Here is a 137,500-nt window from a genome sequence, read left to right on the forward strand (position 1 = left end):
AGAGATTTCAAAAGAGAGAAATGAACGGGAAACAGCAAAGTTTTACATCCTCTAAATAGAGAAAAAAAGCTAGCTGTAACTTTTCCCTCAAGAAGGATTTTGTCTAAAACGTTGAATTTTCCACTCGCCATGGTGATTTCACAATACTTTTTTTATCGATTTTACCAAATAATACAAGTCTTGCCAACGCAGATCCACACGAGTCTGTTTGGAGTCTATTTGATCGTGTGTGTGTGTGTGTGTGTGTGTGTGTGTGTGTGTGTGTGTGTGATTATTCAGTTTTCTTTCAAGATTTCTTGCCAATAGAGAAAGAACTGGCTTCCGAGATCCAAGGCTCCTTCTTGGAATTTCAACATCAACAACAGAGTATCTTTGCTTGTATGTATGTATGTATGTATGTATGTATGTGCAGACTTGTATGTTTTGCTTTATGTACGTATTCTCATGCGTACAGTTGCATATCTAGACATGCTCATATTTATTTAAATGATAAACTTCTGGAAAGTTTTTCAGATTCTTACAGTTCCAATGATGGATGGGATCTGTAGTCTTCGAATTAGCTTTCTGCTTTCTAGTTTTGAGAAGCCTAATTTCTCAAGATTGGTATTTGGGCAGTGTGTTACATATCCCAGGACCCCAATAATTACAGGTATTAACCTGAACTTGTAATCTGGATAGAGCAACTGCAGATTTCTCAATTGTACAGCATAGGTGTTCTCTTTTTCACTGACCATCAGCTTTATGGTCAGCTAATATCCACAACTGCTCACAGTTACTTTTCTCTATCCCTAGTCATTATATCAGGTCTGTTGTGCTTACATTTTATTGAGGTCTTCATTGGGACATTCCACCAGTATTCCTTTTTATTATGAGTGGCAATGGCTTCTACCATATTGTGGGTTCTTATTTCTTTGTCTTCGGGATTATCCTTCTGATGGATTTCATTATAGAATGTCCTAGCTACAACATTATGTCTCATCGGTAGATAATACCGTGATGACATTTTCGGACAACTGCTTATGATGTGGCTGATATCTTCAGTGTGAACTCCACGAAGTCTACATCGGTTGTCTCAATTTACTGCTTTTCCCGCATCTCTATCTCTTTTGTGCATCGGGTATTTGGTTAATATTTCCTGTTCCTGGATTGCAAACACATACCCTTCAAAGTGGGAGGTAGTAATCCAGTTATTGATCCATGATAAATTGCTTTGATGATCGATGTTACTATCATCTCAAATGTATGTATGTATGTATGTATGTATGTATGTATGTATATATATATATATATATATATATATATATATATATATATAGGAGAATGTACGAAAAAAAAACAGAAACAGAAGAGGACAGGTGGTGTAAACAACAAAAGGATGTATTAGTTTGACGCTCGGAAATACAGAAAGTCTTTAACGTTTCGAGCTACACTCTTCAACAGAAAGAATACGGAGAAAACAAGGAGAAAAACATATATATACACCAACAAGAGCTTCCACACAGTTTCCGTCTAACAGTTTCATGCATCGGAAGCCTTGGTCTATAGTGGAAAATATTTGCCCTAGTTGCCGCACAGTGGAGCGGAACCCGAAACTACACGGTTGCAAACAGAGCTTCTTAACCACAGAGCAATGTCTGCACATATACGTAATTAATATAAATAATGTTCATTACATATATAATGTTAATTAATGCATAATATTTATTATATACATAATGTTAAATAACATATTACGGAGATGTACTTGCATAGCAAGTGACCTGATCTGAGATCGTGAGCTGGAACGAAAACAATTGCAGCGTGGAAGATGTTTATAAGCCATTTAAAACACACAAAAACCGCCGTAAGCAGCACGGAATTTTGTCAGTGAACAGGTCGCGGTTTCAAAGCGGCGAAAATATTTTGTCAAATTAAATTTAAATGTTGAAATGAATCTAACGTTTTTTGTGTATTTTAAATGGCTTATAAACACCTTCCACGCTGCAATTGTTAAAAACATATATTATGTTAATAACATACACTATGCTTATTGCTTACATCTGGTCAATAAGAGGGAGAGAAATTAATCTGAGAAGGGACAAAACCATTATTTTAAAGTGTTGGAACACTTAATGGAACTCTAACGCCATTTAACATTAGGAAAGTGGAAAGGAGAGATGTTTAACAGCTGTTTCTGAAGTAGGATCGAACTCATATTTACGATACATATATACATATACGCACACACATATATATGTATGTATGTTCGTGTGTGTGTGTGTATGTAAGCGTGTGTGGGTGTGCATTCTAGGGGGTGGCACTCTCAAGAGAAGCTATGTCCGTCTACTTAAGGAACAGAAAGATAAGTTTGGAAGTGAATAAAATGTTTAATACATACATACAAACATACATACATGTGTGAGAGAGTGTGAGTGCATGTATGGATGTATATTATTTTGTCCAACGCTTGTATACATGGTGGGGTGTGTATATTTTAATGTCTTATGTTATAATAAAAACAATTTTACATTTAACTGTAGGATTACTAAATACTTTTTTGTACAGTACGTGTTTATTTTTCTTTAACATGAATAGTGTAGACGATAACTTCGAGGTTTCAGACAGTGGGATGGTGGCTTAGTGAATTATTAAAAGACATGTTTAGTTTGTGTGATTACCTGTGCACATCGCCATCTTTAAAAATGGTGGAATTTTACATTACGTGCACAGACATAATCAAGGACAGAAAATTCTGATTTTCAAGAGAAGATACCGCTTTTAAAACAGTAGTTTTTCATGAATTGGTATATGAATATGTGTGAAGCAAATTTTTGATAAAGTGGTAACTAAAGATAAACATGTATTGCATATTCTAGGTTCGTAAAAATACGAAGGTGGAAAAAAGAATTGAAACCAAAGTATTTGGTTATGTAGATGAATAAAACAAAGTAAAACGAGAAAAATAATGAAGAAATATATTACAATTCTTTCTAACTTTGGAGCATCGCCAACAATTTAAGTAGGAGGAGAATAATCGATTACATCGACCCCAATGCTCAACTGGAACTTATTTTGTCGACTCTGAAAGGATAAAGTCGACGTCAGCGTTGTCCGGGGAAAGAGAAGTTAGGACGATGAGTTGTGGCGAAGAGATAAACAGAGGTAGTTCCAGTGCAGGGACATACACATAGTGATTTGGGGGCCTCGGTTTTGCAGAGACAGACGTTTCTTCCGGCGCACAGCAAATCGGCAATCCTCTTTGTCTTTAGTCATCTCCGTGAGGCTCAACATTTTGATATCAGTCTTTGCTACTTCATTCCAAGTCTACCTGGGTCTCCCTCTTTCACAGGTTCCTTCCAGATTTAGAGATCGACACTTCTTTATGCAGTTATCCTCGTCTATACACATCTCATTGTCATACCAGCGGAGTCTCTTATCTAACATATTACATTTGATGTCTGTTATGCCCAATTTCTCTCTCAACACATTTGCACGTTGCATTTCCAGCCGGAAATGCCACCTTCATTTCTTTCCAGCCTTTACATGTCCTCTACATTCACGCTCCACGTTTCACTGACCAGTAGTATTGCTGTTCAAACACAAGTATCATACAATATGCCTTTAACTCAAAGACATAGGCCTTTTGTTACCAGAACAAGTAATAGCCCTCTGAAATTTCTCCAACCGATTCTTTTTCTAGCAACCAGGCTTTCAGAGTATCCTCCTCCACTGCTAATAAGATCGCCTAAGTAACAGAAACTATCTGCAATCTCTGAATATCCCCCCAAGCACTCCAGAACATCTTTTTCCTGTGCGTATGTATTGTGTGTTGTTCCTGCGTATCTGCCACAAAGTCTATTTCCCTGTTAATTTTCCTGTGATTCCACAATGTTTGCATGCATATATATATATATATATATATATATATATATATATATATATATATATATATATATATATATATATATATATGCATACATATAAGCGAGCACGCACACACATACACATGTATATATATATATATATATATATAATAATTTTCCAGAGGATGTAGCAACCGTTACCAATATAGCATAAGAACTTACCTTAGGGGATCATTAACTAGATTCCTTAAGGGTCGTTCTCACAGTTTATATTTATATTATAAAGTTTTTAACTTTTAAATTTTCATATTCAAAAATACAGAGACTTCAAACTCGATATATCGATTTATTCACCACTCTATGTTAACATTTCTGTGCCAAACTTATCCAGTGACTGGTCCATTGGATTTTGACATTTGGCACTTCTTCAGGAGTGGTTACCATCGGAACAAAACACGAAATGTTAACATAGAGTGGTGAATAAATCGATATATCGAGTTTGAAGTCTCTGTCTCTTTTGAATATGAAAATTTAAAAGTTAAAAACCTTATAATATATATATATATATATATATATATATATACGACAAATGAGGGCTCATTAAAATAAAGCGATAATCATGTTCTATGGATGGACACGAATGTGTTTCTTGAGGGCTGCTGGAGCCTTGCAAACCTTTTGGCAAATGGAACAAGTTGAGGACACACTTTGCTCGAGTGCTTGAGGATCATCTATTATGTTTTCTTGAGTAGACCACAAGGCCTGCTTTGCATCGCGCCACAAAACCACAATGACAGGTAAGGTTTCCATTTAGAGGAGAAGCATTTTGCCAGCGTGTCTTCATACTTGCACGAAGTCGGTCCTGATACTGGAGTCGGGTTTGCGAACTGAGGAGAAGCAGGACACAGAATGCCACAAGGTTGACCCTGTTGAATTACAGGTACTCCTCATTGTTGCCAGCTGAGCGGACTGGAGCAACGTGAAATAAAGCGTCTTGCTCAAGGACACAACGTGCAACCGCGTGTGTGTGTGAGAGAGAGAAAGAGAGAGAGAGAGAGAGAGAGAGAGAGAGAGAGAGAGAGAGAGTGTGTGTGTGTGTGTGTGTGTGTGTGTGTTACTGTTCAGTCACCGCCGCGTGGCTGTGTGGTAAGATTTAACTTGTCAATCACATTTAGCCTCGCTACGTGACGCTTTGGATAATTGTCTTCTGTTAAGGCCCTGGTCCGACCAAAGCCTTGTGGGTGGATTCGGTAGACGGAAACTGAAAGAAGCCTGTCGCATATGTGTAAGTGTGTCAGTATGCATGTGTGCATGTTTGAATCTTCTTGTTTTGACATTGCATCATTGTTGTAAATAGGTATCACCGTCCTACAAGCAGCGAAGACGACAGCGAAGACGACGATCACGATCACGACGATGATGATGATGATGATGGTGGTGGTGGTGGTGCTGGTGGTGGTGATGAAGATGATGATGAGGAGGAGGAGGAGGAGGATGATGATGATGATGATGTACGTGATTGACTCTCTTATCAGTTTTGCGGAGCAATCAACGGAATTATCCACTCGTTGCGTTTTAGTGCATGTGTCCAACTTTTCGAAAGCATATATATCGTATATATGTATATACACATACGTATGCATGTGTCTGTTTAAATATACATATGTACACATACACATACTGACAGATAGACACACACACACACACACACACACACACATACATATGTACGTACATATATACGCACATGCTCAAATTAAATATCTTTCATCAAAGGATTGGACAAGCTCTGAAGATCATGTGCCTCTTCCGTTGTCACAGGTGCCTAAAAGCCGGATTTCCTTCGCATCACAGCCACTCATCAAGAAGCAATGATAACGAATTCCTGGAGATAGGATAGGCAGTAAATTGTCGTCTTAAAACACCATTAACAAAGTGGGTATTTTGAGTTTGAACCACTGCCCACTTTGGACAAAGTAGAAGTGGAGTATGAAGAGACAACAGACATGAGAAATATAGCTTTCTTTCTTTATTTATTTATTTTCAAATATCAGTCCTATCCAACAAAATGAAAAACCTACAAAATATGTGCGTGTGCAAGTGTGTTGGTGTGTGTATGTGCGCCTGTGTGTGGACCCGTGTGCGCATGTCATTGTGTGTGTGAGTAAACCCCATCACAACAGTAGATTAAATACTGGACCCAAGTAAAACCTTAGTTTTTTCCTTAACAAATCCAAAAATAGAGAGATAGATGCTAGAGGATGTGTAGCGGAGGAATGCTTGAGAGGCCTCAATTTTGCTGGCGGCCCAACATTTTGAGGTCACCCCCATCATGGAGGTAACGTCTTCCGTGTATACTGACACTGCCCTTCTGGGTCCCAGTTCGAATGCAATGCCTCTCAACTGTTCCAACTTCCTCGAGAGCCATCACGTACAAAAGAGGCGAGAGCAGGCAACTCTAACGGACCGAGCATGCGATGCAAAACGGTTCCAATAAGTCGCCCTTTACTTTGAGCACTGAGCAGGCAGTGCTGTGCGTTACAGCGACCCAACCTCTGAAAATGGGCCTGAGCCCAGCCGATTTCAGCACGGCTTCCTAGTAACGATGGTCAATCTTATCGAATGCTGATCCAAATTGATCAGAGCCCTGCTGAAGCCAGTTTTGGTTTCAACCTATTCTATGATGCATCGAATAAGATGGAGGTTGTCGTGGACAGACCTGTTAGGGATCGCGTTTGTGCTTCCCCGACAAGATTACCGATAGAAAGCACCATCATTTCGCTAACACCTTCATCAAAATCTGAAACTCTTTGTTTAGTAGAGTTATGGAGTGAAAATTGCGTCGCACGTCCTCTTCGTCGGGACTTTTTTTCAGTAGCGTTACCATTTCCTGGTTCACAGTACTAAGAATTCTAAAAGCTTGCCAAGAGGTTGCAAAACAAATCTGGCATGAACTTGTAGCATTCATAGAGTAGGCCATCCAAACCGGACTATTTGCACCTTGTGCAACCGTATTTCAGTGGCCGTTATCAGTTTATCACGGAATCTCACGTTGACCGTTGAGAGCCTCGGCAGGCCATCCAGGTGCCAATTAAAGTTCGCTACCTGTAATCGACTCATCGCTCTCCTCAAACAGCCGCACCAAGTGCTGCTGGAACACAGCACGCATCAGCTCGGAACCGAGAAGAGTCTTTCTAAATACGATCTGGATGACCCGGTGTGGTTGCTCCGTGTCCACACTGGCACATCAGGGAAATCTCATCAGTGCCTATCAGATAGCTGGAGGTTTCTGAGCAGATTTTCGTGGTTTTTATACGCGCGCGCACACACACACACACACACACACACCACACACACACACATACATACACACACACACACGCACGCACACACACACACACACACACACACACACACACACACACACACACCTGCCTTCTGTTATGCACTAGCCCCACACAGTCGTTCCGTGCATCAAAACTATGATTCCAATCTCCCGCTGGTACTAAAGGGTCTCAGGACTGTTTCTAGACCGCCTGACGAAATCAGGCTGACCGGCTCTAATTGGAGCACAGACAGCCACCAGTTTGGATACACCACTTTCCTTATCATTCCAGAGCAACCAGCCTACAACCCGGGTCCAGGAAGATTGCTCGTATATTAAGGTTTAATATTTCTGAGAACAGGACTGCCATTCCGCAAGATGTAAAAACGAATATCAGAAAGTGTGCTCCGGAGGTCCTCATCTCGTTAATGGGTGCCTTCAGTACGGTTCGAACACTTACCGGATCTCAGTGAACCTGCACATTCGTGACTCGAATATGGATCAATCTCCTACCCATATAAACGAGAGATGTCATTCTTCGAGCTTCTTGTTCGCTGGTACATATGGCAGCTACCATCGCATATTGTTTCCCTTGTAGAATTATGTAGAACTGAGGCCCAAATATCTTTCAAGCATTTTCCAGTTTCTGTCGTGGCAGCACATTTAAATCTTCCATCCTTGCAGCAATTTCACTTATAGATATTCTTTCGGGGTTAGTTTTTTGCCTTCTCAAGCCACATAAGAGGCATAACTCCTGGTTTCATGATGTCTTTTTTTTTAGACAAGAGAGTCTTCTCTTTCAGATCTTGCACCCACGGTTCTCTTGCTGACTGCACTCCGCAAAGATAAAGTTATTGCTGCTGCTGCTGCTTCTGTTGCTGCTGCTGCTGCTGCTGCTGCTGTTGATTTTACTGTTGGTGACGTCATTCTTGATGCTCAGCATCAAGAATGGTTTTCGTTCTCGTTCTTGCAGTTGTTGTCTTTGTTCTTGTTCAAGTTGCTGTTGTTGTTGTTGCTGTCACTACTGCTGCAGGTATTACCGTTGTTATGGCGACAAAACAAAATTCTATTACAAAATTCCGATGAATTTATTTCAGTTCCATGTTGGCTGCCTTCGACGTCGTGTTCCGTTACCATGGCTACGTTGGCACTCGAAACTGGGCCGACGGAACGCTCTCTGCATTCGATTATTATTACTACGTCCTGTTACCACATTTTAAATAAGTTTTGACAACTCCGAAATCTTCGTTTTCACAAGCACGTCAAAATAAATGTTAATGATTTCCATCCCACAAAAGGTGGCGCAATCAAACGGAAATATTACCACCACAATCCAGACAAGGTGAAGTTCAAATTTATCACAAAATAAATGACTGAACGAAATTTAACCAGCTGAAGACACTTGCCCAAGGTGCCACTCAGTGGGAATGAACCTGGAACCATGTGGTTGGTAAGCCATGTGGTTGGTAAGCCATGTGGTTGGTAAGCCATGTGGTTGGTAAGCCACTCCTGCGCCTATGAAAACTTTATTGCAAGTTTTATTCCCTTGTTACGTACCATTTTGAAAACCCGTCCGCAACCAAAATATTACCATGCCAAACCGGTTGGGTGCGCCCCCAACTTTCGAAAAAATATATTATAGTCTCCACCCAATGCCTGCAACTTGTTCTGGACGGAGTGAGATGAGAGTACAAATTCGAAACAATTAAATATATTCTTCGTGCAAGATTAAACGGCGTATTTTGGTGCACTTTGAGTGGCTTGAAGTATTGTTTTGAATCCGTCTGTTTGTAGTGAATGTTGATTTCAATGTTCGTGTCTTTTTATATAACTAAAATATCCAGGAATGGCAGTTGATCGTGACTGAGTTCCATTATGAAGTGCATATTATTGTTTATATTATAAATAAGGTCATTGACTTGGTCAAGACAGTGATCTACAAAATGAAGCAGCCATCTAAGTAACGTTTCCAATCTTGTAATAGGTATTTGCGGAAGTTGATGCAATACATTAGTTTATATTGTTCGTACATTTGAATCTCTAGGGACGCTATGATTAAATTCATATAAGTAGGAGAAACCTTTGTTCCCATCACAGTCCCAATTATTTGTTTGCAAATTCAACCAACGAATTTGAAAATTTTTTTTTTTACTTTTTTGATGAATTTTATTCCTTCAGTAATCAATCAGTTTTCTATCTCTTCTGCGATTTCCTTGGAGAATTTTTGAACCAGAATTCTACGGCTTCTAGTCCGAAGTCTTGAGGTGTAGTGCTATTGAGGTTTACCGCATCAAATGATACAATAATGGTGTTTTTGTAACTTTGTTTTGTGGGGAGGAAGCAGTCTAACATGTCAAAGTTACTCAGCATGGGTTTCAACGTTATGTGTACATATTTGCTGAGTCTGTGTATCTCATAATTTGTGTCCGCTAGAATTGGTCTTAATCTAAGATCGTTCGAATGTGGTATGAGATATCATTTTGTTCTAATGAATTTTAGAGAATCCATATAAATTGTTGGTTTTGCCTCCTTCAAAGTATATTCAAAGTCATATTCCTTGTCTTTTAAACCTTTTCGCTGTAGAAGAATGAATGTGCTAAGTTGTTTTCCAGGCTATTCATAATTGGTAATTGTTTACCTTTTCCTAATAAATGATCTCGCACGAATAATGTGACATTTTCGTAGTAGTCAACATCCATAATGACTATAGCATTCCCCTTAGCTGCTTATTTAATTACAATGTCATTATTTACTTTGAGTTCATGCATAATTTCCCATTCCATTTGGTGGGTGTTTTTGTTTGGAGATTGTTAGTTCATGATATGGGAAGGTGAATATAAAACCACAAATTTTATCCAACGTTTTGCTCCAACGTTTTTGTTGGGTTGTAATACAAACATCTAAACCGACATTCACTACAAACTGGTTCAAAACAATAATGAATGACCCAGTTAACAATACAAACAACAATACACACTTCGCAATGGAACTCAGTCACGATCAGCTACGATTCCTGGATATTTTAATAGTAAAAAAAAGACACGAACATTGAAGTCAAGATTACCTACAAACCGACAGATTCGAAACAATATTTCAAGTCACTTAAAATACACTAAAACAACTATACCATTTAGTCTGACAGAAGAATATGTTCAATCGTTTCGAATTTGGATGCGAGGAATAAAAGACTCCAAGAACTAAAAGAAATACTACTTAATAGAGAATACTCAATAACGGTAGTGCTCCAGCATGACCGCAGCTTTAGAGCTTTAAAGATATTTAAAGATAATACTAATTGATAACAAGATAGAATGAGCCAAAGCAATGTATATCCAAGAAATACGAGGAACAAAAGACAATTCCAATATACCAAATAATCTATCGTTGTTGGTCTACCACTGGGTCTCCTACTGGTCAGCACATTGCACTATTTTTTTCTGATTTTCGTTTCCAGATCAAGTTGTAAACATTAAACATTAACCTCGCTTTCTACCCAGTGGAGTTTCAATATGTTATTGGCCACAAGGCGGCGAGCTGGCAGAAAAGTAAGCACGCCGGGCGAAATGCTTAGCGGTATTACGTCAAAACGGTAGAAGAGTAGGGGCCGAAACCGGACGTGTTTCCTCCTGATGATGTCTTGAGCTAACTGGAACCTATAAAGGAGCTGTTGTGGTAGCAGACCCCGAAACATGGTTGAAATTCCTTCCTAGGTCCACGTATCGAATTTGCCGATGTGATGCCTGAACTTTCTACACCAGCAGAATTTCGATCTTCTTTGAGATTACAATTTTTAAGAATGTAGGTGGCCTCCAGCTCCGGTTGAGTCCTGCATTTGAAATACTCCGATTTTCTACTTTAGCAGGACCTCTATGTGTGTGTGTGTGTGTGTGTGTGTATTTTGTTCAGGTGAGGGGCAAGTAGAGAAACGTTGGACTGCAAAAGATAAAACCCTTCACGGCAGTGCTCCAGCATGACCGCAGTTTAATAACTGAAATAGGATATAAAGAGGAATAAACTATATATGTATACGCGTGTGCGCAACTGGTCTACGCAACATTCACGACAGGCAATCTAATACAGGGGGAATAATCAGCGAAATGGTACAGAAGTTACCTCCCTTATTAACTTTACAGTCAAAGCGCGAGACGCTCATTTTATTTTGTAAGATGCTTTGAAACGACTTTCATAATTAATATATATATATATACACACACAGACATATATAGTGAGACATCGACCTCGACTCCGTCGGTCACGAATGACCATGGGTGCACCTAAGAGGTTCCACTCCGGGGTACAAGTCCGGGCGGAAAGTCGCCTCACCGGCGAACGCACAACATAGGGTTGTTTTTATGGAAGACAAACAGTCATTTCTACAGCTGAATGAACTGGAGCAATGGGAAATAAAGTGTCTTGCTCAAGAACACAACACGCAGCCTGGTCTGGGAATCGAACTCACAACCTTGCGATCATAAGCTTGACGCTCTAACCACTGAGCCATGCGCCTTCACAATATATATATAGTATATATTCTTTTCTACTCTAGGCACAAGGCCTGAAATTTGGGGGGGAGGGGGGCCAGTCGATTAGATCGACTCCAGTACACAACTGGTACTTAATTTATCGACCCCTAAAGGACGAAAGGCAAAGTCGACTTCCTTGGATAACACCATCCCATCATGAGGCTAACATAACTTCTAATCGTGTGTGGATATATATATATTTATTTATATATACTAGGCTTTAAAAAAAAGGTACTAGAATCGATTCATTTGACTAAGATTCTTCAAGGCAGTGCCCCAGCATGGCCACAGTTTAATGACTGAAACAAGTAAAGGATAAAAGACAAAGATAACTGAATGAGAACACAGGTCTTCTTGTTGGATCTTGGGACGGTCATTACACTGAAGCAAACACACTGGTTCTATTTCACTTCTATTAGTATTATTTTTTGATTTATTAATCATTTAACCAATTAACTAATAGATTCCACCATGCCAGCATGGAAGGCAGACGTTAAACGATGATGATCATTGTTTGATTAATTGTTCAGACAATCAATCAGCTAGGTTTATTAAAGTTGTTTCATTGCCATTTGTGGCCCCAACAATGACATGCCCTCGCAACTCTAGGTCTACTTCAGATAAATAAAACTAAAGTAGTAACCAGTGTGTGTGTTTATTATTGGCCTAATGACCCTCTCAAGGTATAATAAAATCTGTTTCAACACACCAGTTCCCATCAAAAATCTTTGAAATCAAATACATTTTCGAAATAAAAGAATCTTTCATTACATAAGATGGATTCTTTTGTGGTGGTCACACAAGAGGAATCTAAATTGTCAAAGACAGACATTCTACAAAAGTGAAAGGACTGGATGTGATAAAACAAGGGAAATAAAAACAAAAACTAGAAATAGTTTATATATTTAAAAGTATAAGTTTAATTGATATATATATGTGTCTATATTACATAATATATATATATAAGTATATATATATATATATATATATATATATATATATATATATATTCTATACATGTCTGAGATTGAGGAATTATGTATTTGTATGTGTATGTATGTATATGGGTGTGTGTATATATCTTACCTCACGGTTGTTTATTATTTTTCCATCACTGCCTTCACACAACTACTCATGTATTTGATCAGACCAGGAGGTCTACTAGCACAAATCAGTAAATAGTATTTACCAATTTATTATAAAGCTCAAGCTTTCTGTCAGCTCACAGTTACCTCTCTTCGGTATCTGCTACAGAAGATGACAAAAAACCAGAAATGTGCATTTAGCAGTCCGCAGAGGCGTGCTTTTTTTATGAGCTGATAATGGTATGTTTACACAATTTACCAAAAGCAAGAATTTTTTTCTCCATGGTAAACTACAGTGAAATTGCCTTTAGAAGCTGAAATATGTCACAAACATATTTGAACTAACCTAAAGTCTGTTTATATTGTATATATATAGCATATATATATATATATATATATATATATATATATATGTATATATATATGTATATATATACATATATATATGTATACATATACATATATATGTATACATATACATATATATATATGTATACATATATATGTATACAGATACATATATATGTATACAGATACATATATATGTATACATATATATATATATATATATATATATATATATATATATATATATATATATATATATGCGCGCGTGTGTGTATGTACACACACTCATAAACGCACACATAAGCCTATGCACACATGAACAATGACAGCAAAAAAAGAAGAGGTAAAAAGAAAATGGAAGAAGGAAAAAAATGAAGAAATTTAGTTCCTAAATAAAGTTAAACCCTACAAGTGGACGGTGAGGGGTCATTTCAGACCCGTTTCTGTGACAAGGGCTTCGAGTAGAAGCTGTGTCTCTCCACTAACGTACGGTTCATGCAGCCAGCCAGCCGTACAAAACATTAACAGATTGCGATCAGGAACGTGTGCGATGACTTCAACCAAACGTTGCTTCAGTTCAAACTCCTTTTGGTAAGCCTCAACAATTTTTGCGGATGTCACTTCTGCAAATAGAAGTTGGGTTAACTTTCAGGGTTCAATATTGCATACAACAGAACACACAAGATTCTACACTTATTCAAGTATATACACAAAAAAACAGAATTTTAAAGAAAGACGGAAAAAAAAAGAGCTCATGACATAATGTAGTCTTGTGGCCAGGTTGCAAAACAGGGATGTGTCAAAGAGATATTTGAAGAACTCCAGCATTTCCACAGACAACTGGGAAGAGAAGGCCGAGTGGAGCAATGAATGGCACCAATCACTAAATCTCATAATTCCAGCCAATAAGAAACAAAATAGTCCTCCACAGCAGAAGTGTTAGGGCCCCCACCCCTCCTAATGAAGAGGATTGGCCTGCAAGGATCCTGTACCAGTGTCACATGAAAGGCACTCGTGCTGGTGGCACGTTAAAAGCACTCAGTGCACACTGTAAAAACGGTTGGCGCTAGGAAAGGCAGCCAACCACAGAAACCAAACCAAATCAGACTGGAACCTGTTTGCCAATTCTGGTCAAACTGTCCAACCCATGCCAGCATGGGAAATGGACATTAAAGGATGATGATGATGACACTCCATTCACAGCAACTCAAGTACCAGACAGTTTTACTCACCAAAATCTTTGTAAGTCCAAGACTGGAATGGTACCGTTTCAGTAACATCACCAGCCTGGTGTCGGTGTTCCTCCAGATTAAATAAACCTCGGTAGACGTCACACATGGCTTCCAGTTTATGGATCACCTTTTCCTGTTAAACACAAAGATTGCAGTCATCAGAAGAAGAAAGAATAATAATAATAATAATTATACACACACACACACACATTAATAGACACAAACACACACAGAAAGTGATGTTGTTCCAAGGTTTACTACTCACCATGGCTTCGACTGTCTTCAGAAGTTTCTCACACAGTGGTTCCATTTCAAGAGGCATCGTTGTTGACGGTGGTGAAACATCACTGGACACTGTGGTGCCAGGTTCAAATCTACACAGGAACATTCGAAAAAGAAAAACAAAACATAAGTATAGATTACCTTTTTTTTTTATTTCTTCAATACAAGCCTCCTCCCATTCCCCACCATCATCATCACTATTATCATCACCATCTTCTCTAGTATCATCACTATCGTCATCATCATCACTGTCACTGCCATCCACGACCACCGCTACTACCATCAACATCATCACCATTAATATCTTCAACATGTACTCAAGGAAGGAAGGAAGGAAGGAAGGAAGGAAGGAAGGGAGGGAGGGAGGGAAAGAAAGAAAGAAAGAAAGGGAAGTTTACATGGCCTGTAGTTTGCAATTGGCTATTTTGCTCATGATGGCTGCCCCACTCAGGTTGAGGTTGTTCCACTTCAAGATGGCATTGTAGATATCAGCAGCACTGTCTTTGGTAACTCTTTCACTGCCAGTCAGATTGCCCTGGCTCGCTTTGACTGCCACTGGACCTGCACACAAAAAAAAATTAAATAAAATTAAAAAAACATAATTAATACCGAGCAGAAAGAGTATTCTTTTCTACTCTAGGTACAAGGCCCGAAATTTGGGGGGAGGGGGGGGGGCAGTCGATTAGATCAACCCCAGTACATAACTGGTACTTAATTTATTGACCCCAAAAGGTGCCTTGGGGAAATTTCGAACCTGGGTGCTCATTCCTTATTATTATTATTCAGGTCATTGCCTGGAATCGAACTCGGAAAAGTGACTGATAGAATAAGTACAAGGCTTACAAAGGCGGTGCTCCAGCATGGCCGCAGTCAAATCACTGAAACAAGTAGAAGAAATAGAATACAGTGAATGGTTATTGAGGTCCAACTGAGTAAAACCGGAACCGAAAGGGTTAAGAACCACTGATGTACACGACTGGTTAAACCTCAGAACACCAGTAAAATATATTTCATACAAAATTCAAAAACGTTATGTCGCACTAATTGATAGCTTCTGTTCCCTAGGTGACCAAATCAACAACGCCGGGGTGGGGTGTTCTAAAGGCGTAGTGGCGAGAATTAGAATAGGGTGGGGAAAGTTCAGGAAGCTATTAACTTTTCTGTAAACAAAACGTTAATTGTATGATGCAAGGTAACGAGACGTGGGTGTTGAAGGCACAGGATGCGTGAAGGTTGGAAAGTAGCGGAGAATGATTCGCTCGTTTGTGTGCGAATGTGACAGAGATGAACTGGAGAAAAAACTGAGGGAATATATAAGGATTCGGTAGCAGAGTGCATGAACGACGGCTATGTTGTTATGGACAGGTAATTAAAGCGTATGGGTGGTGACAGGTGGACGAAAAAGGTATTCTGTTTTTGGGTAAATGTTAGCTCGGCTACCTCAGTAGCGGAATGGTATCATTCGAACTCTAAAACAATGCGAAGCTCGTTGTGACCAGCGATGTAAACATCTTACGATACACAAGTGTGCCCCCCACCCGACTTTGTTTCCTCATAACTTTCAGAAAAATAGATATTTTTTAATGAAATTTCTACAAATGCGCTTCAGATGGTGTAGATTCCGATTATATTAGAATTTGTTGAGGCACAATTGTGTAGGTATGTCTATACACACACACACATATTACAGTATAAAAGTATATCGTGTATACGCTACGTGTGTGTGTGTGTGTGTGTGTGTGTGTAAGCGTGGGTGCGTGCGCGTATTTCTTACTAACTCCATATGAAAATGGATTATATAAAGTCACATGTGTATATAAACACGAGAGAGAGAGATGTCTTACTGGTCACAGGTGAAAATAAGTTCTGGAAAGAACTATGATCGAAAGAAATTTTCCTGCTAGACTGTTGTTCGTTATCTTTCTTCTTTTTCTTGGGCATCTTCGCTTAAAAGTGGATTTGGCACTACCAAATCTCTCTATATACAAGAGGGACAACCAGACACCCACACACAGAAAGAAACAAAGTCTATCTCTGACAAACAAGAGACAACGAAGTCTCTCTAAGGCACACAGAAGAAAAGAACGTCTCTGCTGGGTATCCTGATAATTAAAGGTCTTCTTTCTCCAGATTCTCACCAAATTATCGACAACAAACAAGAATCCTTCACCAAATGTTGACGTTGTCGTTTACCTCCCTTTTCTTCACACTTTCTCTTATATACACCTGTACATGCGTATATATATATATATCTTTATTATTATTATGTATAGATTTATAATTAAATTAGCAACTTGGAGTATCTGTAGAGGATGTTGATGTGTCAAGAGGGCACGATTAATCCATACACACGCATGTATATTCCTATAAGCACACACATAACTATATGTTTATTTCATACAACACACATTAAATCAGAAACGGACTTTTTAGTTGTTTGTGCAAAATTATGTGTAACACCGCTTTATGGAAAGTTGCAATTAGGTAGTGCTTTGTTGAAGTTCAATCTTCCTTATAAAATGACTTCATATCTCTACACACATACGTACATATATGTATATATATATATATGTTATTAACAGTAACTTCGAAGTTTCGGCCAATTAACCCTTTGTCGGGCAAAATTTCCAAGTCTCATTCATGATTGTTTAAGAATGATGAATTTGTACTCTACAACATTTTAGAGTACTCCATCAGATTAATCTAAAATGTTTTTATTATAGGAGATGTACTAGCATAGCAAGTGACCTGATCTGAGACCGTGTGCCGGAACGAAAACAATTGCAGCGTGGAAGGTGTTTATAAGCCATTTAAAATAACACACAAAAACCGTCAGATTCACCTCAACATTTAAATTTAATTTGCCAAAATATTTTCGTGTCAGTGAACAGGTCGCGGTCTCCGGTTAACGAGGAAGCCCCTATGTAAGGTAGTTGGTCGACTTGCTAGAAATAGCAGTCTAATCTCTTTCAAATGACACCTTATCGACTGAGGAAAAAGAAAATATTAGATAAAATATATTGCTGGGTGGCCACGGTTGGAATGCCGGCGAGGGAAAAAACTTCATTTTTTTTTTTCAGTATTACTATGTTTTATTCAACAATTGCGATTCTGAAGAATTCTTATTTTATTTTTACTCGTACCTCGTTCCCTTCGTAGAATTATAACTTTCAGCGACATTTATTCCAAAACTCCACAGGAATTCCTTTGATAAGGATTGCTTCGAACGAAACAATAACCCCCCAACCTCTACTCTACTAAGCCTCATTCATTTAAACTTCTGGACACATTGGACACGATTAAATATGACGGTCCCACAGAGAGGCGGGGGAAAGTCAGGATAATTAATATTAATATAGTTTAATACATTCTTAGAATACAGCAGAGATGGATAAAGAAATTATAATTTAGTTTTTACAGGAAGGAAAGAAGCACACAAAGAATAAAAGTATTGAAGATTGAATTATCGAGACGAAGAACAAAAATCGACATTTATTTTTTTAATGTTTTCTTTAGTCGTCCTCATATAATTAAGATATCATTTATTTAGATATAATTAAAATATAAAAATAAAAACTTAAAAAGAAGCGTCGAAGTAAAACTTCGTAAGGCGCCAAAATTGAACATTTTATATATGCAGTTGTTATATAACCCCCGGTCGGTCCTGATTAAGCAGACTTATGAGCAAAGACATTAAAAAGCATTCCGACCGAGACCAACCAGTGTTGTTGGTTTTTAAGGATATGCAGGACTACATTAATCAACAAGTACTTGCTTTTAATTTAGACGATAAGGTGTAACAAGAGGAAGATTTAGCTGTTGTTACAAGCATGTCGGAAGACCACGTAGTGTCTACCCCGTTGGTTTATATCTCAACAGTATGTAGACCAAGTTGCTAGTCTCGTACGTATCAAGGAAACTGCAGTGTCAAGCGCCAAATATTATAAATTAATAAAAGCCACGTGCGTTTCCATTGTCAGTCCTATTTGAACTCCTACAGCAGTAAGCCACAGATCGTTTTGTGTGTGTATGTGTGGGCTTGAGGGGGTGCCCGCTACACATATAGGTACAGGTTACAAGGAGCTGGTCGAAGGAGGTGACTTGAACTGAAATGTGTACGAATGAGAAATTCTTTATTCCTGATGACGAAAGTGGATTGGAAGAAGCTTGTGGTGTCTTTGGTTGCGTTGCCAGTGGCGAATGGCCTCAACCACCGAAAACAACCGATTTGGATGTCCCCCACATTATATGCTTGGGTCTGGTCGGTCTTCAACATCGGTAAATATTTTATTTTCTCCATCTAAAGTTGACATATACACACACACACACACACATACATATATGTAATGTAACTACCCTAAACTATACAAACTTCACACATTGTATATATATATATATATATATATATATATATATATATATATATATATATATATACAATGTGAAGTTTGTATAGTTTAGGGTAGTTACATTGCATACAGGGTTCTAACTATGGTGTCTAATTTCACGCCGCGACTATAGTTATATATTATTTATAACTCACGTTGTACAGGGATTATGTGTGTGTGTGTGTATATATATATATATATATATATATATAATGGGGCGGCTGATTAACTGGTCTACATTTAAGCGTGTGCTTCTTCACCTCCAGATTTGTTTTTCTACAAACGTTTCCATATATATATATAGAGATATATACATGCATACATACATACATACATATATATGTACATTTCTATATGTTGATTTTGATTCTGAAAAGTTCGATAAGCTCGTTTCTATTCTCCGATATAGTAAATTTATAAAACAACAACCTGATATAATATTAGCAAAAAACTTTTAATATATTAATTTTACCTTTATTCATATTTTACTTATATTTATATCGCACTTCTCCGAGTCTCCTTCCATTCTAGTTTAATATGAGACATATTCAGAACACTATTTCAGAAAACTATCTCCGTTCTCTTTGAGCATATAAAAGACAAATTTAGATGGGGCAAAATGAGTAAGACACGATAAAGTAAATTTGCTTTTTCAGTTCTCTAGAATTCCTTTCAGGAAAAGATTTATACTCGTCAATATCGATCCCTAGAGATTAGAAAGATCAGAAATACCATAAAAATTTTAAATATCTAGATCAAATGGAAAAATGGGGTCGGTATAAAGACCTTCACCCGGGAACAAAAAAAAAAAAACTAAACCAGCCTGGAGGGTGGGGTACAAACAATTGTGTGGAAAACGAATACGAAAAAAAATGCGCGCTGCCGACCCTGGGGGTGGGGAGGGGACTTTCGGAAAATTCACAAGATCCGATTTTTCCGTCATAAATTCGGGTTAAATGGATATATATTGATTAATTTTTACGGAATCCGCGTTTTTGGTTATGGAGGATCCGATTCTGAAATGTTTCTACAGCTGGATGCCCTTCCTAATGCCAACCACTCTGAAAGTGTAGTGGGTGCTTTTTACGTGGTTAGTAGGGGATATATAGTAGGGATACTTAAAAAATTCAAGGTGATTTTTTTGGTTAGTTGTGCCATTGAGAATGTCCCATGAGCCAGAGTTTACCCACGACTGGTGTGGAGAATAATTAACTCAAACACTCCGTCATTGGTTATCAGGGAGTCAGAGATGATTGTAATTTAGAAGCAATGGTTGTGGTTTTCTTGATGCCCTAGTGAAAAGAAAGAGAAGCTTTCATGAGGTGTCTGATAAAAAAAAAATTGTTTTCTTGTAGGGGCCAAGAGAGTGCAGGGATTGTAACAAGCACCGGAAATGAAACGCATTTCACTCAAAAGAAAGGAATGGGCCTTGTCAGTCATATCTTCCGTGAGGAAGAACTTTCACAACTGCGTGGAAATCTTGGAATAGGTAAGTTCCCATTTAATATTTTGAATATACCTAACATCATTCTATCACACACACACACTCTCTCTCTCTCTCTCTCTCTCTCTCTCTCTCTCTCGCTCTCTCTCTCTCTCTCTCTCTCTCTCTCTATATATATATATATATATATATATATATATATATATATATATACACACATACACACACACATGATGATGATGTCTGTCCACTTGTGACTGAGGCAGACTATCACTGGGCAAGCCTAGTGGGAGTTGAAGGAAAGTTTAATCACCAACGACCCAACCATGCAACTGTAGCATATTGCCAATAGCATCATGAGAGACCTCGCAATTGCCCTGACATACAAATTATAAATGCACACACAGTGACCCTGTTGGTCAAATGGGCACTATAAAATTGAGTCTATCATCAATGTTTATCCGAAAGAAAGACCACCAAACATGGGCTGATGCAGCTTGGCACCGGTGTCTTTGTAGACATTGCTGTTGGAACACATACCTCTTGGCATCATCTCTCGCAACCCTCAAAAAGTTCCACCAATACATTACTCTGAAATGGTTCTTTTTTACTGATGATGAAAGGATAAATGGTAAAGTTGACCATGACAGGATTTGATCTCTGAGTGAAGAGAATCAGGAGAAATACTGCAAGCATTATATCCAACATTTTAAGAATTTTGCCATTTTGCTACCATCTTTATCATTTAGAATCCTTCTAGCCCAGCTCTTTCCTGCCCCATGCCTCACTATTATCTACTATCATTACTATACAATGTATTTAAAAAAAACCACTGTTGACCGAGCCAAATCTCTACGATTGTGTTTCTTCACCAGGCCATACACGTTATTCCACCGCTGGATCTTCTAACATCATCAATTGTCAACCTTTTGTGGTTGACACATTACACGGAAAGATTGGTGTGGCGCACAACGGAGAATTGGTTAATGCCAAGTCTCTCAGACAGAAGGTAAGTCACTTAGCAGCTCAACAAATAGACACAAATTTAGTACCTATAAATAAATAATCTTGTATAGGTGCATGTATAAAACTGTGTAAATATTTTGCAGTTGCTTAGGCATGGAGTGGGTCTTTCTACCAGCACGGACAGTGAACTAATAACACAAGTTCTTACACACACACCACAGGAAGGAGAACCAAATGGATGTAACTGGATCATAAGGTACAATTTATACTTAACCATCATCATCATCATCATCCTCATCATCATTGCTCTCACCACTACTATCACCATCATCATTATCATCAATGTTGTCATCATCCATATACGTGACATGTACCACCCCTTGGTACCTATATAAAGAAAGGACAAAAGGCTACATTCGGTGAACTGTATCCATCTCATGACACCTGTTTACAGCCAGGTTAACTGATTACATATCATTAACTGCACCACCACATGATACCTATTTATAGTTTTATGGAGAAGATAGATATAGCAACTACAATTATAATTGTCATCATTTTACCTCTGCTTTTCCATGCTGGCTTAGGTTAGACAGGACATTGCTGTCCAAATATCAGCTCTCATTTGGAATGTTGCTATCCTCCTCGACAGGTTGGCGATCACATCTTACTCCTACAGGGTGCGACAAAAATGATACCCACATTCATCATTCTTGATAAATGCTTCAACAGCAAATGCCTCAATCCAAACCATGATGCTAACTGAAGAAAAAAAAGAAAAAGAAACAGTAAAACATCAGCTAATCAAAGACACCATTACCATCTGCTTAACTTCATTAGTGCCTCACCATTGTTGATGTGTGTTTGTTGTTGTTGTAATCGCTATAATGATAAATAAACGACTGCCTTGTATATTCTCAAGGATAAAGAATCTCATGAATATCACCAGCATATCGTATTCTCTGCTAATTATGCATAAGTCAAAGATCTATGCTGTTCGAGATCCTTTTGGGAACCGTCCACTTTGTATTGGTCAGCTGCAATCAATCAACACCACAGGTAAGTCACAACATGGCCCAGTGTGCCATTTCGTTTTTTTGTTTTGTTTATCTTTTACTTGTTTCCGTCATGAGACTGTGGCCATGCTGGGGCATCACCTTGAAGAATTTTTAGTCAAACAAATCGAACCCTTTATTTATTTTTAAGTTTGGTACTTATTCTCTTGCCATTCTACCACTCGTAGAATTTCTTTGGTGTCTATATATTCCACGAGACCAAGAATCTGCACCAAAAAGTCTCACTTCAGTGTCTGTGTGTAGAATGGAATGAGATGACATTGAAGAGTGTAGGCTTGAGTAAGATTGTATGAAACACCAGTAATAACTCCTTCAGCAAGTCTCTCCTCTCCACACTACCAATGCTGTCCAAAGAAACAGTAGAGCTCAGCACTGTTGCTGTTGCAGAAGTTGCCAGAATAAAGTCAAAGGCAAAATCAGACTTTGGAATTCTTAGATCCTGGTTTGTAACGGATTGCACTGGTAACTTTATTTTTTAATGGATCCTGGAAGGTTGAAAGGTAGAGTTGACTTAGGCAGAATTTGAACTCAGAATGTATAGACTCTGCCGGTTCTCCACCTTAATGATGATGATGATGTATATATAATAATAATAATACTCGATTTTTTTTAACGTCCACTTTCCGTGCACCAGGCTCAATCTGATCTCAAGTTTATAAATCTGAAATTATTCTTAAATCAATATTCTTGATTTTTTTTTTTTTTATAATCTTTAGATGAAGTTTATAAACAGATCGATGGTTGGCTGGTTTCTTCAGAATCCTGTTCATTCCAAGCTGTTGGTGCCAAATATATCCGAGAAGTTTTACCAGGTAAGTTTTCACCATTTTGCCTTCACATCTGTATCGTAAAATCCTTTCTCAATATAAATACAGTAACGAAAGGGTTACACTTAATGTCAGTAGCCATCCCTTAGTTTATGAAAAAAATACAAAAATCCTTGTATACAACTGTGTGTTTCACAGTTTCATCAACGCAATGTTTGGCTGTTGTGTGCATGCTCACATGTCCAAGATAGGAAGCTTCATACTAGTGCTGGGTGAAAAGTAGTGTTTCTTTTTGACTCAGCATGTGTTGTGCTTAAAAACGTCTTTATATTCTTGAATCTGATAAAGTGTAGCATTGGATGATTATCCTGCTTCCAGTTTCAGTGTTGCTGCCAGGATTTCATCCCTTATTTTGTGATTTAGGGGGGATTTTTGAAAAACAAGGGGAAATGTTTGTTTCCTTTTACACTAATTTTATCTATGAGCTGCCATTGTGCTCCATGCCCTGAATATGTTGGTACATGACATTATAAACATGATTTGAACCAAAAATGCAACCGATCGACCGATATGCCTTGTTGTACTCCACAACGAGATTTAATGCATACGATATACATAAAACGACTTTGTAGGCTCTCTTTATTGTGTACCAACTGTAGAATATGGCTGCATTGTGAATGAGCAGACACCATAAGGTCAAGCGGACCCTACATTGTCTACCTTGGAATACATTATCTAATGTGTCTTTCTCTGAAACAGAGGAAAGTGATATAAAGGAGAGAGAGCAGAGTAGTGATGAAATGAATTCTCAATTGTGAATAAATAAATTCTATTAAAATATTTTTGTCTTCCATCTCTGCAGGTGAAATAGTTGAGATTAGTCAAGCTGGAGTCAAGTCCCTCTGTCAAGTTCCTTGCCCTGGCAACAAACAGTCTGCTTTCTGCATATTTGAATATGTATATTTTGCACGGCCAGACAGTATTATGGAAGGTTTGATATGAATTATTTAAATTTATGCATGAATAATAAATAAATTAATATTTCTGTGTATATATATATTTATGTGTGTGCCTTGGTAGATAGAAACTGGGAGCTTATCGTATGCAAGTGTGTGTGTGTGTCTGTGTGTTTTGTTCCTTCACTACTTGACAACCCTTGTTGCTTTGTTTACATCCCTGTAACTTAGCAGTTCAGCAAAAAAGGTCGATATAGCACTAGACTTCAAAATAAGCTAAACTCTTCATGATTGAAACAAGCAAATGATGATGATATATTTAGGTTTTAAAAAAAAAAAGAGAAGAAAAAATTCCAGGGTGGGAGCCGTGGTTGTCTGCATTGATGAAAATTGCATTTATTGGTAAAGTTTAATGCTTTTTGGGGTTGTATGCAGTTCAAAGGAGGAATTCTTGATTCTGAGGCCAAGTTCCTTCTTCAGAAAGGAGAAATGATGTTTCATCTTTAGTTCATGAGATTTAATTGTCAAGTTGTCAAAATAATGGTTAGGAAGAGAATTTGGGAGAAAGTGGGGTTGTCTTTTGGGCCTAGTAAGTGATTTCCACAAGAAGTTTGTGTGTGTGAATACTGCTACTGACAAATATACAGACAGTGGGAGCACAATTACACACACGAGTGTACATGGGATTAAATATATACACATGGACAATGAAAGCTGTGATTCTATATTGCATGTTCTTACTCGTACACGTCCTGATACTTAAAATAGGTTTAAAATGAAATTCATCATTACCATCATCGTCGTTTAACATCCACTTTCCATGTTGGCATGGGTTGGACGGTTTGACTGATGACTGGTGAGCCAAAAGGCTGCACCAGGCTCCAAGAGTTTTAGACTACTCTTTTCCCACCCCACAGCACCTTTGGTGCCATGTAAACAAACTAAATGAGTCTCTTATTAACAACTCATCTGAGACACTCCCTGTTACCAAATCGTCCAAGACGTCGACCGCCTTTGGTCCCAGCCCATCTGACACCACCTCTTGTCCATTGGCAATGCTGGAATGATATATATATATATATATGAGAGAGAGAGAGAATTTTTTGTTAAGTTATATTCCAAACACCATCTTGATAAATGTAGAAGTGACTTATTGTCCAAAATATTTCCAAGTTCTTGCTTAGGTTTCAAAAATAATCAAGAATTTTGTTAGACATGTTGTCATGAAATGGTTAATGGTAGTAAGTAGAGATTTTGAACCTTTTCAGTGCTATTTGATGCTTGTTTTCAGGTCAAATGGTGTATTCTGTGAGGAAAAGATGTGGTCAACAACTGGCCATAGAATTCCCTGTTAATGTAGACCTGGTCAGCACCGTCCCTGAATCAGCAACACCTGCTGCCATGGCTTATGCTGAGATGGTAAATATAGACATTTCTTATGTTTCTGTAGACTATATCGGACATATTCCATTATGATTTCTTTAAGGAATACTGCTGCCGCCAGACATTATGGTCTTCAACTTGACGTAGAAAAGAGAAACATTCTCACAGTGTGTGTGGACCACAGGGGCCAGTCAGGAGGTACTGGCATATATCTGCTAAAATGAGATGTCAGTGTTTTCATTTTTACATATTCGACAACAATTTATTTACTGCACCCTGTATATATATATATTTATGTTTTCTATTCTATTCTATTTCTAGCTTGGTATTCCATACGGTGAAGTATTGTGTAAAAATCGCTATGTTGGTCGAACATTCATCCAGCCAAGCTTGAGGCTTCGGCAGCTCGGTGTCGCTAAGAAATTCGGTGCATTGACCGAGAACTTCAAAGGCAAACGAATTGTCCTTATTGATGATTCTATTGTACGGGGAACAACAATGGCACCTATCATTAAACTATTGAAGACCTCAGGAGCTACAGAAGTAAGTCTCCAACCCCCCACACTCTCTCTCTCTCTCTCTCTCTCTCTCTTCCTTTAATTATAATGTGCCTAACAAATAGACACTGAATTGTCAGGTGTAGGTGCAACGGGTAAATGTTACCGGCTGTCAGTCAAAAAGCCTTTGGTTATTTACATATTTCTATAATATTTTAATTATAATATAACACATAATTAGCATTCCATCAATTATGATGATGAGGGTTCTTGTTACTCCAACCAATGGAACAGTCTTCCAAGAAAGCAGAAGTCAGATTTCATTGAGGCAAATTTCCTACAGCTGGATGCTCTTCCTGTCACCAACCATAACCCATTTCTAAGCAAGATGATATTTCTTATAACCAGAAGACAACAGTGGTGCATGATGCTACCATTATGTGATGCCAAGAAAAGAGAGCACACAAACGTGCTCACATATCATCATCATCATCATTTAACGTCCCATTTTCATGCTGGCATGAGTTGGAGAATTTGACAGGAGCTGAGAAGCTGGAGAGTGGCACCAGGCTCTGATTGTCTGGTTCCTACAGCTGGAGGCCCTTCCTAATGCAAACCACTTTACAGGATGTATTGGATGCTTTTTACTTGGCACCAACACAAGTGCTTTGTGTGTGGCACCAGTGTGGGTGCTTCATCCATGGCACACCAGTAGCCATGAGTTCACAAGACAAGGACCTCTCAGCTGAAAGAGGGAGTGGAACCAAGAGATGGGGGGCAGATATATAAATAAGACTTTGTAATTCAATAGTTTTTTTCATGTTTAAATATAATTTTGTATTTCAAGTTATTTCATTGATCGATATTCACATTTCATGTGTAAATATGCAGTCGTTTGGTTTTTGTGTCCATTATTGCTCTAACATCTCTTATCTTTTTTCCAGGTCCACATAAGGGTGGCTTCTCCACCCGTTAAATACCCATGTTATATGGGTATCAATATTCCAACCAAGGAAGAGTTGATTGCTAACCAATTTAATTCTTCGCAACTGGCAGAACATTTAGGTAAATTATTGTTTGGTCATCTTGACTTTGTCATCTTTTGGAACAATCAGATATTCTCATTATAAAAGCCTTCTCCGGCTAATCATTGAAAGGATGTTGGTGTTGCCTTGGCAGAGGCTTGCATTCTCTGAGTGCTTTGTTGCTATTATTGTCTGAATTGTTTGTCAGTGACCTGGCAGAATCATTAAAGCATTGCAAAAATGCTTTGTATATCTCTCCCAGCTTTTATATTCTGAGTTCAAACTCCTCTCAGATCAATTTTGTTTTTCCTCCTTTCGGTGCTGATGAAATAAGGATTTGTTGACCACTCCACCTCTAAAATTGATGGTCTTGCACCAAAGTTTAAAACCATCATTGTCATTATTATAATTATTCAGACAATGAGCTGGCAGCACCATTAGTAGATCAGACAGAATGCTGACCAACTTTTACTGCCTGACTGGCTCCCATTCCGGTGGCATGTAAAAGGCACCCACTACACTCGCAGAGTGGTTGGCATTAGGAAGGGCATCCAGTTGTAGAAACCTTGCCCGATCAAACTGGAGCCTGGTGCAGCCTCCTGGCTTGCCACTCCTCAGTCAAACCGTCCAACCCATGCCAGCATGGAAAGTGGACGTTAAACGACGATGATGATAATGAGTTAGTAGTACAACTAGTACAGTGAAATAGTGAGTACATATATAGAAATGATAGTTAATACAGAATACAATCAAGTCACCTGTAGATATGAAACTTGCCTTCTAATTTTTTTTTTATTCTTTCCTTGGTTTCTTGTCTTTTGTAAACAGGTGCTGACAGTTTAGAATATCTCTCTGTTGACGGGCTCCACTTAGCTGTGAAGAAAGGTGCTAAACATATGGAAGATGATGGTAAAAATGGGTATTGTGATGCTTGCTTAACAGGAAATTATCCTACTGAATTAGATTGGTAAAAAGAAGACACTCGGGGGGGGGGGGGGGGAGCTGTTAATATTTTCAGCTCATTCCTCCTCACTCTCTCTCGGATGTTGCATTTAAAGAATTCATAGATTTTCGATTAAACGTCTGAGATGAGTGTTTGTTGATGAGATTAAAATTGTCTGATCCAATTAACTTCATCATTAGAGTGAACATTTACGATATTGTGTGTGTGTGTGGTTTATTGAAACGGAAGTTTCTCATCATTGTGGTATCAGGTGAGAATGCATAGATGCATGTGTGTATGTATATATATATGGTCTTTGCCTCCATCCATTTGATTTTGACAAGTCGCCTATGCAACTAAGCACTTTATACATGCGAAACCAGTGGTCTCTCTCTGTCTTCCTGACTAGCCATACCAAACAACCATCTAAATATACATGTGTGCACATGCGCATGCACACAATCTCTCACGAACTTGCAGTCTCTGATTGAAACCAGATGTCTAATTCCTCGATATATCTGTGGTTCCAGACTGGATTTGAAATCAACGTTATTACTTCCCTTCTTTTAGGTTCCATGTCTATTTCCCAAGGTATCTTGTCATATGTGGCAGTGATTCTTCTGGCTAAACAGATTACTGCCCTATGTTTAACATTAAAGGTCCCATCTACAAATCATTCCTGCGACCATATATATACACACACACACACATACACACACACACACACACACACACACACACATATATATGTATGAGAGAGAGAGAGAGAAGTAAATATACACTGTAAAGATGAATTTAACAATCTGTAATATTAGTCTTTTTTTCTGTTTTTATTGGCTGGTATAATTTATATTTTATATTTTATCCAGTATTGTTTTGTATATTTTTTTTAAAGAATTTAGCAGCCTCCTGGTTCTGTGTTCATTTTCCACCATTGGTGGCTACTAGATACTTTCAGTGATGTAGTCAGTGAAATTAGTGAGAGAATCCATTATGTTCACTGCGAATGGTATACAGCAGTGAACAAGCGGGCAGACTGTTCATGGAGAAGTTTAGAAACGGAAAATTTAAAGTTGCATTGGTCGGGAAAAACATCAAAATTCCAAAACTGCAATTTATTAAAAGACTTGTTTAAGTGCCTTGAGAGTTGATTTATTTCAAGGAATTCATTTCATAAAATCATTTTAAAAGTAAAGAAAACAGAATGGAAGAGCAATTGATAACCATTTCTTCTGCAAGTTCATTTATACACATCACTGAAATTCCAAACTGTATTCATCCATGCTTAACAAGTTTATATTTTCCCAATATTTTAACTCATTATTACTTCATGTTACAAGTAATTTTTTATAAATTTTTTTTTTACCATTAATTAAAAATTATGTCGACACACATACACACCCAACACCTTCAAATACTGTTGCTGCAGGCACTGAGATGGCTGTGTGGGGAGAAATTTGCTTCCCAACCACATGGTTCTAGGTTCAGTCCCACTGTGTGGCACCCTGGGCAAGTGTCTTCTACTTCAGCCTCGGGCTCACCAAAGCCTTGTGAGTGGATTTGGTAGATGAAAGCTAAAAGAAAACTGAAGCCTGTTAAATGTGTGTGTGTGTGTATGTATCATATGTAATGATATCAGACTGGATCATGGTGCAGCCTTCCAGCATGGACGATGGACGTTGAATGGGGGTGTGTCTGTATTGACATCACGTGACACTTAGGGAGTATGTTGTTGTCTCACAAAGCTAGGAAACTGGCTTTGGTAGTCCTAGGACTCGTCTCACTAATATCCAGTGGACTCTTGTGAACAGTTAACAAACGAGTCCATTTGACTCCTCTTACTGAATCTCATTTGTAAGCATTTTATTAATTTATTTTTATCATTAAACTATTTGATAAATGATTAGGTTTTTAAATTTCTATACTAAAATTGTTTAGTTATTGAGTTTAATCCTTTGGCATTTGAACAAGCCATATCCAACCAAAATATTCATCCTGTTCATCATCATCATCATCATCGTTTAACGTCCGCTTTCCATGCTAGCATGGGTTGGACGATTTGACTGAGGACTGGTGAAACCGGATGGCAACACCAGGCTCCAGTCTGATTTGGCAGAGTTTCTACAGCTGGATGCCCTTCCTAACGCCAACCACTCAGAGTGTAGTGGGTGCTTTTACGTGTCACCCGCACGAAAACGGCCACGCTCGAAATGGTGTCATTTATGTGCCACCCGCACAAGCCAGTCCAGGGGCACTGGCAACGATCTCGCTCGAAAATCCTACAGGAGCCAGTCAGGCGGTACTGGCAACGGCCACGCTCAAAATGGTGCATCTCATGTGCCACCCGCACAAGAACCAGTCCAGGGGCACTGGCAACGATCTTACTTGGCTTGCCGGGTCTTCTCATGCACAGCACATTTCCAAAGGTCTCGGTCAGTAGTCATCGCCTCGGTGAGGCCCAATGTACGAAGGTCTTGCCTCACCACCTCAGCCCAGGTCTTCCTGGGCCTACCTCTTCCACGGGTTCCCTCAACTGTTAGGGTGTGGCACTTTTTCACGCAGCTATCCTCATCCATTCTCACCACATGTCCATACCAGCGCAATCGTCTCTCTTGCACGCCACAACTGATGCTTCTAATGTTCAGCTTTTCTCTCAAGATACTTACACTCTGACGGGTATTCACATTGACATTACACATCCAACGGAGCATACTGGCTTCATTCCTTGCGAGCTTACGTATGTCCTCAGCAGTTACAGCCCATGTTTCACTGCCATGTAGCATGGTTGTTCGTACGCATGCGTCATACAGTCTGCCTTTTACTCTGAGTGAGAGTCCCTTTGTCGCCAGCAGGGGTAAGAGCTCTCTAAACTTTGCCCAGGCTATTCTTATTCTAGCAGCTACACTTTCAGCGCACCCACCCCCACTACTAACTTGGTCGCCCAGATAGCGGAAGCTATCGACTACCTCTAGTTTTTCACCCTGGAATGAGATAGAAGTTGTTTCCTGTTTGTTTAGTCTTTATTGCACCTGAACATCTGCCACAAACAAAAACTAACTTGCTAGTTAACCTGCCTTTCATGTTGCTGCACCTCTTATGTGTCCATAGCTTGCACCGGGTACATCTTATAGAGTTACTACCTACTCCTTTTCTACATACTGAGCAGGGCCATCTACCTGAAGGGGTTTGTGTTTTATCTACCTTCCTACTTATTAGGATTTTGGTTTTAGCTAGGTTGACTCTAAGGCCCTTCAATTTTAGACCTTGCTTCCACACCTGAAACTTCTCCTCTAGTTCTGATAGTGACTCCGCAATTAGGGCAAGGTCATCAGCATAGAGGAGCTCCCAGGGGCAACCTGTCTTGAACTCCTCTGTGATTGCCTGGAGGACTATGATAAATAAGAGGGGGCTGAGGATGGAACCTTGGTGGACCCCTACCTCTACCCGGAATTCATTGCTGTACTCATTTCCAACCCTCACCTTACTGGCAGCATCTCTGTACATGGCTCGCACAGCTCTCACTAACCATTCTTCTATCCCAAGTTTCCTCATTGACCACCAGATAAGGGATCGGGGGACCCTGTCAAAGGCTTTCTCCATGTCAACGAAAGCCAGGTACAGAGGTTTATCCTTAGCTAGGTATTTCTCCTGCAACTGTCTCACTAGAAATAAGGCATCAGTAGTGCTTTTACCTGGCACGAACCCAAACTGCATCTCATCTAAATTGATTCGCTCCCTAATTAGTTGGGCTATGACCCTCTCTGTAACTTTCATAACCTGATCTAACAGCTTGATGCCTCTGTAATTATTTGTATCTAAAGCGTCCCCTTTACCTTTGTAGCAGTTGACTATGATGCTGCTACACCAGTCATTGGGTATGACTCCTTCGTGTATCACCTGGTTCGTAATACGGGTGACTAGGCTATAGCCAACACTGCCAGATATTTTGAGCATCTCTGCAGTGATTCCTGATGGGCCGGGGGCTTTCCCGGTCTTCATACTCTTAATTGCTTTATCTACTCTGGTACTATCAACTCGGATAGCTGGTCCCTCTATTGGGTCGACATACGGCAGGCTCTCTTTCTCCCATTCATTCTCTTTATTAAGCAATCTATCGTAGTGGCATCTCCAGACCTCTTTCTTTGCATCCTCATTTAATGCAAGCGTACCATCATCCATGCGAACACATTTCTCTCCTACAACATCACTATTCTCTCTCCTACACTGTCTTGCAACACGAAATACCTCGAGTCTTTGGTCCTCACGGCGCAGAACATTGGCAAATCTTTCCTTATCTGCTTCCCCTCTGGCTAAATAAACCTGTCGCCTAGCCTCCCTTCTGGCACATTGGTACAATTCCCTGCTACCACCGTTCTTCCAGTCCTTCCAAGCCTGTTTCTTTTGTCTAATAGCCCTGTCTACCTCCTTGTTCCACCACCACGTTACTCTGGGTCGGGAGGGGACCTTACACCACCCACAAATCTGGTCGGTGGCTTTCAACAGGTTGTCCCGCAGAAATCTCCAATTGTCTTCCACGTTGTATGATGCTATATCCCCTTCTATTTCGTTAAATGCTTCAAGTAACTTGTCTCTAAGTCTCTGTCCGTTTGCAGGGTCTTTAAGCTTCCACACCCTTCTCCTCCAAGCCTGTCTAATTCTGGGCACCCGTTTTGCCTTGATCCCAAAGTCGCTAACTACTAATCTATGTTGTGGGGTACATTCTTCGCCAGGGTAGGTTTTGGCATTTATAAGCCGCCCTCTTTCCCTATTTCTGGCGAGGATGTAGTCAATTTGGCTAGAGTGTCTGCCGGAGCGGTAGGTGACTAGGTGACTGGCAGGTTTCCTGAAGTTGGTATTGCAGACCATAAGATCGGTTGCATCACAGAACTCCAGCAGTCTGGTTCCCTCCTCGTTGTGGGAACCGAAGCCATAGCCTCCATGTATGCCATGGAAGCCTCCAGCACGACGTCCGACATGACCGTTGAAGTCTCCAGCCACAAAGAGAAGGTCCCTGTCACTTGTCGACGAGGTAGTTTGCAAGAGGGTGTCATAGAATTGGTCTTTCAGACCATCTGGTAGCCCCGGTTGAGGTGCATAGGCTGAGATGACAGGAGCTAATCTATGATGAAGCACTAGTCTGATCTTAAGTACTCTAACGACCTCGATTACCTTATCCACCCATTTCTCCGCTAGAAGTATTCCTACACCCCCGACCCCGTCAGTGTTCCCTGCCCAGAAAATCTTGTACATGTGTTCTTTGCCTGTGAGGAACCTCGCAGAACCTCCTCTCCATCTTACTTCCTGGATGCAGCACATATCTACGCGTCTCCGTTCAAGCATCTCAACAATTTCACCAGATCTACCTTTCAGCGTGCCGACGTTGAGAGTGCCAATCCTAACAGTATGGGTGTTGGGGGTGTGGGCCTGTAGCCTGGGAAGGGGAAAAGCAGTGTCGTGTACCTGAAAAGAAAACTTGCAATTGGAAGAATTCATAAGCAAAACAGTACCTACAACCTGCAAACATTTCTCAAACTTAATGCGCTACCCAAAGGTAGGGGAGAGGATGGCCAAGGCCACTAGATGGGTTCCAGGAGACAGCCCAGGATGACAGAGGAATGCACTTCCGGTGGAGAGGGTGGGAGGGCGGGTTACCGTCAGCGAGTAGATAGGGCTCTTAATTGTAGATTTTAAATATTTGAGAGACAACAATGCATAAATCGTAATTTTTAAAAGAGCAATGAATTCTAGGTGAATAGAATATAACGTAGCATGAATTTAGGAAGCTTAGAAAATGAATAAGTATGAATTTAAGACAACAACTGAATTCAATTGAATTTCATGGAGAGAAACAAGATAAATAATAGAGGGCAGACTAAAGCGCGAAGGTATGAGATGTTTGAGGCCGTAAATAAATAAAAATCTCTATCTTATCTGCATCTTGGAGACTTCGTCGTAGTATGTCAGCGGAGAAGAGATTGAGGTAATTTAGAATGGATTTCTCATTTATATATAGCCAGAACCTGAAGACCTTAAGGAAAAACTACGAGAGAGAGAGAGGATGGAGGGGTAGACAGAGGCATGGCGGGAGAAAAGATCATCATCATCATATATATATATATATATATATATAAAGAGAGAGAGAGGGGGGGGACCAGTCAAGCAGCACATCACGCTATAATTCTTGGGCTGAGAAATCAACACTTAAAAGCCATAATTTTAAGGAGCGATAAGAATTTTTGAATAAAGGAAAATGGGTAGGGGTGGGTAGGTACCGACAGCGAGTAGATAGGGCTCTTAATTGTAGATTTTAAATATTTGAGAGACAACAATGCATAAATCGTAATTTTTAAAAGAGCAATGAATTCTAGGTGAATAGAATATAACGTAGCATGAATTTAGGAAGCTTAGAAAATGAATAAGTATGAATTTAAGACAACAACTGAATTCAATTGAATTTCATGGAGAGAAACAAGATAAATAATAGAGGGCAAACTAAAGCGCGAAGGTATGAGATGTTTGAGGCCGTAAATAAATAAAAATCTGCTGTTACATATAAAACCTAATTCATGTCTAATACTCATAAAAATGTATAATAAACTCTTAAAACCCTTCTAAGTTCTTGTTTTTTTATCATTTGTCTTGAAAATTTCCCCCTACATTCTTTCCTTCTCCTCCTCTCTCTCTCTCTCTTTCTCTAGGTCAGTCGTTTTCAGCCTTCTTAATATCCAGGCCAGATCCCAAACCTAGATTTTTCTAGGGGTCTTTACCAAATAAAAGAAAACGCAAGTTAGTTACAAGAAAATCTATTTATAGCGGAGAGACCGTTTTGGTTTGGGGGGGGCACTGGAAGGAAGCTTGAGGGTTGCATGAGGCCCTGGGAGCTGTAGTCAAGAACCACTGCTGCAGGTGTTCCACTTCTGGCCACATCCTCTCCTCATCTAGAAGGCACCTTTAACATCCCCAGCCATATATAAAGGGCAAATTCCATTAGTTTGTATGTATGTCCATCTATCCTTGTTTTGACGTAAACGATTGTCTCTGTCATATAAGCAGTGTCGTTCATTTCCAAGATTCTGCAAAAATATGTCACGCCATGGAGCAAATATTAACTTGCTTGGAAAGAGGTGTGGGTTGGCGATAGGAAAGATATCCGGCCGTAAAAAATCTGCTTTCATAAATTCTGTCCCAACTCATGCAAACATGGAAAAGTGACGTACTGTCGGTAAAAAAAAATAAATAAGGGACAGTGCGTGTGGGAGTTTTCATAGTCAACTTGGGTGGGAATACCCAAAAAGGTTAAACAGGTACAACAGATGCTAATAGCAAGATCGTCCTGGGTTGAAGTTAGAAGAAAAAATAAATAAACTAATCGTCAGTGAAACGAAGGTCATTTTGTCTGCATGTGAAACAGAGTAATCAGTGATATAAGCGACAGAGCAAAGTCCTCATTAACTGCTTCGGTAGGCGGTGTGTTAACGGACCGAAATCCTGCTTTGTTTTCACAAAATAGTCCAACTGACTAAGTATGGATGTCGTTGTTGTTGGAAGTTTTATGACAGATTTTTTCTGGTAAGGACAATATCATTATCGACAATAATAATAATAATAATGCAAACCAGCAGAATCTGAGTTCAAATCCCGCCGAGGTCGACCTAGCTTTCTGGGTCGATAGAATAAGTACCAACTAGACACTGGGTCGATGTAATCGATTAGCCCCCTCCACCAAAATTTCAGGCCTTATGCCCTCTGTAGAAAGGATTATTATTATTATTATTATTTCATTGCTGTTTATTGTACGTTCTCACTGCATCAGTGATCAACCAAGCTCTGTTTGCTGGCGGATGTTCTTAAGGCCATAAACTGAAATCAAAATTAACGGAATTTTCGATCATGAAACGCAAGCAATATTATTACTTCAAATTACTGTCTATTATTTAATCCTGTAATTGTTTTAAATATGCACATATGTACCTAACAACGCGAGGAATTACACGCAGGATTCCTAGTTTCGATACCGACCGCGTGTTACTACTTATTTATAGATACATAACACACATACGCATAACATATATATATGGCGATCTTTCGGATTTAGTTCCAAGACTGCGTATATAATATAATTAAGGGTATTGACAAGCATCACTTGAACACAAAGGTGAAAGTTGGCAAATGAATAAAAATCCCGCTTTCACCTTTGTGTTTAAATGAAAATTTGTGGTTTGGTCATTTTGACTGCTATATTTAGCATGCCTGTTAATACCCTTAATTATTAATTGATAATGTTTCACCGTTATGGTTTTTTTACGCATTTAAAGTCACTGATATTATAGATAGTGTCTTCATACAGTAGTGGGGGGGGGGGGAATAAATATTCGTACATGTCAAAATTATTTATTTATTTAATTTCTAATGAACATAAATAGGATATACCAATACTATATTTGCATAAACTAAGAATATGCAAAAGAAACTAATAAATGGTACAATTCAAGAAGAGTGGTCCCCGTGCGCGCACTTGCGCATCAGCGCTAGCGAGTCGTGACTAGTCGATCCTACGACTACCAAGTGCGCGTTGCGCAAAACATGTATAGGGGTTTTTCTAAACAAAGTAAATAAATTATACACAACCTGTTTTTGCTAAAGAGTCCATTAAAAAGTCGGTCTTTCAAAATCTATTGTTGTTCAATGGTATCAGTACATGAGGGACATTACAAGTAATTAGCTTTTGCGTAACCCCTACCAAATTGTTGGACTAGGGCACACCGTAGAAATAGATGAATCTATGATGTGCAAATACAACGGAGGACGGGATGGAGAGGATACAAATAGGTTTTTAGGAAACTGTTCTACCACTTATTAAAAAATTTATCAAACCAGGGACGACTATATATTCTGATTGTTGGATTCAACAAAAAAAAATTATTTACTTTGTTTTAAAAAAACCTCATACACGTTTTGCGCATACGCGCTAGATAGTCGTTGTAAGATCGACTAGTCACGACTAGCTAGTGCGAGTGCGCGCACCGGGACCACTCTTCTTGAATAGTACCCCAATAAATTATAGTAACTAAAGAATTTATATACAATTATAAATATTTAGGGGTGAAAAAAGTATTCGTACAGAATAAATTTATGAGGTTTTTTTTTTACAAGAACTTTCTCGTTTGTTCCAATAATCATATCAGTGGTCATTTTGAAGTGTCAAAACGCTAGTTTCTTCACTCAGCACTGAGACAACATAAAGTAGTGCCGTAATAATGGCTAAAAGTAAAGAACTCGCAAATTCAGTGAAAAACTTAATTATTGAACAGTGGAAAAAAGGTAAAAGTTACAGGAAAATATCAAATACCCTTTGTATTCCATTTACTACCATATCTTCATTTATTCAAAGATATAAAGAATCGGGAACTGTTGAAAACAGAATAAGATCCGGTGCACCACGCAAGATTTCCCCTAAATCTTTAAGAAAAATGAAGCGAAGAATCGAAAAAAACGCAATGATCACCAGAAAGGAGTTGCAAGAAGATTTGTTAGCTTCAGGGACCAGTGTTACACTACGAACAATCAGCAATAATCTTCATAGTTATGAACTGAAGTCATGCTCTCCTAGAAAAACTCCACTGTTGACTAAAAGACATAGAGAAGCCCGTTTAAAATTTGTTTATGAACATAAAGATAAATCTGATACATTCTGGGAAAATGTTCTATGGACAGACGAGTCGACAATTGAATTGTTTGGACAAAATTCGTGTTACCATGCTTGGAGTGAAGATGGTACTGCCGATTCGCCGAAAAACACAATTCCTACTGTAAAGTTTGTAGGTGGCAGCATCATGGTGTGGGGGTGTTTCTCTGCAAATGGCACTGGCAATTTACATGTGATAGATGGTAGAATGAATGCAGAGATGTACCAAAATATTTTGAACAATAATTTATGGGACTCTGTAGAAAAGCTCCAACTTTGTGAAGGGTGGGTTTTACAACAGGATAACGACCCTAAGTGCACAGCGAAGTCTACCAAAAAATGGATTGTCGATCACAATATAAAATTATTAGAATGGCCAAGCCAGTCACCTGACTTGAACCCCATTGAAAATTTGTGGCTTTATTTGAAAATTAAAATTCATTCAAGAGCCCCAACGTGCATTCCAGATTTGAAGAAATTTTGTCAAGAAGAATGGGAAAAAATTCCTAAAGAAACATGCGAGTCATTGATTAAGAACTACAAGAAGAGATTGGTTGAAGTGGAACTGAATAATGGTTATGCTACGGAGTATTAAATCAGAATTATCAGTTATTTATGTTCTGTACGAATACTTTTTCCACCCCTAAATATTTATAATTGTATATAAATTTCTTAGTTACTATAATTTATTAATTTCTTTTGTATATTCTTAGTTTATGCATGTGTATGCAAATATAGTATTGGTATATCCCATTTATGTTCATTAGGAATTAAATAAAGAATTTTGACATGTACGAATATTTATTTCCCCCCACTGCATACGTTTATACACACACACACACACACACACACATTGGGATTTTAAGTTTTATTCTATTATTCTACGGTTCCTATTTATATTATACTTTGTTATTCTAGTTCCTGTTTACATTTTATTCTTAGTCTGGTCAGAACCATCTCAGAAGCATTATGGGCTCCCGGGTAAATTAATGCACTAGACCCTATAGAATTTATTTACCAACATGCATAGATCAGAACCAGTTAAGACGACACTGAGTCTAGTTCATGTTTATTTTGTGAGATCTCTATATCGTATTCTATTATTCCAGTTATCTTAGAACGACGGTATTGTTTTAGTGAACGCTGATAACATTAAACCGAAGCACGTCTTCCTCTACGTATCACTGCGGTGAGGATCGACTTAAAGTGATGTTGAGAGTAACTGGAGAGAGGGAAATTACTTGGTGACGGCTTCTGCACGACAGACGGGTAGTTTAATTGATCAAAATTATATATTAATAGTAAAAAGTAGGGGTGTGCCACTTTCGAACAACAATTAGGGCCAGTTACCATTTTTATGTGTCGGTCGGGGGGCGGGTACCTTATCTTGTTTATAATGTTTTCGATTGTAAGGTATAACAAATATTATTACTTCTTAATTAAAAGCTATGATGATAATCTCGTCACTTATAACTTAATCATAAGTATTCATCACCATGCATAAATCTTAATTCAGGCTGCATAAATGTTATGATGAAATATACACACCAAGATGCTGAACATGCGTTTTATGCGTGCATGTATGTTGAAGATACGGGTTCGTATTCTTTTGACCGTTACATAAAAAAATACAGTTTCATAAATACAGAAATAAATTCAACAAGTTGAAAGAACGTGAAGTAAAAGGAAATAAATGTCTACGTTCAAAGTGGTTAGTGAGGGCCACACTAACTGACCCGGCAGGCCAGGTTGTGGCCCGTGGGCTGCCTGTTACACACCCCTGGTTAAGACGGAAAAAAAATCATTATGCTAATGACAGATTTAAATGATGGAAGACAAGGAATATCACTCTGATAATCTTTTATCTTTGACTTGTTTTCTCAGGCTGCAGCCATGCTAGGACCCCCTCTACTAACAGTACTACAACATCAACCACTACAGCAATACCAACACCACCAACCACAATTACTACCACTTCTGCCATCCCAACAACCTCCCTCTCTCTATCAATCAATCAAAATTACTCTCTACCACTTCCAATATCAAATCTCCAACACCATCACACCACTACCATCACACTGCTGCTACAATACTACCATTATCACCACCACCATCACCATAACCTCCACCTTCACCATCGTCACTACACTCACCAGTTCCACCACCATTTATAAGAGACAATAGGTGGTTATGCTCATAGTCTATGGTGATTAGGTACATAGCTGTCTCGTTAAAGATTGGAGGTGAGGCAATGATTAAGCAAACTTGTTCATTGAGTTCTTTACAATGTGTGTGTGTGTGTGTTGATTATTATATAATTAACAGCAGTAATTAGGATAGTTAACCACAATAATTAGAGCCAAAATAACAAAATTCAAGGCAACTTGTGGTGGTGGTGGTAGTGATTAAAATTATACCATGAAGTCCCTAAACTTCTCTCTTTCTATCTCACACACACACACACTCATACACAAAAGGACAACCATCAAAGCATTGGATTACCCTTCTACTCTTTATCATACAAAGCCACACACACAGACTAATGATGTATTCAGTCAATCTGCTAGAAATAGCAACAAAATCTGAGGACAGGTAAAGTTGTGAGTGGAGGGATTGAAAATCAAATGGTAAATGGTCAATAGTAAATACCATAAGGTATTCTTCTAATTCTGCCAGCCACAAACTTCTTGGTAACAATAATAATAATAATAATGGTTTTAAATTTTGAGACAAAGCCAATGATATTTTTTAGGGGGTTAGCCAATTTCATCAACCCCACAGCTCAACTGGTAATTAGTTTATCAACCATATAAGAATAGATGGCAAAGTTAACCTCAGCAGGATCTGAACTCCAAGCATAAAGTTCCTGAAGAAATACCATTAAGCATATTGTGTAATGTACTAACAACTGAATTAATCACAAATTATCAAGGGCCACAGACCAGCACCAAACCTTAAAAGACACCTAACAAAAGCAAAATTCACTTGAGAAGAAGAAATAATGCACGTAACAAACTGTGGGGACCTTCATTGTGGGTTGTGTGGAATAAGGGAATCAGGCAAAGCCAAGGAATTCAAGAACAGGAAGAAGGAATTGAAGGTTAATGCAAATGAAAATTATGTCAACCAAATGGGGTCGAAATTAATACTCAGAACCAGTATCTGAGGATTGGCCAAAAGTCACCCGACAGGAAATCAAAAGTCCATAAATATTTAATATTCAATTTTATTTATTCATTACAATTTTGAATGTTTAATAATTAAATGCTGTGAGTTAAAATCACCGTTTTTTTTGTCTTTTATTCAACATTTGTCTATTTATTAACAAAGTCTCATATAAAATAATTTTTTGTTTTAATCTTGGAATTAAATGGGTTTTGATTTACTGTCAGGTGACTTTTGGCCAACCCTGTATATATAGTTCGTTAGTACAAATACAGCAATACATTGTTATTCAGTGATTATTAAATTCTCTTCCACAGCTATTGTCCAGAATTCCCCAAACCAGGTGAGACGGTCCATGGCAGTAAGTTCCAAAAAGGTTTTGGCGGTAAAGGTGCCAACCAATGTGTGATGGCAAGCATGTTAGGAGCCAAAACAGCAATGGTTGGCAGGGTAAATAAATATTCACTTTTCTTTTGATGTTCTCTGTTTTTGCTTCTTGGTCAAAAAGGTTCAAGAATAAAAGAAAAGGAAGAATAAAATAACAAACATAAGTCCAAGGTTTTATAGTTATTAGTTTTATACTGAGAAAGAGAGGGGGGGGGAGTCTGTGTGTGACATTTTGGACAGCAGGACTTTGACAGGAGAGTAAGAAAAACCATTATTGAAAGAGAAAGGAAATAGGGTTTGATTAGGGTCTCCCAGGGTGGAAAGATGGAAGGGAAAAAGGAGGGTATTGTGCAGAGAACAGTGCAGTGTGTGTGTGAGCAAAAGGAGGTAGACATGAATGTAGTGTATTTGTGTGTGTGTGTGTGAAGTGAGGCAGCAGATCTCTCTCCATCTTTGAGGTGACTGACATGGCAACATTGCAGTCCCATTTTCAAATTTTAATCCATCAGATGATAAAATAATTTTGGATATTATATCTCAGACAGGAAGTTGGAAAGGTCATGGCTTGATTGGCAGTCAAATAATGGGTGAGTGTATTTGTTTGTTGTTGTGGTGGTGGTGTGTGTGTGTGTATGTGTTGAGGTTGGTTTTTACTTTGTGTATGTCTGTGTGTGCATCAGTTATTGTTTCTGTGTATATATATGTATGTAATAATATGTTAATATCATATATGTAAATATGTTTATCCTATTGTGATAGAAACAAACCTCAACAACAGTACACACATCATCATCATCATCATCATGTGTGTAGTGTTGTTAGAGTTGTTTAACCCCCAGCAACAGTCCTGTTCAAGCAGCATTTATGATCAAAAGCATTCCCGGCCATGACCATTCCACACACCATCCCCTAATACTAACCCCCACCCCACCCATACTCTCTCATTAATGTCCTGTAATACTGAAATTTGTAAACTTTTCTACCCACTCAGGTTGGTACAGACCAGTTTGGGACCAACTATCTGGACCATTTCCATAAATATTCAATTAATACAGGTATGATCACTTTTAATTATTCACACATTATTACACCTGTTGCTGCCATCACACACACACACACACATGATGAAGAAGAAGAGAAAGAGGGGAAGTTTGATGATGGTGTTAGAGTCTCGATATTTCTCTCGTTGCAGATCATGTCAAAGTGACTGAACAATCAAACACTGGTATAGCGTCTATCACAGTCAATGATAAAGGTAAGGATGTATCTTAGTCATTATAACTTTGATCATAGTAAATAAAATATAGGATGTGTCTTAGTGATATAACTTCAGTCATAGTAAATGAAGTTTTGGAGGCCCAGTACTGCCTAACTGGTCTTTGTGCCGGTGGCACGTAAAAGCACCCACTGCACTCTCTGAGTGGTTGGCGTTAGGAAGGGCATCCAGCTGTAGAAACACTGTCAAATCAGATTGGAGTCTGGTGCAGCCATCTGGTTTGCCAGCCCTTAGTCAAATCGTCCAACCCATGCCAGCATGGAAAGCGGATGTTAAACAATGATGATTAGTGCCACAGTTTTGATCACATACGTCAATAAAAATTTTAAAAAGATATGTTTTAGAGACACAATTTTGATTACAGCGATGAATGTCATGACAGGCGCTTGTGATATAGCTTCAATCCATGCGTGTGTGTGATCAAAAGGAGATAGACATGAATGAAGTGAGGCAGCAGATCTCTCTACATCTTTGAGGTGACTGACACGGCAACATTGCAGTCCCATCTTCAAATTTTAATCCATCAGATGATAATATAGCTTCAGTCGGAGTCCATTCTAAAGCTGTGTGTTTGTCACACAGATTATTGTCACTGTATCGTTCTCTTTTTACCTCTTGTGCTCTTCAACACATCAGGCAGCAAACTGCTGCCACTGGTCTCTGTTGACTGCAGTTTTCTCTGCATCCAGCCATGGATCAGCCTCTTTTTTATCAGTTAAGAATGCTCTAAGCATCATCTAGTTTTCAGTCTGTAGTGTGTGTGACTGGAGGGACGCTGGAGTGCTTTCTACAACAATTTCAGTCCAATTATTTGCAAGTTCCAGCTCAGACTGTTTGGCCCTGCTGCTTGATTTTTTCCGAGTTGGTCCCTGGTTACCCTGGTCTCTCTTCACTGGGGATCCGGCTGGGTTGACAGCTTGCGTTCATCAACCACATGCCACAGGGTCACAGCAGATGAGGAGGTATCTCGTGGAGGTTGGAACTGCCTGGGACTCTGCTCAACAGGTCACCCGGAAGGACCCAGGAACATACCAACGAAGGGTGAATGCAGCAATGCACTGCAGAAGCACATGCTCCCTGACCTGACCCGATACACAAGATTCAGCTGCTATTTCTAGCAACTTCAGTGACTACACAGAGGCTCCCTCCATGGGTTGTACAACTTTATACAACACCTGGGCATCCCATTTGTTATTCCTTCTATTGCCAAACACACCTGCAATCTCTTCCGCCCTGATAAACAGGTTTTGAAACAAATGAACTCTCAGGTATCGAAATGGCAAAGCCACAGCTGGAGCAACTTTGATGTCTGTTTGTGGGAGTGGGGAAGATGGTTAGGTGGCTAGATGCATGTTAAGAATGATGATGATGATGATGATGATGATGATGATGATGATGATAATGATCATCATTGTCGTCATGATCATGATGACATCCTCATATTTTGTTTAAATAATGTATTTTTTTGTTATCCTTATTTATTTTGATTTCTTTCTGTTTTTTTGTATTTTTTATTGTTCAGGTCAAAATAATATTGTCATTGTCTCTGGGGCTAATGAGAAGTTAACTGACGAGGATGTGGAGGCAAGCATTCATGTTATCAGCACCAGTAAGGTTCTTCTGACCCAACTGGAAACACCACCAACAACAGCCTTGAAGGCTCTCAAATTGGCTAAGAGACAGAAAGGTGAGGCATGGTACAGTCTTCTTCTTCTTGTCCTCCTCCTCCTCCTCCTCTGCCATCATGGTCGCCACGACCATCACTACTGAGAGAGAGAGACAGACAGACAGAGACAGAGAGAGCAAGAAAGAATCAAATATCTACATCAGTCATGGGAAAACTGCAGCCCATGGCACTTTCTGCATGGCACATCTAATGATAAATGGATTTTCTTTTAGTTGTGCGGCCCACCTGATGATGAGCCGTATCTCATGTGGCTCACTCCTTGAAAAAGGTTGCTCATGCCTGGCCAACATCAAGAGAGAGACAGTGAGTTATCTATATAAAGTAAGAGAGAGAGAGAGAGTTAGATGTCTACATGAAGAGAAAGAGGGTCAAATGTCACACATATGTATTTTCAGATACACAACTGCACATCTACACAAGAAAAACACACTGACACACACAGGACTTGCAGGTACATATATACACTAACTGAGATACATACATATATACATGTGTAAAATAACACACACATATATCCTCAACACATACTTTCCTGTTCAAACACACATATAGACATACACAGCACAGTGTTTATCCCTTTAACTGCCGCCACCATCACCATTACCTTGTGTTTCTAAAATGGCCCTTTTTCACCAATTTTGCAGTGACAACTGTCCTCAATCCAGCCCCTGCTCGACCTCAACTGGACCCAGACTTCTACAAATTGGCTGATTACTTTTGTCCTAATGAAACTGAGGTAAAAAACAAATAAACTATGTAATAATAATAATAATAATAATAATAGTAATAATAATGATGATGATGATGGTTTCACATTTTGCCACAAGGGTAACAGTTTTGGGGGAGGGGGTGAGTCGATTACACTGACCTCAGTTTCCAACTGGTAATTATTTTATCGACCCCCCCAAAAGGATAAAAGGCACAGTCAACCTCATTGGAATTTGAACTCAGAACGTAGCGACAGGCGAAATACCGCTAAGCATTTCGTCCAGCACGCTACCGATTGTACCAGCTTGCCATCTTAATTAACAATAATTATGATAATAATAATAATAATAATGATCCTTTCTACTATAGGCACAAGGCCTGAAGTTTTGGGGAGGAGGATAAATTAAGTACCAGTTGCGTACTGGGTCGATCTAATCAAGTAGCCCCCTCCCCCAAACTTTTGGGCTTCTCATGTGCCTAGAGTAGAAAAGAATAGATGTCGTAGGAGATTAAACTTAGAGATTTTACTTACTAATCTCTTTCTCTGCCCTCTTCCCCTCTCTCTCTTTCTCTTTCTCTGCCCCCTTCCCTCCTTCTCCCTCTCTCATATACTCTGACTTTTTCATCAAACAGGCTGAACTACTCATTAACAAACCAATCAAGTCTGTGAATGATGCCAAAGCAGCCGTGCCATTATTCTTGGAACGGGGCTGTTCCAACGTTATAATCACACTTGGTGCCCTTGGTTCTGTATATGGCAGCAAAGGGACCTCGGAAGTGATTAATGTGCCTTCCTGTGAGGTGACAGCTGTGGACAGTACGGTAAGCAGAGCTCAGAAGACTTCCATTCAAATCCATTGATGGTCAGTCTTTGTGTGTGTGTGTGTGTGTCTTGACATTATATGATGGCTGTAAATGAGCACATGATGTTGTTTGCAGTTTTCCATGGAAAGTATAAACCTTGTTTGAAAACAAGTGAGGGTTTGTAACAGGAAGAGCATCCAGCTGGAGATAATCTGTCTCAACAAATTCCATCTGACCCATGCAAGCATGGAAAAGTGGATATTAAATGGTGATGATGATGATGATTCTGTTACATTTTCTTAATTTCTTTGAATTATTTTCCAAATTCTTCATTTTTATCAAATTTTAACTTTTGACTGACCAGTCTTTTTTTTTTTCTCTCTAGGGTGCTGGTGATGTTTTCATTGGCAGTTTTGCATATTATCTCTCCTGCCATCCCCACCTTGACCTCCATGAGATGATTCGTCGGTCCAGTAAAATAGCCTCAATCAGTGTCCAGAAACCTGGGACCCAGACAAGTTTCCCGAGCAAGGAAGCCCTGTCGGCTGATCTCTTTGCCTGAAGAGAATCTCTTTATCACACAACATGGTTTATATTTTTACAACCAAGAAATGTTCCCAAAAGCAATACATATTGAATATGCCGGTGACCTTCATGTAAGAATGGATTGACTGAGAAATTAGAACTGTTTTTTTTTTTTCCTTGTTACAGTGGAAACAAGGGTGTGTTATCATGTAGCAACTTTTAATAATAAAGATGAAATACTTTCACACACATCTATCTCTCTACTCACAGTCAAAACAGCCCTATTAAATACTTTTCTATTCTAGGCACAAGGCCCGAAATTTGGTGGGGGCAGGGACAGTTGATTAGATTGACCCCCAGATCTTTTGATGTTGTTCTTTGATCTCTATTCTCTCTCCATAACATAGAAAGTTGACAGATATCCATTCATTATTTCGCTGTTTCACTCTGCCTTTCCTTCTTTTTTTCTTTCTTTCTTTCCATCGTTGTTGATGTTGATGTTGTTGGCATTGGAACTGATTACATCGACCCCAGTGTTCAACTGGTACTTATTTTATCGGTGCCAAAAAGACGAAAGGCAAAGTCGACTGGTGGAACTTAAACTCCGAACGTAAAGACGGATAAAATGTCGTTATTATTGTACACAGTGTTCAGGTGCACTGCAACTCGTTAGAAGAGGTAAAAAGAGGGAACAGAGTGCAGACATATCGATCTAGGAAAGAAAGACGACAGTGAAAGCTCAAAGTGCATGGACAGTACGCAGAATTAAGACAGAAAAGTGAACTGTAAAAATATAACAAAAAGGCAAGAGCTGCGTCAGGAGTAGTGTTGGTGAATTAAAGGAAGCGTGGAATTTTTTAAGGATACTCTGTCCTGAAAGCTGACGACTGATGTGGGTAATTTATTCCATGCTTCGACGATTCCGATTGCGAAAAAAATAACGTTTCCATAAGTCATGGGAGCTGTGCTATTTTGTAAACGTATGTCTGTATGTTCATTCATCAGAACCGTTTATGATATGGGTGTATGTGTTAATAGGCTATCGTACTTATATAACTATTAAAAAGAGGCGAGTGTATATATGAATGCGTTGATTTATTCCTCAAGATGTGTAGATGTCTAATATAAAATTTCTCCCGTAAAACGCAGCCACAAGTTTTCGGTTTATAAAGGAAGGGAGATCACTCCAATCTAAATGCTTTCCTGGAATGGTCATTTCTTAACAGAAAAGAATTAAGAAAATTAGAAAGAAATCGACTGAATTTAGAATATTCTGAGAAAACAATGGAAAATATACGTGTACATATGCTTTTCTTTTATTATTTCATTTGTTTCAGTCATTTGACTGTGGCCATGCTAAAGCACCGCCTTTAGTCGAACAAATCGACCCCAGGACTTATTCTTTTTAAGCCTAATACTTACACTATCGGTCACTTCTTGCCGAACCGCTAGTTTACAGGGACGTAAACACACCAGCATCGGTTGTCAAGTGATGTTGGGGGGACAAATACAGACACAAACATATATATGTGGTGTTTTCTACACCACCTGTCTTCGTCTGTTATTGTTTTTTTTTTGTGAATTCTCCCTATATATATATATATATATATATATATATATACGACGGGCTTCTTTCAGTTTCAACTATATATATGATACTACGGCACTCCGTCAGTTATGACAGCAAGGGTTCCAGTTGATCCGATCAACGGAACAGCCTGCTCATGAAATTAACGTGCAAGTGGCCAAGCTCAAATGTCTTCATCAGCATAGTTTCTACAGCTTGTTGTCCCTCCTATTGCCAACCACTTTAAGGAGTATAATAGATGCTAGTTTTCCATTTGTCCCCAAGTACTTTCAATACAAGACCCCTTCAAATGAGGGATATGAAAATATGGTAGAAAGACAGCAACAGATATCTTTGCGGAAGAGATAAATACACGGCTTCTTCACATGGCCGCGGGCTAATGACGGAAACGCTCACGCGCGCAATATCTGTGTGTGTGTGTGTGTGTGTATGTATGTATGTGTGTCTCTGCGAGAGAGATGCGCAAATTAGAATTAAAGGGAGATAATCCTGTTTAACTTATGAAACGTGAAAACCCGTCGTCGCTCATTTTCGTTTCTTTGACGTTCGTCGAATGAGTTCAGAGGTGTTTCAACGTTAGTGGTCGGAACTTGTGTCCCTAATTTCTCCTGTCTCTCTTAATCTCTTTAACCTAACACCTTACTCCACCTATCTCCATGGCAGTGTCTACCAAAGCCCCGTTGTTAATCCGTTTGATGTCAGCTTCCGTCACTGCTTCACTCCGGGCTGGAAACACAATCAGAGAAATCTTGAAAACCGGCGATCTTCGTATCAAGGACAAAGTAAGTCGCATTCTTCTTTCATGTTATTTGTGACATAGGACAGTAAGTAACAGAGCGTCGGAATATGTTTTGCAGTATTTGTTCCGAGTTCAAATTCCACCAACTTTATCTTTTGTCTTTGCAATAGACCAAGGCCCCTCCCCTCTAATTCATAGCCCATGTGCCCCTATTAATATTGCTGTTCCTAATCTCACCTTATCGTCTTCCTTGTCACAAGTTGTTGACAAAAGTAAATTTTATCACAGTTCGCCATTTTATCAATATTTTCTCCAACAGAATAATAATTATAATAACGATAATGATAATTATAATAATTCTTGTCCATTTAATGTTTCTTTTAAATGAAAATTTATACAGTGAAACTTTGCTGTACAATTGCAATGTTTGGAAACATTCTCGAATTAAATTTAGAATTATTGGGAGAAAAAAATAATTGGGAAATATTAAAATATTTTCCGCTCAAGCCGGTTTTATTTAGGTTTTGTTGACATATCTAAAAGTGGGTGTATAGATATTTGACGGTGTGTGTGTGTGTATTAGAATTATATATGTGTACCTGTGTATGTATATGTGTGCGCTTGTAGGTACTAGTGTGTGTGTGTATGTATATGCGTGTGCGTTTGTATATATGTGTGCGTTTCTATGTGTTTGTGCATATATATACATACGTTGTGTGCTCGCGCGTTTGTATATATGTGTGTGCACGTTTGTATATATATATATATGTGTGTGTGTGTGCGTTTGTATATGTTTGTGCATATACATACGTGTGTGTGTGCGCGCTTGTAGGTTCGTGTGTATGTATATGTATATATATATGTGTGTGTGTTTGTATATTTGTATGTATACATACGTACGTATGTATTTGCGTAAGTTTGTGTGTATGTATCTATGTGTGTGTGTGTGCGTACACATCTGTACGTGTATGTGTGCATGTATCTGCGTGTGTGTGTACGTGTGTATGTATTTATGTGTGTGTTGATGGAGTTGTGTATCCTTGTTCTCACAATATTCTGCGATGCAAAATATTTCCTGTCTCCAAAAGTAAAAGAACTCGTTTTGCCCCACCCAATTAATGAAAAGCTTCTATTTTCTGATAATGATTACATAAATGCGACGCTGCAAATATGAAAGTTAAAACAGCGATTTTATTATATGTTGGAAAAACATGAAGCTCACACAATCACCATTTACTGATGCATGAAACTGAAGTGACATTTAGTTTCATCCGTAAATCCTGTTTCATATTTTTTCCTGCTGATAACCAAGTGAATGAGAGAGAGTCCGATATATTTTCTCTCGTTTTTAGTTTGTCGTTTCATCCATATCAACTAATATATTCGAATGACCTCAATGAAACACCAGGCATAACTACTGAATTGTGCCCCATCGACTTTGTTTTCTCATAACTTTCTTGCATTTGGATGCTTTGTAATGAAATTTTCTAAAAACATACGGCACGCTCTTTTACGTCAGCCACGACCAAGAGCAGCACTTTCCTCGGACGCCTTTCTAGTCAGCACCGTGCATTCCTTACTCATTCATTCTCTACTAAGAGACGTTTTTCTACACTATCAACCACTAACCAACGAGCCATCCTTGTCACTATCACTAGAATTGCTACTGACTCTAACAACCTGTCGGGCAAACGAATAAACATATGTAAATAATATTTCTTCCTTTTAGGTGTTGATTCTTCGATGTTTACTGGTTACTCCGATGCGAGAACCTTGAAGCGTTACATCTACACACTACACATACATTTCAGATTATTTAAATTACATGTATGTATATATATATATATTGTCCAAAAGATAGAAAAAAGCACACTCAGTGAGACAGAGCAGTTTTACATACATACATGCATCCATGCATGGATACATAACAGGTGCAGTAGAATCACAGGTAGAGATAGACAGAAAGTAGAATGTGTATGTGGCAGATGTGCAGGAGCAGTTAATAATAAGAACACACAGGAAATAGATGTTCTGAAATATCTAGGAGACTTCTTAGAAGTAGGAGATAATTTCTGTTATCTAGGTGACCTCATTAGCAGTGGAGGCGGATGCTCTGAAATTGTAGTTACTGGAGAAAGTTCAGAGAAGTTTAGCTTCTATTGGTGACAAAAGGCCTCTCCACAGAAAGAAAGGTAGATTGTATGATGTACACACAGCAATGCTACATGGCTTTGGAACATGAGACTGTGAATGTGGAGAGCATGCAAACACTTGAAACAAATGTTCCAACAGATGTGCAGTATTAGTAAGCATGCACAACAAAGTGCTTTAAAGAAAAATTGGGCATAAAAGGCATCAGGTGTGCAAGGGAGAAGACTGTGCTGGTCATGTGATGGGGTTGGATGAGGAAAGCTGTATAAAGAAACGCCATTCACTAAAAGTGGAAGGAACATGTGGAAGATGTAGACTTAGGAAGACGTAGGACAATGTGGTGAAGACTGACCTCAAGATGTTGAGCCTCTCAGAGGAGATGACAGGGGTGGGGTGAGATGAATGGCTTATGCTGTACCTGAGAAGACCCATCCATCTCAGCAGAAGTGAGGCTCATTTCTGACACCTGCTCTTCCATCAATCTTCCATGGTCTCCTATTTTCTTCACTTCCTTTTACTCTCAACTGATATCCTCGACATCCATCTCATTTCTTATCTCTAATCATTTGCTGATTGTTAATGAGAAAACTGTAAATTTTATCCTAAGTCTAACTGGGACTCCACTTCACCTTTAGTGCAGCCTCTCATCATTCCGATTGCACAGATATTCCCATATCACTGTTCCTCTATTTACAGAATGTCTATCAACAGCTCGTTAGTGAATCCATTTACATTTAATCATTTCCTCTTTGTCAAGAAGTTCACAGTTCATTTTTTATCTTTTATCACAATTTATTTTTCATCTTCAGTCATTTGACTTTGGCCATGCTGGGGCATTGCCTCAAAGGGTTTTTAATCAGATAGATCAACCCCCAGGACTTGTTTCTTCTAAGTTTGGAAATTTGCTACTTTTTCCATCTGTCTCTTTTGGTGAACCACTATGGGGACATAAACAAACTGGGGGGGGGGGGGGGGGGGGGCAAACACACACACACAGATATATATATAATGGGCTTCCGGGTACTGTCAATTAATTCCTCTCACAAGGCTTTGGTCGGCCCAAGACAAAAAGAAATTTGCTTAAGGTGCCATGCTGTGGGGTTGAACCTTATATCACGTGATTGCAAAACAAGCTTCTTTACCATAAAACCATCCCTGTGGCTACTCTCTCCAAAGAAGGACCCTTGTCTTTATTGAGATATACAGTTGGGAGCTTATGAACTGAGAATAAAAGAGAGGAAAAGAGAGAGAGAGCTGTGATTGTGCTTCATAAATATCAAGTGTTGATAATATAGTTTGTTATTTTATAAACTCTGTTATCTGTGTGTGTGTGTGTGTGCATGAATATGTGTATGTACATATTTATGTATGTCTCTCTCTCTCTCTCTCTCTCTCTCTCTCTCTATATATATATATATATATATATATATATATATATATATATATATATAATAGCTAGTGGATTACCCCATGTTTAGGTAACTACTATTTCCGAGGTTCTGCTAGCTATGAAACATATCTAGCCCAGATTTTAGCCACTCCATTTCCTAAATTTGGATGTGTGTGTACACATGATAGACTTCTTTCAGTTTCCATTTTCCAAATTCACTCACAAGGCTTTGGTTAGCCTGTGGCTGTAGTAGAAAGAAAAAACTTGCTCAACGTGCCATGCAGTAGAACTAAATCCAGAACCATGTGGTTAAGACCAATTATATATCTTAACCACACAGCCATTCCTACACCTATGATATCAACATTAAATGATTTTGTCTTCCATTGTAAGTAGGTTATCAATTTAAAGACCCAAGTTCGTTAATGGGAAATCAGACACAATCAGATATTTGATTATTGTTGTCTTTCTTTGTTCAGCTTAGAGTCTCTTTTTTCCAATATGTCTTCCTGTCAAACACAGACCTGACTTCACTGCAGCTTTTCACTGGCTTTTATTGATCCATTCCAATGGAATAATTGGAAATTCTTCAGAACACTGCAACTCGTACGTAAAAAGCGAAAGAAAAAAAATGTCATAGCATGGTTCTGCTCTTTTAAATAGACTGTGTGTGTGTGTGTATGCATGTGTGTGTTGTGTGCTTGTATGTATGCTTGAGTATGTCTTTCTAAACGTGTGTGTATGTATGTTCGAGTGCGTGTATGCTCGTGTGTGTGTGTGTTGTGTGTTTGTATGTATGCTTGAGTATGTCTTTGTAAACATGTGTGCGTGCATGCATTTGTGTGTGATTGTTTCTGTGTTTTATGTTTATATTTCTATATATGTGCTTTTTTTTTTGTTTCTGTGTATGTTTGTATGTGTATGCTTGAGTGTGTGTGTGTGTGTGTGCATGCAAATATGGTAATTGATAAAGAATCTCTGGTTCTTACACCTTATCCAAGATATCATACCATCCTACCAAACACACAACAAAACTATGACAGAGAGAGAGAGAGACTGGAGTCTAAAATTATAATGATCCCAGTGAGGTTCTGCTGACGTCATGACTTAACTGTATATCTTTGAACATGTGTGTGGATGTATTGGCACGTACATAGTTGGATATTTATGTGTGTGTCTATGTTACTAGATGTATGCATCTTAAGATATACGTGTGAATGAGTGTGTTGGTATAGTATCACCATCACAATCGTTCCCATAAACACTTTTCCAGGCCTGCTTGAGTTAGACCAGGGGTTTTCAAACTGTGGTCCGTGGACAGCAAATACTTTTTATGGGCAATTTGATTTTATATATGTTTATTTAATCGAAATCTTTTAATTGACAATAAACCTATTTGTTAAATACTGTTAAATAAATAAATGCAAAAATATGTTATTTTAAGCAAATATTTATGTATAAATTTCATAAGCGTTTATAAGGGGGTCCCTAAGGTAAAGCCTGAAATATAAAGGGGTCCGCAAGTCAAAAAGTTTGAAAACCCGTGTTAGACAACTCTGTGTGTATGTATATATATATATATATATATATGTAGTGCCAATGCACTCTACTCTAGGCCCTTGAGTCACGCTGTTACTTCTGCTAAATATTAATAAAAATATACATACTCATATTTTGAGTTCTATTTTCCCCTGTTTGCACCAACATACCTATATATACATGTGTGTGTGTGTGTATTTGTACATAGCTGAAAATTTTGAGGTATATATATATATATATATATATATGTATATATATATATATATATATATATATATATATATATATATATAACCAGATGTACATATATCCTATATCTTTTACATGCTTCCGTTATAAGACTACAGCCATTCTGGAGCACTGCATTGAAGAATCGACCCTAGTACTTATTAATTTTTTTTTTAAAGCCTGGTACTTGTTCTATCGGTCTCTCTTGCCAAACCACTAAGTTATAGAAACATAGATACACCAACACCCGATATCAACCGGTGATGGGGGACAAACACACACACACGTGCTCAACAGGTCACCTGGGAGAACCCCAGAATATACTGAAAAGTGGTGAATGCAGCAACATGTCGCAATGGTGCATGCCCCCCCCCCCGCCCAACACCTCACCTGCCCCTTATTTAATAAGACGTAGCCATATAATCTCCTCTACTGCAAGATAGCTGTTCTTGTCCCATCTATTACAATCCACCCTGCTCAGTTTTTTTCTATTCCCAACCAGGAATGATATTTTTCATTCTTGCTTTTCTACAATGTCCTATTTTGCTTTCAGGGTATCGATGACCTACAAACTGAAGCTGACCGATCAGCGCAAAGATGTATTATAGGATCTCTACAGCATCATTTTCCAAAAGTGACCTTTGTAGGAGAAGAGGTAACACATCTTCACCGTTTTATTCTCTTTCGTTGTATCGCAGGACAAGATGGTAGCTAACAGGCATTAATTAATTTAGCAATAGCTAAATTACTTCTAATTATTTGCACAATTGTAATTGCTTGATGCTTAGTGCTGCCTGCATCCTAACATATTCTATCGCTGTCTTGCCGAACCGCTAAGTTACGGGGACATAAACACACCAGCATTGCTTTTGTACTTTATTATTGTATACAATAAAATTTAATTGTATATGTAATAATTGTTTATCAAGATTTAATTGTATTAGTATGTAATCTCAAAATAAATGTTATCATTTACTGTCCACCTACTTTTGGTTCAACCTGTTTATATGTGTGTGTATGTGTATCAGGTCATCCCATAAGTGCTGTCCAATTTTACCTTCTTTAAAATTGAATGAAATTTAATAGTATTTTAGAATGTCTAATGGAATTAAAAATTATTTTTATGCATTTGTGTACATTTAAACTAATTAAATATCATTGTACAGAATAGAATTAAAATTTCTTTGATTAAAAACCTTTCTAACATGGAAGTATCCAAAGAGCATTTCAGGCACATAATGCTTTATGAGTACAAAAAAGGAAACTCTGCAGCCGAACCGACTCAAAACATACACTCAGTTTATGGGAAAGAATGCTTGAATGAAAGAACTTGCAGAAGATGGTTTGCAAAATTCAGATGTGGAAATTTCAGCCTTGAAGATGAAGATCGAACAGGATGTCCAGTTGAGTTTGATGATAAGCTCCTTGAGGCATTACTTAAAGAAAATCCTGCATTATCAGTTGAAGAATTGGCAATAAAGCTTAGTTCAAACCATACAACTGTTCATTGTCATCTTCAACAACTTGTAAAGCTTCCTAAACTTGGAAAATAAGTGCCTCATGAAATGTCCAAAAGCAAACACAAATCCCGAGTTGACATCTGCTCTTCTCTCCATTCTCATGAACTCACTTCACCCTTTTTGGATAGACTTGTGACTGGTGATGAAAAATGGATCTTCTATAGAAATTACAACTTAATGCTTATTGCGAGTGTATATATATATATATATATATATATATATATATATATATATATATCATCCCACCCCCTCCACCGGAAGTTCATTCCTCTGTCATCCCGCCCCCTCCACCGGAAGTTCATTCCTCTGCCATCCTGTCAACCTCGGCTGTCTCCCGGAACCCATCTAGTGGCCTTGGCCATCCTCTCCCCTACCTTTGGGTAGCGCATTAAGGTTGAGAAATGTTTGCAGGTTGTAGGTACTGTTTTGCTTATGAATTCTTCCAATTGCAAGTTTTCTTTTCAGGTACACGACACTGCTTTTCCCCTTCCCAGGCTACAGGCCCACACCCCCAACACCCATACTGTTAGGATTGGCACTCTCAACGTCGGCACGCTGAAAGGTAGATCTGGTGAAATTGTTGAGATGCTTGAACGGAGATGCGTAGATATGTGCTGCATCCAGGAAGTAAGATGGAGAGGAGGTTCTGCAAGGTTCCTCACAGGCAAAGAACACAGGTACAAGATTTTCTGGGCAGGGAACACTGACGGGGTCGGGGGCGTAGGAATACTTCTAGCGGAGAAATGGGTGGATAAGGTAATCGAGGTCGTTAGAGTAAGTGACAGAGTACTTAAGATCAGACTAGTGCTTCATCATAGATTAGCTACTGTCATCTTAGCCTATGCACCTCAACCTGGGCTACCAGATGGTCTGAAAGACCAATTCTATGACACCCTCTTGCAAACTACCTCGTCGACGAGTGACAGGGACCTTCTCTTTGTGGCTGGAGACTTCAACGGTCATGTCGGACGTCGTGCTGGGGGCTTCCATGGCATACATGGAGGCTATGGCTTCGGTTCCCGCAACGAGGAGGGAACCAGACTGCTGGAGTTCTGTGATGCAACCAATCTTATGGTCTGCAATACCAACTTCAGGAAACCTGCCAGTCACCTAGTCACCTACCGCTCCGGCAGACACTCTAGCCAAATCGACTACATCCTCGCCAGAAATAGGGAAAGAGGGCGGCTTATAAATGCCAAAACCTACCCTGGCGAAGAATGTACCCCACAACATAGATTAGTAGTTAGCGACTTTGGGATCAAGGCAAAATGGGTGCCCAAAATTAGACAGGCTTGGAGAAGAAGGGTGTGGAAGCTTAAAGACCCTGCAAACGGACAGAGACTTAGAGACAAGTTACTTGAAGCATTTAACGAAATAGAAGGGGATATAGCATCATACAACGTGGAAGACAATTGGAGATTTCTGCGGGACAACCTGTTGAAAGCCACCGACCAGATTTGTGGGTGGTGTAAGGTCCCCTCCCAACCCAGAGTAACGTGGTGGTGGAACAAGGAGGTAGACAGGGCTATTAGACAAAAGAAACAGGCTTGGAAGGACTGGAAGAACAGTGGTAGCAGGGAATTGTACCAATGTGCCAGAAGGGAGGCTAGGCGACAGGTTTATTTAGCCAGAGGGGAAGCAGATAAGGAAAGATTTGCCAATGTTCTGCGCCGTGAGGACCAAAGACTCGAGGTATTTCGTGTTGCAAGACAGTGTAGGAGAGAGAATAGTGATGTTGTAGGAGAGAAATGTGTTCGCATGGATGATGGTACGCTTGCATTAAATAAGGATGCAAAGAAAGAGGTCTGGAGATGCCACTACGATAGATTGCTTAATAAAGAGAATGAATGGGAGAAAGAGAGCCTGCCTTATGTCGACCCAATAGAGGGACCAGCTATCCGAGTTGATAGTACCAGGGTAGATAAAGCAATTAAGAGTATGAAGACCGGGAAAGCCCCCGGCCCATCAGGAATCACTGCAGAGATGCTCAAAATATCTGGCAGTGTTGGCTATAGCCTAGTCACCCGTATTACGAACCAGGTGATACACGAAGGAGTCATACCCTATGACTGGTGTAGCAGCATCATAGTCAACTGCTACAAAGGTAAAGGGGACGCTTTAGATACAAATAATTACAGAGGCATCAAGCTGTTAGATCAGGTTATGAAAGTTACAGAGAGGGTCATAGCCCAACTAATTAGGGAGCGAATCAATTTAGATGAGATGCAGTTTGGGTTCGTGCCAGGTAAAAGCACTACTGATGCCTTATTTCTAGTGAGACAGTTGCAGGAGAAATACCTAGCTAAGGATAAACCTCTGTACCTGGCTTTCGTTGACATGGAGAAAGCCTTTGACAGGGTCCCCCGATCCCTTATCTGGTGGTCAATGAGGAAACTTGGGATAGAAGAATGGTTAGTGAGAGCTGTGCGAGCCATGTACAGAGATGCTGCCAGTAAGGTGAGGGTTGGAAATGAGTACAGCAATGAATTCCGGGTAGAGGTAGGGGTCCACCAAGGTTCCGTCCTCAGCCCCCTATTATTTACCATAGTCCTCCAGGCAATCACAGAGGAATTCAAGACAGGTTGCCCCTGGGAGCTCCTCTATGCTGATGACCTTGCCCTAATTGCGGAGTCACTATCAGAACTAGAGGAGAAGTTTCAGGTGTGGAAGCAAGGTCTAGAATTGAAGGGCCTTAGAGTCAACCTAGCTAAAACCAAAATCCTAATAAGTAGGAAGGTAGATAAAACACAAACCCCTTCAGGTAGATGGCCCTGCTCAGTATGTAGAAAAGGAGTAGGTAGTAACTCTATAAGATGTACCCGGTGCAAGCTATGGACACATAAGAGGTGCAGCAACATGAAAGGCAGGTTAACTAGCAAGTTAGTTTTTGTTTGTGGCAGATGTTCAGGTGCAATAAAGACTGCAAACAAACAGGAAACAACTTCTATCTCATTCCAGGGTGAAAAACTAGAGGTAGTCGATAGCTTCCGCTATCTGGGCGACCAAGTTAGTAGTGGGGGTGGGTGCGCTGAAAGTGTAGCTGCTAGAATAAGAATAGCCTGGGCAAAGTTTAGAGAGCTCTTACCCCTGCTGGCGACAAAGGGACTCTCACTCAAAGTAAAAGGCAGACTGTATGACGCATGCGTACGAACAACCATGCTACATGGCAGTGAAACATGGGCTGTAACTGCTGAGGACATACGTAAGCTCGCAAGGAATGAAGCCAGTATGCTCCGTTGGATGTGTAATGTCAATGTGAATACCCGTCAGAGTGTAAGTATCTTGAGAGAAAAGCTGAACATTAGAAGCATCAGTTGTGGCGTGCAAGAGAGACGATTGCGCTGGTATGGACATGTGGTGAGAATGGAGGAGGATAGCTGCGTGAAAAAGTGCCACACCCTAACAGTTGAGGGAACCCGTGGAAGAGGTAGGCCCAGGAAGACCTGGGCTGAGGTGGTGAGGCAAGACCTTCGTACATTGGGCCTCACCGAGGCGATGACTACGGACCGAGACCTTTGGAAATGGGCTGTGCGTGAGAAGACCCGGCAAGCCAAGTAAGATCGTTGCCAGTGCCCCTGGACTGGTTCTTGTGCGGGTGGCACATGAGATGCACCATTTTGAGCGTGGCCGTTGCCAGTACCGCCTGACTGGCTCCTGTAGGATTTTCGAGCGAGATCGTTGCCAGTGCCCCTGGACTGGCTTGTGCGGGTGGCACATAAAAGACACCATTTCGAGCGTGGCCGTTTTCGTGCGGGTGACACGTAAAAGCACCCACTACACTCTCTGAGTGGTTGGCGTTAGGAAGGGCATCCAGCTGTAGAAACTCTGCCAAATCGGACTGGAGCCTGGTGTTGCCATCCGGTTTCACCAGTCCTCAGTCAAATCGTCCAACCCATGCTAGCATGGAAAGCGGACGTTAAACGATGATGATGATGAATGCAGTAATGTACTGTAGTTGATAACAGCTGTTGAAGATCGTAAGCATCGGTAAGAACTACCCACTACAGCAACACCCCAACCCTTCAATCCCATCTTCGCTCTTTGTTCTTCCAGGATTTATCTCCTGATAATAATACTGAACCATTTCAAGAAGTTGATTTCTGCAAAGATGTACTGGCGTTATCCTGTCCTGAAAATCTGAGAAATATCTCAGACAATGAGGTAAAAATATTTCTTTCTTGGGAGAGTCATTATGCCAGTAATAAACACACACACCAGTTCTATTTCACTTCTTTATTTTTAGTCAATCAATTGACAAATAAAAGAAATGAAATACAACCATGGCATGTGTTTATTACCAGCATAATGACCCTCCCAACATACAACAAAACATTTCAATACAAAAGTAAATATCTAATCTCCCAATTATCCCCTCAAAGTGTTAATTAACTGCAACTACTCAATATTTTTGAGAGTTTATTGCATACACAAGGGGTCACACTGCACTGAAATCTTTCTTCACACATCTTTCACTGCATGCACCCCGCCACCCATTATTTCCAAGAGGTTTGTTTCAATCATTTTACCAAAACTTATTTCTTTATTTCAGATCATAGTTTGGGTTGATCCTCTGGATGGAACCAAAGAGTTTACACAAGGTAACTGGTTAACTTGTCTCTGGGAGCAAACCATTTTAGCTGGGGAATAAAACCTGGATTTTTTTAATGGGGGCCACTCCAGAAAACGGAAACCATAAATCTAAGAAACATTTATTATACAAAGGGTGTATGACAAGTTTTGAGCCTGAAGCCTTTTCATACCCCCCCCCCCCCTCATATTTACACAAGGCCCTGAGAATGACTGTTAAGAACTGCTGGTCTAACTCTTTGTCATACATCAAAACCTTTCTGTAAAGTTTTGATATCATTGAGATTCTTGATTGTGATTGACAAATCTTTCAATTATAAGAACTGAGATAAACATGGGATAAGCTAAGTCAAATAGCTACAACTAGGAATTGAAACTACTTCTACTCTATATTAACCACTTTTCCAGCCATGACCCTTCAGTCTTTTTTATCATCACTGAATGTCTGTTTTCCCTGCTGGCATGGGTTGTACGGGCTGATAGGGTTCGGCAAGGCCAGAGAGCTGTACCAGGCTCCAATCACCTGTTTTGGCAGGGTTTCTACAGTTGGATGCCCTTCCTAATGCCAACCACTTTACAGAATGGACCAAGTGTTTTTTATATGGCACTGACACCTTCAAGCTCATAAGACAAGGACCTCTCAGCTGAGAGAGAGGGAGTGGAACCAAGAGATTAGAGTATGACAGTGGGGTTGAGGGAAATATGGCTGTTATTTCTAAGAAGTTGAGTGATCACTGATGGCTCTTTTGTTGGCTTGGCTTAGACTGACATTTTTTCTGTGTATTCCAAATGACCCTATCACGCCTGAATTGTTTAGCAAGACATGAAATGGTGACAAACATTATAATTTTTATTGTTGCTTAGGTTTATTGGACCATGTCACAGTTCTGATAGGAATCTCGGTAAATGGCAGTGCCGTTGCTGGTGTGGTTTACCAACCCTACTTCAACTACCAGTCCAAGATATCATCAGAGATGGGAAGATGTGTCTACGGAGTCGTCGGCATTGGTAAGTATCGCAACAGCAGAATTGTTATTCTTAAGGCCAAACATTAGCATGTGGTTAACAAGATGACAACTAAATGGTTTGTGGCACTCTTAGAAACAGCAATGTCTTCAGAGTGAAATTTTGCTGAAGCGCATTGTGTTTAGAGTGCATTACACATACACACACGAGAGTGTAGCAGCTAGAATAAGAAGAGCCTGGGCAAAGTTCAAGGAGCTCCTACCTCTGCTGGCAACTAAGGGCCTCTCATTCTACATAAAGTGTTGTTGCCATGAAGTAGGGGCGTGAAACATATCTACACAAAAAACATTGAAAAGGGCGTTTCAATTTCATCCATTGTTAAAACTATAAGGACAATTCAGCAAGGTAGATCTCCTTCAAAGCAACCTGTATGTAGGCATTAAAAGATTTCTAGCTGACTAAACTACCTAATGTTCTACAAAGAAAGAACCACTCAGAGTTATTTCCACTGTTCATTTTCCATGGATGTCTCACTGCCATTAAACGTTTTTATTTCTGTCCCAAGTTATGTCCTGCTTATTTGTCAACTACAAAAAATTAAATATACTGGACTTCCTTATTCTTTTATATAAGTCCACAAATATTTTGAAGTGGTTATCTCCCTTGTACTTACTATTGACTCCCAACTATGACCATCCCATCTTGTTTTACTGTCCGTGTATAATCAATGTGACCTTTCCACGGAGGAAATTTAGCTGCTGTTTCTAGAGGTTGTGTGGAGTTCTTTGCAGAGGTGGACAAAATAGTGGTGTGCATGAAAAACCACTGATCAGATGGCTTCTTTGCAAAATCACAAGCTATTTATAAAACAACAGTTAAGTCATGGCTGTGTGGATGAGCAGCTCATTTTGTAACTATGTGGCTTATGGGTTCAATCCTACTGTGAAGCAATTTGGGCAAATGTTTTGTATTGTAGTAATCGTGGATGGAAACTGAGGAAGATCATCATGTGTCTGTGTGTCCCCCACTTAGTAACCTGTATTGGTTTGTTTAAATTAATAATTTAGCAAAAAAGACAAAGTACCACTGGATTCAATTCAACTAAACCAGTCTGTTTTTTTTTTTTTTTTGGCAGGCACATTTGGTTTGGATCCAAAACCAGCTCCAGCTAATGAAAACATAATTACTACCACAAGGTCACATTCAGACCCCAAAGTGACAGCGGCTGTAAACGCATGTAAACCCACAGAAGTGATTAAAGTAGGTGGTGCAGGCCATAAGGTAGGCAGCAGTACAGATTTTTGGAGCTAACCCCCAACCGAACCCATCTACTGTAGCAGCTGATTTTGTTTTCTGTATTTTTTCCAGGTGCTGCTGGTGTGTGAAGGTACGGCACATGCCTATGTGTTTGCTAGTAAAGGCTGCAAGAAATGGGACACTTGTGGTCCGGAAGCAGTTCTTCGGGCCCTTGGTGGGAACCTCACTGATCTCCACGGTAACCCAATTCAGTATCAACTCAATGTGCCACGCCCAAACTTATCTGGTGTGGTAGCAACACTTAGCAACCATAGCTGGTACATTAACAAGATACCTGATGATGTTAAGGCAGCCTTTCCAGCAATTTCATAGAAATCACAATGAAAAAAAAAAAAAAAAAAAAAAAAAAAACATTCAATATTTGATCCTTTATATAAATATGTAAGAATGAGATCCATTCCATGGGAACATCATGTGTAAAGCAAACAGGGATGATCAAGTATATTTTAAATGGAGGTTTAGGAAAATAAATTTTGAAGACTTCTTTTTATTTCATTAAAATGACAATTACCAACATAGACCACCATTAATTAGATTCCCCAAAGTTTAATGACTATCTGAATAATCCAGGATTTCTGCCTGTCCTTCTGAGGTACAACAGTAACTCCTTAAATTTGTGTAGAAATTTTCATGGCCAGTGCAACACAAAAGAGAAATCAGCTGAGAGGTGTCATGTATTCAGCTAGGCAATCTGGTTTAACCCTTTGGCATTTTGAACTAACCATGAATTATCTTGTAAGCTATGGAGATTTGGATAAAGTAACTTAATTTCTAGAAGGATATTGTAGGGTAGGTGTAAGAAGCCTGTTTTGGCCAGTTTAGACAGAACATAACATCAACACAAAATACTGCTGTTTCAACTCCTACAGAATGCAGGACATTTGAGATGACTAGTTTGAGCTCCAGGTTGACTGACTAGCCTGGTTGGGCGGAATAACATTCTGGTTTCTTTTGACAAGACAAAAAAGGTTTTAGGTTGCGAAAGAGAAAAGGCGAGTTGTAATACACAAGATTTCCTCGCAAGAGCAGCGAACCACAAATTCTGCTCATTGAAAGTTTAGCCCTATGTCTTGGTACCATGAGCAATGTATTAAATTAAACTGCAGGCAAACTAATTACACATTGTATGGCAGGATTTTCAAACTCATGTGCAACTAATCCAGAATATTGTCAAAGTGAAGCAAAGTGAAGGGATACAAAAACTGTAGCTTCACTGTAAACAGGAAAAAAAATTTCAAAAGGGAAACATACAGGGTTAGGGGTAAAGAAAAATAAATAATAATAAAATTAATAGTAAAGAGAAGAAACTTTTAAGAATACAACAGAAATTTACATTTGGAACATTATTACTTTGTTAGAAAACAGCGAAACAGGATTGTAATGATGATGGTACTTAGTAGATTTTGGTAAGTAACCATACAACAGAAGCTAGAAACATTTGAAAATATCACAGATTTCTTTTATTTGTCTTTGAAAAACCTGAAAAAGAAAAATATAAAAATATTACAAGGTGCAAGACCACAGACATGTTAAAGAAAAGAAAAAAATTCAAATAAAACATTTATACATAATAACTTCTGGAGAATTGGAATTCAGATATAAAAGGATGGAAGTAGATATCGTAAAGCATTTCATCTGCTGTTTTAAATTGAAAATGGAAGTGTTATTAGTGGAATTCAGAGGTTCCCAACCTGGGGTCCAGGAAGTCAACTCAAAATCTCATGTCAGGTAATTGGCACCCATGCTGGGTAGCATGTAAAAAGCTACCTTTTGAGCATGTGGCTGATGCTGGCAGCACATGAAAAGCTCCTTTCAAGTGTTGGGCCTCACGGAGCCAATGATCAAGACCTTTGACATTATGTTGTGCTTGAGAAGAAGACCCATCTGGCCGAGCAAAAACTGCAGCTGTGGCAGATACCAGTGTTGTGCAAATGGTACTTAAAAGCATCCATTCTCCACTCAGAGTGGCTGGCATTAGAAAAGGCATCCAGCTGTAGAAACCATGCCAAATCAGAGTGGGATCTGGTGCAGCCCAGATAGAACTGTCCAACCCATGGACAATGGACACTAAATGACGATGATAATGATAAGCATGGGAAACATTTAAATAAAAGGGTTGGGAAACACCAGTGTAATTGAAGAGGTGACGACAGGACTACGGATTTTGATCAAAACGTAATAGTCACTGTAATACAGCTTTATAATAGAAGGCATACAGGCCTAAGATGCCACAGTGGGACTGAAACAAGAATCATGTGATTGGGAGGCAAATCTCTTGCCACACAGCCACGCCATCACCTAAAGAAATGCATACTCAACCTTCCTTCAGTCTCAGTCTACCAAATCCACTCAAGGCTTTTGGTAGGCCCAATGCAATAGAAGATACTTGCCCAAGGTGCTGCAGGAGATAGCCCTGGGCCACAAAGCTTTGTGAGTGAATTTGGTAGGCAGAAACTAAAAGTTCATGTGTGTGTGTGTGTGTGTGTGAAAGTGTGACTGAACTTAAAAGTGGCTGTGTGCTAAGTAGCCTGCTTAACAACATGGTTCAGTCCCACTATGTGACACTCTGGCTAAGTGTCTTCCACTATAGACTTAGTTTGACCAAAACATTGTGAGTGGATTTGGTGCTTGACAACTAATTGTTGGTGCATTTATGTCCCCCATAACTTAGCGGTTCAGCAAAAAGAGGTTGATAGAATAAGTGCTAGGCTTAGAAAGAATAAGCTCTGGGATCGATTTGTTCGACTAAAGGCAGTGCTCCAGCATGGCCACAGCCAAATGGCAAACAAGTATAATAACCAAACTCAAGTAATCAAGACAAATTACAGTGTGTGTGTGGGGGGGGGGGTTGTCATTATTAGACATCGGGATGGGGCAGTGAGCTGGCAGTAGCAGTATTTCGTCTGTCTCTACATTCAGAGTTCAAATTCTGCCAAGGTCAACTTTGCCTTTCATCCTTTCGAGTATTAGTGAAACACAGGGGTTGATGTAATCAACAAGTCCCCTCACGCAAAATCTCAGGCATTGGACTACACTCTCGGAGTGGTTGGCGTTAGGAAGGGCATCCAGCTGTAGAAACTCTGCCAGATCAGATTGGAGCATAGTGCAGTCTCCTGGTTCGCCAGTCCTCAGTCAAGCATGGAAAGCGGACATTAAACAACGATGATGATTGTGCCTATAGTAGAAAGGATTATCAGGCATGGGGATAGTTTATCCCTTCTGATACCAACCCAGCTGACATAGCCCCTAATACCAAGATATAATGTCCCCAGTTTTCAAATTAAAATCTTCAGAATTTCAGGCTAATATATGTCCCAAACCCCAGCTAAAATTTCAAAACTAAATGAAAGCAAAATAGTGTATTTCCAAAGAAATATGGTAACAAGACAAAAATAAGAATTTACCTTCATCAATGTTTTGAGGAAAGTCTCAGAAAGTAAGAACAATATTTCTTTTTTGATTTTCGAAAAAAGTATGGCCGTGAAATTATGGAGTTTTTGTATGTTGGTGTTTTCTTTTTTGTGGAAGTGGATTTTCGGTTGGGACACTCACTAAAAAAAGCAAACAGAAAGAAAAAGAAACATTTTCACAAAAGATTAAAATTTAAATTCCACAGCACATAAAGGACCAGCTGAACGTGGCTGATGCCAGTAACCCCTGACTGGCGGCATGCAAAAGCACAATCCGAACATGGCCAACACCAGTACCCCCTGCTGGTGGCATGTAAAAAGCACTATCTGAATTTGGTCGATGCCAATTCCCCCTGACTGTTCAGCATTTTTAATCAGAAGACTATTAAAACATTTGCTTTTCAAGCTGTAGACACTGTCTTCATAATGAAACAGGTCTTAAAAGGATTACAGTCTAAGGTTCTTATCAGAAGAAAATTTTGCTGTTGAGCAAACAAATCAATTGTCCTCTTGCTCAATAACTTCACTCAACGGACATCACAACTGAGCAGTTTCCACTCACACTATTCCTACACTAAACTACATTACAGGTAAGCTATGAGAATACATGGATGACTTACTAGCTACATGACAGAAGTTTGTAGCCTTGATGCCATTCCTAGGACTTTAGTAATGTAAACAAAGAACAGGACGAATAGAAACACAAGTGAAACTTACTTGAAGTGTTGCTCTTGATCCCAGCTCCACATTTCATAGTTACAGCCTTCATTTGGACATTCCACAATCCCAAGACACTTTTGGATTTCAATATTATCATCAGGGATAATGGGTCTAAAACACAAATGAGATGGTTTCAAAATATTACAGCCTGCAATAAAAACACTCTTTACTGTCCTTTCTTACAAATCGACTTCACATCTTTTGTTTCATTAAAAGCTTTATTTGAAAAAGTACAAAGTAGTGTACTTACTTTTTTTCTGGAAACTGGCCAGTTTGGTTACATAGTGGACAGGACATAATTCGAAGACAATTATCTTTATTATTATAAAGACAATCCACACAAAATTTGTGTTGACATTTCCCATAGACCATCCTAAGTCTTGGACACAAACATACCATGCAACAGAATCTGTAGAGAAGGGGGGGAAAAATTAAGCAAAAAATTTAATACAAATATAAACAGAAGCTATTTATTCATGGGGGGGTGGTATTCTTCCATTTTTTTTTTATTAACAGCAAGTTCAAGTTTATCTACCCGGCCGTGCACATGGCCTGGTGGTTAAGGTGTTGCACTAGATTGTGGTTTCAATTCCCAAACCGAGTGTCATGTGTTCCTGAGCAAAACTCTGGATTGCATATTGCTCCAGTCCACTCACCTGTAAATGGGTAACACTAAACGAGTACCCTTCTGATTGAGGGGGTGGTGTTCGCCCGATCACCTGGCCAGTGGGGTGCCATCGTTCATAAGTGGCCAGCAATGTTTAATGACATCCAAGTGGTATATATAGTTACACAATTAACAAACACTTCACATCTCTCAGAATAGAAAGAGAAAAGTGGCAAATCTTTTGTTTCTCTCCCTAAACATATGTGAATGAATGGCTGTGCGGTCAATAAAAAGATCTTCACCCGTGAAAAAAAAAAAAAAAACAGCCTGCGAGTCGTGACTAGTCGATCCTACGACTACCTAGCGCCAATACAACGGAGGATGGGATAGAGAGGTTAGAAATAAGTTTTTAGTCTTTGTACCTGACCGTTCTTCTGAAACTCTTCTACCACTTATCAAAGAATTTATCAAACCAGGGACGACTATATGTTCTGATTGTTGGAGTGCGTCGTACAATGGGATACTGAAATAGATGTGACACCAAAATATACCCTGGAAGAACGTAAAACAGCGCTTTAAGAGTAAGACGGGGTACATTAAAAAAAAAAATAAATAAAAACTCTGATACATGTTTTGCGTATAAGCACATTCGCGCAAGAAAGTCGTTTAGCGCAGACGTACGCACCGGGACCACTCTTCTTGAATAGTACCCAGAACACACACGTGGGCCATTTGCTGGGATATAAGCAGAAAAATTGTAATATAAATTTTTAACGTCCATGAATCAAGCGAGGCGCTGTGTGTGCGTGTGCGTGTAAGAAAACATTTACTAATAGAAAAGTAGGCTGTTAAAATAAATGGCAGACCATCACTACCCCCCTCCCCCGAAACCCACTTTTTCGGCTACGGAAGTTGAAAAAAGAAAAGAAAAAGGCACAAAAGAGGCATTTCAATTAGGTGATGGAGGACTCCGAAGAACCGAAATCTCTAACACACACCTGACACCCACACAACGGGAAAAAAATAAGTGAAAATAATGAAATTACATGTAACATACCCTTGGCATTTACTGGGGATAAACCTCGGCAATGTGTTTTAGAAATGTATGGAAATTCTGGAATTTATTCCTTGCTGTAAAATCATACATTTCTCGCTACATGTATTCGTCCACGCGGGACCATTTCATATCACCCGAGGATTCGCTGATGAACCTGACCCGTCGTTTTATTCTCGACCAATAGGCCTTAATGTGATTATTTGAATGGGTCATCGTCCGGTGAATATATCCAAGTTGATGCAAGTTTTCATAGCTGGCCCAAAGATCAGTATAAATCACAGAACCCGGCAATACATTTTCCCTTATCACAGACTCCAGTGTTGCTGTGCTCCTGTCAGGTATGCGGTGTCAGAAACCTCTCTGTAGTGTTATCATAACACACGACCACCAACGTTTGATGGCCTATCCGATCGACGTTCTTCCTTTTGAAAAACAAACTCTCATCGACCTCAACTTCGTGACCCGGACCGCCGAGCGGAGCTTTGTCTTGAAGTATCTTCGCCGAACACACTTCTCGACAAAACTCGTACCACTGGATAGCGGTTTTGTTGTCGAGGCCGGTGAAAAAGGCAGCAGTAGAAACAGGCACTTCAAACACAAAATGGAATACAGTATTAAACATTTTGCATAGAGGTAACTTTGAATTTTCCATAAAAGTATTTTTTCTCAGAGAAATCGCTTTTTTACAGTTGGAACATCGCCAGGTAAATCCATCAATTGATCTCGCAGACTTTTTCAGGCACATTTCATGTGTGCAAACACAGGTTTTGCTATTAGCAACAATGCCGTTCGTCTTTAGGAAGTCCATTATTCTCTGGGGAGCAAGCTGGTTTAACACTTCTTCAAGTGGGGTACACATTTTCAATAACTAATGAAGTCTAGGATGAGAGGAATTCTACAGTGCGTTCTGTGAAGTGGCTTGAAAGCTTTTTAAAAAAGGCGTGGGATGCAATGACCGAAAGGGTTTAAAACATCCGGCGACCTTTAGGGTCTAGATCCCAAAACATCCGGTCGTAGTGCGTACGCATACCGATTACATTATTATATGCCAGAAACGGGCATTCGTGGGACGATAACAGAGGGCAGGAATGTACTTTCACCAATGTTACGAGGGACCCGACAGTTGCACACTTGTTAGGGGTTAGTGGTAGTTAGGATTAGGGGGTGTGCACGCGCTTTACCCAAGACAGGATAAGGTCACAGAATTAAAAATACCACCTAACTTTTATTCATTGCTTTTTAATTAAAGAAGTACTCAATACTTTTCTACGTATTTCGCCCCCAAACATTCCGAAAAAAAAAGTGAAAAATGAAGAAATTGGAGCGGGGGGGGGGGGGGCGAAATTTTGAAGACACCCTTCTATTTTCTCGCAAATTGTTTTTAATTTTTTTTTTTTTTTTTTCCAAAAACGCACGTTTTCGGATACGGAGATTCCGGAAAATTGCCAAAAGTCGGAAATTTGAAATTAAATGGGGGGGGGGGGGGGGGAAGAAAAAAGAAAGAGGGGGGCATTTTGAAATGCCGATTTTTACCTTTTTTCAGATTCGGAATCTCCGTAAACGAAAACCTGAGTTTCTGCAGGAAAAAAAAAAAAAAAAAAAAATGAATGAAGCAGAGGTGGGGGTGACGGTCCGCCAAGTCCGCTAATTTAGATGTGGAAAAAATTAGTATGGTAAAATAAAGTAAATTTGCCGCTTCAGTTCTTCCAGAAAGATCAGGAATGCTGAGTGAAATGAAAGAAGATCAGGAAAAAATGGCACATGATATGAAATTAACGAAACTCAACATAAAAATATTTACAGCTTCTTCACACTCGATTAAAATGAACTCTTCGTGGTATATTTACACAGCATGCAATTTAAAGGGTAGAAATTATTGAAATAAATCATTACTCATTTTACCCCATTTTAAACATTTTTTTTTAAAAATTGAAAATGATCAAATTAGACATTAGCGCCGGGGAGAAAATTTATTTGGAATCCAACCGAGAAAAGAATACCGTTTGTAAGACACCAAACTTTATCTACATTATTTTATTAGCAACCTCAATTACTATCGCATCAAAGTTGAGGGAAAAATTCGGGGCTAATGCAGTTTTGCAACTCTCCTTGAAAAATGCATTTTTTTTTATTTGGAAAATTTTCGGATCCCTACGTTTTAGATGTCGGAGATTACGAATATGAAAAAAAAAAAAAAATTACCCCTTCCCCACCTTAAAATTTTGAAATTTTTTTTCCGTTTTGAAACCACGTTTTCAAAATTTTAAATTCAATAAGCATATAGATATGTGTATAAAGAGATAGATATGAGTGTCTTCCTAGGGTTAAAAACAACAGTAACACCGTCCTCTATAGGACGGCCACACTTAGTTGACAAATATATTTTATGAATAAATGGACAGGGATAAATAGATAAATATATGGATGAAAAAGTTCAAAATTCGGTGGAGAAGGTGAAATTTGAGCCCCTTATTAAACTTTATAACATTAATTATTGAACATTACTGTTTGTTTCTCATAAAATGGTGTATATTTAATTAACATTAAATTATTATTTAAGGCAAACACAAGTAAAACGCAAATTCTTTTCACTTTAATGTTTTCTATATTTTCGCTTTGCAATATGTTCGTCAATTCGCTACGATCTCTTTAAAGTTAACAATATCAAATATTTTAATTTGGGGGGGGGGGGGCGGTGAAATTTCAAAAATAATTTTTTTCAGGATATTCGTAATCTCCGACATCTAATACGTTCCTATCCGGGGGATAAAAAAAAAGGGTTTTTTCAAGGAGAGGTGCAAACCTGCACAACGACAGAGAGAAAGCGTAAATTTTAATTGCTTTTTCTCGCATCTTTTTTTTCTTTCTAGTGAATGTGTGTTTGTTTGACTGGAAGAGAGAGAAAATAAATGAGATGTGAGTGAAGAATGATTTCTCCATCTCTATATCAAACACGCATTCACTAAAAAAAAAAAAAAAAAAAAATAATAATAATAATAATAACGCACTTGTTCCGTCTGTCTGTCTCACACACACCTTTCTCTCTCTCTCTCTTTCCGAAAAACACACCTATCTCTCTCTCAGTCAATCACTCACACACTCAAAAAGATGGAAAAACAAAAAACATAAGCTGTTACTCTCCCTCTCACACACACACACACACACACACACACACACACACTTTCTGTCTGTCTCGTCCCCCCTCTCCACCGACATATACACAAATCCCTGTCAAATTCCTCTCCGTTTCACTTCTACGTGAGATGAGAGGAAACGAGTGAAATACATAAACTTTGTATACACACGTATATATTTACACATGCAAATACATTGTGTACACACACACACACACATATATACATTGTCTACACACGCACACATATATACATTGTCTACACACGCACACATACCTTGTCTACACACGCACACATTCCTTGTCTACACACACATATATACCTTGTCTACACACACATATATACCTTGTCTACACACACATATATACCTTGTCTACACACACACATATACCTTGTCTACACACACACATATATACCTTGTCTACACACACACATATATACCTTGTCTACACACACATATATACCTTGTCTACACACACACATATATACCTTGTCTACACACACACATATATACCTTGTCTACACACACATATATACCTTGTCTACACACACACATATATACCTTGTCTACACACACACATATATACCTTGTCTACACACACATATATACCTTGTCTACACACACATATATACCTTGTCTACACACACATATATACCTTGTCTACACACACATATATACCTTGTCTACACACACATATATACCTTGTCTACACACACATATATACCTTGTCTACACACACATATATACCTTGTCTACACACACACATATACCTTGTCTACACACACACACATATACCTTGTCTACACACACACACATATACCTTGTCTACACACACACACATATACCTTGTCTACACACACACACATATACATCGTCTACACACACACACATATACATCGTCTACACACACACATATATACATCGTCTACACACACACACACATATATACATCGTCTACACACACACACACATATACATCGTCTACACACACACACATATATACATCGTCTACACACACACACATATATACATCGTCTACACACACACACATATATACATCGTCTACACACACACACACATATATACATCGTCTACACACACACACATATATACATCGTCTACACACACACATATACATCGTGTACACACACACATATATACATCGTGTACACACACACATATATACATCGTGTACACACACACATATATACATCGTGTACACACACATATATACATCGTGTACACACACATATATACATCGTGTACACACACACATATATACATCGTGTACACACACACATATATACATCGTGTACACACACACATATATACATCGTGTACACACACACATATGTACATCGTGTACACACACACATATGTACATCGTGTACACACACACATATGTACATCGTGCACACACACATATGTACATCGTGCACACACACATATGTACATCGTGCACACACACACATATGTACATCGTACACACACACGCATATGTACATTGTACACACACACGCATATGTACATTGTACACACACACGCATATGTACATTGTACACACACACGCATATGTACATTGTACACACACACGCATATGTACATTGTACACACACACGCATATGTACATTGTGTACACACACACACATATGTACATTGTGTACACACACACACATATGTACATTGTGTACACACACACACATATGTACATTGTGTACACACACACACACATATGTACATTGTGTACACACACACACATATGTACATTGTGTACACACACACACATATGTACATTGTGTACACACACACACATATGTACATTGTGTACACACACACACATATGTACATTGTGTACACACACACACACATATGTACATTGTGTACACACACACACACATATGTACATTGTGTACACACACACATATGTACATTGTGTACACACACACATATATGTACATTGTGTACACACACACATATATGTACATTGTGTACACACACATATATGTACATTGTGTACACACACATATATGTACATTGTGTACACACACATATATGTACATTGTGTACACACACATATGTACATTGTGTACACACACATATATGTACATTGTGTACACACACATGTACATTGTGTACACACACATATATGTACATTGTGTACACACACACATATATGTACATTGTGTACACACACACATATATGTACATTGTGTACACACACATATGTACATTGTGTACACACACATATGTACATTGTGTACACACACATATGTACATTGTGTACACACACATATGTACATTGTGTACACACACATATGTACATTGTGTACACACACATATGTACATTGTGTACACACACATATGTACATTGTGTACACACACATATATATACATTGTGTACACACACATATATATATATATACATTGTGTACACACACATATATGTACATTGTGTACACACATATATGCACATTGTGTACACACACATATATATTACATAAACCATTGTCGTTCCGTAGACCCGGGTGTTTAGGGTTGAGTGTTTTTGTTGGGCCGAAAACGGGTGGTCTACGTATTCTTTAACTCCGCCAGAACCCTTATATAATAAGGAACAACAATTCCCAGTGTTGTTTCCGCTGTGAAATAATAATAATAACAATGAAAGCGAAGAAAGGTTTCCCTCACCGTTGTTCGTTGCCGTTCTTGTCGGGTTCCATTTGTGTTCTCGAAGACTTCTTCCGAAAGAAGAAACAACCCTTCAAAGCAACGCAGTGGGCCAAAATAATAACTCTGAAAAACAATATTCCAAGGAAGTTCCGTTCTGAAAAACCTCTCCTGCCTGTTTTCCTATATTTGATGCTCGTAGAACAGATCAAGGAATTAGTTTCGTGTCTGGTTTTTAACGTCGAACATCGAAGACTTTTGTGTTTTTATACGAAAGAAACAAACCAAAGAAACGTCTTCTTCCTCGATTTGCTGTTAGCGCCCTCGCTTCTGATTGGTCCAACTGTGCCGCACACTGGCGCCCTCTGTTTATTATCAACTATAACTAGCGGTAGATAATTCTGTGCAACTTTATTAAAATCACATGAAATAATACCTTCTGCTATAAGCACAAGGCCGGAAATGTTATTGGGGGGGGGGGGGATTAGATCGATTCTTTTATTGCTTATAAAAGGTAAAACAAAGAATCTTCCATCAACATTACAACACATAGAGACAATACCAACGCGACAAACAGAAACGCGGGGAAATAAAAATACAAAAAGAAAATGAAATCAAGAGAAAAAACTAAAATAACGAAAGTTAATATGCAAGAATGAAAAAATGAGAAACGGAAGTGATGTTACCTGCCCCATCAAGTAACATCACTTACTTGCCTTTTTGCCTGTCCTTCATAATATCTAAACCGTTTCCCACAAAGGGACAACAAAGAGGGGGACATTACACTTTGATGTGGGGCTCAGATTTCACTTGCGCCTTCCAAATCACCTCTCTCGCAACTCCTACTACGATGAGAAAGCAATGAAGGAAAAAACGGATCTTGTGAATTTTCTGAAAGTCCTCTCTCCCCCCCCCCCCCGTTCGTTTGCGCAAAATTTTTTTTTCATATTCGTTTTCTACATATTTTTTTTACACCTGGTAGGCTGTTTTATTTATTTATTTTTATTTATTTATTATTATTTTTTTTTTTTTTTTAAGTGACCGGGGCTTAAAATGTGTATTAGCCCGTTATACTGTAGGCATGGCAAGGCGGCGAGCTGGCTGAAACGTTAGCAGGCCGGGCGAAATGCTTAGCGGTATTTCGTCTGCCGTTACGTTCTGAGTTCAAATTCCGCGGAGGTCGACTTTGCCTTTCATCCATTCGGGGTCGATAAATTAAGTACGTGTTACGCACTGGAGTCGATCTAATCGACTTAATCTCTTTGTCTGTCCTTGTTTGTCCCCTCTATGTTTAGCCCCTTGTGGGCAATAAAGAAATAAGAAACTTAAACACGCCGAGCGAAATGCTTAGTGGTATTTCGTCTGTCTTTACATTCTGAGTTCAAATTCCGCCAAGGTCGACTTTGCGTTTCATCCTTTCGGGGTCGATAAATTAAGTATCAGTTGCGTATTGGGTCGATCTAATCGACTGGCCCCCTTCCCAAAAATTTCAGACTATGTGCCGAGAGTAGAAAAAAATATATATTGTATGCCTGGTACAGTATGATATATTTCAAGTTGATTAATAGAATGAAACAAATCCTACTTTAAAGACATATTAATTTAAATCTGTTAAAGGAATTTAGTTCTTTACTTTTCATAGTTTATTTCATTTTTATTTTTTTAAAAATATATTTAGACTGTCTCCAGAAAACTGAAAAATTCAGAAATCCGCGCAACTTTGGTCCCACGTTTGCCCGATATTCAGTCCGGTATTTCATATCGATGTGATTTATAGGATTTTTGCTAAAACTGAAGCGATTACATCATGGAAGATTTCTTTGCTTTTAAAACCATGCAAAAACTATTAAATCCATTTTAAATTCATTTTATAAACAATGAAAACTGCAACTATGAGGGTCGGCTGATAAGTTCACAGGCTGACAGTGGCGGTTCGTAAATGAAATTAGTCGGGGTGCTGCTCCAGAAAATTCTTAGCCTTTGTTTTAATATTGTGTAAAAGGAGACAAATATATAAAATGAATATTTATACGTAAACTTGACCTGTTCGCGTTTTAGACACTGCCGGGTAGTGTGTTTAATTTATTCACTGAACACCGCCGCGAATTTCCCCTAGTTTTTCAAAAATCCCCCCCCCCCCCCCGCCTCACTAGATCACAAAATAAGGGGGAGAATCTGGCCTATTTTTCAAATCCCTGGCAGCAACACTGAAGCTGGAAGCAGGATAATAATCTAATTCTACACTTTATTGCATTCAAGAATATAAACACGATTTTAAGCACAACACACGCGGAGTCAAAACGAAACACTTCCTTTTACCGGAACGCAAGAGTCAGCACTGTCGTTCACGCAGGACTCTCTCTCCCTAGCGTGAAGCTTCCTATCTCGACCAAGTGAGCATGCGCACAACAGCCAAAAACTGTGTCGCTAGAATAGTGAAGCGCCCAATTCCATACAAGGATTTTTGTATTCTTTTTTTTTTTCATAGACTAGGGGATGGCTACTGACATTAAGCTTAAGGATTATATAATGCACAAGTATAAAGAAATATTTAAAGAAAAAAGAACTCATATTGAATGTTATCGATAATATCGAGTGGAAATAGGGGGTGCTGTAGGTCTGCAGTGCCTGTACATGAGCCGCCGCTGCAGGCTGACCAAGTTTCTCTCATGGAATGTGACTAAGTGAGGTTTATTTCTCTACATAATCCTTCTTGTGGTCCACATAGATTTCGTTGGTGGTACTTGTCTCAGTTGTAGCTTTTGGTGGCCTTGAAGAGGTCAGAAGGGTCAAGTGGCAAAGATATTATTCTGCTTAGCGAAGGCATCTGGCAAATGTAACTGCTGTCACTCACAGAAAAACTATTGTTTTACCGTGAGAAAAGTGCTGTGGAACTGTTAAGTGAAATTTGGCGATCGAGGATCGAATCCACGCTATGCTTGCTTGAAACCACTACACACACACACACAAGCAAATTAGCTATTTGTAAAATTTCACGAGGATCCTTTTTAAAACGGGGGCCACATTTTTCATTAATGTTTTACGTAGTGTTTTTGGTACCGAAAGACTTTCAAACTTCGTATACTTATCTATTTTGTGTTATAGAACAGAAAAATATTTTTGTATTCGAATTTATTACATGTAAAAAATTGTCTTATTTCGATAATTTCAACCAATCACTGACGTCCACTCAGCCGATATACATTAAGTGCCGACTACATAAACAAACGATTCTTCGTTTTATTTGCTTTTTTCATTTTAAATTTGCTTTAACCCTAACCCTAACCCTAACCCTAACTCTAACCCTAGGGTTAATTGTTTCAGAATCGTTTCTTTATGTAGTCGGCACTTAATGTATATCGGCTGAATGGACGTCAGTGATTGGTTGAAATTACAGAAATACAACAACTTTAACATGGAATAATTTATGGATTTCTTTTTTTTTTAAGAAGACTAAGAGAAAAAGATGTTTTATATGACACATTCTACCAGTGTTCCAAGTTTCAAAGTGTTTCGTTAATGAAAAATGTGGCCCCCGTTTTAAAAAAGATCCTTTCACGAAAAGATCAGTGTAGTAACTATACTAACCAGTAAAGTTAATCGCCACATCAAAGTGGCTGTTCCATGTTACTACTAGTTTAACTCCAGGCAGATCTTCCGCCAGCTGGTTATCGGTGCGGCGGCGCTGCACCCTGTACATACAGATATGTAACTAGCAAGGGAGCATTGTTTACAATATATTTCTGGCTGGAGCGGGTGTATACGAGATTCAGGAAATAAGTACTATATTTAAACTGTAACGTACTCGGATCGATTTATTCGACTAAAACCCTTCAAGGCAAGTCCCAGAATGATCACTGTTCAGTGACTGAGACAAGTATAAGTTGAAAGATAACTACATCAGAGAAAAAGAAAGGGGAATAAAAGATATATAAATGATATAATTTGTTAGTGTTATGTTATACGTTGTTGTTGTTGTTGGCACTCCGTCGCTTACGACGACGAGGGTTCTAGTTGATCCGATCAACGGAACAGCCTGCTCGTGAAATTAACGTGCAAGTGGCTGAGCACTCCACAGACACGTGTACCCTTAACATAGTTCTCAGGGAGATTCAGCGTGACACAGTGTGACAAGGCTGGTCCTTTGAAATACAGGCACAACAGAAACAGGAAGTAAGAGTGAGTGAATGTTGGGGTGAAAGAGTACAGCAGGGTTCGCCACCATCCCCTGCCGGAGCCTCGTGGCGCTTTTAGGTGTTTTCGCTCAATAAACACTCACAACGCCCGGTCTGGGAATCGAAATTGCGATCCTATGACCGCGAGTCCGCTGCCCTAACCACTGGGCCATTGCGCCTCCACTATGTAATACGAACTTATATATAAAAGGAAGGAAATTTAATATGAACGCTGGTTGTTGTGACTTAGCTTCGTTGGGTACTACTAAAGCAGCGCGGATCCGAACGCGCAGTCGCGCTAGCTAGTCGTGAGTGGTCGATCCTAACCCTAACCCTATTCCTAACCCTAACCCTAACCCTAACCCTAACCCTATTCCTAACCCTAACCCTATTCCTAATCCTAACCCTAACCCTAACCCTATTCCTAACCCTAACCCTAACCCTAATCCTATTCCTAACCCTAACCCTAACCCTAACCCTATTCCTAACCCTATTCCTAACCCTAACCCTAATCCTATTCCTAACCCTAACCCTAACCCTAACCCTAACCCTATTCCTAACCCTAACCCTAACCCTAACCCTATTCCTAACCCTAACCCTAACCCTAACCCTATTCCTAACCCTAACCCTAACCCTAACCCTAACCACGTATTCATTTGCACACGCGGGTTAGAGATAGGGTTAGGGTTAGGATCGACCACTCAAGACTAGCTAGCGCGGACGCGTGACTGTGCGACTGCGCATTCGGGTCCGCGCTGCTTTAGTAGTACCGCTTCGTTGGGTGTGTATCTTACTTGCACAAAGAAATCTTCTTCGTTCCTGTTGATATATCAAAACTATAAGACTTTTAACTCATAAAGTATCAGGTAAGTGAAAATCAGCATATTTGATAACCAGATTATTAAAAAGGGCATCCATGCAAAAAAAAAAAAAAAAAAATGTTCTGCGTGGCACCGTGGGTAGGTGTCTTCTACTATAGCCTCGGGCGTCGAAAGAATTTACGGCGGCGACCACCAAATAAGCACGCCAAAGAAACACGCACAAAGTAACAAACACACAGCAACAAACACAAACACTGCCCTAATTTGAACGATCGGTGGTTTTACTCTGAATTAAGAACGTGGGATTTTGAAAATTTTCCTCGTCCACTAATGCTACACTAATGTTAAGAATATGGCTATAACCAGGAATAAAATGTATTACATGAAAAATATTCGTTTCGGTAATTCAGAAAAGGCGAGCGAGTTAGGTTTTTATACTCTCCCTGCTCGTTACTCCGCTTTTATTTACAAAAAGCAATTTAAAACCTTTTCTATCTGTGAGTATCAAAACATTATCTATTACCTTGGTTGCTTATTGGTGTATTTCGAAGGAAAACAAACAACTGAAATAAAAATGCTATCTGAACCGTATTATTTTAAATGTCACCCCACTCAACAAAAAGAAGAAAAAAAAAAGAAAGAAAGAAGAAAAACAATTTAGTCTCCGCATTTGGCGGCTGAAAGAAATCGCACTGAGAAGTGATAGATTAGGCTTTTTAGAAGGGCCTTTTTATCAACGGTCGACTCTGATTAATTTATCAAAGTAGCTGATTTGTAAAATAAGATTTATTCTTTTGCCAAACAGGCACTGGGTATAACCATATGTCGCGTTTTATCAAGACTAAAGGTAATATCATTTTATAGTATTATGAATAATAGTAATCGTCGTCGTCGTCGTCGTCATCATCATCGTCATCATCATCATACATGTGCGCGAACCTCGACTTTGTTCCCTCATCACTTACTTTCAGAAAAATAGTTATTTTCCAATGAATTTTTTTACAAAAACGTTTAAACGTGTGTAGATTTCAATGATATCTGAATTTGATACGAAAAAAGGAAAAAAATCAAGAAAAGAAAAATGGGTGACTCACACACATAGAATGACACGTTCCTAAAACAATTGTGGTGCGTGTTCGTATGTAAGTGTGTGTGGCCAACAATTTTATTTTTCACATATAATTCCAATATAATCGTAATTTACACGCACTAAAGGATATTTGTAGAAAATTTCAATAGAAAAGCACCAATTTTTCTAAAAGTTATGAGGAAACAAAGCAAACTCTGTGAATGCTCGGAAATTCCTCTCCTCACTCACCAGAATTTCATTTTTTTTTTTCCACCTCAAATCCCGATCTAATCGAAATCTGCACCATCTGAAGAATATTTTTCAGAAAATTTCATTAAAAAATATCAATTTTTCTGTAAGTTATGCGGTAACAAATTCGTGGGGTGGGCACTTGTATATATCATCATCAGCAGCAGCACCATCACCACTGTTGTAGGCGGGGGTAAAGAATACGCACACCACCCGTTTTGGGCGTAACCCTAACCCTAAACGCCAAAAACGGGTGGCATGCGTACTTCATTATTGACTAGCACTTTACTTCTTAATTCACGAAAAGATGAAAGAAAAGTTGATCTTGGCGAAATTTGAACTCAGAGCGTCTACCCAACGATAAAATGATTCAGCCAGTTCAACAGGCTGCAGACGTTGTGGTCATGGGTCGAAAAGTCCGGGGAAATCTGGACACTCTTGACCAGTGGTTCTCAAGTGTTCATATGACTTTTGAGGGTCCGTATAACATTTTGTTGTTATTTATGACCAACAAATTCGTTACACTTTTATAAAATATGAAGTATTTTAATGATTATTTTATACAATTACTCATGCTACTTAATTATAAAAATATATGAATTTTTAAGCATCAAATAACTATGAAGGGCCATCTGTGTATAATATGATTTAAGGGATCCCTAGGAAAATAATGGTTGGGAACCACTGCACAGGGCCGAAAACTAGTTATAAGCGTGTGACTGAATTTACTACCATTGTTAATTAGAAGCATTTAATTGTCGACGACTTCTCTAAAGCAGTAATTGATTTTTATTTCTGGTTATAGCCATATTCTTAACATTAGTGTAGCATTAGTGGACGAGGAAAATTTTCAAAATCCCACGTTCTTAATTCAGAGTAAAACCACCGATCGTTCAAATTAGGGCAGTGTTTGTGTTTGTTGCTGTGTGTTTGTTACTATGTGCGTGTTTCTTTGGCGTGCTTTTTTGGTGGTCGCCGCCGTAAATTCTTTCGACGCTTTGTGGGTATTTTATGATACAAGTAAAAACAAATTTTTTTTTAATGTTAATTATCTTCGTATTTGGACTTACAAAAGAAGTGTTAATAGAATAATCGGGGGCTAATGCAGATTCGCACCTCACCTTGTAAAATGCATTCTTTTGAAAAAAGTTTATTCGGATTCCTAGGTTTTGCATGTCGGAGATTACGAATATGTAAAAGAAGAAAAAGAATCAAAATTTTAACCACACCCCCTACCCCACCACCAATTTTAAATGTATTGTATATTGAAGTGTGGAAATTTCATTAAAGCAGGTAGATAAAGTACACTTAATCCTGTCTATGTTATTTTTAACGTAAGTTTTCTTATGGCAGCTTCTCTTTTCTGCTTATTACTTCATTACAAATCTGCGGATGCACATACGCACATAATAAAGAAAAATGAAACAATTATGGACGACTTGCTCCGAAACGCCACCGAGTGGGGAACACTTCTCAAAAATAAACTGCAGTTGTTTCCTTCAAAATCCCTACATGCTCGAAATGTACATACATCAAGGTATATTTGTAGAAAATTTCACGAAAAAAATATTCATTTTCCTGGAAGTTAAGAGGAATTTAAGTGGACTCTGTTGGAATTTCCGAAAATTGTCCCTCACCCCCATTCCAAAACACTTTCACCGAACATTTTTGTATATTTGGAATCTACATAAATAATATATGCATAGAAAATTTCATTAAAAAATATTCATTTTTCTGAAAATTATGACCTTCCAAAGTCGGCGGGGGGGGGGGGGGGGTACAACTCTGTAGTTATGCCTATATATATATATATATATATATATATATATATATATATATATAGTTTTAGGGAAAATAACCAATTTTCAAGAACTCATCGATGAAAATCCACTATCACATATAGAAAAATTAATAATTAAAAGCACAATAAATGAGTATAATATAAAGTAAAGTAAATATCATAAGATAAATATAATATAATATAATATAATATAATATAATATAATATAATATAATATAATATAATATGATATTTACTTTACTTTATATTATACTCATTTATTGTGCTTTTAATTATTAATTTTTCAATATGTGATAGTGGATTTTCATCGATGAGTTCTTGAAAATTGGTTATTTTCCCTAAAACTATATATATTTTATATATACTTTATCTATAAGGCTCAATTTAATTTTAATTTTTTATAAATTGATTTTAATTGAGTTTTTTACCTGTAATTTTGGATTTTGTCCCTAATAATATTATTATATATATATATATATATATATATAAGTTAAAAAAAACACAAAATTATTCTCTCTCCCTTCTTTGAGTTGTATGGAAATGCCCAGCAAGTCCTTTCACACAGCGTCATACTGATTCGATTTAAGAATTAGATAAACACTGCACACATATCTATAAAGACATTACTCGGCTCGGAAACACAAGATTTGAATTGAGTCTTTCTATATTACACGTCATCTCGGGTAAAATTTCTGGCGTTCTTTCGTTATAACGCTCAGAAACGTCAAAATTCGATCACATGGGAGCATATGATTTTCGTTAATTTCCCTAAAATATTTTTATCTATTTATTTTTCGCATGCCGTGTTCAGCTCTATGTATTTGTAGTTAGCCACATACGCACACAAACACACACGTACACCCATTATCTTTCATATACACGTACATGCATAAATACACATTCTTTTATTTGTTTCAATCATTTGACTGTGGCCATGCTGGAGCACCGCCTTTAGTCGAACAAATCGACCCCAGGACTTATTCTTTGTAAGCCTAGTACTTATTCTTTCGGTCTCATTTGCCGAACCGCTAAGTTACGGGGACGTAAACACATCAGCATCAGTCGTTAAGTGATTGTGGGGGGACAAACACACACACACACATATATATATATACGACGGTGTTCTTTCAGTTTCCACCTACCAAATCCACTCACAAAGCTTTGGTCGGCCCGAGGCTATAGTAGAAGACACTTGCACAAGGTGCAACGCAGTTGGACTGAATCCAGAACTATGTCGTTGGTAAGCAAGCTACTTACCACACAGCCACTTCAATATATATATATACGTATATATATACACATGTATATATGTGTGCAGTCTCTTGTACTGAACTCATGTTTCCGAGCCGAGCAATGCCATGTTAATGAAATTAGCAGACGGAAACTGTACGGAAGACCGTCGTATGCATATAAGTACATGCGTGTGCTCGTGTGACTGTTTCTACCACCGCTTGACTACCGGTGTCTGTTGTTAACGTGCCCTTAAACTGGAGGGTCAGCAAAAAGGACCAATGGGTTAAGTACTTGATTAAAAATGAAATAAAATAAAATAAAAACTGTAATTGTGATATAAAAAAGTAAATAAAAATTAAGGGGAGATAAGTAGTAAAAGAAGCAGTTTACTTTTTATACAGTATAAAGACTGGTGATCGCCGCTAGAACATGAGTAAATATTTTATTTTTCTCAGTGGAATTACGCCAGAGAAACTCATGCAAATATGAAACAAACCATTCGTCCAATGTCCCAAACTGTCGTCTCAGTTTCCGTTTCACCCGCATCCACATATTTTCCACATTTTGTGTGGACATCTTGATCATGAGAATCGATTGCAACGTTCCTTAGTTATGTCCTTTCGCTTCTATTACTACTTGTCTCCCCCTTAATTTTTATTTACTTTTTTTTTCCTATATCACTAAACTGAACAATTACCAATAAAAACTAATACTAGAATCCATTTGTTTCAATAAAATGTTGAAAGTGTTGCTACAGCACCGCCGCAGTCCAGTAACTGAAACCAGTGAAGTTGATTTTTATCGGACAGCCTCAATATCAGATATGTGCTTTATTATATTCTAAATTTACTTAGCCATAATACCAGTAAGTTATGTATACTGTAGGCGCAGCAGTGGCTGTATGGTAAGTAGCTTGTCCGGTATTTCATATCGATGTGATTTGTAGGATTTTTGCTAAAACTGAAGCGATTACATCATGGAAGATTTCTTTGCTTTTAAAACCATGCAAAAACTATTAAATCCATTTTAAATTCATTTTATAAACAATGAAAACTGCAACTATGAGGGTCGGCTGATAAGTTCACAGGCTGACAGTGGCGGTTCGTAAATGAAATTAGTCGGGGTGCTGCTCCAGAAAATTCTTAGCCTTTGTTTTAATATTGTGTAAAAGGAAACAAATATATAAAATGAATATTTATACGTAAACTTGACCTGTTCGCGTTTTAGACACTGCCGGGTAGTGTGTTTAATTTATTCACTGAACACCGCCGCGAATTTCCCCTAGTTTTTCAAAAATCCCCCCCCCCCCCGCCTCACTAGATCACAAAATAAGGGGGTGAATCTGGCCTATTTTTCAAATCCCTGGCAGCAACACTGAAGCTGGAAGCAGGATAATAATCTAATTCTACACTTTATTGCATTCAAGAATATAAACACGATTTTAAGCACAACACACACGGAGTCAAAACGAAACACTTCCTTTTACCGGAACGCAAGAGTCAGCACTGTCGTTCACGCAGGACTCTCTCTCCCTAGCGTGAAGCTTCCTATCTCGACCAAGTGAGCATGCGCACAACAGCCAAACACTGTGTCGCTAGAATAGTGAAGCGCCCAATTCCATACAAGGATTTTTGTATTTTTTTTATTTTTTCATAGACTAGGGGATGGCTACTGACATTAAGCTTAAGGATTATATAATGCACAAGTATAAAGAAATATTTAAAGAAAAAAGAACTCATATTGAATGTTATCGATAATATCGAGTGGAAATAGGGGGTGCTGTAGGTCTGCAGTGCCTGTACATGAGCCGCCGCTGCAGGCTGACCAAGTTTCTCTCATGGAATGTGACTAAGTGAGGTTTATTTCTCTACATAATCCTTCTTGTGGTCCACATAGATTTCGTTGGTGGTACTTGTCTCAGTTGTAGCTTTTGGTGGCCTTGAAGAGGTCAGAAGGGTCAAGTGGCAAAGATATTATTCTGCTTAGCGAAGGCATCTGGCAAATGTAACTGCTGTCACTCACAGAAAAACTATTGTTTTACCGTGAGAAAAGTGCTGTGGAACTGTTAAGTGAAATTTGGCGATCGAGGATCGAATCCACGCTATGCTTGCTTGAAACCACTACACACACACACACACACACACAAGCAAATTAGCTATTTGTAAAATCTCACGAAAAGATCAGTGTAGTAACTATACTAACCAGTAAAGTTAATCGCCACATCAAAGTGGCTGTTCCATGTTACTACTAGTTTAACCCCAGGCAGATCTTCCGCCAGCTGGTTATCGGTGCGGCGGCGCTGCACCCTGTACATACAGATATGTAACTAGCAAGGGAGCATTGTTTACAATATATTTCTGGCTGGAGCGGGTGTATACGAGATTCAGGAAATAAGTACTATATTTAAACTGTAACGTACTCGGATCGATTTATTCGACTAAAACCCTTCAAGGCAAGTCCCAGAATGATCACTGTTCATTGACTGAGACAAGTATAAGTTGAAAGATAACTACATCAGAGAAAAAGAAAGGGGAATAAAAGATATATAAATGATATAATTTGTTAGTGTTATGTTATACGTTGTTGTTGTTGTTGTTGGCACTCCGTCGCTTACAACGACGAGGGTTCTAGTTGATCCGATCAACGGAACAGCCTGCTCGTGAAATTAACGTGCAAGTGGCTGAGCACTCCACAGACACGTGTACCCTTAACATAGTTCTCAGGGAGATTCAGCGTGACACAGCGTGACAAGGCTGGTCCTTTGAAATACAGGCACAACAGAAACAGGAAGTAAGAGTGAGTGAATGTTGGGGTGAAAGAGTACAGCAGGGTTCGCCACCATCCCCTGCCGGAGCCTCGTGGCGCTTTTAGGTGTTTTCGCTCAATAAACACTCACAACGCCCGGTCTGGGAATCGAAATTGCGATCCTATGACCGCGAGTCCGCTGCCCTAACCACTGGGCCATTGCGCCTCCACTATGTAATACGAACTTATATATAAAAGGAAGGAAATTTAATATGAACGCTGGTTGTTGTGACTTAGCTTCGTTGGGTACTACTAAAGCAGCGCGGATCCGAACGCGCAGTCGCGCTAGCTAGTCGTGAGTGGTCGATCCTAACCCTAACCCCTATTCCTAACCCTAACCCTAACCCTAACCCTAACCACGTATTCATTTGCACACGCGGGTTAGAGATAGGGTTAGGGTTAGGATCGACCACTCAAGACTAGCTAGCGCGGACGCGTGACTGTGCGAATGCGCATTCGGGTCCGCGCTGCTTTAGTAGTACCGCTTCGTTGGGTGTGTATCTTACTTGCACAAAGAAATCTTCTTCGTTCCTGTTGATATATCAAAACTATAAGACTTTTAACTCATAAAGTATCAGGTAAGTGAAAATCAGCATATTTGATAACCAGATTATTAAAAAGGGCATCCATGCAAAAAAAAAAAAAAAAAAAAAAATGTTCTGCGTGGCACCGTGGGCAGGTGTCTTCTACTATAGCCTCGGGCGTCGAAAGAATTTACGGCGGCGACCACCAAATAAGCACGCCAAAGAAACACGCACAAAGTAACAAACACGCAGCAACAAACACAAACACTGCCCTAATTTGAACGATCGGTGGTTTTACTCTGAATTAAGAACGTGGGATTTTGAAAATTTTCCTCGTCCACTAATGCTACACTAATGTTAAGAATATGGCTATAACCAGGAATAAAATGTATTACATGAAAAATATTCGTTTCGGTAATTCAGAAAAGGCGAGCGAGTTAGGTTTTTATACTCTCCCTGCTCGTTACTCCGCTTTTATTTACAAAAAGCAATTTAAAACCTTTTCTATCTGTGAGTATCAAAACATTATCTATTACCTTGGTTGCTTATTGGTGTATTTCTAGGGAAAACAAACAACTGAAATAAAAATGCTATCTGAACCCAACAAAAAGAAGAAAAAAAAAAAGAAAGAAAGAAGAAAAACAATTTAGTCTCCGCATTTGGCGGCTGAAAGAAATCGCATTGATAAGTGATAGATTAGGCTTTTTAGAAGGGCCTTTTTATCAACGGTCGACTCTGATTAATTTATCAAAGTAGCTGATTCATTTTTCTGAAAGTCATGACCTTCCAAAGTCGGCGGGGCGGGGGGAACAACTCTGTAGTTATGCCTATATATATATATATATATATATATATATATATATATATATATATATATATATAAGTTCAAAAAAACACAGTGTAATTGACTCTTCCCCCCGAATTATTAGTCCCCTACCAAAGTTTGAAACCAATATTCTCCATGAATAATAAATGTTTATTAACTGTTGTTTCTTTTTTTGTTCTCTCTATAGAAAAAATGAAGTCGTATCTGGTTATTTTCCTGCTTCTTGTTTCTTGTAATACCATTCATGGGTAAGTACTTGAAACCTTTTGTATATGGCACTAAATCTTTATACATTTAGGTGCAGGAGTGGCTGTGTCGTAAGAAGTTTGCTTACCAACCACATGGTTCCAGGTTCAGTCCCACTGCACGACACCTTGGGCAAGTGTCTTCTACTATAGCCTTGGGCTGACCAATTCCTTGTCAGTGGATTTGGTAGACGCAAACAGAAAGAAGCCCGTCGTATATATATATATATATATATATATATATATATATATATATATATGTGTGTGTGTATGTGTGTTTGTCTCCCCACATTACTTGACAACTGATGTTGTTGTGTTTATGTCCCCGTGTCTAGCGGTTCAGCAAAAGAGACTGATAGAATAAGTAGTAAGCTCACAAAGAATAAGTCCTGGGCTTGATTTGTTCGACTAAAGGCGGTGCTCCAGCATGGCCGCAGTGAAAATGACTGAAACAAATAAGAGAATTACTTGTGAATTACTTGATCTGTCTTAACCAGCATTAAGACTACCAGCATGGCTGTGTCGTTAAAATGCTCAGTTTGTGAATCTGTTGTTTCGGGTTCAATTCCACTGCGTGGCACTTTGGGCAAATGTCTTCTACTACAGCTCTGAGCCAGCTAATGCTTTGTTAGTGGATTTGGTTGACAGAAATGGTGTAACAGTCTTATCATAAATATAAATATATATATATATATATATATATATATGCATGAATGTATGTGTGTATATACATATATCATCATCATCATCATCATCATCATCCTCATCGTTTAACATCTGCCTTCGATGCAGGTATGGTTCAGATGGTTTGACAAGCACCTGCCAGGCAGAAGCCTTCACCAGACTTCTGTGTCTGTTTCGGCATGGTTTTTTACAGCTAGATACCCTTCCTAACACCAACCAAAGTATTTAGTACTTTATACATGGCACAAGCATAATTGAGGTCAGTTTTGACAAGGGTTTCTACAGCTTCATGCCCTTCCAAATGCCAACCACTTTACAGTGTGGACCGGGTGCTTTTTATGGGGCATCAGCACTTGCAAGATAAAAATCCTATGAGAGGGGATGGGGCATTGGAGGAGGTGATCTGGTGTCAGATGATGAAAGGTTATAGTGAGACAGAGAGGCAGAAGCAGGTGTCTTGCTGTAGAGGAGGTACAAGGTTACCCAGCCAGAGAGAGAAAGAGAGAGATCAGGAATGAGGACAGAAACAGGTGTGCTGCTGTAAAGGGAAGATACATGGTTATCCAACCTGAGGGAAGAGCAGGAGAAGGAGAGAGAGGGTGGGAGACAGCAAGAGTACAAGAGAGAGTAGGAGAAAGATAGTGGCAAAGTGCTGAGCATACTCACAAGGGCTGGGGATCAGAATATAAATGGAATGGTTGAATAAAAGAAGTGAGTGATATAATTTAATGTGTGTGTGTGTATGTGTATTAATTGCTTGTAGAGACATTATATTTCATTTAGCAACCATAGTACACTACTAAGTATATGAAAGGTTTCTGCGTTACCAGAGCAATTCAATCCCTTTTAAGTTATCTCTACAGATATTATATAGAACATAGCGCCAGCTCTGAAAATTATGATGTTTTGTATATGAATATGTCTATGTAGACAATGTGATCAAAGATAGCAAAATAGGTAATGGATGTATATACAGATTTCAGGAGTTATTGCTACGTCATCAGCACCACATCTAATCCATTACCACTTTACTAAAAATGACTTGATTTAAATCAGTGGTTCTTGACCATTTTTTGCCTTTGAACGCCTTTTGGTTCATATTTTACCCTCTAAGTCAGTCAATGTTTAATAGAATCATATTATCATTTTTTTATAATTAAATATTATTTGGAATTGTATTAAAAAGATTATTAAAATATTTTGTGTATTGTAGAATTATAACCAATTTTATTGCACAATAAAATTTTAACAACAAAATCTTAAATGTATCCCCTTAAGGGTTATACGGCCTTGGTAGAGAGCCACTGGTTTAACTGAATCTTTGTTAATATGATAATCAATGCGTTGTAATTATTTCTTTTATTTAATTGACAGGAGTAGTTTTGATCATTACGTTTTTGCTCAACAATGGTCTGGTACATTTTGTGAAGTGGTAAGTCTAACAATGTTTGTTATATTCTTTCATTCATTTTTTTTTTTTTACTTGTAAAAGTCCATACAAACACACTTGAGATTCTCAATTTGTTGAGTTAATTAAAAAAAATTGTGGCACTCCGTTGGTTGCGACGATGAGGGTTCCAGTTGATCCAATCAACGGAACAGCCTGCTTGTGAAATTAACGTGCAAGTGGCTGAGCACTCCACAGACACGAATACCTATCCCGTTTGTATGTCTGTCTGTTTATTTTCATATCCATTTGCCTACATAAATGTGCATATACATACACATACACACATACATCTACGTAACAGATTCTATCTGACCCATGCAAGCATAAAAAAGTGTATGTTAAAATGATGATGATGATGATGGTGATGATGATGATAGTTGTCTGTTTTCCTATTGTTTGCCAAATCTAGTTTGCCTTACAACTTCATTTTCACATCAACCAACTGTCAGGAAGTCTTGCTGCTCCAGACAATACGACAAAAAGTAACATCTGGTAAATTCCAAGATTCTTTTCTTTGCACCACCAAAAACCAGCCATTCCAAAGACAAAGCTCTTCTACTCATAGTGACCACCACTATTGGTACTATTACTGCTGCTATCACCACCACCAACACTACCTTTACAACCACAACCACCACCAATACCACCACAACCACCATCACCACCTCCACAACCATCACCACCTCCACAACCACTACTATATTGGTTCTGTATTTCAGAACGAATACTGCCTCCGTAAGCTTACAACTCGGAATGCTTGGACAGTTCATGGTTTATGGTGAGTAATTTTCTTCATTATGGAGATGTACTTGCACAGCAAGTGACCTGATCAATGATTAAAGCTATTTCAACATGGTAAGAAATTTTAAATCAATACAATTATTATTTTAATTTTTATTCTACTTTATTTTAGGCCTTCAAATGGCTCAAGTTCAGCATTTTGTTCAAGAGGATCTTCTTTTGATATAAATAAATTAAAGGTAATTACTAGAAATCTAATCCTAACCCGAACCCTGCTCCTAATCCTAACTTTATTTTATAATGTTTGCAGAACTTATTACTGTATACCATACTGTATTGCCATTTGTGTACTGCCAGTCATCACTCCCTCTCCTCTGTGCTACTACCAATCAACATCTATTCCTCATTCTCATTACCCCCCCCCCCCCCACTACCACCACCACTCATATTTAACAATTCTTATCCACTTGTATCTGTCTTTCACTCTCCTCTCACAATATTGGAAACCTACTCAACTTACCTCATTCTTCTGCCTTCACATTCTTTTCTTTTCACCCCCACCCCAAACTTGCTGGCCTTGTGCAAAAATTTGAAATTATCATCATCATCATCATTATTATTATTACTATGATGATGATGGTAGTGAACAAACCTGGGCACCAAACTGTTAATCTGTTGATTGTTAATTAACAAAGTCAACATTTTCGTTAATGATTTAACTCTTAAGTTAACTTTGGAAATCATTATCAGACTAATTAACTTCTGTTACATTTAACTTTCATTAACTCAAATCAACTTGAGTTAACTTCCATTAACTTTGATTGAATTGTAGTTAATGGATTTTTTTTTTAGTTTTAGCAATTTTTAAAAGTTTTTTTTTTAGGTGATTTTAGAGCAAAAATGGATTTTTTGTTTTTATTTTCTATAATCAAAATGAATGTTAACAGTTTATTGATAACCAATATTAGATTTTTAAGGAATTAACTGATTCACAGTTAATGAAGGTAACTTTTCGAATAACAGTGCCCACCTTTGGTAGTGAGCTTGGTAAACTCATTAGCATGCCGGGCAAAATGTTAAGCAGTATTTTGTCTGTTTCTACCTTCTGAGATCAAATTCCATCAAGGTAAATGTTGCTTTTTATCCAATTATAAAATAAATACTCTGAAATTTCTTGTGTTAAAATTTGATGCCAATTTTTCTTTAATTTGCAGAGCATAGAGAGTCAGTTGAAAGACAAGTGGCCAAGTTATTCCTCACCATCTGAAGAATTTTGGTAAGTTTTTGTTCTAATAATACCATTCGAGTGTGATCATTGCCATTGCTGCCTGACTGGTTCCCATGCCGGTGGCATGTAAAAAGGTCCATTTGAGCATGGTCGTTGTCAGTGCTGCCTGACTGGCTCCCTTACTGGTGGCACATAAAAGCACTCACTACACTCTCAAAGTGGTTGGCATTAGGAAGGGCATCCAGCTGTAGAAACACTGCCAGATCAGATTGGAGCCTGGTGCAGCCATATGGCTCGCCAGTCCTCAGTCAAACCGTCCAACCCATGCCAGCATGGAAAGCGGATGTTAATCAACGATGACGATGATGATGATAATGATGAATGCCTATCATTGCCTGTGATTTCCATTATTTACCAACATCAGTCAATGTACTGTGACATTGCCAAAATGTTGTTGCTAACTGTTAATGTAATCTGATGTCAATTGTTGCAAATTTTTCTTTAGCTGAGTTGTAGCTATTGAGTAGCTGTAGGCCAGACACAGTAGATGTATATCACATAGATAGTTGAATATCTAGATGTGAACTGTAAATTTAGCTCCAGATATACATAAGATAGGTTAAGCCATGGCTGTGTGATTAAGAAGTTTCCTTCCCAACCACATGGTTTAAGATTCGGTGTCACTGCATGGGGCCATTTGGACAAATGTCTTCTACTATAACCCCAAGCCAAACAAGGCCTTGTGAGTGAGTAGATATATGCAAATGAACAGTGCACATGAGTACTCAACACCATATCGGGGGATAAATACTCTTATTTGGGGGCTAACAAGACTACCAATGGTTTCATGTATAGATGGATCCCTCTACAATTTTTAAGCCTGCTTCATGGGAACATTGGTATTTGTCTCCACATCATCATCATCGTCGTCGTTTAACGTCCCCTTTCCATGCTGGCATGGGTTGGACGATTTGACTGAGGATGGGCGAGACAGAAGGTTGCACGAGGCTCCAATCTGATCTGGCAAATAATGTGAATGATGTTGTTGTTTAGTGCTGAATCAGATATAATCAAGCAGACCTTTGATAAATTGTCTTCCAGTCATTACTACTCTGTATTTTATTGAGGCACAGTGTAACTAGGACTACTTTGTTCACCATGTCCTTTTCTAAGATGGTTTGGTGGAATTAGGGGGAAAGTTGATTGTTTTTGAGCGCAAAGTTTTAATCACTGACTTAGTCTTTTAAATTCACCCTTTTTCTCTTTTTTATTCTAGGAAGCATGAGTGGGAAAAGCATGGCAAATGTGCCACAAGGCAAGGAAGTATGATACCAGAGTTGACTTACTTCAAACAAGCCCTTGATTTGAACAAAAAATTCGACATTTATAGGTGTGTGAAAACAAAACTGGTTTTTTTTTTGGTTCAGTGTAAATCAGCGCTTCTTAAACTATGGGTCATGACCCCATTTGGGTTTCCAAAAATTAAATTCAAACACTTATATATTATTTCTCAAACATACAAATCCTAAAACTACTTTTATTTTGACAAATAATATAACTTCTTTGTTTAGCAAAAAAATAAATGATTTTTATATTTATTTGTATGTTTTATTTTATATTTAATTCCGGGTGGCGCAAAAAATCTCATGATGAAAAATGGGGTCATGAATGAGAAAAGTTTAAGAAGTGCTGGTGTAGATAATAGTGGTGTCTGTACATCCATCCATCCATCCGTCCATCCACCCACCCACCCACTAAAGAAAAGCCAATATCAGTGGAAAGAAGTGAATCAACCTTTTTGATACTAACTTATCTGAGACTGCTTCAGCTTTTATGATCCAAATTTACTGTTTTAACCCTTTCGTTACCGTATTTCTGTTGAAATGCTCTGGGTTTCTTTCAATTAATTTTAAATATAACAAAGAATTTAGTAAAATATATACGATGGGCTTCTTTCAGTTGCCATCTACCAAATCCATTCGCAAGGCTTTGGTCGACCAGAGGCTACAGAGAAGACACTTGCCCAAGGTGTCACGCAGTGAGACTGAACCTGGACCCATGTGGTTGGAAAGCAAGCTACTTACCACACAGCCACTCCTGTGCCTATTTCTGGGAAAAATGGAAAAATAAGAGTGAATATTTATTTTTATGAGTGCTGTATATTAAGTCTATAAAATTGTACATAAAGTATATATATAAAGTGTATAATATATAAAGTGCATTAAGTAATCATCGTATTCCAATTTCCTTCACATTTCAATGATTAGCAGATGAGTGACTATCTTTCCATTCAGACACAACACAGGCTACACTTTCAGGTTTTTTGGGATAAAGTTTATGGAAATAATCCAATAAGTTTACCATTAATTCTATGAAATATTCACAGGTCCTGCTAGTTTCTCTTGATCCCTCAAGCATCCACTTTTGAGAAAATATTTTGGCTTGTTATGATTTTTATGGATTGCTATTTAAATGTAAGTGATCTTATACAGTTCTTTTTATGTTGCAGTGTTTTGAAAAAAAAGAAAATTGTTCCATCATATAATAAAATGTACAAGGTTAGTAGTTTTCAAGATTAAATAATAAAAGCTTTTGGTTGGTAACTGATTAATCTGGGTTCAATCCCTTACATAGCTTATTTTTCTTTATCAGTTACCTATTTTTTATTATTTAATTTTTATTTTATATTTCTTCATATATCTGTTAGTTTCAATTTGCATAAATGTATACCAACATAACCCCCACCACCCAAAAACCCCTTCACCTAGCATTAGGTGAAGGGGTTTTTGTCAAAGTAGATTGTTGTTTACACACCTGTCTTTGTCTTTTGTTTTTTTTTTTCTAAATTCTCACTATATAAAGAGGAAGAAGAGGATGTTGGTTCATAGAGGGGAAAGCAGCAGCGATTATGAGAGATAACACTGGCTGGCTCCTGTCAAACCATCCCACCCATGCCAATATAGAAGGTGGACATTAAACGATGATGATGGTGACATGGAGTCATGCAGTGGTTGACTTTGCAAGCCATCATTCACAGTAGTCAATAAAATAAAAAAATTAACCATTTGCTAGGGTTCAGTTAATTAATTTTGTTTCACAAATGAAATGTCTTTGTATTGATGTAAACAAACAAAAAAAAAAATCTTTATTCTTTCGTTCCTTTTTAGAGCTGTATTTTTATTGTTGTTGCTGTTGGACTTGTCATCATGTATACTGATAGTATTGTTAATTTTGTTTGTAGGTATCTGACATAAAGCAAGCTTTGGAAAAGGCATTTGGTACCACTGTTAACCTGAGTTGCAAGACAAAAGATGTAAGCTGAGAATCCTATGTTATTTATGAAGTTGCCAACTGTTTGATCCTTTTATATTTAAATGTGTTAGATCCTGCCTAAATATTGTACTTGTTTGATGTTTAAACCAACCTGATCTGGCTTCTTGTACATTCCCCATAATGTCATTCTAAAAATAAACAATCAGATTATGAAAATTACAAAGCTATGAAGTAATTCATATCTGGTTCGTTTTTTCCAGCCTGAGTTACATATATTTATAGAGAACTGTTCAGAGAGAAAACAATTTCTCCAGTTTTGGTGCGACAATGAAATGCACCCAGATCACTGCTTGGATGCAGATAGGAAGGACATCTAGCGATGGAAAACATAGCAAAAATGAATGCAGGAACCGTAACCTGATTCCCAATCTGTCTAGGAGAAGAGTAACCCTGAATAAGAACTGACCGAAGTCTCCACCTTATCTATGGCAGTTTGAAAACTTGGATGTAAAAATTGCTGAAGATTAGACACACACACGCATACAAATACTCGTTAATTTATTTATTAATTTTATGTCACTTTCTCCATGTTAGTGTGGGTTACACAAATACATACATATCACGGAAACATTGTTTTACACTTGGACACAAGTCACGGATTTTTTGTTCCATAGTTCTTTCAAAAAACAGAACTTATTTATGTTAATAAGTATTTTTATATTCAAAACCAGAGATAAGGAAACCATGATGGTCCTAAGGAAGAAATTCGTCCTCAGTTGCCTGGATTACTGCTCCCAGCTGTGGTCACCCAACAGTGTAAAATTAACAGTGGACCTTGAAGCAATCCAGCGAAGCTTCACAAAAAAGATTGTCTCTTTGCAACAACTCAGCTACTGGGAAAGGCTGAAACAGCTAAGACTCTACTCCCTGGAGAGAAGGCGGGAGAGGTATGCAGTAATATACATCTGGAAGATCTTGGAAAGAATTGTGCCAAATTTTGGCATTGAAAGCTACACCAATACCAGAACGAGTCGACACTGCATTGTGCCAAAGATACCAGCAGTCCATCGTGCTTCAGGACCAGTTACTGCAACAGCCTGGGTTTCAGGGGCCCACAGCTTTTTAATATTCATAAAAAGAGCCTGAGGAACCTGCACAAAGTAGATGTAGGGGTTTTTAAATCAAAGCTGGGCCTCTTCCTGTCAAGAGTCCCAGATGAACCTACCTCATGGCAAGAGGTGCAAATGAGGGTAGCTACATGAAACTCCATTCTTCACCAAGTGCCACATATTAGAGGAGGCTCTCAGTAATAACAGTGTAGGAAAATGGTGGTGCTCCAGCATGGCCACAACTCTGATGTGAAACTACAAAAAAAAAATATATTTTTTTAAATATATATATTTATATATATATTTAATATATATATATATATATATATATATATATATATATATATATATATATATATATATATATTTATGTATATATATATATATATATATATATATATATATATATATATATATTTATGTATATATATATATATATATATATTTATGTATATATATATATATATATATATATATATATATATATATTTATGTATATATATATATATATATATATATATATATATATATATATATATATATATATATATATTTATGTATATATATATATATATATATATATATATATATATATATATATTTATGTATATATATATATATATATATATATATATATATATATATATATATATATATATATATATATTTATGTATATATATATATATATATATATATATATATATATATATATATATATATATATATATATATATATATATATTTATGTATATATATATATATATATATATATATATATATATATATATTTATGTATATATATATATATATATATATATATATATATATATATATATTTATGTATATATATATATATATATATATATATATATATTTATGTATATATATATATATATATATATATATATATATATATATATATATATATATTTATATATATATATATATTTATGTATATATATATATATATATATATATATTTATATATATATATATATTTATGTATATATATATATATATATATATATATATATATCATCATCATCATCATCGTTTAACGTCCGCTTTCCATGCTAGCATGGGTTGGACGATTTGACTGAGGACTGGTGAAACCGGATGGCAACACCAGGCTCCAGTCTGATTTGGCAGAGTTTCTACAGCTGGATGCCCTTCATAGCATGTGATCACATGATTGACCAGAGTATCAGATGTTAGACGTTGCTGGTCACAAAGCACTTCAGATTTGTTTTAGCTTTCAAATGAAGCCATCCTGCTGGTTAGGCAGGGTGGCCAACAATGCCCCTGAATGGGGTGTTAGCCTGTCATAAGGTGTGCCTATTTACTGGTGAGTGTACTGGGGCAACGTGAAATGAAGTGTCTTGCTCAAGAAAAGAACACATCACCTGACTAAGGATTCAAAACCACAATCTCACGATCATGAATGTAACACACCTAACCACCAGACCATATGCCTTCTTTTATTCATGTATGTATGTATGTAAAACTTACTTGAACTCGTCTAAGCTTAGCAGCCCTCCCTGTCTGTTTCCATTGTCTTGTTTTTGCTACTAATTTTGACCCTCAGCAAAATCTCAAATTTTATTTAATTTGCTTTGCAGGAGCAACTGTTATGTTGAAAACGTATCATTGTTGTGAATTGCTCAAAATACAAAGTAACAAAACAGCTAACAACTGATAAAGGATCGTTTTTCATGCTGCTTGTATTGTTTTCCGTTTGTTTCTTTCGTTGTTTGCCAAAAAAGTTCGTATTCCATGTTTTCGTATTTTGTAATTCGTATTATTTTCGTATTTTATGTTGTTTACGTTCCGTGGTGTCTTGTGCCCATATATGCATGTATATACAAATATATGTATGTACACATATATGTGTATGTATGCATATATATTTTTATATTATTTATATTATTATTATTATTATTATTATTATGTATATATTTATACACACACACATACACATGTACATAAGTACACTTGCAACCTACTGAAATTGTCTATGAACTGAATAATATGTTTTGTATATATATTTTCTTATATCTTCAGAAAAAGGCCTACCTTACTGAATCTAGGATTTGCTTGGACTTGAATTTCAGACCAATCAACTGCTATAGACAGTTTGGAAACTGTAAGGGAAAAGGCCAAGTGAAATACCTTCCCAGTGGAAGCCGAAGTTTATATGCTCTGCATCTTGGAAGCATTCAGCCATTTCTTTTTCTTCTTATTCTTTTTTGGCTCTCATAAGCTATCATGATGTAACATTTTCAATGCTTCATCTTTCAGTTAGTGTTTCTAGCGAGAGATTTAATTGTTGCAGTCCAATGACTGAAACAAGTTATCTTGTGCTTTAAGTATTTCATGACAATATTTCGTATAAAATATGTCTATGTCTTTCTATTAATTTCGAAAATAATCAAGAATTTGGTTGCATTTAACAAAATAATTAACTTTTATTTGATTGCTATATTAAATTAGTGTTAGCTAATGTTTGGAGCATAACGTAAGGGAAGATTCTTGCAGAAAATTCTAAAGGAGAACTTAATTTAAACCTGGAAATATACTTAATATTTAAATTAAGTATATTTCCAGATTAATTTAATTCTGGAAACTAAGGAAATTGATGCTTTTTATATCAAAGAACCAGAAATTGTCTCAAGTGATTTGGTTTGATAAGCAAATTTGCTCACATTCGTTATGTTATTTTTATAAATAATTCCCGCTAAAGTTTGGAAAAACTATTTTTAAATGAATATATAAGTAAATAAAAAAGAAGCAATGCTCCCCACAACCTTTGCAGTTTGTTGCTATGTAAAGAACTATGTAAACAAATCCTGTAAATGGACATTGATCATGTGACAAATTCTGTAAATGTGGAAACATCAAAACATCGTGAATAAAGCATTTTCAAATAATTCTACACCTCTGGCTATTTATAGTAAAGTTTTTCCAGACCTGGAAGCTGAAATAAAATGTATACCAGTGAAATATCAGTGAAGGCATGTGACCTAGTGCTTAGGGTATTGCACTCATAATTGAAAGGCTGTGGTTTCAGTTCCTGAAGAGGGCAGTGTGGTGCATTCAAAACACTTTTAGTCCACACTGTTGAATATGGAGGAATATTGTGATCTTGGTTGCTTAAACACCTTAGAAACCAAGTGACCAGTTTTATGAGAGCTAGGAACTGAGACAGTAATGACGAGGGGTTGGTGGAGATGGTGAATGAAATATCAAACTCTGTGTTAGTGCCATACGAAAAGCACCAGTTCTGGCTCCTTGTGAAAAGCACTGGTGCTGGTTCCATGTGAAAAGCACTTGGAGTAAAGATTGTTTGCCAACATAACATGGCAGTCCTGGTTTAGGACGAATGTTGCTGTGATTTAGACCCAGGAGACATCATCTCCAGCTGGCTACATGACACGATCTGTGTCCTTATATTTAAAAAAAAAAAAATTAAAATAAATAAATATATATATATATATATATATATATATATATATATATATATATATATAGAATAAGAATAGCCTGGGCAAAGTTTAGAGAGCTCTTACCCCTGCTGGCGACAAAGGGACTCTCACTCAGAGTAAAAGGCAGACTGTATGACGCATGCGTACGAACAACCATGCTACATGGCAGTGAAACATGGGCTGTAACTGCTGAGGACATACGTAAGCTCGCAAGGAATGAAGCCAGTATGCTCCGTTGGATGTGTAATGTCAATGTGAATACCCGTCAGAGTGTAAGTATCTTGAGAGAAAAGCTGAACATTAGAAGCATCAGTTGTGGCGTGCAAGAGAGACGATTGCGCTGGTATGGACATGTGGTGAGAATGGAGGAGGATAGCTGCGTGAAAAAGTGCCACACCCTAACAGTTGAGGGAACCCGTGGAAGAGGTAGGCCCAGGAAGACCTGGGCTGAGGTGGTGAGGCAAGACCTTCGTACATTGGGCCTCACCGAGGCGATGACTACGGACCGAGACCTTTGGAAATGGGCTGTGCGTGAGAAGACCCGGCAAGCCAAGTAAGATCGTTGCCAGTGCCCCTGGACTGGTTCTTGTGCGGGTGGCACATGAGATGCACCATTTTGAGCGTGGCCGTTGCCAGTACCGCCTGACTGGCTCCTGTAGGATTTTCGAGCGAGATCGTTGCCAGTGCCCCTGGACTGGCTTGTGCGGGTGGCACATAAAAGACACCATTTCGAGCGTGGCCGTTTTCGTGCGGGTGACACGTAAAAGCACCCACTACACTCTCTGAGTGGTTGGCGTTAGGAAGGGCATCCAGCTGTAGAAACTCTGCCAAATCAGACTGGAGCCTGGTGTTGCCATCCGGTTTCACCAGTCCTCAGTCAAATCGTCCAACCCATGCTAGCATGGAAAGCGGACGTTAAACGATGATGATGATATATAAGGACACAGATCGTGTCTTATAGCCAGCTGGAGATGATGTCTCCTGGGGCTAAATCACAGCAACATTCGTCCTAAACCAGGACTGCCATGTTATGTTGGCAAACAATCTTTACTCCAAAGTACTGTTTCTGAATATCTTTCGTGAGATTTACAAATAGAAATTTTCTAATTAAAAAGCACTTGTTTTGGAGTAAAGGACAGAGAACCCAGCTGAAGAAATAATCTTTCAAGGGGTCATCCTAGCTCCTTTTCTCCTTGTTCTGGTGCCATGTATAAAACACCAGTGCTGGTGGCATGTAAAAGGCACTGATGCTGGTCTCACTTAATATGCACTGGTGTTGATGCTACATAAAAAAAACTCCCAGCACACACTGTAAAATGGTTGGCATTAGGAAGGGCATTGAGCCATAGAAACCATGCCAAAACAGACAACGGAACCTGGTGCATCCTCCAGCCTTACCAAGCTCATCAAACCATCCAACCATGGAACATGGATGTTAAGCGATGATGATGAAGGATAATATGTATTCACAAATGTGGGACAACACTAGCTGCAATATTAATATATGCACACTTAAAACAGCATTGATTTAAGTAATGATGTCTATAAAATAATTCATATATAAATAACTTAATTTGGACCATGACATTGGTCAGTCCTACTGTCTTCTATACCCTTTGCTTCTCTCTGCAGTCATGAATTTATCCTCTATTCAAATAAGTCATCTTAAGAGACAGCACTTCAACTTGCTGATCATCTCCCACCCTATCATTCTCATACATATCACACCCTCACTGGCTTTGGTTAGTTCACCTAAGGATCTATCAATTTCTCTGATGATGTTGAGTACATGAGCTTTGGCAATCATCTTCATGTTGTCCCATTCACCTAGAGAGTAGACAAGTAGAGATACTCAAACGTTGAGAGTATCTTTCATTAGATTTAGTTGGTGGTGGTTCTCAATTTCTGACAAGTTTACCAAGATCAAATGGTAGTAGCTTACCTGGATGCCTAATTTGTGTGTGTATAAGTCCACAAATCTCTTTGTCAACAAAATGTCGCCTCGACTTGGATTGGTTCAATTCGTTGGAAAAGCAGGAACATCTTAACACTGCATTCTGTCAACTCTATGGAGATGATACGGCTCTGTCTTCGAATTAACTGACATAAGTGGAGCTGTTGTTGTTTGGTGTATGAACTTCTCAGTACAGGAAGTGGTCTGTAACCTTAATAACAGTAGCAGCTCTATTTCCAGTTATCTCCCCTGAAACCCTCTCTCAATATCTCAACAAACTTATATTGTCTCTAGTTGTTGCTCTCTCATTTCTCCTTATCTTTTATTCTGAAACGTGGCTGCTTCTGTACACCATCCTCTGCAACTTTTACTTTCTACAATTAGATCCTGTAACCACAACAAATCACTCTCAAAGAAATTCCATACCCCTCATTAAAAAGTGGCCAAAAAGGGTAAATAATCATGGAGAGAGAGATAAACGTTCTGATAATGTCTTCGTCATCTCTGCTTAATGGTGAGGCCTTTGTCTTGGAAGGGGTCAAGATTTTGTTTCAGGATGTAATTCACTACACTCACAAGGAGAAAAGGAGCTAGGATGACCCCTTGAAGGATTGTTTCTTCAGCTGGGTTCTCTGTCCTTTACTCAAAAATTGATGGGATGTCATGCATGATGGTGAAGGGTTTGATATCTCATCTTCAACGCCATAGTTCAACAAGGTTCTTCTGTTGATATGGCTTAAAGAAATCCACAGTTGATGTCTTTTGCTTGGAGATTCTGAGTTCTTCAATAATTTTTATAAGAGTAAAGATCTGTGGTAGGGTTCATTTGCTTTTACAGAAGCAGTTTTGGTCCCATGGTAGTAGAGCATTATTTTCAGTAATACACCTCTCTAGCTCCTGGGCTGTGTTACTCAAGATTAATTCATGGATACATACTGAATTAATTTTAACCCATCCATGAGGGGAGCTGAGTATCTCTTCTATAATAAAAGACAACTCTCTCTCCCTCTTTCATACTCTAACCCCTTGTTTGGCACTTAGTTACTTCCTTCAGTTCCACTCCCTCTCTCAGCTGGGAGGGCTTTGTCTTGCAAGCTACTTGGTGACCCCTACTGGTGTTGGGGGGGTGGGGTGTAAAAAGCACCTGTGCTGGTGTCATGTAAAATGCACCCAGTACTCGCTATAAAATGGTTGGCATTAGGAAGGGCATCCAACTGTAGAAACCCTGTCAAAACAGACAGTTAGAACCTGGTGCAGTTCTCTGACTTCCCAGCTCCTGCTAAGCTGTCCAACCCATGCCAGCATGGAAAACGGATATTAAATGATGATGATGATGAGTGGGGGATGTTTTTGGTTTTTACAAAATAAAATAAAAGAAAATACCAATGAGAAAAATATCTTTTATTTGTCATATAATATATAACATGTAAGTATATATTTATATATATATATGTATGTGTAGCATATATAATGCATACACATAAATACTGTATAATTAGTGGAGGGGGGGCACTTTCGTTTTGATCAGGAATGCTACAAGATTGCTGATATATTGCACAGAAAGATGATTGATAAAAGTGATGGAAGAGAAAAGCAGATATTGTATATAACATAGCAGAAGCTTGTCAGGGTTTGATTTTAAAACTACTTCTGATCAGAATGGTTTGTTCGTTAAACTGCATCAGATATTCAAAGTTTATTTGTATCGTATAAGAACGTTAGCTTTAAATCTATTGTGAAATTGTATGGTTTGTTTGTAAGAACATCATGCATTGGAAGTTAATCATTAAAGCCTCAATAATCCAGTCATTGAGGATGAATTAATCATTGGGTTGTATAATGAATCAGTCATTAGGAGGGAATACAAATGGTTCAGTGGATAATTGACTAATTGGTATGATTCATTACTGAGCAATAATTACGGAGAATAATCAACTTAGTCTCCTTAATTACATTTGGACCCTTGGCAAATCAATGTACCCTGTTGGTTTTCACAGTTTAGTCAGGTTGGACTTTAGTCTCAGAAAGAAAGGGAGGTTTTATTTCAGATCTTGTAACAGTCTCATATCAAGGCAAACTACACTATTTGGCATCAGATAGGATAATCCCCTGCTACTTCTTGGTTAAGGGAGGGCGGTGGCATTTTAGTATTTAAGAGGGTGAAAATAACAAAGAATGAAGAGACATTCAAGTGAAAAACAACTCTTTTCAACTGTTGTTGTTGTTGTTGTTTGCCCTTCCCCAACTCAACTCTGATTCAGCTGACCTATGATTAAAAGCATTCTAAAAGCATTCTAATCTTGACCTGCCCCATCCATGTTTTTAGGGTTATCTAAGATTACAGGAACTAATGTCACCTTTCCATTTTTTAAAGACAAAATGGCTGTAATTTGAAAGAATTTAACTGTTGTTACTAGAAGAGAAACAAGCAAAACACTGGTTGCCATTGGTTATGACAATGAGGGTTCCAGTTGATCCGATCAACGGAACAGCCTGCTTGTGAAATCAACATGCAAGTGGCTGAGCACTCCACAGACATGTGTACCCTTAATGTAGTTCCCAGGGAGATAGAGTATGATACACAATGTGTCAAGGCCGGCCCTTTGAATTACAGGTAAAATTCATTTTTTGCTGGCTGAGTGGATGGGAGCAAAGTGAAATAAAGTGTCTTGCTCAAGGACACAATCGCACAATTATGAGCCGCATGCTCTAACCACTAAGCTATGTGCCTTCACCACTGTTGTCTCTCTCTAAGCAGAGGGTTAAGCAACCACATAAGGATTCCTGATACATTGAGGTGTTACACAAACAGCTTCAAGTGTCGCAATAAAAGTGTTTTGGAAAGAATTAAAGGATAATTAATTGATAGGAAAGCCGTTAACATGTCAAAGCAAGCCTTTGCAAATGTTGGCGCAAGTTACTGAGAACATTGTGAGAGAAAGCAGTAAAATCTCCTGGCAATGAAAGTATTGTAGAGAAAATGCCAGTAGTTATGGTTTCATAGCAAGCCAACAGAAGTGGAACTTAAGCTGCCTTTAGTGCCACAGTGAGTTGTAAGGAGTACCATGGGATTTTCTACAGACATTCCTAATGCTGGGTTGTCAGAAAAAGTCATTTGCCTTTCATATTTGGCACTCCTTAGTCATGTGTCTGAAAAGAGGTAAAATTTATTGAAATTTCAAAAAAACAATAAACCAAATTTGTAGAGGAGGAATGGAGCTATAAAAATCCACGAAACACAACAATAAAAACAAAAAGGCTTTTGTGTGAATTGAAATAACATTGGAAAGGATTAAAATAAATGGAAAACAACCTAATTCTTCAAACTTTGAGAGTGAAATCACTACCTAGAGGTTTATAAAGGTTTTCATTAAAATTAATGGATTCGTGAGTCAGATTTAAAGGAAAAAGTTGAAAAATTTTTGTTATTTAAAACAAGAAAAGTATCATATATATATATATATATGTATGTGTGTGTGTGTGTGTGTGCATATATGTATATGTATATATTGTTTGTTTTCATAAAATAATATAATAATAAAAACAATTTAACAGAAAACTGTAGAATTACATATTCATTGTATTTTTACAAAATGGCTGGTGACAGAGACTTCAGCCAGCTAAACCAAATGATGGCCTAGTTGGTCGAAACTTCGAAGTCACTATTGATACCATTCTTGTTAAAGAATAACAAATCAACTAATTCTTCAGCTTAATGTAAAATTGTTTTTATTATAACTTACATAAAAACAAACATTGATGTGTATATATATATATATATATATATATATATATATAGGAAAATGAAAAAAAGCCAGAATGCTGAACTGGAAGCATAATTCCTGTTGGGAAAAAAAGAGTTCATAACTCTAACTAAAAACACTTGTCTCCCCTTACACACACTTCCTGTTTTGACACCACATTTCCTGCTTAACACAAACTTTTAACCCTTTTTTTAAACCTAACAAAACTCTCAACTCTCATGCATCCTTATTTTTCCTACCAATTTATACATGAACTACTATTGAACTACAAAAGCTCAAAGACAATATAATGTATGGGTATATTTATTTTTTTATATATTATTTTCTTCATTTTGTACTTTTTTGTAAAAAAACATTTTCATTCTCTTTCTTCTTGATAATTTGCTTCATCGCAATGAAAACCGGTTAGAAAAAATCTTTATTAAATTATGCTTCCAGTTCAACATTCTGGCTTTTTTTCATTTTCCTATTATTTCTCCACGTGCGGTTAACACAACCCCACTATTTACTGACTTATATATATATATATATATATATATATATATATATATATATATATATATGTACACATATACATATTAATAAATCTGCAAAGATATCACAAAAAAATGGGGAAAAAAAGAATATTACTCTACCTCTGGTATTTGAGTACTATTTTTTCCACCTTGTTTCACATATACTCTGCTATATATTTACATATACTTATATGATAGGGTTGAAATGCAAGTTGTGTACTCTTGAAGCACATCTGCTTATTCCAGTATTCCAAATACATTTGTAGATGTCGTATTATGTGAGATATGCATAAGAGTTGAACGATATTGGAGCTATTATTTGCAGAGTAAGTATATATCAAAACAGGAGATTGGAAACATCTTTTGGTATTATTTATTCACCATTACACATGTTTCATTTGCTAATAGGAGTTACAAACTTGCATATATAGGAGAAACAGACTGTATCACCCATTAGAGTTTCTTCATTCAGAGAAGAAAAAAAAAATTATGAAAAAGTTTAAATTTGGATGAAGCGTTTATCTTACATGTACAATTTTATAATTCCTATTAGTGAATGAAACATGTGTAATGGTCACTAAGTAATACCAAAAACTTTTTCCAGTCTCTTGTTTTGACATGCATACGTACATACATTCATGTAATGTGCAAAAATAAAAAAAAAAATATGGAGATAAAATTTAAAAAATACAAAATACATTGTAGGCTGATGAATATTATCATGGATGATTAGGGGACATAAAAAAAGGGGGCTTTAAGCTAAATATTCAGGAGTAGGGCTTCTGTTGTAGTTCTATAGAAAAATGATGAATTTGAACTGTTGAAGTGTTGTATCTCTCTGTTTTTCTTTTTCTTTCTTCCTGCACATTTGTCCACCTTTGTCTGTGTGTCTGTCTTAGTCATCCTGAAAATAAAGATGTAAAGAAAAGGCTATTTACTAAACAGCTGAAATATCCCAGAATACAATGGCAAGTGTTATTGTGTGACCTTATGATAAAAAAGCATTTCAGCCTTGATTGTCCTGTCTTCTATTTATAAGGGACTACATTATCCAAAGAGTCAGTTTTAGGGTTGTAGGATGAGTGTAACTTTAAGGTAGTAGATCTCTGATGGACTTGGTTCTATAGAAGTCACAGGAATGACAACTAAGGAGTGAGAAGAAACCAAAAATAATAAAGCAAGCATTTGTTTATGACTGTCTTCATCATTTTCAGAAGTGATGGAGGTTGAAAACACCTGGTTCTGGTGTTGACAGAGATCAGAGAAGTTATCCTTCAAGAAAGAGGAGGGGGAGGGGGAGTAGTATGTCAGGGCCTAGAAGTCATAGGGCTGGTTACCTGGTTTCCATGGTATTATAAAGTGACAGAGAACACAACAGGAAGCCTGTCCCTTTCAAGGTAACATGTTTTCAGCAGAATGGACTGGAGCAATACGAGATGAATTATTTTTTTCCCTTAAGAACAGAATGCACTGTTGTGGTTGTTGCCAGCTCCCTCTGGCCCCTGTGCCAGTGGCACATAAAAGACACCCACTACACTCTCGGAGTGGTTGGCATTAGGAAGGGCATCTAGCCATAGAAAACCATGCCAAATGAGACGGGAGCCTGGTGCAGCCTCCTAGCTTCCCAGACTCAAGTCGAACCGTCCAACCCATGCCAGCATGGAAAACGGACATTAAACGATGATGATGATGATGGCTGTTGCTATGGTAACAGAGCTAAAGTATGCAGAGTGAAGCCACTTGGCACACATTGACCTTTGAACTCTGTCTTGCATGCATAATAAGGTATATATGTTTTTGCTCTCTTGCTCAACAGAAACAAAAGGAGATTCAATGCTGAATTGCTGTGTGTTGTAGTTTTCTTTTTACAGCATCAGTTCTGATGACATTTTGATCCACAACACACAGCAACAGGAGTCAGAAAAATGCTTTTAAAACGCAAACAGGACACAGTTGCTGCTCATTGACTTACCCATTCATCGTCACCTGCACATTCACCCTGGGCAGCAGCTGCAGCTGCACTGGGTGCGTCAGTCAGTTTCAGGTTCATGATTTTCTGTGTCCAGCTTGATCCAATGTCCTCACCACCACTATAGTTACTTACTGTCACTGGTTCTCCATTTGCGTCCAGCTTGACAATGCTCTCTGTAAGCAACAAGAGAAGACTTTTGTTAGAGAGAGACAAAGAAAAGCACCAATGATTGATGACTTGTTATGTGACACAGGGAGGGGAAGGAGGAGACAATTGTTAATATAATGCAAAAGCAGGGAGGAGAGAGGTGGAAGAAAGGGGCTGGGGAAGCCAGTGATATCATCATCATCATCATTATCATTGTTTTAATGTTAACATTTCCATACTTGCATGGGTTAGATGGAATTTTGTTGAGGTGGATTTTCTATGGCTGGAGGCCTTCCCTGCCACCAACTCTCCAAGTGGAGTAATAATTTCTCATGACCAGACATGTTTTCACAGAAGATTGCATGAATGGTGAAACTTGTTTCCAATTATCACACAAAGTTAAGACAAAAAGTTGCTAATGCTCTCTCTCACACACATACACACACGTGTTTGTGAGTGTATATTGTGTATGTATATTTGTGTGTGTGTGTGTATATACAAGTACATGATGGACTTCTTTCAGTTTCCAGCTATCTAATTCACCCACACAAGTCTTTAGTTGACCTGGGGCTATAATAAAAACCCGATGCCCAAGGTATGACTGAATCCCAGAACCATGTGGTTGGGAAGCAAACTTCTTACCACACAGCCACTTTCTCTAGATTTATTGTAATATCTCTGTGTGACTATTTACTGGTTGCATACCAAGGACCTTTTTGCATATTCCATCTTCAAATTATGAATACTATGATTATTACATAAGTCCAAGCTTCCTGAAACAGATGTTGAGTTAAGAAATTAAGTAATATTTTCATAGTACTCTGTATTTTTTATGTTCTATCTAAATATATTTGTATGTATGTGTCTATGTGTGTGTGTGTGTGTGTGTATATATATATATATATATATACACACAGCTATACTCCTTCGTAGTGAGACATGGGCTCTGAGTGCAGAAGACATGCATAGTCTGGAGAAAAATGAAGGCAGTATGCTCTGTTGGATGTACAACATCAGTGCGCATGTATGACAAAGTGTAAATGTATTGAGAGAAAAGTTGGGCATAAGAGAAATCAAATGTAGGATGCAAGAGAGAAGACTACATTGGTTTGGACATGTGATGTGTATGAATGAGGACAGCTGCATAAAGAAGTGCTGATCACTGAAAGTGAATGGTACCCACAGAAGAGGGAGACACAGGAAGGGGCTGGGGGAGAAAGAGGAGTGGTAGTAATTGTTTGAAGTAAATATTAGTGTTGTTAATGGAATTCTTAATTGGCGTCATCTCAAACATTATTCTGTTAATGGTCTTACCAACGGATGGAAAATCAATCAATGTCTTAATCGACGATGATAGCAAGGAAAGGAAAATGCAATGACACTGCTTAACCAGTAGGAGGAGTGCTTAATGCTAAAGTCTTACCAATGAAGGGAGAGTCTCCACATGTCCTTAACCGGATGTGGTCACTTTCTACAAGTTCCATCTTCATTGTATGATTTTCTTCAATCCAGAACGAAATCAGTTCCTCTTGGCGTTCGACTTCAGGCTGACTTATAATTGTCAGGGCATTCAATTCCTCTTTGCAGATCAAAGATACCAGGTCTTCTAATTTCAAAGCATCAGATTCACCGACTGCTGCCACCTCTGGTAGAAGAAGATACTGAAAGATGGTATTTTGCCATGGAAGAGAGAATACAGTATTAACAACCATATCTTAGCATTACCTGAGCAGTAAATCTGTTGGTGTTGAGGGGAGGAGAGGCGCTCTATGTGGTGTGGCAGACATAAAAAATGTGGACTGCACCCATTTTTGTTATTTATTTTTTTTTTTTTTTACAGAATCTCCCATTTTCAAGTATGAAGATTCTGATATACTGCAAGGAAAAAAAAAAAAGGCATTTTAAAATTTTAATTTCCCCTCCCATCCCCAAATTCTTCAATTTTCACTTTTCTCCATTTTTTTTTTTTACAATCATAATCTCCGTATTTTTCTATGTATTACGAAAAAAAAAAAAAAAAAAAAATTCTGAAAAAGTGAAAATTGAAGAATTTAGGGTTGGGGGAGATTAAAATTTTAAAATCCTGTTTTTTTTTTGCAGAATCAGAATCTCAATACTCAAAAATGGTGGATTCTGTAAAAAAAAAAAAAGAATAAATAAAATAACGAAATGGGATGTGGCCCACATTCTTTACGTCCGCCATGTGGTGTCTTGATCTGCTAGAAACAAAAGCTGAATTTCCCAGCCTTGGGTCAACCAAAGCTTTGTGATTGGATTTGGGAGATGGAAACTGAAAGAAGCCCATCATGTGTGTGTGTGTGTTTTTTTGGTTGTCACCACAGCTTGACAACCAGTGTTGCTGTGTTTACCTCCCTGTGACTTAGTGATTCAGCAAACGAGACTGATAAAATAAGTATCAGGCTTAAAAAAAGAATAAATGCTGGGGTCAATTCATTTGACTAAAACTTTTTCAAGGTGGTGCCCCAGCATGGCCAGGAACAAGTTTTACTAAATCCCTACAAATTCTTGATTATTTTCAAAATTGAATGTAGAATGGAGATTGTGTATTTCGTAAGAAAATATGGTCAGAAAAGGGTTAATGATGGAGGAAGATTTGAAACACTTACTGTATGAAGAATTTAGAAAACCAGTTGAGACTTTCTTAGTTTCACTGAAATTTGGTTCAATTTCTTTGTTTGTGGCATCAAACTTTCTCTTGTGAGCTCTCTGGCAGGCAATGTGCAAGACCACATAACGGAACTGTGGAAGAGAGAGAGAGAGAGAGAGAGAGAGAGAGAATTAAACCAGAATATTAATCATGGCAATGTTGCGTAGCTAAAGGTGGGTGAAGATTAGGACAGTGGAAGGTGAGAATGGGATAGCAGTAATTATAGCTACCTGTTGTATATGAGTAAAAAACAGAAAGGTGAGGGGGTCAAACACAACAACAGTCTGTACATACACAATTGGAACTATAACAATAATGAATAGATGATAAGACAGGAACCACTAATAGTAATGAAACTGAAAAAAACAGAACATGGATATAATATACGGTGGTGGGGGGGGGGGCTGACAAATTCCTGGCTTTGGGTAAAAGAAAATAGAGGAGGATCGAGTAATTATGATTTTATTCAACACATTGCAAGACAGTGTGTGAGAAAATTGTGATGTCATAGGAGAGAAATGTGTCTGTAAGGAAGAGGGTGCACCTGCATTTAACCCTTTCGTTACCAACCCGGCTGAAACCAGCTCTGGTACTGTGTACAAATGTCTTATTTTCATAAGGTTTGAATTAAAATCTTCCACCAAACCTTAGTCACAATTTATGTTCCTAAAATTAACTGAATGATAACTAAGTTCATCATCATCATCATTATCATCATCATCATTTAACGTCCGTTTTCCATGCGGGCATGAGTTGGATGATTTGACTGGGGACTGGTGAACCAGATGGCTACACCAGGCTCCAAACTGATCTGGCAGAGTTTTTACAGCTGGATGCCCTTCCTAACGCCAACCACTCTGAGAGTGTAGTGGGTGCTTTTTTTCAATTCCTGGCCATAATAAAATTATAAAAATTCATTGCTGTTTGGACAAGAATTTCCTCAGTTTAATTTCTTATATGCATTAGGATTCACATATTCAATAAGACCGAAACTAAATATATCTGCTTACAAGCGTGGGCATTATTAATTAAATATAGACAGGTAGGTACACTCAGCCACATAGACACACATACATAGAAAAGTAAACCTGAAAAATCCCAAGTGTGAAAAGCACTGAATATTCAAAAGCTGAGCACAAGAGCTTTGTGGATTTCATTTGAAAGACAAGGCCACAACTGACAGACATTGATAATGTCAACAGCTGTAGAAAACATTGACATTATGGCAAAGGTCAGTCACACAGCATCATAATGGTAATTAGAGTGTGGGTGTGAGTGGGAGTGGTATTGCTTTCTGAAACAGTGTTGGTGGTAGTGGTTGTGTAGGTGTTAGTCAGGTTGGTTGAGTGGGTCTTAAGATTTTGATATAAAGGGAGTTTTTCACAGAAATAGTGGTGATATTAGTCTTCATTAGAGTAAAATATTGGTGTTGTGGTTTAGCTGAAGATCAGCCCTGATTCAGCAGACTCCATAATCTAAGTGATTCCAGTCAAGGGTCTTTCCATTTTTTCCTGCCTCACCAAAATATTACCATGCCCCACGTTGGGAATCACGAGTCTTGATAGTTTAATTGGTAGGCATTTTGATAAAGAGGCAGGGAAAATGACTTGACGGAACAGAGACAGATAGAGATGGAGAGATAGAGAGAGAGAGTGAGACAGAGATAGAGAGAGAGAGAGAGAGAGTTAGACAGAGATAGAGAGAGAGAGAGAGTGAAACAGAGATAGAGAGAGAGTGAGAGACCTAGACAAAGGTAGAAAGAGAGATAGATAGAAACTGAAAGAGGGTATAATGTTGTGAGGTCACTATGTAAGGGAAACTCAGCAGAAAATCCATAGAGTTTGGCAACTCACCTTATTTTTGTCTACATCTGTGATTGCCAGCCGAGATCGACCTTGGATGGTGCCTTCTACAATAACACCACAGCCACTGTAAAGAAAAGAAAGTTTATGTTTATTGTAAAGAATGGGGGATTGTAAAGATAGATAAAGACACACAAGTCTCTGTTTGTACAGTTAATTAATTAATGAATGAATGAATTAATTAATACGGCACTAAACAGTATTTGTTGCATAATCTGAGATTATCCTTTAGCTTGAACTTGTTTTAGTAATTAGATTGTGGCCATACTGGGGCACTGCCATGAAGAACTTTTAGTTGAACAATTGGACCTTCCTACCACACAGCCATACCTGTGCCTGTATCGCAAAGTATTAGGGTTTATGGAGGGCCAAAGTTGGGAAAGTAATTCTGAGGGGACAGAGATAAATGATTACATCAACTTATTCTATCGGTCTCTTTTTGCCGAACTGTCAAGTTACAGGGACATAAACACCCCAACACCGGTTGTCAAGCAGTAGAGGGTAACAAACACACATACACACACACACACATACACATATATACAAACTTCTTTCAGTTTCCATCTATCAAATCCACTCACAAGGCCTTGGTCTACATGTGGCTATTCTGTGTCATTCAGTGGGACTGAACCTGAAACCATGTGGTTGGGAAGCCAGCTTCCTACCACACAGCCATGACTGTGCCTATATGTATGGCAAAGTATTTCTAATCAGTTTTTCTCATATAGGCACAAGCAATTCTGAGGGGACAGGGACAAATGGTTACATCAACTCTAGTTCTCAACCACTACTTATTTTAACAATCCCGAAAAGATGAAAGACAAATTTCACTTTGGTAGCATTTGAGGTGATGGCTCTGGCTGGATTGTTAGCCTGATGGACAAAATGCTTGGCAGCATTTTGTCCATCTTGGCATTCTGAGTTCAAATTTCACTGAAGTCGACTTTGCTCTTCATCCTTTGGGGTTGATAAAATAAGTACCAGTTAGATATTGAGGCCAAATTGGAATTGAGTGCCTCCTTGGCACAGCCAGAATAATCAGGAAAGTATTAGATAGTTGAAGAGAACAGAAAGTATGGTACCATAAGCTGCAGACAGTAAGCCCGCTATGCATGAAAGATTCCAGGAGTTCCAACAACACCTGAGAGTGTTAAACTCTTTCGATACTCAAATTAGGAACACCTTCATTTGTTGAGTATATAAACAGTTTGACTGATTGTTTCTCTGGAGATTGTCAGAATGATGTAGACGCCTCTGATGAGAACCCAATAAGGTTTGAAAATCATTTAAGGTTGTCCATCACCTTTTCAGTCTGCGGAGAAATGGCTAAAATTTGCCCTGTTTATAATTATATCATGTGTTATATATATATATATATATATATATATATATATGTACACTCTCTGAGTGGTTGGCGTTAGGAAGGGCATCCAGCTGTAGAAACTCTGCCAAATTTAGATTGGAGCCTGGTGTTGCCATCTGGTTTCACCAGTCCTCAGTCAAATCGTCCAACCCATGCTAGCATGGAAAGCGGACGTTAAACGATGATGATGATGATGATATGTATAATTTAATTAGAGGATATGTTAATCTCGTGAAGGAATGGTGACATCCAAGGTAATACTGGTTCAATACCTAGTCTTGTTGGAGAATGAAATTCCCTAAAAACAATAGGTATATATTAAGCATATAGTTTATATCCAGTTAAAAGAAGAAAACAAAATGGATAGAAGGAAGTTAATTCACATTATTTACATTTGACAGATATTTGTCCTCAACTTGTTTTTTTTTTGTTAGCAACAAACAAGATGAGGACAAATATCTGTCAAATGCATTTGTATTATATATATATGTATAAATTTTTTTCTCTCTCCATTTTTTTCCCCACTGAATCCTTGTCAAAGAAGTAGGCTTGAGACATCAAAGACTTTTCCATTCTTCCCGAGCATCAAACTAATACATCTGCTTGTTGTTCCCTTGCCTGCTTTCATCTTTTGTTTTCTGTAAATTTGAACTACATATGTGTGTGTGTGTGTGTTCGTGCGTGTGTGCGTTGAATTCTAGAAGGAAAGTTCTGGTATGTTGTTGATGGTGATATTTCTTGTGTGAGAGTGCTTCCTAATGTCATATGATCTGTTTTGCACAAGGATGTCTTTTGTACATTAAAATCATCTTCCCTAATGTTATATAACACACGTATACAGAATCATACAAGTACTCTACTATGAGTGTATAGCTTGTTACAGGAGATTCCAGCATACAATATACATACACACACACACATATATATATATATATATGTATATATATATACATACATACATACACACAGTATATATATATATACATACACACACACATTCATAAATGTGTGTGTATATATATAAGCAATGATGATGATGATGATGATGATATATATATATATATATATATATACATATATATGAATGTAAATTTATTATAAGAACATAAAAACAAACATTATTGTATACACACACACACACAATGTATGGATAAATAATTCTTTACGTTTTATGTGTGTTAGCTATCAACTTTAATCTGGTTATCTCCCTTCTATAAATGTATGTCTATTTTTCACGTACGCACACACACGCGCCCCCCCCCACTATTGTGCATACCTATACCCCCTCCCCCATCGCTACCAAGGAAAAATACTCTTTCATTATAGGATGGGTTACGACACAATTAAGCTGCTTGTTTTCCACTTTAAATACTTACAAAACCACAACACAAATATTTCGAGGATTTTTCTCCTATGATACTGCAATATTTCCTTCGTTTTGAAACAACTACTTAAATAAATAAACTCGCCATCATCATCATCATCATCATCATCATCATCGTCGTCGTCGTCATCTCACGTCTGCTTTTCCTGATGGCATGGGTTGGACGGCTTGACAATTTTTTATTCTGTTACATCGTTGTTGAAAGACACCCGAATCTGCTTTAGTTAAATAGCTCCAGTGATTGACATTCTTATGCAATTAACAGAAAATGCATAATGAGCAATAATTAACAAAATTGCACTTTATTGCCAGTAGTAAGCTATTGTGTGACTGAGTGGTTAAGAAAGCCAATTTGCAACCATGTAGTTGTGGGTTCAAGCTCACTGCATGGCACCCTGGGTAAGTGTCTTTTATGAACGAATTTCGTAGATAGAAACTGTATGGAAGCCCATTGTATACGCATATATATATATATATATATATTTATATATAGACACACACACACACACATCTGTCTATCCATAGGTGCAGGAGTGGCTGTGTGGTAAGAAGCTTGCTTCCCAATCACATGGTCCTGGGTTCAGTCTCACTGCATGGGACCTTGGACAAATGACTGCTGTTGTGTGGGGCTGACCAAAGCCTTGTGAGTAGATTTGGTAGATGGAAACTGAATGAAGCCCATTGTGTGTGTGTGTGTATGTGTGTATGTTTTCTCTCCTCTCTATTAGGAGGCACAAACACTTTCACACACATGATGGGAACTTCTGCCTATCAAATTCAATCACAAGGCTTCAATATGTTTGTGTGCTTGTGTTTGTCCTCCACCATCATTTGATAACCGATGTTGGTGTGTTTACATCCCTGTAACTTGGATGCTCGGCAAAATAGTCTGATAGAATAAGTCCAAGCCTTAAAAGTGGGGGGAAAGTACTAGGGTTGACTGAAAAAGTGATGAACAACCTTAAACGATTTTTGAACCTTATTGGGTTCTCATCAGAGGCATCTACATCATTCTGACAGTCTCTAGAGAAACAAGCAGTCAAACTGTTTATATACTCAACAAATGAAGGAGTTTCTAATTTGAATACCGAAAAACATGGTGGAATTTGAACTCCAGTAGTCTTTAACTTAGTGAAATGGTAAGAATGATGTAAATGAGTTAACCATTTAGCATTTAAACTGGCCATATCCACCTCTAACATACTGTCTGCTTTATGATCAAACCAGTGAGATCTGTTCTTTTATATCTACCCTACAATGTCATACTGAAAATAAATCTTTTAAATCGGATAGTTGTGAGAAAAAATAAGATTAATTGAAAACAATGTGAATAAATAAACGCCATATTCCACAGAGTGACCTGAATGTTAAAGGGTCAAGGCCTTTGAGACTGGTTGTTTGAACAACCAGCTGTCATTTGCAACCAGGTATGGTTTGGTTGCATGTTACCTTGCTTTTGTTAATTGTCGTCATGGATGACTTCATAGATGCATGTAGACACTGACATCGTCTCAAACCACTCACCCTTGATTCAAAAGAACATCCAGGATGTAACAGATGAATGGAGAGAGGGTTGGCACCCATTACAGCTGAGTGGGCTCATGCAATGTGGAATAGTGTACCTGGTTCAAAAACACAATGTACATCTCAGTACAGAAATTGAAACTATGGTCTAATGGTCATAGGCCAAACGCCCCTAACCACTGTCATTTCAGCTCGTTATGTAGACAGTACATTCAATAATTACTTTAGTTTTATGAAATTAAATATTCCATTTTTTTTTATGATGTTTCATGAATGTTTTTCTTAAAACTGGTGAAATTCTTAAGCATTTAACTGAAATTGATTTTATTTGCATGAGGAGTTGACTGATCAATATTACAGAATTGAGGGCAAACTGTTTGGCGTTTGGAAAGGTTATCCGATTGTCTGGTGTACAATGAAGTAGAATCAACTGTGTGTATGTATCTGTGTGTGCGCATGTGTGTGCATATGTATGTTCATACATACACACACACACACACAGACACATATATACATTTATTTATATACATAGATATAAACATACGTATATATTATCATCGTTTAACGTCCACTTAAACGGACATGTACTGGGCAGTTTGACATGGAGCTGGCTAGCAGGAAGCTGTCCAGACTCCAGCTCTCTGTTGTGGCATTGTTTCTATGGTTGGATGCCCTTCCTAATGCCAACCACTTATCAGAGTGTGCTGGGTGCTTTTTGCATGGCACTGTCACAGGTGCATTTACATAGTTCTTCCTAGGTCTACCCACCCCATCCACAAATACCCTCCACAGTTAGAACTCAGCACTTCTTTACACAGCTGTCCTCATCCATACACATCACATGACCAAACCAGCACAGTCGTCTCTCTCTTGCACACAACATCTGATGCCTCTTGTACCCAGTTTTCCTCTTAAATCATTTACACTGTGCCATGCCTGCACACTGACATTACCCATCCAGCAGAGCATGCTAGCTTCATGTCTTTCAAGCCTTCACAACTCCTCTGTAGTCAAAGACCATGTTTCATAGGCCATGTGACATAGCTGTACATACAAAGGCATCATACAATCTGATGATATACTTATGGTTTATCTAAGCAGTAGGGTACAGTATTAAGCTCATCCACCTTCAGATCTCACCCTTTGCTATCCAGAAGTAGTATTATACGTACTTCCAGGTTTGCATTTGGACCTCTCTTGTGTGTGAATAGAGAAGTGAAAAAAATTGGAGTCAACCCAGAAGGTGTACAGTTGGACATTTATTTTTTAATCACTACAATTGTTTCCACGCAACGTAGTTCTCCAGGTATGCAGGTACTTGATTATGCAACCATTTCCCTGCATTATGAGATCTAGTTGTGTTTCCTCAGGTGATACATAAATATTGTCTCCATAAGTTCAAATTCCTGGCTTCAAGAACATCCTTTCTGTCTGCCGTGGCCTGAATTTAGTAGAAGTCACAGAATTTATCAAGGTGTGTTGTTGTTGCTGAAGGACCATTGGCAAACTCAGCAACTTCTCCTAAATTCAGGCCATGACAGACAGAAAGGATGTTCTTGAAGCCAGGAATTTGAACTTATGGAGACAATATTTATGTATCACCTGAGGAAACACAACTAGATCTCATAATGCAGGGAAATGGTTGCATAATCAAGTACCTGCATACCCGGAGAACTACGTTGCGTGGAAACAATTGTAGTGATTAAAAAATAAATGTCCAACTGTACACCTTCTGGGTTGACTCCAAATCTTTTCAATTTTATATATATATATATATATATATATATATACACACACACACATTCACATTATATATATATGCAAGCGTCTAGAGCCACCATGTTAGCTTTGGTGAGGTTCAACAGCTAGACACCCTTAATAATGCCAATACCTTTACAGTGTGTACCGGTTGATTTTTACATACAACATAAGGTAGGGATAGTGGATATAGTGGGGCCAGGTACACAAGTGCCCACTTTGCTGGAGGGAATTCTTGATTATTGACCAGGGAAAACCGTCTTTCCTTCTGTGTGCAATTGCTGACCTCTTTTCAATCCCAAATAGCCTTACAATGTAGGGCAAAGAGGAAAACCCATCCTGCAAGTAGTGCAGAGCAATTTGTTAGTACTCTGACCTGCATTTTAACCAGGAGCAATTAAGACACCGAGAGAAGGTCACTAGAAAGTGAAGACATGACAAGGACATCACAGATGCTTCCGAATGGATAGACCTGCAGAAGGTTAAGACCAACAAACAACGGTCAGCACTGGTCAAGGATATCAGATTGTTAAAGAAGGTGACAAGGCTCCCAAGATGAAGGCAGCAGTAGGAGACCTGTTTTCTATTTTACCTCAGGCTGTGAGATGCAAATGGACTTGAATGGCAAACTTGTCTTCCTTGAGGAGGCAGCGATAATATCACTGATGTGTTCCTACAACCTAGGAGTGCAAAAATACCTGTTGTGGTTGAATTTACAGTGCCCAGGGAGGACAGGCTTAATATTTCTCACCAGCTGAAGAAAGCTACATATCAGGACTTGACCAATGAGGTTCTTGTCAAGGGATCGTATAGAGCTTTATTCCCCACTGAAGCAACTTTCCAGCTACATTGGTGTGCTATTTCTTGCACAAGATTGGCCTGGAACCCAGACAACTGAAGAAAACCAACAAGGAGATGGACAAAGCAGCTGAAACTAGTTCTAAGATGGCTGTAGTTGATAACAGACTGCAAGATGGATCAAAGATGTATTCAGTTCTTGCTGCTCCACTCAGGTGTAGAGGAAAAGAGATGAAGTGCTTGTGACCCCGAGATAGCCACAGATTATACAGATAGGTCTCTGCTATTGAAATAGATTCAGAAGAGCTTCCATACAAGGAAAAACATCATCACTATATGTATGTATGTATGTATGTGTGTGTGTGTACATTTATATATGTTTACGTAAAATTAGTGTACATTTAAACACATAAGAGGTGTCTTGACAGGACACCTAGCATACTAGAAGGACCAGTCAAAATCCAAACCACAGTTAGGGGTAATTTTGAAGGGACACCTAACCATGGTTTGGATTTTGACTGGTCCTTCTGGTATGCTAGGCGTCCTGTCAGGGGCACCTCTTATGTGTTTAAACGTACACTAATTTTATATGAATAATATATAGTCTATTGACTATTTTCTGCATGCCAGGCAACTGGCAGAAAAAAATTCTATAATTTTTTCCTACCCTGTATATCTTTCCTTATATATTTATGTATAATAAAAGGACATGAATGTGCTTTAAAATTTAAACCCCATCTGCGTTCTTTTGAATCCCTACCCTGCATCTAAAACCAGCCCTGAGTTGGTTCTGTGGTTTAAATTGGATTTGGTATTTACATATCTACAACACGTGATGCTTTCATGGGGGTCTTACCTCATTGTGTACCCTATGTTATTGGACCTAGCCATTTCTAGCGTCCTACGTGTTGTGCCTAGATTCTAATGAATCCTATAACTAACTAATATGTGTGTGTGTCTAAATATATTTGTGTGTATGTGTGCGTGCGTGTGTGCATATATAGAAATACGAACACCATATATGTCATATATATTATATATGCACGCATATCATTATGCTGAACCGGTGTAGAAATCGCTATGCGGTCGCTCGATTTGTTAGAAATAGCAGCTTAATTTTTTTCGAATCATATCATCTTAAAAAAAAGAAAATCACTTTTGATGTTGTAGTTCCTGGTATACAGTAACTAGAATATCCAGTAACTGGCACGATTTTATTCATAAATCTTCTCGGTCAGAGCTGGCCTGTGGTTAAACAATCACCACATACCCTTATGAACTGCATTGTTTTGTAAGCACATTTTCTCCACCCACATGAAAAAATATCTACCCAGCCTCCCCAAACAACATCGCTTCCTGTTCATACTTGTTTCTTATTCTAACATGCGTCTACGACAAACCCCTCCACAACTCACGGGCGTATATAAGGAAGAAAAGGGATATATATATATATATATATATATATATATATATATATATATATATATATATATATAAATGCGAACATTCTATGTATACACGATCGCAACACACGAGTGTGATAGTAAATAAATAGAAATGGTTGAAATGAATACACACATATCTGTATATAATTATATATGTGGTAGCATTTGTGTGACATAGAGAAATGGGTGTGTAACATATCTCTCTCTCTCTCTCTCTCTCTCTCTCTCTCTATATATATATATATATATATATATATATATATTAAATGCATAGATGTGTGTGTGTGTATGCATGTAAATATATAATGTAATAGAGACAGAGAGAAACAAGGAAGAGAATAATTGACGTGGTGATGGGGACTGCAGGGTAGTTAAGGGTGGAGTGAAAGGTAGCTTGAATATAGAATACATGGGGTTACCTTTTGTATGGGGTCGGATTCCATAATTTGCCCCAGCTGTAGGTTTTGACAGCCAGATTCTGTAGAGGTTGGTTGTCGTACAGACGGCTCATGATGGTCTGGACATACAGAGGAAGGGAGGAGAATGAGAGACGGAGTGAAAGAAGAGAATAAAAGATGAATAAGAGTGAGTGAGTGAGTGAGTGAGAGAGAGAGAGAGAGGGGGGGAAAGAAAGTGGGGAAAATAAGTAGAGGAGAGAGTAAGACAGAAGTATGAAAGGAATAGAGAAAGAAGCGAGTAAGAAATAGAGAGGGTGAGGATAAGAACGTAAATGCGAGGGAGAGGATAATGTTAGAGATTGAGAGAGTGGGAATGAAAATAGTTGATTGCGGGGAAGAGATGTGGGGGAAATGAGTGGAAGATGATATGTGAAAGATAAAGAAAGGATGTGAAAAATAAGTAACTGAAAGAGATATAAAAATAGACGGCGTGTGAGGGGGAGATGGAAGACTGAAGGAGGGGCTTGCTTACGAAAGGTTAGTGGCGAAGAAGTAAAATTACAAAACACTGGAGATATGGACGGTGAAGAGAGAAGGGAAGAAGCGCATGAAATATAGAGAGTAAGAAAATGCAGGGAAGAATAACGAGAGAGAGAGAGAGAGAGAGAGAGAGAGAGAAAAGAGAAAGAAACGAAAGAAAACAGAAGTAGGAGGTGAAGTAGAAAGAAGGTAACAGTAAACAAGAGCGATGAGGAGAGAAAACAAACAAATATGAAGAAGAGACGAAAGGCGCAGTGAGAGAGAGAGAGAGAGAAGGGGAAAATGTACGTAAAGAGGAGAATTAATTGGTAAAAGAAGGGTTAAGCAAAGGGTAGAGAAGAGAGAGAGAGAGAGAGGCTGTGTGGAGTGAATGTCAGTCGAAGGCAATTAAAACATGAAGGGAAGTAACTCTGACCGACAGTGAAGGGCAATGGGTGGAGTATGAGAAATATGGGTGGTAGGAGGATTGGTGTTGGAATAATTAAGAATTGTTGCACAAAAGTGTTTGTCTCTTGTCAAACTAATATTGTCGTTGCAAATCTATATTTATTGTGTAACGTGCTGTCCCACGATCTGACGAGTCCTTGCAACCCCATTTACTTTAAAAGATGGCAAATAATTTCATTGAGCGATGGCTTGCTTATCACATCAACTAATGCTGTTATAGGTGTTGTCTGTGACGAGAAATGTTATTAGTAAAGAGGCTGCTTAAAATAGTAGTATGTAGCTGTAGCAGTAATTGTTCTAATAGTCCTAGTCATGTGGGTGTAATTTGTCTAAACGGTGGGTAATTAACTAAAAGTAATAATAATAATTATTATTATTATTAATAATAATAATAATACAGGTCAGAAACTAACTGTATGCCGTATATTGCTGCTTTATGTGGTCAAGTTGACGGATGACTGATAGTGGCTTCCTTTATAAGCGCTGTGTGTATTTGCCATGGAATTTTTGTACAAGAACACAAAAGTGGTTTTCCGTACAATTTGCCACTCCTGTGTGAAGACCGGAAAAGAACCGGAACAATTACTACGAGGTGTTTTGTCTAAACTCTAAAAATATCGTCAATGCACCACTGTGGACGTGATTTCGATTTCCAGGCTGGTGATGCGTAGTTATTCAGTGGGTAAAACACTTTATTTCAAGTTGCTTCAGTCCACTCAGCTGCAACGAACTGGAACCCTGTTCAGGGGGAATATTGTGACCTTGCTCAATTATACGCTATATGGACGGGGTAACGGCCGACGGGTCTTAGCACCGGAGACATCGATGTCCAGGGTTGATGTTGATGATGTTGAAGATAATGAAGGATGAGACACAAAACTGACGTAACCGGAATTGGAACCTAAAAAAACCCGGAACACCTACCGTATGGCGTTTCGTTCGATATTATAACCATATTTTACCACCTCTTTCTCCGTATCTCATATCTCATATCTCCATCCAAATAAGAATAATTTTCTTATCCAACCGTTGCTGCATTGGTAGAATCGTTAGCGCTTTATGATATTTCGTTATAGTCATTGCCATTCTAAGTTCAAATTCCACCCAGATTTCAACTTGGCCTTTAATGCTTGCACAGCCAATAATATTAAGTGCTAGGTATGGGTGAAAGTCGCGAATTGGTAGAGCCGGTAGAGCATCAAACAAGATACCTTGCGTTATTCGCTCCTGTTGTTTACATTGTAAATGCAAATCCCACCGGAAGCAACTTTGCCTTTCATCCTACCGATGTCGATAAAATAAAGAACCAGTTCTGGCCGGAGAGCTGGCGGAATTGATAGAGCGATGGACATAAGTACTCGGCGTTATTTGTTCATGCTCTTGACGCTATAAGTGTCCATGTAGGTGATACGAACTTGAGTATATCTAACTGACAAAATAATGTCTTCTTTGAAGGCAACGGGAACCCATCTTTGAATTCTTCTTCCACAGAAATCTCTGATTAAGACATAATAATAGCCAAAGAAATCAATTGGAATTGCTTGTTGACTCGGTGGTACAAAGGAGGTAGGATGGTTGCATTAAGAAGTTACCTTCGCAAACATTTTGTTCTTTTTGCTTTTCGAGTTTCACTCTTATTGCACGAAACCTTGGACAAGTTTCTTCAAGTATCTGAAGATGACCAACGTCTTGGGAATGAAATTTGACGGAAACTATGCAAATGCCAGTTTGTGTGTGTGTGTGTATGTCTGCGCGCGCGCACACACACACACACGGCCACTTTCCAAGAGATGTGAGCACCAAGACAGATACAGAAGACGGGTGGCTATGGATGAGGAGGAGTGACCTGATGATAGAGACATAAGCACTTCTATGCGCAGCTGAAGAACAAGCGTTAAGGACTAACTATGTAAAATGCAGAATCGATAATACTACTGACAGCGACAAGTGCAGAATGTGTGTTGAGAGGGATGAAATGGTAATGCACATAGTTAGCAAATGTCCGAAATTGGCAACGCGAATACAAAAGGCGACATGATAATGGAGCAAGAATGAGCCATTGGAAGCTCTGTGGAAATCACGGCCTACAAAGAGAAAATACATGGTATGAGAAAATCCCAGGAGTCACTGAGAATGAAGATTGCAAATTCCTGTGAGATGCAGTGATTCAGTACGATCACCTGATCAGACATCGGAAACCGAACATTGTTGTAGTGAATAAAAAGGAAAGAGCATACATGACAATTGACGTAGTTTGTCCCGGTGACAACAGGATCAAAGAGAAAGAAGAAAAACTGAATAACTATGACGATTTGAAGTGGGAAATACGAAGGTTGTGGTCAATGAGGAGAGTAGACGTGATACCAATAGTAATTGGTGCACTTTGAAGTATTAGCACTTGACTAACAACATGGCCGAAAAAGATCGGTGCAAGTGTGAACACCTACAAAAATCAGCAATGCTTGGAACTGCAAGAATTCTTCGCAGAGTTCTTGAAGCATGATCAGTAGACAAGCATGACCAGTAGACAAGCATGACCAGTAGACAAGTGTCACCATAGTCTGCTGGCTGTGGACAGCTGACTCTTTCCATCATACCCAGACAAATAAGCTGACAGTTTTCATATAATAATAATAATAATAATAATAATAATAATAATAATAATAATAATAATAATAGTAATAATAATAATAATAATAATAATAATAATAATAATAATAATAATAATAATAATAATAATAATAATAATAAAAATGGACCATTAAAACAACGAACTTAGCACCTGAGCAACTCTGGGCCCCTATAACAACTGAAGAGGTCACCCAGACACTGCAAAGACTAAGCAACTGGAAAGCACCTGGACACGACAAGATCCCCAATTTCTGGTTAAAACACCTGCCAGCAATGCATAAAAAGCTGGCAGAAAACTTTAACAACATAATAGCAGATCCAGAAACAATGCCTGAATGGCTCACAAAAGGGAAAACCATCTTAATCCCCAAATCCACGGAAACGGAGAAACCACAAAACTATAGACCTATAACCTGTCTCCCTACGATCTACAAAGCCTTTACTGCAATAATATCGCAGAGAGTGAGTAAACACCTGGAAAATAACAACCTGTTTCCAGAAGAGCAGAAGGGATGCTGCAAGGGCTCATACGGCTGTAAAGATCAATTATTGATCAATAAAGCCATAACTGAAGACAGCCGCAGAAAGAAGAAAGGCCTCAGTATGGCCTGGGTGGACTACCAAAAGGCTTTCGACAGTGTTCCCCACACGTGGATTCTGGAAACACTAGCCATAAACAAGGTGGCACCAATTATCATAAAATACATAGAACACTCAATGAACAAATGGCAGACAGTGCTACAGCTCCAAACAAAAGAGGGACTTGTGAAAACGAAAGCCATCCCCATTAGAAGAGGAATATTCCAGGGAGACACGCTCTCTCCACTCCTGTTCTGCCTGGCACTCACACCTCTAACAGAATTGCTAAATAGAACTGGATGCGGTTACAAATGCTATGGAAAAACAGTCAGCCACCTTCTATATATGGATGACCTAAAATTATATGCAAAAAACGACAAAGAGCTAGAAACACTACTACAGACAGTACACGGCTTTACCAAGGAAATAGAAATGAAATTCGGATTAGAAAAATGTGCCAAAGCAACCCTGAAAAGAGGAAAATTAGTTAAAAGTAGCAATATAACACTAGATAAAGCCAATGAAATAAGAGAACTAGACGAAAGCCAACCATATAAGTATTTAGGAGTCAATGAACTAGATAGGATACAACATACACAAATGAAAGAAAAAATAAAGAAAGCGTACTATAGACGAGTTAGATCAATACTAAAAACAGAGCTCAATGCTAAAAACAAGATAATGGGTATCAACACTTTAGCTGTCCCAGTTATAAGCTACAGCTACAACATCCTTAACTGGACACTAAACGAACTATGTAAAATAGACAGGAAAACAAGAAAAATAATGACAGGATATAGGATGCACCACCCAAAATCTGACATAGAAAGGCTATATATACAACGCACAGAAGGTGGCAGGGGTCTTATACAGCTAGAAAACTATTATAAAATAACCACCATAGGACTGCAAAAATACCTACTCCAGAAGCAAGGGAAACTAATACAAATAGCCACAAAACACGAGCAAAACAAAAAACTGTTTTCAGTATTTAAGGAAGCTGACAAATACAAACAAGAAATCAATCTACCTAACAAATACGAAGAAGAAGAAGAAACAACAAAAGCTATAAAACAAATGAAATCCAAACTAAAACTAGAACAGCAACGGACCATGATAAAACGATGGCAAGAAAAGCCCCTACATGGTAAATACTGGGCTAAACTAAATGCGAAAGAAATAGACAGAGAAAAATCCCAGCAATGGCTGAGAAGCTCAGGACTCAAAGCAGAGACTGAAGGATTTTTAATTGCTGCACAAGACCAAAGCCTCCCCACCAGAAATTACCAAAAACACATAATGAAAAGAAATATAACAAGTAACTGTAGAATATGTGGAGATCGACAAGAAACAATAAATCATATTATCTCTGGCTGCCCAGTCCTGGCTAAGAAGGAATATATTCACAGACACGACAGAGCTGGGACCTATATACACTGGAAGCTATGCCAACATTATGGAATAGCAACAGAAAAAAGATGGTATAAACGCACGCCAGAAAAGGTCACAGAAAACGAGAAAGCAACCATACTCTGGGATATGCCAATACACACAGATAGAGAAATTAAGGCAAATAGACCAGATATAGTTGTCAAAGATCATGAAGGAAAAAAATGCCTTCTAATTGATGTTTCAATACCAGCAGATGACAACGTTTCTCTAAAAGAAATGGAAAAACTTTCAAAATACAAAGACCTGGAAATAGAGATAACTCGAATGTGGAATCTAAAAACAGAAACAATTCCTATCATAGTAGGTGCCTTAGGTATAATAAAAAAATATTCAGACAAATACATAACAAAAACACCAGGACTTACAAATATATATAACATACAGAAAATTGCACTACTGGGTACTGCACACATTCTACGCAAAACACTTTCAATACAGTAAACATAAGAGCACCACAGCAAACCACAGCACATACCCAAGGCGCACAGAGCTGCGCTCGGTAGTGAAGTGAAAGCACGTTATAAAAATAAAACTACTGAATAATAATAATAATAGTAATTTTCTATATTTCTATCGCTTGTGTATTATTACAGTATTCTCCTGTAGCCGTACCTTTATTCTGTTGTAGATTGCCTTTTGTTCATCTGTCATGTCAGTATTAGTTTTATCGTCTGCTTTTAGATCATCTATATCTCTCTCATCAAGTAAGCTACCACTGCTCCTTTCCTGTGCTATGAGATTACACTTATTAGTAAGAACTGTATTTTCATTCTTATCTATGCTGCTATTGTTAGCTTCGAGCTCTACTTCTGTGAACCAACAATTTTTTCTTATTGCTCTAGCTTGATCATATAGTCTCTGTTCCGTGAGTTGAAACAATTCCTTTTCTCTCCAATGATCATACATACGTTGACGGTAACCCCTAATTTGAGCACCATTTATATCTACAGGGCTGCTCAGGTAGTAACACTCCATGACCACAGCAATAATTTGTTTGCTCCATCTACTCCGTGTGTGGTGGTCCCTTTATGGACATCGACAGGCTGGAGCCAGACCAGGACCTCTGATCCTACCGGGTGCAACACTGTCACCATCATTGGCTTCAGTTTCATTCCCACCGTTATTCACAATATTTTGTTTTTTCATTGTCACTCATTTGAGGTAGCGATTAACAGGTTGCGCAATTACCAGTGTTTTTATTGTGACACCATCACATGATTATTATTATTATTATTATTATTATTATTATTATTATTATTATTATTATTATTATTATTATTATTATTATCATCATCATCATGAAAATAGGCTCTTTCTCTATTGGCAAAAACTCTTGAGTTAAAACTGAATGACATACATACATACATAGACATACCACACATCCCATGAATACCAGACATACACACCAATATCACTTTACAATCCTGTGTTCCGGGTTCGCTACCACTGCGTGGAACTTTGGGTACACGTCTTTCCACTATAACCTCGGATTACTCGACACCTTGTGAGCGGGGTTTCACAGATGGAAACCATGCGAAGCCCCAGATGTGTGTGTGTGTGTGTGTGTGTGTGTGTGTGTGTGTGTGTGTGTGTGTGTGTGTGTGTGTATGAGAATGTATCTGTATTTACGTGGACTGATCTAAAATTAGACGATGTTGTTTGTGTTGTGTCATTGTGTGAACGGTGTCTTAGCAGACCAAATAGACTGAGCCAAAAATCGAGGTCAAGAGGTGTCAGTCCGGGAAAGGAAAAGAAGAAAGTTGTTTGTTTTGAGAGGATTGGTAGGTCTGATGTTTTGAGGAGATACAGAGAGATGGAAGGAGGTGGAGGAGGAGGCGGAAGAGACAGAGTGAGAGGGGAGAAGAGACAGAAGGAGGAAGAGAGAAGAAATACAAAGAGAGAGAGAGACAAGAAGAGAGGCGAGATAGAAGGGGAAAGAGAGGGAGTGAGAAAAAAGAGAGGAGAGCGAGAGGGTGTGTGTGTGTGTGTGTGGTGGGGGTTTGAGAGAGGGAAAGAGAAGAGGAGGGAGGATGTCTACCGAACCAATCTAAATTTATGCATAATGAGCCAATTGTGATTGTTTGAGTCACGTGGTTTTGTTTGTCTCTTCATTGACCTCCAAACCAAGAAACAAGGGCAGTTCTAATGACGGTCGCTCCTCGTTTGTGTGTGTGTGTGTGTGTGTGTGTGCAAATGTGTATGTGTGAATGTGTGTATGCATGCATGTATGTACAGGACTGTATGTGTGTGAAACTGTTTTTGTTTGTGTGTGTGTGTGTGTGTGTGCGTATATCTATCTATCTATCTATCTATCTATCTATCTATCTATCTATCTATCTATCTATCTATATATATATATATATATAGATATATTGTGTATGTGTGCATGTGTGATTAAGGTTTTTCTTTTCTTTTGCCGAGTATAACAGCGGATCGATCTTAGTTGTGTGATTGAAGTATTTCGGATAAATTGTGACCGGTAATTCTAAAGTCTACATATGACGCATACAGTGACACGCTGATTCTGTTTGGGAACAACGTAAAGGGCACACGGGTCTCTGAAATGCCCAGCCCCTTATTTCTGAATTCAGGGGACAAATAATTCCGTTGATCGAAACCGTGAATAGTCATCGTCGAAAACAACGGCGACCCATTTACTTTACTTAGAAGACGAAAATCATTGAACAGCGTTGGTGGTATTGACATGGGATGCTTGCTACTGACGAGGCCTAAGGAGGCAGAAATGCAGGACGACTTTTCTCTGCTACTGATACTGTATCTTCAGGCATATAAGTTTAAATTTTCAGACCAAAATTTAAAGCCAAAAAAGTAGGTTGGCTTATACACCAAAATGACTTCTGAGGAGCAAAAATTCCATGTCAAATGCACCAGGATTTGGAAAGATAATAATAATGTTTACATTATGTATGTATGCATATTTAACCCCATCCCAACATATATATGTATGACAGAAACATTAGCTAAGAGTAAAAGCTCAGTGGCTAGAGGAGGGATTTGAATCACAAGGATAAAGTTATACTAAATACTATAAAAGAAAAATTCTCGATTTACTGAAATTATCTTGGCTTCGAGGGAAGGCAAACAAACACCCGGCGGCAAGTCTGAAATAAAGACTGCAATCATTATTCCCGACTGAAAGGAATTGTTCCAGCATAGCCGCATCCGATGAGTGAAACTGAAGGAGAGAAAAAGAGAGAGAGAGAGGGGAGAGAGAGAGAGAAAGAGAAATAGGAGGGAGAGAGAGAGGGAGGTAGAGGTAGAGAGGGAGGGATAGAGAGGGAAGGAGAGAGACAGAAATAGAGAGGGAAGGAGGCAGAGAGGAGGAAAGAAGGAGAGAGAGAGAGAGGGGAGATTGAGAGAGAGAGGGGAGATTGAGAGAGAGAGGGGAGATTGAGAGAGAGAGAGATGAATAAGTGTAAGGTTACAAATTCTAGGCGGCGGTTATGTCTGGAATGCTCATTGAATATCATTATCATCATCATCATCATCATCATCGTCATTATTATCTTCACCACCACCACCACCACCACCACCATCATCATCATCACCACCACCATTGCCGTCACTCCCTTCCCTGAACGTTACTGTCTTCAGTTCCACGGATCTGTTCTCCGGTTTCCATGGTCCACAAGTGGCCCAAAGGACAACATTCATCTCTGAACGGGAAACCAGTCCGTCTCAGGGTTACACTCACTTACAGCCGAGCAGACTGGAGCAACGAGTAAGTGTTTTTTTTCTTCTTTTTTTACTCAAAAACACAACGCGTCGCCCGGCCTGGGAATCGAAACCGCTAGCTTGCGATCCTAAGTATAACATCCCAACCACCAGGCCACGCGTCTATTCTAGAAAACACGGACAGACACTCGAAACCAATGAAGACGTCGGCCCTCACACTTCACACCTACCCCCCCCCCCCTGTCTCCCTCCCGTCTCTCTACAGAATTGTCTAAAATCTTTGGAAAGCTTCTCAAATAACTGAATGGTAACGCGACCATTCTACAAATTATAATCTGTAAAGAATAAAAAACTTTTGTCTCTGATATCTGAATTCCATCGCAGTGGCCTTGATTCTAAGAGGGTAGCCATTTGTTTTCCCGAGAAGGAGAGGGAGAGGGAGGGAAAGGGAGAAAGGAAAAGGAGAGAGTACGGAAGGGTGTGTTTGTGTGAGAGGGAGAGTGAGAGGAGAGAAAAAAACACCTAAAAAGGAAGAGAAACTGTAAATAACTATAGACATACATAGAAATATATATACGCGCGCGCGTCACGCATACAGAAGACGCACACACACATACATACATACAAATACAAACGTATACACACTCATACACATACAAGCACACATATAACACAAACACACACTCGTGCGCTCGCACACATTGGATATTGCGTGAGTCGCCTCAGCCACGTATGTAGAGAGATAAAGAAACGCAACTGAAGGCAGAAGCAAAGCTTGGTTCTGTTATAAAAGAACAGTGCTTTGTTGTAATGGGAACACACACATGCACACACACACACACACACACACACACACACACGCGCACACACATGCACGCACATACGATACTCGCGTGCGCTCACCCATCAGCACAAACACACGCATTAAGGAAGCTGAAAAGATGCTAGAAGCACGTACACATAAATATGGAAGGTGAAAAGGCACAGATATATAGAAGTACGAACACATATATGGAAGCTGAATAGGGACAAAATAAAAGGTAAAAGCACGTACATATAAATATGGAAGCTGAAAAAGGAGAAATCGTAGAAGCGCGTTCAGATAAATATGGAAGATGAAAAGAGACAAATTATGAATGTACGTATATATATAAATATGGAAAGTGAAAAGGAACAAATATATGGAATCACGTTTGCTTACAAACACAAAACGCGGCCCAAACTGCCATAACATGTTCTAATACGATAAATCTTCCCTTGGGAGGGGAGTCTCTCAAAAGTTAACGTTGTTGAACTTTTTTTTTATCTTTAGTGAGAAGATGCTGCAAACATTTAGAAAGCTGGCAATTACTAAATCGCTGTGTTCTGCTCATACAGCAATAATGACAGCATGATTTTTCCATTTCCCATAATAACATTTTACCTGCTACGGTGGATCTGAAAGAAATAAAGAGAAAATTATAAATTGGTTTGAGGGAAATCTACTGATAATTGTCCCGGTGATATCCAAAATGAACAAGAACCATTTAATGCGAACGTGCCATCAATTCCGGTTCTGCATCGAAGCTAAAGGCGGAGTTATGAGAAAGTTTATCGCGAATCTGTGCACGAATTTTTATTAAAATATATTTGTTTTTTATTAGATCAGAGTTGTTTTATTAAATTACCATATATGCCCTCAAATACTTCTTGTACACTCTGTGTATGTGTGTGTACGTGTATGTATGTATGTATGTATGTATGTGTATATATCATCATCATCATCGTTTAACGTCCACTTTCCATGCTGGCATGGGTTGGACGGTTTGACGGAAGACTGGTGAGCCAGAGGCTGCATCAGGCTCAATCTGATCTGGCAAAGTTTCTATAGCTGGATGCCCTTCCTAACGCTAACCACGCCGAGAGTGTAGTGGGTGCTTTTACATACAACCGGCATGAGGGCCAGTCAGGCGGTTCTGGCAACGGCCACGCTCAAAAGGTGTTTTTTACGTGCTACCTGCACGGGAGCCAGTCCGGCGACACTGGTAACGACCACGCTCGAATGTTGTTTTTCACGTGCCACCGGCACATGTGACGGTAGGGCGACCCTGGCAACGATCACGCTCGAATGGTGCTTTTTATGTAGTACCGGCACGAGAGCCAATCCGTGGCCCTGGCAACGATCACGTTCGGATGTGCTGTTAACATTCCACTGGCGCGAGTGCCAATTAGGCGGTACTGTCATCGGCCATGTTGACCCTGTGGAGAACCTTGCTTCTTAGCCGCTTGGTCTACTGCTCCCAGTTATGGTCACCACAGTGCCAAACTAATAGCGGAGCTTGAAGCAGTCCAACACCACTACAATAAAAAGATTGAAACAGTGCAGCGGATGAGCTACAGGGATAAACTGAGAAAAGCACAGCTTTACTACCTGGAGCGAAGGCGTGAGAGATATGCAAGAATATACACATGGAAAACAATCTTAGAAGGGCTAGTACCTAATTTCGACATTGAGTGTTATACAAATGCCAGAACTGGCAGCCACCATTGTATTTTACCGAAGGTACCATCCACTCCATCTAAATTCAGGACCAGGTATTGCAATAGTCTAGGGTTCAAAGGCCCACAGATCTTCAATGCCCTGCCACAAAAATTAAGAAATCTGCATAAGGTGAAAGTAGATGTCTTCAAAAAGGAACTAGACATCCTCCTCTCCACAATGCCGGATGAACTAACAGCCCGACATGAAGTGCAGACGAGGGCAGCGGAATCAAACTCCTTTATACACCAAATGGGCCAACAGCTGGGGCAAAGGCACATACAGGAGTGGTGATGTGACACATCCCAGACTGAGGAAATCAGAAAGGCCATGGTGGTGCTCCAGCATGACCACGGCTGCATGACTGAAACGAGTAAAAGAGTAGAAGAATATATATATATATATATATATATATATATATATATATATATATATATATATATATATATCCACACACACACACTCACACTCAACACAGGCGAATACAATTATGTCAACATCATACGAGGTAAATCTTAGATTCATTAAAATTATTTCCGCCTCTGGATAATGTTATAATTATACGTATATATATATATATATATATATATATATATATATATATATATATATATATATATATATATATGTGTGTGTGTGTGTGTGTGTGTGTGTGTGTGTGTGTGTGTATGTATGTAAATGTGTACATATAAAAACTAGCTAAGGGAAAGAACTTCGAGTTGTATGTAGTTGAACAGCATAGACAAATACAAGTATATCAAATACCGAACCACATAAATTCCAGCTTTATTAATTTTTATCTCCGCCTCTAAGAATATGTCAGAATTACGAAATGGTAGGTAAGGGCAGTTCTCTTTGTGAAAGGGGAGATGATCTCAAGAATTCTCCGAAGCAGACATACCATTAAAGAAAAGGACAGGCTTAGTGTCTGGAAATAAATGGACAGCTGTGGACACCTATTTCTACCTCAATAAGCGCCATTAGCTCGACATTTGTGCAACGTTATCGTCAGGAACCAAACGACTTGGACATTTACAAAAATAAAAGAAAAAGATCACATTATTATGGGTCAGGTAATTTGCGTAATTTAAACAACAGCAAAAAAGAAAAAAATGAAGAGAAATAACTCGAAGTGACCAGTGCCATGTATTTGAACCCCACCACCCTACTTTCCAACGTATTCTATGTGTATTTTCCATGTCTTAAGTTGAAATCCTGCTCGGATGGATGTTATCTTTCAGTCATTCGGTGTTGTTAAAAGAAGTACCACCCAAGTATTTAGATCAATTTGCTTGACTACACCCTCCCCCAGCAAAACATTAACCTTTCTCCAAATGCTGTACCCAGCTGGAAACGGGTACTTAGCCATTTTCAGGGCCGCAGCACACATCACAGCAGTGCTAGGAACCAGAGAAACCAATCCCATCTAAGACGTACTAAAACGGACAGCAGGTGGACATCCGGGAGTCGTGACTCGGATGTGGCCCGAACCCCTAGAGTCTCAGGAATTAATGACTGAAACACTTGCCTAAAGGGGGTTTCTCCTTTGAGGCTGTTACGCTCTCCCCGAGTTTCTTTCCACTGGAAAATCAATATTTTTCTATATAATTTCCTGCATATCGATTCGTTAATTAATCTCTTGTCCTCACGTTCTGAATTCAAATTCTGCCGAAGCCAACTTTGCCTTTCAATCTTTCGTGAGCGAGAAAATAAATACCAGTTGAGTACTGGGGTCGATTTAATCGACTTGACCTCTCCTCCGACATTGCTGGCTTTGTGCTAAGATTTAAAATCAATAATTAATCATAAATCTACAAGATCTGGAAAAAAGCTCAAGGTAAAGAGAGTTACCTCCCTTTCATCAGCAACTGTTACACTTGACGCCGAGATTATGAAACGAAGTCGATGTAGCCTTCGATTTTGTTTTTCTTTCGCGTTTCTTTTGTGTTAGCGTTTGGAGAAAGGAAGAGTGTATATGAGTGCATGAATGATACTGATCTCTCTCTCTCTCTCTCTCTTTCTCTCTCTCTCTCTCTCTCTCTCTCTCTCTCTCTCTCTCTCTCTCTCTCTCACACACACACACTCTTTCAACAGTTACGTTGTTTTACATAGTTGCCCTTGAATATGTCACGTATGGAATTTACTTTCTCCACAACCAGAAGGGTGTAAAACATAACTCATATATTTAAAGAAGGTAGCGCCTTGGAGGTGTCCATACATACGACCTGCAGAGTTATGTCGAACAGTGTTGGCAGCAGATAAAACATGTGACTAGTAGCACGGCTTCCTTAGGACAGGTGATGATGGTGGTGACGGAGATGATGATGGGCATAAAGTTCACCGCAGTTCACCGCAGTTTATCGCGTAGACACTTTCTTTCAGTGCGGTAGAGCGCTGAACAAAACGCTCTGTAGGGTTGAGTTATGTCCCTTCACCTTTTCTCTTTCAAATCCCGTCGAAGTGGATGAGCTAAAAATACGAATGAAGATCAAGAGTTGATGTAATCGACTGAAACCTCTCTGCCTCTGAAATTGCTGGCCTTGTACCAAACTTTGGGGAAAATCCTATTGCTGCTAATAAAGTGGTGGGCTGACAGAAATGTTTGATCGTCGGACAAAATGCTAAACTGCCCTTTTGCATTGAATTTCACATTCTATCGAGTGTGACTTTGTTTCTTCTTTTCTTTCGGGTTTGATAAAATAATGTATCCACTATATACTGGGGTACTGGGGTCTATGTAATCGATTCGCTCCTCTCCCTAAAAATGCTGAGTTTGTGCGGAAATTCGAAACTATTTTTATTGTTAGAACGATTTCGCCAACTCGCCTGGCGTTTTAACGGGAAAAAAATCTTGCTTAAGCCACAATTTGAAAGCATTATAAGAGATTGATTTGCAAGTGCTGGCAGATTTTCAAGTGTATTTTTCTATCTTATGTCGGTCCGTTTTGAATAATGAACACCATTATGTTAAAAGTTAACAAAGTTCTGTAACAATGTTAACATTGCTTGACAAAGGCTAGGACACGTTTGTAAGTTCCCAAGTGCTATCCCTATTAGAAGACACAACATACTATGAAAAGGTCCACTACAGTTAGTAGAAAATAACGAGAAGCCTAAAAACTCTATTAGACCTATACAGAAAAGGAGTCACTGACAAGGAATGCGATTATATGACTAACTAAGTAAATCCAGTCAATTCTCTGGTATTCCTAAGATACATAAAAGTGAAAAGATAAGTAACGCGTGCAGGGAGCCACAGACATAATAGTCAATATCTGTCTGTCTGTCTGTCTATATATATTTACGTGCATATGTATGTATAAATGTATATATATATATATATATATATATATATATATATATATATATATATATATATATATATATATACATATATATATACACATATATATGTATATACATGCATACATAAATATCCACGTGTATGCATGCATATAGGCATACAAACATATACACACGCACGCACACACACACACACACACACACACACACACACACACACACACGCATACACACATACACGTATATATAAGTATATGTGCATGGATGTTTATGTGCTTGGCTGTAAGGGTATTTGTTTGTATATTAGTATGTATGCACATACTCAATATATATATATATAATCACAGACAGGCGACCCCCCTCCCTTACATGCACACATGCACACACGCACCCACACGTATACAGGCATCTAATACCAGCCGCAGCAATAGCCATCGGTTGAAAATCGAAAATAGAGTGGCAAATATGTAAACAAAAAGATATATAGGGAAGCGGACATTAGACAAAAGTCAACAACTCAGCAACCCAACAACCAACGCAAGGAAGACGCATGCAGTAAAATATCAAACATCTTTATAATATAGGTTTTCTGGTAAATATTTGACTAAAAAACAACAGTAATTCTAACGAAAATCCTTGCATGGGATTGGAATATCTAGAGACAACGAGCAGGAGAGATCATTCTAGTACAATTGAATAAAGAATTTAGAAAAGTCCAGAAGTTGTACTATAAGAATAAGTTGAATTTTTGTAGTCAACTTGAGAAAAAGAATGGGCATGTTTAGGTCCTATTAAACCTCTTCAGCGAGGTGTACTTTACAATCTAAATATATGTATGTATGTGTGCGTGTGTGTATGTATATATATGTATGTGTGTGTGTGTGTGTCTGTGAAAAGGAGCGTGGCTTAGTGGTTAGGGCATTGCAATCACGATTCTATGATCGAGGCTTCGATTCCCAGCCTACCCAGTGTAATTGGGTAACTCTACCTACCTACCTACCTACCTACCTACCTACCTACCTAACGTCCTACGTACCTACATATATGTAAATGTATATGCATATATATATGTATATATATATATATATATGTATGCATATATATAACTATGTATACATACACATACATA

The 137,500-nt window shown here is 38.4% G+C and overlaps 7 protein-coding genes and 1 long non-coding RNA gene across 26 annotated transcripts; 4 read left to right on the plus strand and 4 right to left on the minus strand.

Annotated features, from left to right (window-relative positions):
* Positions 1-13,478: 13,478 nt before the first annotated feature.
* Positions 13,479-16,794, minus strand: LOC106876547 (cyclin-dependent kinase 2-interacting protein). The gene is made up of 5 exons (XM_089359218.1): positions 16,482-16,794; positions 15,036-15,198; positions 14,621-14,729; positions 14,356-14,488; positions 13,479-13,746 (listed from the first exon to the last, which is right to left on the minus strand). Exons 1-5 carry the CDS (start codon positions 16,576-16,578, stop codon positions 13,550-13,552), a joined length of 699 nt encoding a protein of 232 aa, XP_089215344.1. The 5' UTR covers positions 16,579-16,794; the 3' UTR covers positions 13,479-13,549.
* A 298-nt stretch (positions 16,795-17,092) lies between these two features.
* On the plus strand, positions 17,093-29,985 carry LOC106876546 (amidophosphoribosyltransferase). The gene is made up of 11 exons (XM_089359211.1): positions 17,093-18,915; positions 20,381-20,514; positions 21,345-21,478; positions 21,579-21,691; positions 22,358-22,494; positions 23,228-23,323; positions 24,141-24,269; positions 25,526-25,653; positions 25,939-26,160; positions 27,059-27,179; positions 27,968-29,985. The coding sequence occupies exons 1-11, from the start codon at positions 18,749-18,751 to the stop codon at positions 28,108-28,110; spliced, it is 1,524 nt and encodes a 507-aa protein (XP_089215337.1). The 5' UTR covers positions 17,093-18,748; the 3' UTR covers positions 28,111-29,985.
* Positions 29,986-35,380: 5,395 nt separating this feature from the next.
* On the plus strand, positions 35,381-46,570 carry LOC106876552 (ribokinase). 13 transcript variants are annotated; one of them, XR_016243544.1, is made up of 9 exons: positions 35,894-40,867; positions 41,250-41,382; positions 41,861-41,906; positions 42,311-42,374; positions 42,512-42,574; positions 44,118-44,282; positions 44,927-45,018; positions 45,624-45,812; positions 46,180-46,570. XR_016243544.1 is itself a non-coding variant. In XM_014925141.3 (8 exons), the coding sequence occupies exons 1-8, from the start codon at positions 35,608-35,610 to the stop codon at positions 46,354-46,356; spliced, it is 927 nt and encodes a 308-aa protein (XP_014780627.1). In that variant the 5' UTR covers positions 35,381-35,607; the 3' UTR covers positions 46,357-46,570. The 13 variants fall into 13 exon arrangements, 7 of the variants coding, with proteins under 7 accessions (XP_014780627.1, XP_052827393.1, XP_052827394.1 ...); XR_016243543.1 differs by having other exon boundaries at positions 37,211-38,389; XM_014925141.3 differs by lacking the exons at positions 35,894-40,867; positions 41,861-41,906 and adding an exon at positions 35,381-35,651.
* A 1,443-nt stretch (positions 46,571-48,013) lies between these two features.
* On the plus strand, positions 48,014-62,828 carry LOC106876549 (3'(2'),5'-bisphosphate nucleotidase 1). 2 transcript variants are annotated; one of them, XM_014925138.3, is made up of 7 exons: positions 48,014-48,689; positions 54,508-54,609; positions 59,528-59,635; positions 60,024-60,072; positions 60,926-61,069; positions 62,163-62,308; positions 62,396-62,828. In XM_014925138.3, exons 1-7 carry the CDS (start codon positions 48,564-48,566, stop codon positions 62,654-62,656), a joined length of 936 nt encoding a protein of 311 aa, XP_014780624.1. In that variant the 5' UTR covers positions 48,014-48,563; the 3' UTR covers positions 62,657-62,828. The 2 variants fall into 2 exon arrangements, with proteins under 2 accessions (XP_014780624.1, XP_052827395.1); XM_052971435.2 differs by lacking the exon at positions 59,528-59,635 and having other exon boundaries at positions 48,416-48,689.
* A 275-nt stretch (positions 62,829-63,103) lies between these two features.
* LOC149133156 (uncharacterized) lies at positions 63,104-74,269 on the minus strand. 3 transcript variants are annotated; one of them, XM_089359220.1, is made up of 7 exons: positions 73,959-74,099; positions 69,672-69,714; positions 67,504-67,604; positions 66,725-66,883; positions 66,472-66,585; positions 65,749-65,895; positions 63,104-63,823 (listed from the first exon to the last, which is right to left on the minus strand). In XM_089359220.1, exons 4-6 carry the CDS (start codon positions 66,871-66,873, stop codon positions 65,754-65,756), a joined length of 405 nt encoding a protein of 134 aa, XP_089215346.1. In that variant the 5' UTR covers positions 66,874-66,883; positions 67,504-67,604; positions 69,672-69,714; positions 73,959-74,099; the 3' UTR covers positions 63,104-63,823; positions 65,749-65,753. The 3 variants fall into 3 exon arrangements, 2 of the variants coding, with proteins under 2 accessions (XP_089215346.1, XP_089215345.1); XR_016243548.1 differs by lacking the exon at positions 69,672-69,714 and having other exon boundaries at positions 73,959-74,269; XM_089359219.1 differs by lacking the exons at positions 67,504-67,604; positions 69,672-69,714 and having other exon boundaries at positions 73,959-74,266.
* Positions 74,270-79,599: 5,330 nt separating this feature from the next.
* On the plus strand, positions 79,600-99,105 carry LOC106883655 (ribonuclease DdI). Of its 3 annotated transcripts, none has more exons than XM_089359213.1 (10): positions 79,600-79,780; positions 87,628-87,688; positions 89,744-89,801; positions 90,539-90,597; positions 90,733-90,799; positions 91,775-91,836; positions 93,065-93,178; positions 94,298-94,346; positions 95,030-95,101; positions 98,233-99,105. In XM_089359213.1, the coding sequence occupies exons 1-10, from the start codon at positions 79,756-79,758 to the stop codon at positions 98,428-98,430; spliced, it is 765 nt and encodes a 254-aa protein (XP_089215339.1). In that variant the 5' UTR covers positions 79,600-79,755; the 3' UTR covers positions 98,431-99,105. The 3 variants fall into 3 exon arrangements, with proteins under 3 accessions (XP_089215339.1, XP_089215342.1, XP_089215341.1); XM_089359216.1 differs by lacking the exon at positions 79,600-79,780 and adding an exon at positions 86,549-87,124; XM_089359215.1 differs by lacking the exon at positions 79,600-79,780 and adding an exon at positions 86,549-86,668.
* On the minus strand, positions 94,352-101,820 carry LOC149133157 (uncharacterized). The gene is made up of 2 exons (XR_016243549.1): positions 101,596-101,820; positions 94,352-96,425 (listed from the first exon to the last, which is right to left on the minus strand). It is a non-coding gene; the product is annotated as an uncharacterized LOC149133157 (long non-coding RNA).
* A 3,904-nt stretch (positions 101,821-105,724) lies between these two features.
* Positions 105,725-122,134, minus strand: LOC106883654 (arpin). 2 transcript variants are annotated; one of them, XM_014934751.3, is made up of 6 exons: positions 121,227-122,134; positions 112,527-112,602; positions 110,633-110,765; positions 109,429-109,650; positions 107,859-108,031; positions 105,725-106,790 (listed from the first exon to the last, which is right to left on the minus strand). In XM_014934751.3, the coding sequence occupies exons 1-6, from the start codon at positions 121,316-121,318 to the stop codon at positions 106,782-106,784; spliced, it is 705 nt and encodes a 234-aa protein (XP_014790237.1). In that variant the 5' UTR covers positions 121,319-122,134; the 3' UTR covers positions 105,725-106,781. The 2 variants fall into 2 exon arrangements, with proteins under 2 accessions (XP_014790237.1, XP_089215343.1); XM_089359217.1 differs by lacking the exon at positions 109,429-109,650 and having other exon boundaries at positions 121,227-122,019.
* Between the last annotated feature and the right edge of the window lie 15,366 nt (positions 122,135-137,500).

Source organism: Octopus bimaculoides, chromosome 11 (assembly GCF_046866305.1).
Source record: "Octopus bimaculoides isolate indiv1 chromosome 11, ASM4686630v1, whole genome shotgun sequence".
Taxonomy (NCBI): domain Eukaryota; kingdom Metazoa; phylum Mollusca; class Cephalopoda; order Octopoda; family Octopodidae; genus Octopus; species Octopus bimaculoides.

Bases quoted from the DNA above. Each gene is read 5' to 3' on its own strand.
- LOC106876547 (XM_089359218.1), bottom strand. From the start codon at position 16,578: ATGCCCAAGAAAAAGAAGAAAGATAACGAACAACAGTCTAGCAGGAAA. The intron at 14,730-15,035 runs GTAAACTTCCCT...GTTCCTGTGTAG, and splicing joins AATTGCAAACTACAGGCCAT to ATTTGAACCTGGCACCACAG. The intron at 13,747-14,355 runs GTGAGTAAAACT...TTCTATTTGCAG, and splicing joins TTGGACTTACAAAGATTTTG to AAGTGACATCCGCAAAAATT.
- LOC106876546 (XM_089359211.1), top strand. From the start codon at position 18,749: ATGTGTACGAATGAGAAATTCTTTATTCCTGATGACGAAAGTGGATTG. The intron at 21,479-21,578 runs GTAAGTCACTTA...AATATTTTGCAG, and splicing joins CCAAGTCTCTCAGACAGAAG to TTGCTTAGGCATGGAGTGGG. The intron at 26,161-27,058 runs GTAAGTCTCCAA...TCTTTTTTCCAG, and splicing joins AGACCTCAGGAGCTACAGAA to GTCCACATAAGGGTGGCTTC.
- LOC106876552 (XM_052971433.2), top strand. From the start codon at position 38,340: ATGGTTATGCTACGGAGTATTAAATCAGAATTATCAGTTATTTATGTT. The intron at 42,575-44,117 runs GTAAGGATGTAT...TTTATTGTTCAG, and splicing joins TATCACAGTCAATGATAAAG to GTCAAAATAATATTGTCATT. The intron at 45,813-46,179 runs GTAAGCAGAGCT...TTTTCTCTCTAG, and splicing joins TGACAGCTGTGGACAGTACG to GGTGCTGGTGATGTTTTCAT.
- LOC106876549 (XM_014925138.3), top strand. From the start codon at position 48,564: ATGGCAGTGTCTACCAAAGCCCCGTTGTTAATCCGTTTGATGTCAGCT. The intron at 48,690-54,507 runs GTAAGTCGCATT...TTTTGCTTTCAG, and splicing joins ATCTTCGTATCAAGGACAAA to GGTATCGATGACCTACAAAC. The intron at 62,309-62,395 runs GTAGGCAGCAGT...TATTTTTTCCAG, and splicing joins TAGGTGGTGCAGGCCATAAG to GTGCTGCTGGTGTGTGAAGG.
- LOC149133156 (XM_089359219.1), bottom strand. From the start codon at position 73,990: ATGGAACCCGACAAGAACGGCAACGAACAACG. The intron at 66,884-73,958 runs GTGAGGGAAACC...CCTTCTCTACAG, and splicing joins AAGAACGGCAACGAACAACG to ATTCTGTTGCATGGTATGTT. The intron at 66,586-66,724 runs GTAAGTACACTA...TTTGTGTTTTAG, and splicing joins GGCCAGTTTCCAGAAAAAAA to ACCCATTATCCCTGATGATA.
- LOC106883655 (XM_089359213.1), top strand. From the start codon at position 79,756: ATGTCGCGTTTTATCAAGACTAAAG. The intron at 87,689-89,743 runs GTAAGTACTTGA...TTTAATTGACAG, and splicing joins TCTTGTAATACCATTCATGG to GAGTAGTTTTGATCATTACG. The intron at 91,837-93,064 runs GTAAGTTTTTGT...TTTTTATTCTAG, and splicing joins TCACCATCTGAAGAATTTTG to GAAGCATGAGTGGGAAAAGC.
- LOC106883654 (XM_014934751.3), bottom strand. From the start codon at position 121,318: ATGAGCCGTCTGTACGACAACCAACCTCTACAGAATCTGGCTGTCAAA. The intron at 112,603-121,226 runs GTAACCCCATGT...TTTTCTTTACAG, and splicing joins AATCCGACCCCATACAAAAG to TGGCTGTGGTGTTATTGTAG. The intron at 108,032-109,428 runs GTAAGACTTTAG...TGTTGCTTACAG, and splicing joins TGGAGACTCTCCCTTCATTG to AGAGCATTGTCAAGCTGGAC.